Source organism: Silurus meridionalis, chromosome 16 (assembly GCF_014805685.1).
Source record: "Silurus meridionalis isolate SWU-2019-XX chromosome 16, ASM1480568v1, whole genome shotgun sequence".
Classification (NCBI taxonomy): Eukaryota; Metazoa; Chordata; class Actinopteri; order Siluriformes; family Siluridae; genus Silurus; species Silurus meridionalis.
Genome location: NC_060899.1, coordinates 7,335,549 through 7,470,445, shown reverse-complemented (window position 1 = coordinate 7,470,445; position 134,897 = coordinate 7,335,549). Strand labels below are relative to the sequence as shown.

Here is a 134,897-nt window from a genome sequence, read left to right as displayed (position 1 = left end):
CATATTTTAATGGATTTCAGTTTGTGCACAGGAACAGGTTTTGGGATTAGGCTCTTCCAGTGAAGCCGGATTGTAATGCTACTGAAACAAAAAGGTCCTGCGTTATTGTGTGCTTACACATTTGTGGGAAAAATTTAGGGAAAAACACAAATGGATGTGATGGCTAGATGTCTAACATACTTTTTGTCACATAGTGTATTTAATTCAATTTAATTCATTTTTATTTGTATAGCGCTTTTAACAATGAACATTGTTTCAAAGCAGCTTTACACAGATAATGTGGTGATTAAAAGTGAATATGTTCTTTATAAATAGCTGTATTAATATAAATATTTAATCAGCCTAACATAAGGAAGTAACTCAATGCATATCTTCTGTTGGGTTGAAATATCAAAATAGCAGAAAATCTTATTGACGCTGATCGTGGCATGATTGGTAATGCCACTGTGGAGATAGATATATATACACTATATTTGCAAAAGTTTGAGGACACCTGGTCATAAGTATGGTATGTGCTTTTTGAGCATCACATTCCACATTTAGTCCCAATTTGCTCTTATTTGATTTCTAATGTTCATTAAAATGCCTTCATCTTACCAGAGGAGTCCTTTGGAAATATGTTCCATTAGAATTTGGAGGGTACTTGTACACATTTGTTTTAATCAACCATAAGGGTGTTTGTAAAGTCAGGTACTGATTTGGGGTGAGGAGGCCTGGGATGCTGTCAGTGTTCCAATGCATCTCAAAAGTGCGACTCAAGATCTTCCTCTCCAAACCATGTAAACCATATCTTCATGAAGCTCGCTTTGTGCACAGGAGCATTGTCATGTTGGAACTGGCAGTGGTATATGAAGTAGACAAAGCATGTACTTGAGTAAAAATAGAGTAACTAAAATATTACTCCAGTAAAAGTAAAAGTGATTCCTTTAAACGTTCACTTAAGTAAAAGTACAAAAGTGTTTGCCTTCAAATATACTTAAGTATCCAAGTACTATGATTTATTATGGCTATAATGTTCTTATTATCATTTCACAAAACTCTTTGCTTAATCCCACTTAGCTGATACTCTAATGTTACTCTTTGTACGCCAATCTATTAACAATAATATATTAATGAGTCAAACACTGATTGATATCTAATGAATTATCATGAGAACAAAACCTTCTTTTCGATGACTTAAAAAGGTTTTGTGGCAAGTCAGGAGTTTCTTCCATCATTTTTTTCTCTCAGTGTTCTGCTTGATGTTGAACTGATGCTGAACTGTATGTTCGTGTTAAGTAGATACCACCAAGCGGCAATGGCGGTTCTCGCTTGAACGACGCTCTGGGTGAACCACACCATGCCCCAACATTGATTACTTTCAGCTTTGAAAAGCTTCTCTCTGCTTCAGCTACAGTCACTGGATGAGTTTAACATATTCTCAGAGCAGTCCACAAATTTGGATATATTTCTGAAAGCTCAATTTCATGTATAAATATCACCTTAAATGCATTAATTTGCACAATTAATTAAATGTCATTGTGCACAATTTATCAATCTCACAGAATCAATAACCCAACAACTCCTTGGCTAATCATAGACATAAAATACATACAGCATCTATTTCCTTATAATAGCCATCTTTTAAATCAGTTTTAAGCTGCACTGGAGATTCCCCTTACTGAACTCAGTTCAGGACCATTTCAGTACAATAACAGAAAACCTTCATAACATCACCTCGAATGAAGGTAACCAAGTCAATAAGTGCTAGTTTAACTACAATCCAACTAGACTAGTTGGGTTGTAATTGTTTTGTTGCTACACACATTATGATAAACTACATACAGTACTATAATCTATAATGTTATGTAAACTAAAATAATTATTGTTTGGGTGTCCAGAGCAGGTTCATTGACCGTGACGTGATATAATAATTGATGTGATGGTGCAAATGAGCAGTAAAAAAAAACAAAACTATAGATTCTTTTGTGTGGACGCCCCATGGCTGCCCATGTCGCCTAAATCCGCCACTGCCAAGTGATCATCAAAACAAGTTTAAAACAGAGCGTGTGCTCTACCCTGATGTAGTTGAGTAAAAAGTAAGATATTTGACTTTGAAATGTAGTAGTTAAGTTAGTTAAAGTAAAAGTCTCCCTAAACGGAAATACTTAAATAAAGTACAGATAGAAAAAACTACTTAAGTACAGTAACGTATTACATTTACTTAGTTACTGTCCACCACTGGGAACTGGTTTGGGTTTTCAAGCTCAAGTGAATGCAAAGTTTGGAAAAGAATCACATATGTTAAGAAAGGACAGGTGTCCCAATATTTTTGTTAAGACAGATGGATGGATGGATGGATGGATGGATGGATGGATGGATGGATGGATGGATGGATAGATAGATAGATAGATAGATAGATAGATAGATAGATAGATAGATAGATAGATAGATAGATAGATAGATAGAACCAGCCAGAGATCAAGAACGAGGTGCATTTTGCCATGCCATTCAAATATGTCAGCGGCAGTGAACATCCAAGGGAGGTCAGGAATATCGTGCAAGTGCATGGGTTCTCTGGGGTGATGAGGTTTCAGGGGGTTGCAAGGGGCACAACGAGAGAGTGCTCTCTCTATATCACCATACATCGTGGGCCAGTACATGATCTTCTTCGCCCTGCATTTTGTGGCTGCCAGGCCTGGATGGCCTTGATGTAGCTGAGTCACATAGTAACTCTGTAACCATGGTGGTATGAGGAGTCTCTGTCCTCGAAAGATCAGACTACTCTCGAAGACAAATTCCTCCCTCATTGCAAAAAATGGGCAAAGATCATGTGAAAGCTCTTTGAAAGAGCTTGACCAGCCATGCATTATCATGTCAACAAGTCTTTGGCACGCAGTATCAAATTTAACAACAGAGCGGAGTTCTTCTGTCCGTTGAGACGAGAGAACTTGAAGCGTCATTACCTCTAGCAGCTCGTCTGAAAGAGGAGGCTCAGTGGAAGAGAGATGAGCATGTGACAGAGCATCACCTATGAAAAGTTCCTTGCCTGGTTTGTAGATCACATTAAGACTGTACCGTTGGAGCTTAAGCATCATGCTTTGCAGACGTGACGAGGCAGTGTGCAATGGCTTTTTTATAATTGTAATGAGAGGCTGGTGATCTGTTTCCACGGGGACGGGTCGGGAAAAGATGAAGTCATGAAACGTCTGTGTCGCAAATACTAATGCTAGCATCTCTTTCTCAATTTGGACATAATGAAATTCAGTGGGTGTCAGTGCGCATGAGTCAAAAGCAACAGGGGCACCATGCTGAAGACATACAGCACCCAGTCCATGTTGGGATGCGTCAGCTGAAAGGACAACAGGTTTAGTAACATCAAAATAGTGCAGAACCGGGGGACTGGAGTTTCTGGAAGGCAAAGTCCTGCAACTCCTGCCATGACAATTCAATATTTTGCTTTAACAGTGCACATAAAACGCCTGTGACATCACTATAGTGTGGAATGAACTTTGATAAATAGATTGTCATGCCAAGAAACTGTTGCAAGGCCTGTTTGTCATCAGGTTTTGTCATTTGGTGGATGGCTATAGTCTTGTCAGGGTCAGGTTTGATGCCGTCAGCAGTAGGGGGGTGGCCAACATAGGAGACAGAGGTGACACTTTTAAATTTTTTCACTTGACAAGGTTTAGCTGCATGTTGCAGGCATGAATTTTGTGAAGTACGTGTTTCAGTCATTCATCGTGTTCCTGTAGTGTGCGCCCCCAGACAAGAATGTTATCTACCACAATTTGACATGGCTGTCCTTCAGATGTTCCATGGTGCGCTGGAATACTTCACTGCCAGTGGAAATCCCATAAGGCATACGTAAGAATCTGTACCTGCCTAAAGGCTTAATGAATGTGGTCAACTAAGATGATGCTTCATCTAAAGGGATTTGCCAAAACCCGCATTTTGCGTCAAGGATGCTGAAGTCCTTGGCCACCAGCATGCCAGCAATAACCTGGTCAATAGTTTTTAATGGATGGTGTGGTCTAAAGAGTGATTTGTTAAGGTACACTGGATCTATACATATCCTAACAAAACCATCTTTCTTTTTAGCAGCAACCATGGCGGTCTCAGGGGTGAATAAGCCCAATTGAGTCATTATCTTGAGTTCTGCCATGACTTTCTCCTTCATTGCAATGGGCATTTCTTGGGCGCACATACAGTGGGCGCTACTGACTCATCTAATCGCATGTGATAAACAACAGGCAGTGCTATGGTGTCAAACAAGTCACTAAATTCCTGTGCCTATGGTTCTTGGCTTTGCATGGCATAAACATGTGGTCCTAACTGTTCCAGGCCCATTGCCAAGCAGTCCTGCAATCCAATCCAGTGGGCTCACATTGAGATCTACAAAATGGAATTTGAGTCGGCCTTGTTCACAGTGTAATGTTGTGGTACCCAGAGTGTTGATCGTTTGTCCACCGTATGCTATGAGATTCACTTTTTCATTAGTGTTTATGTGAGCTGAGGGTACAATGAGGTGTAGATGTTGGGTGGATATAACATTGCATTTGTCACCTGTGTCCACTTTCAGTTTTAATTAACCCGATCCATGCTTTAGATGTAATGTTGTGAATATTTCACCTTTTTGAGAAACATCATCCACTGTCTCACAATAGAAAGTGTCCTCAGGGTTTGAATTATGGATTCTGAATTGTGCTGCAGTTCGTTTCACGGCTTTGGGAGCGAGGTGCTGTTTTAATGATGGAACTGTTCTACAGCACTTTGCAAAAAGGTTCCATTTACCACAATTGTTGCACTGTTTCTCGAAAGCAGAGTACTTAAGTTTGTCAGGGGAATGGTATCTGTTACAGTTTATTCAGCGATCTTGCACAACACATATGTCAGCCTTGTGTTTAAGTTCTTTCGTGCTCTTCTTGGACTGTTCATGTAATAAACATATATTGACTGCAGAGTCCAGTGTGAGCTTTTTTTCACGGAGCAGCTGTTTGCGCAGGCTCTCACTTTCCGGCCGCTTATTAGCTCATTGTTTAAAGTTCCAAAGTCGCATTTCTTTGCCAGTCCTTTGAACATATGACTGAATAGACATACCAGGCTTTTGATTGGTGGTGTTGCAGACATGTCTGTCCATTATTATATCCTTTGTGGGCAAACCGAGTTAAGCAAAATTTTGCAGTAGTACATCGGGATCTTCTCTGTGTTCTTACTCAGAGAATGTGAAAGCGTATAGAATTTGCTCCAGCTGTGAGCTTCATGCTCGTCGAAAATTTGTGGATCTTGGAGACATTGATCCACGGAGACCTTGAGCCATGTTGTAACACTTCTGACACAATGTAGATTGTGTCAAGGACAGACACAAGACCAAAACAGTTTGTTTAACAGAACACACTTTATTTCCTTCTTTTTGTTTCTCACTTAACCGCTGAACCCTGTCTACTCCTTAAAGGGCTATGCCACACTTAACCACTCTACAGACCCTCTATCTCCTTTTGGATGAAAGAAGGTTGAATAGTTTGTGACTGGGAAATGAGGATTCCCTGAGCATGTTGCATGTTCTATGCAACATGCTCAGAATCTAATGAGGATTCCCTGAGCATGTTGCATGGTTTATGCAACATGCTCAGGGAATCCTCATTTCCCAGTCACAAACTATTCAACCTCCTTTCATCCAAAAGGAGATAGAGGTATATAATACGTTGAATGGCTGGTAGTTCACCAAAATGTGCTGGCCAGTTTTCAATATGTCTTTTTCATTATATGGACTATTTAAAGATCATATCGTATAAATTACTATTTTATTAATATACCATTATTATTAAAGCACAAAATCAAATGGTGACTAAAAGGGAGGATCAAGGTATGATATAGAATTTTTGCTTTGTAGTCTTTTTAGATAATAATATGCTCATGCTATTATAATTAAGGATTGATTTGGGGAATCTAAAAACATATTTATGGGAAATGAAAAGAAACAACATGAAAAGAAAAATAAAATCAAAGGGCTTTTAGATTTAGATGTTACTTCAAGTGATTAGTGATGATACGCTTCTAATTGTATTCTTAAATTTATTTTTATTTTTTTACATAAACGTTTAAATAACATAGATGCTATGTTCTCAATTTTTGTGAGAATTTTTAAACTAAGTTGGCCTAAGGTCTGGAAATGGCTGAGAAAAAACACTTGGTTTATTTTAATGTGAAGACAAAATGGATGTTGCCATGTACATGATGATTATGTTTGCAAAACACCAACAGAGGTCAGCATCCCACAATAAAACAATATCTTTGTTTTCCAAGACTTTATTGGTGGAGGGATATTCTGACACTGACTCTGACTCTGTCACTGAAATTTTGAAACATCTGACGCTGTGATTACTGAATTTGTAGTTAATTTGAACTAATATTAATTTAATTAATATTCAACCAAAACATTTACACAATGTAGGTAATAACAAAAAACGATCAACTCTTATTTATATAAATAATACTGGTTAACATTCAATTCAATTCAACTCAATTTTATTTGTATAGTGCATTTAACAATGAATATTGTCTCAAAGCAGCTTTACACAGATAATGTGGTGATTAAAAGTGAATATGTTCTTTATAAGTAAGTTTGTCCCTGATGAGCAAGCCGGTGGCGACTGTGGCAAGGAAAAACTCCCCGAGATGGCATAAGGAAGAAACCTTGAAAGGAACCAGACTCAAGAGGGAACCCATCCTCATCTGGGTTGCACCGAATGTCCATTAATAACAAATATAAGATGTTGCAGGGTAAAGTGATCTTCTTCTTCTTCTTCTTTCGGCTGCTCCCATTAGGGGTCGCCACAGCGGATCATCCGTCTCCATACCACCCTGTCCTCCACATCTGCCTCTTTCACACCAACTACCTGCATGTCTTTCCTCACCACATCCATGAACCTCCTCCTTGGCGTTCCTCTTTTCCTCCTACCTGGTGGCTCCATTTTCAGCATTCTTCTACCAATATAATTCATGTCCCTTCTCTGCACATGTCCAAACCATCTCAATCTCGCCTCCCTCACCTTGTCACCAAAACGTCCTACATGTGCTGTCCCTCTAATAAACTCATTTCTAATCTTGTCCATCCTCGTCACTCCCAACGAAAACCTTAACATCTTGCAGGGTAAAGTGATGATGATCAAAATTGAAAAGTAGTCCTGAGTCAATGTAGCAGACTGCTGACATTAACTACAGTCCAATCCATCCTCAAAGCGCCCGTTTTTACTCCGGAATTTCATGGAACCCCCAAGGCGTTGATGAGAAACCGTCCCAAGCTGCACAGAGTGGCCTCCAGTCGAAGAGAACACTATCCAGAGGCAGGCCTGGACGAAGTGGGAAGATCCACAGAGGGGAGAGGGGCAGGAACAGTGGTCACTGGAACCTCAGGAGCATGTTTAACTCGACCGAGAGAGAGAGAGAGAGAGAGAGAGAGAGAGAGAGAGAGAGAGAGAGAGAGAGAGAGAAAGAAGAAGAGGAAGAGAAGGATATGGATTATTATGTGTCTTTATTGTTGTATGAAAGTTAATATCACTGTGCAGTTTGGACTTCGGCAAGACTCGCTATAGCAGCATAGCTAAAAGGGAGAACCAGAAGGTAACACCAACATGAGGGATCTCTGGGATAAGAGACGACCCACCACACCACCGTCAACAAACCTGAGTGAATGTGTAAGAGTGAGGGCACTCACTCAGCATACAAATATCCCAGTTCACCAAACACTCTATATCCATGATCCTTCCAGATCTGCGCCTTTACCTAAGAAAAAATCTACTTCTAAAAGGCTTGACTAAATAGAGGAGGTTTTTAACCTCGACTTGAACACTCAGACTGTGTCTGAGTCCCGAACACTGATTGGAAGGTTGTTCCATAACTGTGGTGCTTTATAAGAGAAAGATCTGCCCCCTGCTGTAGTCTTCATTATTTGAGGAACCAACAGATAGCCTGCACCTTTTGATCTAAGTAGGCGTGGAGGATCATACTGGTACAGAAGTTCACTCAGATACTGCGGTGGGAGACCATTAAGTGCTTTATACGTCAGTAATAGTATTTTATAATCAATGCGAGATTTAATTGGTAGCCAGTGTAGACTGATTAAAACAGGGGTGATGTGCTCATATTTTCTAGATCTAGTGAGGACTCTTGCTGCTGCATTCTGAACTAACTGCAGCTTATTTATGCACTTACTCGCACACCCAGACAGTAAAGCGTTACAGTAGTCTAATCTAGATGTAACAAAAGCATGAACTAATATTTCTGCATCCTGTAACGACATCATATTTCAAATTTTAGCAATATTTCTAAGGTGAAAGAAGGCGATCCTGGTAATATTATTCACATTAACCTCAAAGGAAAGACTAGGGTCAATAATCACACTAAGATATTTGACTGCTGTACACGCTGAACCAGAAACACCATCCAGCGATGCTACGTAATCGGAAAGTTTGCTTCTAGCTGCATGTGGTCATAGTAAAAGTACTTCCGTCTTATGTGAGTTGAGCAGAAGAAAGTTATCAAGCATCCACTGTCTAATGTCCTTTAAAAACTCATCAACATTGTTAACCTGATCTCTCTCACCTGGCTTTGCTGAAATATACAACTGTGTATCCTCAACATTGTTAACCTGATCTCTCTCATCTGGCTTTGCTGAAATATACAACTGTGTATCATCAGCATAGCAATGGAAGCGAATACCATGTTAATGTATAATTTCACCCAAAGTCAGCATATATATAAAAAGCAGTGGGCCTAAGACAGATCTTTGAGGAACATCCAAACTTTACCTCAGAGAGTGTGGAGAACTCACCATTTACATCAACAAACTGATAGCGATCAGTCAAAGAAGACCTGAGCCAAGAGAGAGCTGTTCCCTTTATTCCAACAACGTTCTTAAGTCTAGCAAGCAGTATAGTGTGATCAATGGTGTTAAAAGCTGCACTAAGGTCAAGCAAAACAGGTAAAGAGACAAAACCCTGATCAGAGGCCAATAGCAGGTAATTTACCACCTTAACTAGCGCCGTCTCTGTGCTATGATGAGGCCTAAATCCTAACTGATACATTTTGAAAATGTTATTCATAAGTAGATGTGAGCATAACTGCTGTGCTACAACCTTTTCTAAAGAGGAGATTTGATATTGGCCTGTAGTTGGACAGCTGACATGGGTCAAGGTCAGGTTTCTTAATTAGGGGTTTGATAACTGCCCTTTTGAAGGATTTATGTACATAACCAGTGCTAATGGAAGAGTTTATTATTTTTAAAACAGGTTCAATAACCTCTGGAATTATATGTTTGAAGAAACTTGTAGGCAAGGGATCGAGAATGTAGGTTGATGATTTTGAAGAGGAAATTAATGAAATTAAGTCATTCTCATGAATAACCCAGCCAATAGGGAGGCACAAGCCAGTGCATTCTTAGTGCCGGTCCCAAGCCCGGGTAAATGGGGAGGGTTGCGTTAGGAAGGGCATCCAGCGTAAAACATGTGCCAAATCAAATATGCGGATCACAAATGAGAATTTCATACCGGATCGGTCGAGGCCCGGGTTAACAACGACCGCCACAGGTATCGTTAGCCGACAGGGTACCGGTGGAAATTGGGCTACTGTTGGCCGAAGGAGGAAAAGGAGAGGAGGAAGACGTCTACAGAGACGGCAGGGGAAGGAGCAGTGTAGGAGAGTGGAGGTTAGGGTTGGTACTTTAAATGTTGGTACTATGACGGGTAAAGGGAGAGAAGTAGCTGATATGATGGAGAGGAGAAAGGTAGATATGCTGTGTGTTCAGGAGACCAAGTGGAATGGGAGTAAGGCCAGGAACATTGGAGGTGGATTTAAACTGTTTTACCATGGTGTGGATGGAAAGAGAAATGGTGTAGGGGTGATTCTGAAGGAAGAGTACAGTAAGAGTGTAGTGGAGGTGAAGAGAGTTTCTGATAGGGTGATGATCGTGAAGGTGGAAGTTGAAGGGATGATGATAAATGTCATCAGTGCCTATGCTCCACAAGTTGGCTGTGAGATGGAGGAGAAAGAAAGATTCTGGAGTGAATTAGATGAAGTGGTAGATGGTGTACCTAGGAAAGAACGGTTGGTGATTGGGGCGGACTTTAATGGGCATGTAGGTGAAGGAACAGAGGTGACGAGGAGGTGATGGGTAGGTATGGTTTTAAAGAGAGGAATGTGGAAGGGCAGATGGTGGTAGATTTTGCTAAAAGGATGGAAATGGCAGTGGTGAACACTTATTTTAAGAAGAAGGAGGATCATAGGGTGACGATAAGAGTGGAGGAAGGTGCACACAGGTGGACTATGTGCTATGCAGGAGATGCAACCTGAAGGAGATTGGCGACTGTAAGGTGTTGGCAGGGGACAGTGTAGCTAGACAGCATAGGATGGTGGTCTGTAGGATGGTTTTGGAGGCGAAGAAGAAGAGGAGGAGAGTGAGGACTGAAAGAAGAATAAGATGGTGGAAACTGAAGGAGGAAGAGTGTAGTGTGAGGTTCAGGGAAGAGGTCAGAGAGGCTCAGTGGTGTTAAGGAGGTGTTGGATGATTGGGCAACTACTGCAGGAGTGATGAGGGAGGCAGCTAGAAAAGTACTTGGTGTGACATCTGGAAATAGAAAGGAAGACAAGGAGACGTGGTGGTGGAATGAGGAAGTGCAGGAGAGCATAAGGAGAAAGAGGTTGGCAAAACAGAAGTGGGATAGACAGAGTGATGAGAAAAGTAGGCAGGAGTACAAGGAGATGCGGCAGCAGGCTAAGAGGGATGTGGCGAAAGCCAAGGAAAAGGCATATGAGGAGCTGTATGAGAGGTTGGACACTAAGGAAGGAGAAAAGGATTTGTACCGATTGGCCAGGCAGAGGGACCGAGCTGGAAAGGATGCACTGCAAGTTAGAGCAGTAAAGGATGGAGAGGGAAAATGTGTTGACTAGTGAGGAGAGTGTGTTGAGAAGGTGGAGGGAGTATTTTGAGCAGCTGATGAATGAGGAAAATCAGAGAGAGAGAAGGTTGGATGATGTGGAGTTGGTGAAGCAGGATGTAGATAGGATTAGTAAGGAGGAAGTGAGAGCAGCGATTAAGAGGATGAAGAGTGGAAAGTCGGTTGGACCAGATGACATACCGGTAGAAGCGTGGAGATGTTTAGGAGAGATGGCAGTGGAGTTTTTGACCAGATTGTTTAACAGGATTTTGGAAGGTGAGAAGATGCCTGAGGAATGGAGAAGAAGTGTGCTGGTACCGATCTTTAAGCATAAAGGAGATGTGCAGACCTGCAGTAACTACAGGGGTATTAAGTTGATCAGTCACACCATGAAGTTATGGGAAAGAGTAGTGGAAGCCAGGCTGAGAGAAGAGGTGACCATCTGTGAGCAACAGTATGGTTTCATGCCGAGGAAGAGCACCACAGATGCCTTATTTGCTTTGAGAATGTTGATGGAGAAGTATAGGGAAGGACAGAAGGAATTGCATTGTGTATTTGTGGATTTAGAGAAGGCGTACGACAGGGTGCCAAGAGAGGAGTTGTGGTATTGTATGAGGAAGTCAGGTGTGTCAGAGCAGTATGTGAGGGTGGTGCAGGACATGTATGAGGACAGTGTGACGGCAGTGAAGTGTGCAGTAGGTATGACAGACTGGTTTAGGGTGAAGGTTGGACTGCATCAAGGATCAGCCCTGAGCCCTTTCCTGTTTGCAGTGGTGATGGACAGGTTGACGGACGAGGTCAGACAGGAGTCTCCCTGGACTATGATGTTTGCGGATGATATTGTGATTTGTTGTGAGAGTAGGGAGCAGGTTGAGAAGAGGTTGAGAAGAGCCTGGAGAGGTGGAGATATGCGCTGGAGAGAAGGGAATGAAACTCAGTAGGAGTAAGACAGAATACATGTGTGTGAATGAGAGGGAGGGCAGTGGAGTGGTGCGGTTGCAGGAGAAGAGCTTGGAAGGTGGAGGAATTCAGGTACCTGGGGTCAACAGTGCAAAGTAATGGAGAGTGTGTTAGAGAAGTAAAGAAAAGAGTGCAGGCAGGGTGGAGTGGGTGGAGAAGAGTGACAGGAGTGATTTGTGATAGTAGGGTATCTGCAAAATTGAAAGGGAAAGTTTATAGGACTGTGGTGAGACCTGCGATGTTGTATGGTTTAGAGACAGTGGCATTGAGTAAAAGGCAGGAGGTGGAGCTGGAGGTAGCAGAGCTGAAGATGTTGAGGTTTTCGTTGGGAGTGACGAGGATGGATAAGATTAGAAATGAGTTTATTAGAGGGACAGCGCATGTAGGATGTTTTGGTGACAAGGTGAGGGAGGCGAGATTGAGATGGTTTGGACATGTGCAGAGGAGGGACATGAATTATATTGGTAGGAGAATGCTGAGGATGGAGCCACCAGGTAGGAGGAAAAGAGGAAGGCCAAGAAGGAGGTTCATGGATGTGGTAAGGGAAGACATGCAGGTAGTTGGTGTAAAAGAGGCAGATGTAGAGGACAGGGTGGTATGGAGACGGATGATCCGCTGTGGCGACCCCTAATGGGAGCAGCCGAAAGAAGAAGAAGAAGAAGTCATTCTCATGAATAGGAGTGAAGCTTTGTAATTGATTGTCTGTTATAATTACACTGCTGTCTACAAGGTTACTTGTAAAATAATTTGGATTTATATTAACCGTCTGGATTTCTTGCCTAATGTTTTCAACTTTATTAATAAAAAAGTTCATGAAGTCATTACTACCTAATGATGGTGTGCATGTTAGTGCAGTGCTTTTATTTCCTGTTAATTTTGCTACCATGCTTAATAAAAATCTAGGATTACACTTGTTTTTTTCTATGAGGGTGAAGAAATATGCTGATCTAGCAGCACTAAGAGATTTATTATAATTTAGGAGGCTCTCCTTCCATGCTATTTAAAATACTGTTAATTTTGTTTGACGCCATTTACGTTCTAATTTCTGAGTGGTCTGTTTTAAGGTGCGCGTATGATCATTATACCACTGTGCTAATTTTTTCTCCCTGATCATTTTGATCTTAAGGGGGGGCTACATCATCTAGAGTATAATGTAACGTTGATACTAGGCATTCATTGGCCCAGTCAAGCACTGCGGGGTCAGACGGAGATTCATGTAATATCGTAATTTCTGGAAGATTATTGATAAACGCGCTGCTGTAACTGACGTGAAAGTACGCTTAACACAGTAACGTGGTATAGTAGTAATGCAACGACTGAGGCAGATTTTAAAAGAGATGAGATAATGGTCTTAAATAGCTTCAGACTGTGGAATTATGACTACGTTTTTTATTTTTAATCCAAATGTTAACAACAAATCAAGAGTTTGTCCATCACTATGAGTGGGTCCTATAACATTCTGATTAATTCTAACTGAATCTAGAATGGATACAACTGCTGCTCTTCAGGAGTCTTCCTGATTATCAAAATGAATATTAAAGTCACCAACAATTAATGCTTTGTCTAAAGAAGTCTAAAGAAGTCTAAAGAAGTTTGTGATGAAATCTGCAAATTCTGGGGGTCTATAAATAATAATTAGTGGAATTGACTGACTGGACCTGCTTTTGGGCACTGAATATTTTATGTTGGTGTAAAGAACTTCAAATGTTTTACATTTGTGTTTAGCTGCTTTTGTGTGACGCTTAGATTATTATTATAAATAGCTGCGACTCCGCCTTCTCTGCCATTTAGATGGGGTTGGTGTATGTAACTATACCCTGGAGGACTCGCTTCATTTAATGCTGCATATTCATTTGGTTCAATCCACGTATCTCTCAAACACATTATTTTAAATTCCTGGTCGGTAATAATTTATTTTATAGTAAGCGCTTTTGACACGAGAGATCTAATATTCAACAATCCTATCTTTAGATCAGAGGTGCTGGCTGTGCGTTCAGTCCTATTTAATTTAATGTTAATCAGGTTACTTAAACAGACTTTCTGAAAATACCTAAATTTTGCTTTCGCTCGGGGGACAGACACAGTCTCATTATGGTGGATCCTGAGTGACGCTAGCAAACGGTCGGTTTAGCCTGTCTGTCTGCTCCCTGGCCTTGGCTCTGGATAGTCACTTGTTAACCAGTGCTGTTCTGAGACTATGACCTATACTACAAGAAATGAGAGCAGCACCTTCCTCAGTGGGATGGATACCGTCCTGCCCTTACAGGCCAGCCTTGCCCTCAAAATTGCTCCAATTATTTATGAAGCCCACATTGTTTTTGGAGCACCACTCGGACATCCAACAGTTCAGCGACCATAACCTGTTGTAGGCTACATCGCCATGTCACATTGGGATGGGGCCAGAGCATGTTACTGCATCAGACATTGCTTCGCTAATTTACACACCTCTATAATATTACTCTTAGTAACCTCTGACTGTTGAAGGCGTAAATCATTAGCTCCTGTGTGAACTTAGAGAACCTATGCTTTCCTAAGAACCTAAGCTGACCTGCTATGTCCGGCGCCCTGGCTCCCGGTATACACATAACCTGTGCTGCTGGTGCCCCTAAAGGTCTAGCTAATTTCATGTGCCTCAGAATAGAGTCTCCTAAAAGCAGAGCTCTTTCAGGTTTCTCAGCGGGTGCTTCACTGAGGAGAGCAAACCTGTTGGACACGTGAAGCTGAGAGGAATGGTGCTCCCATGGGCGAGCCTTAGTGTTAGATTTGGTTTTGCAAGTATGCCACAGAGCCGTCACCCACTCGCCCCGCTGCGAGGGCTCTAATGCCGTAGTCGGGGGAATGCTAACTCCACCTAGGGCATCCAGACTTTCCCCTGTAGAACCTGGACTGCTCTCGCACTCACTACTTCTCTCTAGACTCTGGATGCGCTCCTCTAATGCTAAGATCTTCTCTGTCAAAGAGAATCGACCTTAATCCGTTCCTTAAAACCGAAATGCGAAAAGGTCGAAGAGTGAATGTACACGCAATATACAATATACACGCACTAAATTGTTATATTGACCGCTAAATAACACTTTATTGTTCACAAACCGAAGTTTAATTTACGATTGATGCTCTCTCCACAAAGGCTGAGGCGAGACTGGGAAGATCCTTTCCCTCGCTCCATGTGGGTTGGGGTAAAAAAAAGATAAGCTCGATAAGCGGGCATTTGGTCGTTCAGCGGGCGCAAATTTCGGTCGGAAAACTGTTCGCTAAGCGAAAAGGTGGATGTCCGAGCTGGTTGATAAGCGGGGGACCACTGTATACAAGAATTTTTAAGAGAATGCTGCTGAGTTTAGTAGAGCCAGAGAGACTCAATTCGTCTTTTTTCTTTATATTGCTTATTCTTGCAGGTGGTCAATATTTAGTCCATAGTGTTGGTTGTTCAACTTTATAGTAATAATTATTAATAATTTTATTGAATAGTGAATGAAACATAGCTTTTTGTTTTCCTTTGTTGAATCAGCTTTTAACTTCCTCTAAGGTAACATACACCACTTTTTTAGGATCACCTGTACACTTACACATTTAAGCAATTATTTAATCATCCAGTTGTGTGGCACTATGTCAATCATGCCAGCTTTGGGTAAGGCTGACATCAATCCAGTATGTGTGAAAAAAAATTATATTTTAACTATGGGATAAATGTTATTTCCATACAGGGCTGGTTTAAGTATTTTACAAGAGTTGATCTGGGATTTTCATTCACAGCATTTACTCATAGCGGTGCAATAAAGGATAGAATCTCCATTGTGTGGCAGTTTTGTGAATGGAAACCCCTTGTTGATTAGAGAGGTCAGCTGAGAACGGCAATCATTGCTTGAATGCCACAGTCTATTTGGGTATTTTTGCTGACCATGTGCATCTCATCATTGCACAATTTACCCATACACCATGATAAAAAAGCAAAAGGGGTGGTGCAGTCATGCCAACATGAAGTATCCACTCTTCATCATCTCCTCTAAGGAACATTTCCAAAATCCTGTGGAATCCATGTAATGAACAAATCAGTTTTGAGAGCAAAGGGAGGCAATATTCAGTATAAGTCAAGTGCTCCTAGTAAAGTACTAAGTTATGCAAGTACTAAGTTGCATAAGAAAGGGCATCCAGCATAAAATTTGCTAAATCAAATGTGCGGATCACGATTCAGAAATTCATACCAGATCGGCCAACGACCACCACAGGTATTGTTAGCCAACAGGGTACCAGTGCAAATTGGGCTACTGTTAGCTGAAGGAGAAGAGGAAGAGGAGGAAGACGTCTACAGAGCAGTGGCGGGCAGTCGGGACCACTGACCTACATTTACAACCTAAATTCTTATATTTGTTCCATGAAAATGTATTAATTTATTCCCAACAGTTTATTCTCTTCATTTCGTAGCGTTTCTCTTGGCTGCACTGCTTCCTGTACGTGTATGTGAACGTTAGGTTTTTTTATCCAATCAGATTTCAGCCTCTATTTGCTGCCATGTCTATCTAATCTGCCCAGGGATTGTAAAGTCTGTTCTGCTGGCTCTTTTTACCTTTGTCTCCTTAAGAAATAGCTCTGTTTCTTTAACCAATCAGATTTCATATTAGCTGGCCCAGAATAGCCTAAGCATTTTTCCATCCTCTGATTGGTTGGTTCGACTGGCAAAATGTGTGTAGCACGCTGCACACATTAATACATCTGAGTTAGATTTTTTTTATGCCTACGGAGAAAGAGAAATTGATTTGGTCTCGGACATACTTTAAAAATACATTTTCCAGAAAAGCTAGACAGCATGAGGAGAGGTCGGCCAACCCCAAAGCTAGCTAGCTTGTCTCAACCCGGGAAAGGGTTTGTTCCGAGCTGTACCTCTGGCTTACAGCCTTTGAGGAGCGTTGCAAATTATGAGTTATTAGACAAATATAGATTTGGAACTGCTCCAGGTGATGTAGGTGGCACAGTTGCGGTGGTAGTGTAGAGGTTTGGAGTTGTCTTAACTGGGCTTCTTGCTTTAGTAAAATGGTATTCACCTGACATATGTGAAATGCCTCTCTCTCTGTAATGCCACGCGTTGTTATATTGTGTTTTTCAGTGGGGACTTACGCTATTTAATCCACCTATCAATACTACCACTAGCACGTGGCCACTGTTATATAGACAAAAAGCCACTTTATGTAATTTTATCAATCCTTTTTTAACTTTTTGAACTGTTCACAGAAATCTCTGTCTGTGAGGGGCCATGAGAAATGCTACGCCTTATGGGTGTTAAAAAAACATTTGTAAACGCTATGAAATCACTTCAAATCATTGTTGAGAATCTGGGAAGTCAGCTACATTAAGTCTATAGCACCATTAATGCACCAACCTTATCCTTAAGAAGACCTTAATATGGCCATAAGACACCACTTAGGATAGAGCCAAACACACACACACACACACACACACACACACACACACACACACACACACACACACACATTTACACACACACACAATTACACTGAGAAAGGTTGCTGTTTTGTCCACTTTATTTCGAAGTTGTCCATAGATAACACTGAAATGAACAAATGAAAGATGTTTCCACAACAAAAAGACATTGCTGTTCCTGTAACACTAATATTGGGGGAGCACAGATACAACAGTACACAAACACGGTCACAATCCAAATCCAGCTACACACTTTCCAAATGAAGCTGTGAAAGTGCCACAGCCATAGCCTGTCCCACTCTACAAAACATGTTCACAAAGAAATCAGATGAAAATCTATACAATCTATATGTGAGGAAGTGCTTATTATTATTATTTTTTGGAAGTACCAACGTCTACAAAATCACCAGCAAAAATACTTTATCTCTGTAAAAAGGACTCAGCAGGACAAGCTTTGGCTGTAGATAATGTCACAAGCTATTACTTTTTTTTTTTTGGAGGGGGGGTTTGTTTCAGTAATACAACACTGTTCCTTTATTACAAATGTACAGACTTCTACTGCGATTAAAACAATGCCCTGTGCACAGTTGCCTTTTTTACCTTTTACAATTCCCTCAATACCCTAAATAACCAGCCGTGCAATTAACAGCAGGAATTTGTGTCACAGTTTCTGCAATGTTCTTGGGAAGATTTTCTTTCTTAGACATTGTTATTTTTTTCATGTAAAAACAAAAAACAAGATATAAATGGTAACAGTTTGAAGAAACATGCAGTACTAATGTCTCCAATCCCTCTCAGACCCTGAAAAAAAATGGCACCCTGAGTGTTAATTAAACGTATTATTCAAAATGTAAACACACCTTTTCCTGCAGCTAAGTGAAGTAAGAAAAGGCACAGACGAGAACACCACAGAGCTGTAGGATAAGATGGCGCCTACAAATCGAGGGCCATTTTGGTTACATCAGCTTAATCATTTTATCAAGCATGTCTTACTACTCAGTATGTGTTTAGAACCCAGGTGTTGTCTTTCAGGTCATGACCATGGACATCATGGCTATTTTATTTTACTCTAATCCATTTTTTTTTAAATCTTACATGAAGTGTTTAGTTTGAAATAGTTTCTGTTTCTCATGTACAAAACTCAATCTTTCTGTTATCCAGGTCATTCTGAGCTTTTAACAGGGAGATGCAATTATAGTGCTACACTTGGCTTAACAAGATGGCTTAATGTTTCAGAAAACAGGCTACATTATGAAACTCTATCAAATTCACCATTCATAAAGAATAAAACATGTAGAAAGCTGGTTACATTACTGTTTTTGTGAACGGTAAGAAAAGACTGACTTATTTCTAATAAAATATTATTTGTGAATTTGCAAATATGGAACCATGTTGAATTAAACAGCATGTCATGTATATTAAATCATACATGTTTATGGTATGTCTGTTGTAATCCTATTACATAACATTAAATTCTTAGGGCTAGATTTTCCTATCCTAATGCATGACAATCTTATATGCCAGTTCTTACGATTTTTTTTAATTTTTTTTATCACAAGTTAACATATTCAAATGAAAGTGGTTTATTATTGAAAAAGTGTATCAGGAATTCTAGCACTGGGATTATTAAGCTTCACTTCTGGCCCTTAAGGATGAGCTGGTACTACAGCAAAAAGGATTACAAGAGTACCTTAATTCCCCAAGTTCTCCTAATATTCTGGTAAAGCAAAACAGTAGTGAGCAGTTTCATATTTAAATGCAATGCCACACTGTTCCTAGGGAAAGGTTACAGAGAAGGAGAGAATAAGGCCAGGGACATTATACAGTATGGACATAAATTTATGCAACCGACATCTCTTCCATTTTCTCAGTGCAAGAGTGAGAGAAGTCGAGCAGCATATCAATGACAAATAAAAATGCTTAAGCTCGACCTTGTTTTTTTTTCTCTTTATATTCAGTTCTGATTCAGGGCTCGATCCAAACGGTTTATATTAGCTGCTCTGACTTGATGACCTCACCCTTCTAAATGCTCAAATTGAAGCCTGTTGAAACAGATCCTCAATAAATGAGTTTAAGTGAATCATACACATCATAGACAGAATTGCACTGGACATCAACAAAGATAAAAGACACAGACATTTTTCGTTTAGCCAATTCTTTTTGGCGTGATGGATAGATGTCCATTAGCTAAAATGAATCTTCCGTTTCCATTTCAAACGTTTTGGTTAAAAGGTTTTCAACTGGTAATACTGGTAACTATTTGAAAAGAACACACACCATCTTTGCGTAATGTCACCATTATAACACCTAATGAACAACATGCCTATGTCTACTGCATATAGGTGGAGACATAAAAATTCCGGTCATATAAGGAGGCACAATGTTCATTTCACAACTCGCTAACAACAATCACGCTGCTTTCTATTTTATTTTATTTTTTATCACATTTAGCATTGGAGATAAATAGCTAAACAAAGCTGCTCCCACCAGACCTGACACAACACCACACAATACTAAGAGAAGGACCACCACCTTTTTAGCACACTATGATGAGTCTTCACAGATACAGACCTAATGTAACGCCAAGATGGGTAAAGAATTGACTACCATTACACCACTGTCCCATGAGCATGACATACAAAGAGAAGCCCAACAACCATGGACCTAATACACCTCAAAAAATAGGAAATTTTACAAACAACCCCAACATTTTTAGATTTAAAAATTTACCTATGTAAATTATAAAACACATTGTATCTTGCCACCACAGTAAAATGGTTCATTAGCGTTTTTTTTTTTCGCCTATTGGTAGTAATAATCACAGTTTTTTTTTCAAAAGATATTTCTTTTATAAGCTACAATAAGAGTGTTAACAATTACACTGGAAAAATATATGTATGTTTTTTATATTCTCTATATAATTGTTTTGTCTTTTTTTTATACAGAATGTATATATAGTGTAATTATGGCCATAGTGGCAAGGAAATAAAGGCAACGGTAACAATTACCACACTTCTTACATCATGTGATTCAAGAATCGTGTGGTTTCCGAATGGGAGGAGTCAAGAAAAAAAACGTATTGGTTAGTGGCACTTTTTGCATTTTAGAAAATAAATAAATAAATAAAATCAAGAATAAGGCTACGTGGGTGTATGCTCATCTGATGCTAGCTGAGTGAAGACATTGTGGTTCAAAGATTTCTATTAATGTTTGACCAACTTTTACCAACACATACCACTCTTTCCATATTCTTTCAACATATATCTCATTGCCTAAACATACAGACGAACTGAGAGCAAAAACATTATCAGCTGTCATCATTTAAGAACCATCCTGGACAGACCATGCATCATAGGTAGAACCATGACCCTGAAGTGGTAAAACTCAGTAAAAGCGATTCCAGAAAATTGTATTTCCTTTTACAATACTTCCTTTTCATGTTTTAGGAAGCTCTGAGTTTTAAAGAATTGCTTTTTTGTCTTTACATTCCCATCGGAAGATTTGCTGGCATTTAAAGAACCTTTTTTGTCCAAGTGTGACTTCTGTCTTTATTTAAGTATGAGACTACTAAGACTCTCTTATAATGAACACACAGAAACATTACAAAATAAATATACAGTACAATCATATCACAGTTCATTAGTTCATAAATATAAAATAAATAATAAATACACATTATACTTCTCCATAAGGTTTTGGATCTCTCAGGTTTTGTGGAAAAAAAAAATATCTATAATGGAAAAAAAATGACAGCCTTATTTAATTATAAAAAACCTTGTCAGTTGAAAATATTTTCACTTAAAAAAAGTTTTAAAAATCTATTCTCAAAAGAAAATCAGATATAAAAAATGGAAAATAGTTTTCAAAGTTTTTCTTATTTTATATTTGCGTTCATTTCGAAATGGAACGGGGTAGGGTGCATTGTTTCATACTTGTTTTTTTTCAATGCAGGAGGTGAGTTCAAATAAATAAAAAATAAAGAAAAAAACAAAATAAAAAACAATAGAAAAACATATCAATACATAAATAAATGACTGTTACATATATTAAGAGAGGAATACATAACATAAATTACTGTCTGAATAATTTATAAAACATTGACAATGAACCCTAGAAACTGTTAAATGAATAGAAGTGCAATTCATTGTTAATAAATAGAACAGATATGAGTGGATTTAACTGAGTAGCAATACATTATATTACTCTAGCATAAATAATGCAAATGAATGAGAATGTACTAGTGCTCCGGCAATCTAAAACCTAAACATTTCTCTAGAACTAATAATAAAATATATATTTATAAATATAATGGCTGAAATTTGGAGGCATGTGGTTTGACGGTTACACTGTAGAGTTAACCAGATGGTGTCTGACATGAATATCACACAGCTTAAAGACCCACATTGTGTTCTTTCTATGACCAGAATGTGCACAGGAGCTTGTGGAGAAACAGGTACAATGGGCCTCAATGACCTGAAGCTGTGCTGATTCACTACAGGAAGTGCTGCATGTCCTGTGATAAAGGGCCAGTGGTCTCCCATACACAATACAAAGATAATTCCATCCAAATGATTTGGCTCTTGTGAACGCTGAAGTACACATTCTCTTCTTCATCCTCAGCTGCATTCTCAAAGACATGCAAAACACTCCTTTTATTGTGTGGTTAAAATAAACAAAAACAAGCTTCTCTTTTTTCCCCCTCTGGCCAAACAAGAGGATTTGGTTGTGATCTTCTCGTCCTCTGCTTTCAATCCAGCAGCGTTTGTGGAATTTGGAACTTATATACATATTTCTTTTTTTCTCTTGTCACAGAATGCTCCCTGGGATAAAGGCCATTGTTAATTAAAAACACCTGAATGCCCATTTTTGTGTGTACCAGTTGCACATACTTTCTTTGCTTCTACACACATCGTTCTTCTTCTATGCCTCTAGTGAGCGATGCCTCAGGGTCACACTTTAATGCCTTTCACTGCCTGGTTGATGGTCTCGAGCAGTGCCTTGTTCTCAGGGTTCTGGTAGCAGTCTTTATTGGTGTACATGTCAGTCAGCGTACTCACATAGTTTTCAAAATTCTGCTCTGTGATTGGTTCCTGCTGTAAGAAAGGAAATTGGAGCTCATGATGCAAAACAGTATGCGCTTGTGCGGAATCGTGTATGAACGTGCATACTTGCGTTTGCTTTATTATTCATTTGAGATGGGTGGGAAATTTGTGACAATGAGCCATATTTACTGGAAGTGCAGCATTACAGAATAAACAGCATAATCATTATGAGTTCATTAAACAACAAATGATAATCAAGTAAACATTATTACAGCCATTTGTGGTATACAGAGTAACACTGCTAAAAAAGAATTCATGCTGTGTGTGTGTATGTGTGCGTGTGCGTGCGCGTGCGTGTGTGTGTGTGTGTGTGTGTGCGTGTGTGTGTGTGTGTGAAAACTCACCATATGGGGCAGACGGATATTGGCCAAGCTGCGTATCAAAGCTTGACTGAGTCCTGACAGCTCCATAAACAGTGCTTCATTCTGCTCCTCAATGATCTTATTTTCCTGCTCAATGTTTTTTAGGTTCCTCTCCATGGATGTTATCTGAGAAAAACAAAACCAGGTAAAAGCGGTGTTACCACTAAACAGCACAAATATTTTCAGTTCAGTTTTGTTGAGACAAAAATCAAGCCACATTCTATTGGATATTTGTTGGACCAGCATCATTTTGCTCTTAAGTTATGGGCGTTAGTTAGGGGTGTTTAGTTTTATAAATATATTTACTGGTAATTAATGATTTTTGTATTTTTTTATTCATTGTTTTGATTGATTAAATGTTTTTTTTGTACGTTGGTAGATGAAAACATTTTTTCTCAAATCTACAGGATGTAAGAACATGGAACTTCACCCTCTCTGGTTGAATAATACTTTATTCAAAGAATGTTTGAGACTTGGGTTATGCTGCAGCTTAAGGCAGGTAGAGACAAGTACTACATAATAAACACTAAGTCCCAAACCACATTATGCCTGCAAAGATGCCTTAACGGTATTACACCATTGGGTAACTGACTCAGTGTGGTATTATTAAAGAGGCACGAGGTTTGGGACATTGGGTAATTATTTTTACATGGCATCACATGTGGTACAATTACAATTATATTTGCTGCTGTTATTGAAGCCTCTGGTGAAGAGTAAAAACTTGATTGTAAGCATTAATGTGAGTCATTTAAAAAGTACTAGATGAAACAAGAGCTATTCTTTTAGTTTCCATATTAAGGTAAGGGATTTTCTGCTTCATTGTGTGGTTAACTGCTGTGTTTTTTGTCCCAATTGCCCAGTTCAACTGTCAAACTTGGTTAAATTTTGGAGATAAGAACACAAAGCCAATAGTAGCAAGTTACCAATGTAAAATTAACACCCTAAAAGGTAAATTAACTCTGCAGGTATTGGTCAGAATGTTTATTATTGTGAGAAATCTAGCTCAAGATTATTAAAAGGAAAAGCATTTCTATTATGATGACTATGGCTGGTCTAAGTAATACCAGACATTTTTCAGCTTTACTTTCATTTGGTATTATGATATAGGGCATAGCTGCCTCTCATGTTAACCAAAAATATCCTGCATAGCTCATTTGGGTCTTTTTTCAGGCCATTAATGTGATTAATGGCTAACCTGTGTTTGAAGGTTGACCATATCAGCTTCCATTTCGTTGTTGGACTCACTGAGGTCACTGATTTCTTTGTTGAGTTGCTTAACGTCTTCATCATTATCTAGCACTAAAAACAGAATAAATAAATTAGAATATACGAAGAGTAATTGACCTGAAGAAGACAATGAATGAACATGCTGCACTTACCATCACTGGCCTTAAACTTGGTATTTATATATTCCTCCCCAGGAAACTTGGCTTTTTTCTTAGCCAGTGAGGAACGAGGACAGCCGGAGAGACTGGAAATCAAAGAGAAACAATTGATAAAAATTTAACTTGAAAGAATAAAAATCCTTCAGATCACAAGACCCCTGAGAACAGTTTGCATCTGCTCATTAATACTGTCTAAATATCTTAAATGAAAATATCTAAAAATAGTCTATGAAATAGGAGGCGCCACATGGTCGAATATCTGTGTAGGACTATACCTGCGATGAGTAAGGAAGCTGCCGTTGGCATGGCCAGATCCATCACAGCCTGGTGTGGGGCAGGTGGGCCCCTCCGTCTTGAAGGCCTTCCAGGAGAAAGGTGTGCCATTCAGCATGCCTTCTTTTTGGCGCCGTGCAGCCAGTGGGCACCCATATGCACTGCGGTGGGTGGCATACTTCCCACTGATATGACCCAGACTGTCACAGCCTGGTACTGGGCACCTGGAAAAGAGACAAATATTTAGAAAAACAGTAAGAATATGAATATCAAGGAAGGATGGAAACAACAGTGACAAAATAGAAGGGAGTGATTGATTAACAGCAATTTATTAATTAAATATATAAAAATATCTCTAATTATGAAGTAACTCTGAATCTTGCATTTTTAATTGTAATAATAAACTTTCAATTAACTGCATAGTCATGAACCACGATTACATTTTTATTTATTTATTTTATATTTGCATTCTTAACCACTAAACATCTTTATTTCTATTCAAGTGTTATAGAAGCAAAAAGTGTTGGTGTAAACCAAATGTATTCACTGTTATGATGCTGTTGTAAAAGCTTTCTGAACTACATCAAGCTGTAGTAGGCTACAGTGAAATGACTGTCCTTTAAAAATTCTGTGACCAGGAATCATTTGAACTTCGATGATATTTATTTCTCCCATGAAGCTATTAAAGGTCCAGCTACAATGTTGTTTCATAACTAAGACAATACAGTAGTATAGTATTGTAAAAATCTTTCTATTTGGTACGAACTTTAAGAGTTCAGAGTCTTCTTTGTCTTCCTTGGTAGGTGTTGTTTTGATTCCACCTTTCTTGGCACGAGGACACCCAGACAAACTGAAAACAGAAAGTGTGAAGCCCATTAAGAGAGGAGGCAGAAAGCAACACCAGCCAAATTCTGGCCATGACTTAAGATAAGACAGGCCAAATGAATTAACATTACAGGTAGCATAAGTAGATTAATTTTCATTATCCATTCAGAAGCAATAGGGAAAAATCTCATATCCATATAGTGGATGATTATTGTTCGTGTAGGAGTGTGTGAGTCCTATCTACAACTACACTACCTCACTCTGAGCTTCTCTGTCCTGCAATGTTCAAGTATATATGAGTGTAACAAATGTGTGTTTGTGTAGGAGGAGTTGCATTAGCCATACCTTCGATGTGAAGCGTAGTTACCAGTGATGTGGCCAGAACCATCACATCCTGGCGTTGGGCACCTGGGTAAACAATAAATATAATGGCACAAAAGAGCACTATGATTAGTCCTGGATAATAAGTACAGCAATTAGCACGGTTAGCAAAAACATTAATTTATATTGGAAAGACTGCTAAAATGACAATGCTCGTAATAAAACAAACATTTGCACACAAGCATGTAGTTGTGACCTTTTATAGGAGAAGCAGCACTAAGTGAGAAGTTAATATACGAGCAAATTGAAAAAGCCATAAAAATGTATCCAGTAGTGTAGCATGGGGAAATGAAAGAAACAGAGCTATAACACATACTTGAGTTCAGTTGCATGTGCTGCCATGAGGGAGCGAAGACTCTTATCAGCAAGAGGGCACCCAGACAGACTGAGCCACAGGAAGAGGGATGAAAAAAAAGGAGAGGGATGCAAGAAAGAGAAAAAACCCAGAAGATCCCACATCAGTACAAGAAACAGAAACCAAGCAGCAAAGAGGCAAGGAAAGGCTAGATCTGAATCTAAATACATTCCTTAAACTAAATAGCAATTGTTTTGCAGGTACATGTAAAAAAAATACTACTCATGCCAACACACAGTGCTTGAGCCAACAAACTCACTTGATTATAAAAGCATCAGAAATCACAGAAAGTTAGAACGGGGGACAGTGTTACAGTTTGCCGTATCAAATTACCAACTGCTTTAACTCATTACATTTCTTCTCAATGTTGCATGAGATCAGGAGGTTCTAAGCAACCTTGCTACACAGTAGAGGAGGCAGGAGACAGGATCATAAAAACAAGAGTTTCTGCCAGCATCGTACCTTCGATGTGATGCATAGTTTCCGGTTATGTGGCCACTGCCATCACAGCCAGGAGTGGGACACCTAAACAGGGTATAACAGAAACGGTAACACTAAGTTAAAAAAAAACCATTTGAAACAATTTACAAATGTGTACTTACCAGAATAAAAAAAAACATGCATTAAAAGGTTAACAATAAAAACAGGTGACCTTTCATCACCTTGCACTGATTATATGTAAAGGCATTATATAAACTGTTGATTTGAGGCTATGGCCACAGACACTCACATTAGGAGCTCTTTCTTGCACTCCCTGGGCTGGAACTTGACTTTGAAGCTGGGGGATGTGACCTCACCAGGATACTTCCTGTCCTCTAAGCACTCCTGAGCCATATCACAGTCCTCAGCATCAGAGGAGACAAAAGAGTGGGCTGTATGTTCCATCTTTAGACCCACACACACACACACACACACACACACACACACACACACACACACACACACACACACACACACACACATATTTAATTTACTTTAGTTTTTATACATTAATGAAATTCCTTTTAAATGTGTCAAGTTCTTCAAGTAAATCAAGTTCTTGGCATGCCAATAATTTGTTTATTAAAATCATAAATATTCTGTTTTAACAGTGTATTGCTGTGCTAAAATATTATGTATTTTTAGTATACAGGGTAAACAGTTAATAGTTTGTAAATAGTTCAGTTTTTTTCTAAGCATTTGAAATATTAAATTATACAGTCTAGTGACTAGAGAAAACCAGTCCGGTCCTATCTGATGTAACTTGATTGAGTCCAAAAGAGTGAAGTTTCACCTCCTCTAGCTCCTCCTCCCTTTGCCGATTTGGTTTGGTATAATCCAGAGGCCCCTCCCACTCCTCCTGCTTGTAGGCCTGTAAGTGGGGTGAGATGGCCGTGTTGCCATGGCGCCCGGATGATGAGGATGATGAAGAGAGGGCAGGGGAGCGCATGCCTGGGCTTGTGCTCAATGGGCCTCCCTCTTTGTTTATGGGCTTCTTCATACTTAAATCTAGAGTGCCATTTTCATCCACCTCAATCTCCAGGTTCTAAAAAAGGTTACACAAAGACCTTATGATTAAGTGACCTTTCATACAGCATAGTGTAGAGTTAAATAAAAAAATATATATAAATAATATTATACTGCACAAAGTACTATTCCAAATCTAAACACTGACCATTTTAAAGATTTCATTGATTGTCTGCATCAGAACACAGCATGTACAGCGGCATACTAGTGTGTTGTGAGCTAAATGTGTTTAAACAGTGCAGAGTGTTGGAGGTGACTCAGTGTTAAAGAGCAAGAAATGTAGCTGATCCCAGAACAGCACTGCTCTGATTAGAGGCAAGGCACTAGCCTTCCCAGTCCATTAATCTTCCCCTTTTATCCTCCTCCACTAAAAACCTGGCAGTAAATTGACAAAATGGTGAACTAGTCACTCTATTTAGGAGGCAGAAAGCTTCAAAAAAAGGATATATGCTCTACAGTATCACAGCCAGAACTATAGAGAATAAACTCCTTTTTGGAGAATGAAAAAAGAGAGAGAAAAAGAAGAACTGATAGGAGTGGATAAAGGAAAAATAATTTGGACAGTCATATTAGTCTTTCTGACTCCACAGAATCATTAAACTGCCTTCTTTCATTAGACGAGTGTGAATAATGAACAGAAGAGCTATGCACACCTGCTTCTGAGCTATCCATGGATAACTTCATGTAATAACCGCTAAGCATGGCAAAAAAAGAGGAATAAAGTGGGAGGGAATAAAAAAGGAGGAGAGGTGATGCAACTAAGCTTCAACAGCAGTTGATGCCTTGGGAAGCATATCACTCCAGCTCATGATATATTTATGAAACTGCCTTACACTTAAGAAACATTTCCCCACAGCCACACAATGTAACACAGACACACCCATTTGCCCCATAGATGGGAAAATGTAAAGACTTAAACATACATTTCATGGTCTGAATGTCATTGTAGTACAGAATCTTTTTTGCAGATTTACAGTATTGTCATTATTTTGCTGCAATTTGTTTCAAGTCAATATGTGTGACTTCTACCTTATCTTGGTGTTTGGTACTGAGGTTCTCAGGTTTTTCCCAGCACCTTGTAGACAGGTTTAAAATGGCTGTGGCGGCCATGTGTGCAGCCTCAGCATCATGGGAGTAATCATGGGCTCCACATGAACTCTTTCCATAGGTGCTTTGCATGCTGGGACTAGGGGGGGAAGTCCTGGGGAATGGAGGTTTGGCTGTGGATAAACAGTGGGAGACAAATTAGTGACATTTCTTATTAAAACTTTTATATTTTGCACATAATTGCTTTTACTTACTTTTGAAAGCTTTGGGTGAGTTTTCACTGGTGTGTATCTGTGGGGCAAGTACACGCTTGCCGAATACCTGCACATCAAAGCTTGCATAATCAAAGGAGACCTTAGAGTACTTCTCCAGCTCTTTTGCCAGGTTAGCACGGGGTGTGTTTGGAACCATGCTGGCTGCCCTATAGCTGCCACACTGTGGCATCTCAAGCTGCTTCACAAAGCACATGGGTCTAGAGAACGAGATAGTGAGAAAACTAAAAATGTAAGCATATATTATTATATATATTATTGCATATGTATATTATATGCAGGTAATAAATAATGGCATATAAGCTATAATTTCAAGATTTCTGTTTGTTTTTTTTAATAGCTTTTCTAACACTTTTGTTAGTTTGTGTTAATACATACTTCCATACAATTATGTCAAAAAATACACAATTCTGAAAGTCCTCCCCCCCAAAAAAAAAATCACACACACACACACACACACACACACACACACACACACACACACACACACACACACACACACACACGTTATAAAAAAAAAATTTCCAACTAAGGTACATATTTATGTATTTATTTATTTAAAATTTCTGAGGTTTTTTTTTAGTTCTAGCATGTTTAGGCTTTCTTATATACAGATAAAACATTTATAAAAACAGACAAAAGAGTAGGCTTTAACAATGTCTTATCACCTCTGGGCACATTTGCATTTTGTAGAGCATGGAATTCATTTGCTTTAAAACAGTCGTGCATGAATCCAGTGAGTGCTGGTCCTAAATAATCTTTTAAGAGCAACAAAATCCTCTAACATAATTTGTGTTTGTGTGTCTGTGTGTGTGTGACTTATAAAGCAAGAATTCTGTATTGCTATTGTACTTATATATATGTACACTTACAGCCTGTGTTTTCTTTCATTCTTCATACTTTATTCACTATTAATATCAGCAGCCAAACAAAACGTTTTATAATAGTAATTACCTTTGGAAAATATTCCCAAAATATTTGGTTAGAGACTCTTTTTATTGACAAACTAATAAGATAAGACATCTCTTATGGATGCTCAGAGCTCATAGAATTCTAAACTATGATAATATAGTGTGTTCAAAAAGTCCCTCTGCAGTGGTGGTGTAGAGCAGCTTTTCTGGAGACAAGAATACCACATCATGATACTGTGCGAGATTTAATAAATAAATACAAGTACGAATAATAATGAGTTTTATTAAACAAATATTTTCCCATAACCTACTCTGCGTGGCCATTAATGAGGGACTTTTTGAACGCTCTGTATATACAATGAAAAAAAAAAGGTGAGAAATATTTTTTTTAGGCTGTTATTGTATCTCCTTGTCTGTTTAATCAAGATGGCATGCAGAGGATGAGCATTGTCATTCAATATAGCCTTGAGTTTAAGCCAGTACATTCCCATTAGAACAAGGTGACATATGCACATCTCTTTTGTGACCCCTCTGTCTCCTCCTAATGGGCTCCAGCACCACACTAATGCTCATTCAAATTACAACTGTACCAATAAGAGAAGTCTCTGTCCATTGATACAGGAATCTGCATTGCTTTCCAACAACAGACATCCTTCCTGGAGGAAAGTAATTATTTTTCTCATACTCCATGCCCTGTAAGTCCATTAATTAGCTTATCTGCAGTATAATTAGTGCTATGGGGCTGCTTTGTGAACTTGGTATGATAGACTAGGCAGTTCTCTGTTAGAAGGGCAGAAAGGGGGGGTTAAGGTTGAACAAAGAATTCATCTACTAAAGGCAAAGTCCTCTGATTGACAGCTAATATCTTAACAAACTGTGGCAGGTGGTATTATTCATCATGTTGTTACATTGACTTAGGCCAGGTGTATTGATTCTATAGCAATATAACATTCTAAAATGTATTCTATACAATGAATATATACTATTTGCATCTTGCTTGTTGTGCATGTAATTCCTGTTCTTTTTTCTTATGATTGGAATGAACAGTGCCTTTGCTGGAATGAATCTGAAATCCTAACCTGTCTGGCTTTCACATGAGAAATACGAATGAATGAAAGTACAGCAATGTAGCTAAAGGTGTGGACTGACCTGAGCACTCTCTCTGTGTTCGGGCTGCTTTTGGGCTGTTCTGTCTGTGGCTGCAACAGCTGCTGCTTGTCGTGGCTCTTGGACAGCTTCTCAGCAGCAGCGATTGGACATCCAGATAAACTAAGAGCACATTAAGTGTCATTGAGAGCATTGGAAAGGTGTGTGAACATATGTGTGAGCATCTGCATGACTAATGGGAGATGCAGTGGCGTGACTAATGTGAGATGCTGTACCTGCGGTGTGTGTTGCGGTTACTGTTGACGTGGCCTTGTCCTGTGCAACCAGGCGTAGGGCACTTCAGAACATTCTCATGCATGGCTAAGACTGCACACACAAATAAAACAAACAGGGAACCAAATACAATTTAAACACACTGTTAAAAAAGCAGGGCATTTACAAAGAAAAAAAAACGTACATAGATTTTTATTGTAGAGTTTATCATTGTTAATTACAATTATCCTTCCATTCTAATTTGAATATATATTCAATGCTTGCAAATTATATATATATATATATATATATATATATATATATATATATATATATATATATATATATTTCATCGCAGTTGCATAGAAACAAGTGCAACATTAAGCAGCAAGAATGATACATGCACAAATCTGGGTGTTGTAACACTGAGCTAATAAAGGAAATCATTTAGCAAACTAGTTTTTAAAAAATACAAAAATGTTTTTAAAAAAGGAAACACTTTAATTTTATATTTAGAGGTGCAGGTGTCTTAGATTGTCACAAACAAATGAATGAAGCAATAAACCTTTTAATAGATCAACAGTGCAGGAAAGTATGGTCTTAGATTGTCACAAACAAATGAATGAAGCAATAAACCTTTTAATAGATCAACAGTGCAGGAAAGTATGGTACAATATTTTTTTGCTGCTTTACTTGGTGGAACCAGGTAGAATACTCAATGGTTTTAAATTTTAAAACCCATTAAATTCAATGGTTATATACATGTATAAAGGTTATAAAAGCCTGATTAAAACTTAAAAAAAAAAACTGAAATGTTATTTTATAAAAAATATGTAAATTCAGCCTAAATAAATCCAATAATGTATAAGCACTGACATGAATATGTGTAATAACTTATTGACCTAAAGGAATATGTGATGATATCCAAACATCTCTGCACATCATGATTGGAGATTTGTGGTGCCCCATAGATGCAAATTCACCTCAATTAAGTGACTAATGAGCTGATAAAGATCTACACCAATAATTTCTGATTCTCATTTACAAATTAGGCCTAGATGTTGATAGTAAACCCCATTACCCATGTTATAATTTTGTGATTTATTAACTTACTCTGCTATTCATATAATATATTTTACTACTCTACTTGGCTGCATTAATAATTAGAATAATAAATTGCCTCACAAGGAAAGTAAGTGTGTTTGTGTGTGTGTGTGTGTGTGTGTGTGTGTGTGTGTGTGTGTGTGTGTGTGTGTGTGTGTGTGTGTGTGTTTGTTTGTACACAAGTCTGACTTACTCTCTGGGGGGATCCTGTCTTTGTGAGGACAGCCAGACAAACTGCGGTGGTGAGGGTACAGTCCGGTTACGTGACCGGTGCCATCACAGCCTGGGGTGGGGCATTTGACCTCTCTTTTCTCTGACCTTGAACTTTCTGCAAAGGTAAGGTCAAACTACTTGTCAGTCAAACCAGCTGGTTTCCTACCAACTTTCACAATACTGTACAGAAATACAATAAAATAAAATATAAAATATAAAATAAAGTGTAATAAGAAAACCAGCAGAGCTTTATTACATACAAATAACTATATACATTTGTCTAATACTCACTCACACCCCTTAACAATATCTGAAGCCCTAAAGTCACTGGAGTGGATTTAGAGTGATAATGATGGCCATTAGATGCAGTTGATGAACATTTGTTTGCAGTGTGGTTGAAAAAAAAAGGGTGTCATTAAACTGGTACCACTGGAGAGGTTTGTCTTGGGGATGTATACGGTGTTCAAATGAAAGCACATAGACAATAAAGTCAAGGCTGAATAAATGAGAGTCAAAAGGGAGAAGAGAGAGGGAGACTTAGAGGATTTTACTCATGCCCCAGTGCTTCCTTAATTGAATGTTGAAATGCTAACAAGACATGCAACTTCTAATTAAAACCGGACCGGGTATAAGCAAGGCAGTTAAATGGGGATGTGCAGAACCTGACTGAGTGTGCTCAACGACTGGAGTGATGTGAGGACCAGGCAGAGCGCCAAGACACGACCACAAACAAACCAATAAAAGAACAAACAAATGCAAAACCAATCTAATTACAAGCACCCTCCCCCTCTCTTACTCTCTACTGCGTTAAGTGCTTTCTCCAGTAATCACATACTACAGCTTCAAAATATCTGGAAGCAAATTCATTTGACCTGTTTACACTTTATAGCGATTCCATTAAAAGTCTACGGGCTCTGGTGTCTTGTTAAAGCAAATGTATGTCTTTTCAGCTTATTTATCTAGGCTTAAGCTTGATATTTAGGTGCGTGTCTATGTCTGTTTAGTGCTCTAAGCCAAAAGTAGACCTTGAATTTTTTTGTTTGTTTAATGCAAACCCTACGACTATGCCTTCAGGAACGTTGAAAACACACAGGTAAAAAATGCCAGCACAGTCACCACAGGCCGTAAATTACGACTAAGTCTTTCAACTTCAGCTTAAGTTCATCACAGTTTTTTGTACCTGCTTTTTAAAAAACATTTTTTATAAATAACTTATTAACCTAATTAAACCCACTGTGCACAGACAGTTCATTCAGTGGTCGTTGCTTGCATATTTGCAAACCTCAGGCCACATAAAGTAAAAATCCTGATGCCAATGCACACTTCTGAACTCAACCAGATGTTCTGTAAACCTTTTTGGCAGCCACTTCCTTCTCCCTCAGCCCTTACCTTTGCAATAGTAACTCTTGCGCAGCAGCTCCATGTGTTTGGTGGGTCGATCATCTAGAGGGAAGTATCGATGATGCTCAGAGATGGCTGTGAACTCTCTGTTACCTTTGACCTGCTGGGCTTTGAGAGCGATAGCCTGCTCTAAAAGTCTCAGGTTTCCCCGCATCATGTCATACATTTCTGACTCTTCAGCCATCACTGACGGTTCCTCCTCTTCATCATCCCCGTTTTCTTCATCCTTCTCTGATTCCTCAGACCGCACTTCGATGATCATTGGAGCTGCTGGGACCTGGCTGGATATACAACTCTGTGGTGAGAGGGGTTTGTGGGTACTGTAGTCCTCCTTTTGGGAGCCCTGAGTTGCATGATTTACATAGGGGTCAGTGTGGCTGTACTTGTCCAACTTTTGATCTTTTACTTCTTTATCATTGTCATACTCTTCCTTCCAGATTTTCTCTCCCTGTGGCTTCTTGTCATTCTCTGAAAGCTGTTTACTGATTTCCTCTGTGAAATACTGGTGGTCTGACTCTTCCTTCCTTCCATTCACTTCCTCCTTCACCATTTCGTCCTTTAGTTTCTCATTCAGTCCATTCACAGTGGATGATATTTGGCATTCACATTTCTTCCCAGTGCTCTTTTCCTCTCTGTTTTCCTCCTCTTCTGGTATGGTTGATCTATCCATATTTTCCTCTATGGCCACAGAATGTTGTTGCTGTTTTTGTTCTTGTTTTTGAGGTGATGTGGTATGGTTATTGTGGCTGCTGAGGTGCAGTAGAGAGTTGGCTACTATATGCTCATAATTGGAAAGGTCATTTGTTTCAACAGATTTAGCCTTCTTTGTGCAAGATGCCTCAATGATCACACACTCCTCTGTGAGAGAAAAGGAGCGAATGAGAAAGACGTATTTGCTAATTAACAGTGTATTACTAATTGACTAACAAACATTTGTCATTTTTTTGTCAACATCAAAATCATGTGTAGTTTTGGGAATTATTTTTCTATATTTCATGGGTAATTAAAAAAAAAAAAAAACCTTCATTAGTTAAGTTCAAGTGTGAGTTGCTCTTCTGTATAACAAGCCTACAGATTTCAGTAGCCACAGGAACGTGGTACATGGCTGTTGCACTTTAAACACTCACCTTCATCACCTGCTTCTCCTATGTTGGGGCTTCTGTCTCTAGCTTCCTGCTCTTCTTCTCCTGCATGCTCTTGATTTCTATGCAGCTGAAGAGATTTGCTCTCTTCTTCCTCATCCTCTTCCTTTACCTCTATCTCCTCACTGCTCCCCTCACGCTCTTCATTAAAGCATCCATCCATTGCCAACTTCAATGGGTGGGACTTCCTCTTGGATGGTGAGTGATTCTGTTCTGACTCCTCCAGGAGCCTCCTTTTTCTGGCAATAGGGCAACTCATTGTACTATGGTAAAGAAAAAAGGGGAAAAAAAATATCAGATCAAATGTCATTTAAAAAGCTCTAAAAAAAATCCACTAAAAAAAGCCAGTTTACTCATATCATAGGACCAAAGGCAATGTTAAAGCAACAAACCATGCCATGCAGGAAGCACATACTAACTATTGAGAGCAAATGAAACGTAAGAACTACAGAATAACATCTTTGGAGGGTGCTGTGACAGCACACACCCATTATACATCAAAGTCAATTAAGTGAAAAGCTTAATTATGCCACATTTAAAGATAGGTACAGAGAATGAAAAAGAGTGATAAAATGAACACAACAGCAGACAGCACAATTCAATAAAACTCCCAGCTCCAAAGTGTAGCTACTGAAGCAAGACTCTGTGAGATCTATAAACATGGGGCTTCTAAAATAGTCTCCTTAATAGATACATGTGTAAATAAACAAAAAAGTAATATGTTCACAATAAGCTGGAGACGTGCCACAACGAACGGCCCAGAGAGGAAAAAAAGAGAGAGACATACGGAGAGAGAGAGAGAGGGAGAGAGAGAGAGAGAGAGAGAGAGAGAGAGAGAGAGAGAGAGAGAGAGAGCACTCAGACAACTAGAAAGGAACAAAAAGAAAAAGAAAAACAAAAGAGGCTCAACCAGAAAAATTCAGCAGAATTATAGGTATTCTGAGAAAACCTGACATGGGTGGCTATATCGAAGAAGGCTCATAAGGGGAAAAAAGCTGGAAAAAGATGGGATCTATAGAGGACTACAAAGGACCTATAGAGAATTATAGACAAAAGATTATATGGGTATTTCATCTGTCATACCTTCTGTGTCGTGCATATTTGCCACTGACATGACCACAACCATTGCATCCTGGAGTAGGGCAGCTATATGGAGTCAGAAGTAGTTCAATTTAGTTTAAGGCTTATAATAATAATAATAATAATAATAATAATAATAATAATATTATTATTATTATTATTATTATTATTATTATTATTATTATTATTGTAATTTTTTGTTTCACCTTTCATCTTATTTTTTTAGTCCAGGCCTTTTGGACAGATAATGAATATTTACCTCAGTTATACTACAATCTTCCACATTTTGTGCACCTACATCTTCCTAACACTGATCTGACAGAACACATGTCATGACCTTCACACAGGAGGACATGAGAAAGGGCCAGGACCTACAGCAGGGCCATTTTTTATGTCATGCAAAATGATAATCAGCATTTATATATATGCATTAAAAAGCAGGTTAATCTGAAGGGGGAAGCTGTGTTAATGCAAAATAATTTCAACATATATGTAAACGTGCATGCAAGGCATGCAACTCTCTCGAAAAAAAGGTTTTCAATCCCTTTTCAGATTCCTTTTCAAAAAAATGTGTTGTTTTGTGATGTATAACTTGAAACATGCAGCTGAAAATGATTGGCCACAATGATAGAATGTTGGCATATTTGTCTACACAGAGGAAATCTGTCTTACCTCAGCTCCTGGACTATAATCTCGGTGGGAGCTGCAGAAAAAAAAAAAGATTCAATATAGAGTGTCAAAAACTAGCAGAGGAAGCGTAAGTCCAAATAACTGCAGAAAAACGACAATCAATAAATCACAAACACAAAGAAATCCTTAGATGCTACATACAGCAGCATATATGATTGCATTATCAGGTAAACCAGACATGGCCACGTGAACACGCGCACACACACAAAACACTTATGCCATGAACAACTGATTCAGCCAAAAACACAGTGTTGATGAGGAATAAAAAGTGCAGCTATATGCAGCCTTCAGCACAAAAACAGTGATTAATTGCTTCTGTAAAATTAAAGACTAAAGCTAAATTGCAGAAAGCAATAAGCTTAGCATTTTAAATCAATACTTTTGAGTGCAGCACTTACGGTAAACAAATTGGGACAGACTAAAAGATTTAACTTAGTGTAGGGTTTTTGTTAAAAAAAAAAAAAAGAAACAAGAAAAAAAGCACTACTTAGAGCTTTTAAAAAATATTTAATATATCAAAGTTTTTCATTTTAACTAATGCGTCTGTTTGATTGTATCCTTTTGAGAAGGATTTTTATGAACCGCTGTTTTTGTATGTAACTATCCCCACAATGCACTCTAATCAAACTGTGCTTCTTGCCCAGCAAAGGAAAAATGGTCTAGAAGGTCAGCAAACACAAGCAAATCTGTCTGAATGGAAATGAAAACTGATGCTTTGCTGACCAACTAAAGTGGTGCTTTGCTGACCAGCACAAATGTTGACTCTACACAGATAGACTAAAGAGAGAGAGAGAGAGAGAGAGAGAGAGAGAGAGAGAGAGAGAGAGAGAGACTTACTTCGTCCTCCCTTGGACCGTGTGCATGCACGCTTGTCATCAATGTCCAAGCTCATCTGTGACAGAGGTAGAGGAGAGAGAGTTTAAATTGCATTCTTCAGGCAGAGCAGAAATACAGTTCAAATAAAGACATAAATATAAATGTACAGCCTCAATCTTATAGAATTGTACAACACACATTTTGAACATACAGTACATGTATTTTTCCTTTGGTAAACTTTTACTTGTTTACCTCAGTATGTTGCACCCCTCACCTTTTTACTGAGAGAGAAATGAAGAAAGAGAATGTGAAATTGCAGCAAATAAAAATGAAAGCAAAAATAAAAAATAAAACACACACACACACCCTGTGATCTCTCTTTCTTTTTCGCCATCATTTCATCACCCTATAATTTACTGCACCTGAACAATCTATATGATTGGATGGTGCGCTTGGGGGAGTACGCTGTATCTTTCGGAAAAGCCTATTTATGACTGAGGCCCCATGTGAGGCTTGAGTGGTTATTATAATAGCACGCATAAGCACAGGGCTAACAATAATAAAAACACAGTCACTCCAAATCACTGTAATTCTTTTCTCAGGGTCTACTCTCTCCCCATCACTACACTGTGCTTTCTGGCACAAAGGAGCAGGTGTCGAACCCTGTTTCACACTAAAACACACACATACCCACTAGAATGAGCTCACGCTAAAGCTATTGGGTGTTTTTTAAGGCACAATAGTGCCATTAGCCCTGATTACCCGGCTGTGCTCCAAATCAAATGGAATCCATGCAAATGCCCTACATCTCCCTCCCATTGACCCTCCCTGAACCCCACTCCCACTACACTTAGCCACTTTGTTGGAAGAGCCTCCAAACCTGGCAGAAGCACACTAGAGTTTAACACAAGAGTTTCTCTTTCACTTGGCCCCCTTTCTCTTTTGCTCTTTCTTTCCTCTTCACCCTCTCTTCCTGCTGATCGCTGACTTTTGAGAGTGTGGGATAATGAGGATGTTGTGTGTGATTTGGGTGTGGGGCAAGGATAAAAAAGTTGATTGTGTGTATGTGTGCACATGTGTGGAGTGTGGGTGTGGGTGTACTAGGGGGGTTGGGGGTTGTATCCGGGTGTACAGGTGCGGCGAATGCCTTCTCTTCCTCTCTCACACACTCTCAGCTCTCACCACACACTCACAACAAGCCTGCTTTGTGCTTTGCCGAGATTCACACACACTTAACTGGCCTGGGAGAAAAAGTTTGCTTAAGCATTTCAAAAAGCCCAGCTCAGATAAACCCTGGCATTGTGTCGAAGGTTGTGGGTGTGTGTTTATGCATGTGCCATTCAGCAGTGAGGTCTGTATACCCTCTCTGTGCTTCTGAAACTTCCTTCTGACCCCAAAACACAAAGGCCAGGGAGAGATGAGTTCACTCCATTCTCCTCTCTTTAATGATGATACTGTAGTGCACTCTCCTTTCTTTTTCTCTCCTTCTGTCTCTATTCGTTCATTCCTCCCTCCCTCTTGGACTGATAGTAAACAAATGAATCGTGTAGGCACTAATAGAGCCCGCATTGCTTTCATGTTTTGCGTAACCATAGTTACATGCACGTTCCTTTCAAATAGGTAAGTACATCAGAGTTCACATTCTTTTTTTTTTTTCTTTTTAAATTCCACCTCATTAAATTTGTATGTGTGAGACTGGTCCATTTCATCTGCATTTCCTAGATCTCTTTCAAAAGCCTTTTAATGCACGTTCAGATTATTCCGTTTGTCTCTTTTTGAATCACGGTCTTTGACTGCTAAAATGTATATTAACCAGAAAAGATGAAAAAGACAGAAGTGAGAAAGAAAGACACACCGCGAGATGTCTACAGAAAAGCCGTAGGTTTTCATTAGCTAGAATATAGGGAGGATCGTGCGTCCCTTGAGGCTGCATGCTGCATTATTAATTTTGTCCCTCTCAGCTTTGGGCCGGCTTTGCTTGTGCTCTCTAGGCTGACAGCTCTATGTAAATTGCTGGCTGGGGGCAATGACTCCACAGAGAAGGTCACCTCTCCTCCCCCGGTGTGAATAAATGAGCCTTTTATTCCCCTCCACATTTTTACAAGAAGAGCACAAAACCCACAGTGGCGGAGTGACAGGGCGACTGACGTTCCTGAAAATTACCTGCAGACAGAGGAACACAATTACGGGAGTCCAATGATGTCACCAAGGAGATCCATCATGCCTGTCCATCAAAGGAATAGGAGGAGTGGATTTAATGGGCACACTTGGGGCTTGACTGACAACTAGTGGGGGTTATGGATGTTCGTGTGCACTTTAGTGTGTAGTAGCTGTACATTTTATGACTGTATATGTATATAATTATAATACTACACTTTTCATTCCACAGTACTTACTGCATAAATCAGTAAATATTCTCAATATTCAAAAATCATATTTTGCCACTTGGTTTATAAAGTGTTTCCGATATGTGTGCTTGTGTGTATGTGTATTATTTGAATTTGTGTGTTTCTGTCCCTTGTGAGAGCCTTTAACACAGCTTGAGCGCCTGATGATATTGTTAATCACTCAGGCTATGTGGCATCAAATAATTGGATGGTTTCAAAAGGAATGCATGCAACAGCAAGTCTTTAAACATATCACATCTGATCAATAAATCAATGGTGTCAGATGAATGTTCACCATTACAAGCAAACAAAAACACATCCACTGGGCCACAGGGCATGAGTGCTTACACATAGACACTGTACACATACTCTCTTGCATTCTCTTTCTCTCTCATGCACCTTTCTCCCTTTTGACCCCTCCTCTTACTGAAACAAAAATAGATGGAAGACTGTGAAAAAACAGACTGCTCTAAAAAGCATCAAGAAAAAGAAGTGCTACTTAGAGGCCAAAACGCACATCTAAGCATAATTGATAGAGTAGGAAAGGAGAAAATAAAGGGAGCAAAGGATACAGAACAAGAGGTAGAGTCCAGAGTATTTGTAAACAAAGCAAACAAAAACTGCTCAAGGACAGACCCACTGTTAAATCTTTCCAGCCTTTTTCAATAATACAATGAGGCTTTTAAAATTACATTTGGGAGAGCACAGAGCAGGTGACATTTAGTCACTTTTGCTTGGTAATGACCTTCATCTGCTGTCACTCTTCCGTCAAAATAAAAATAAGTTATAAATGGGTGAAAGAGAAAAATGGCTCATCCATGTCAACCTTATTGGCAAACAGCACCAGTAGGTAAGACTCACTTTGATTGCACGATTCTGCGATCTGAGAGAGGGCTGGCAGCGGCTGATCTTGTCTCCTCTCGTCCAGCGCTGATTTACCAGCTTGCCCCGATACTCATTCTCTGATAAGGAAAGAATAAAATAAAATAAAAAAGATTGAGGGATCGAAATAGAGAGACAGGGGTAAATAACAGCATCAGCACTGGCAGAGAGAACAGTAAACTAAGCACAAGTACTATCAGTTATTCCATTCCACAAGGAATGATTCAGCAGCAAAAGGGCTACATCATCCCATCACCGCTCTGAAAACTCCAGAGTCAGTACAAGAAAAAGACAAACCTGACTCTTTCTCTCTCTCTCTCTCTCTCTCTCTCTCTCTCTTCGCTCTCTCTCTCTCTCGCTCTCTCTCTCTCTCTCTATCTATCTATCTATCTCACACACACACAGACACACAGACACACAGACACACACACACACACACACATACACATACACATACACACCCATCCACACACAGGAATGGCTCTCTAAAAATAATGGAAAAACAAAAATACTAAATGAATAGAAAGTCATTTAAAATCAATACTGTGTAAAACAAAGAAGGGCTGAAGAATATTTTAGAAAGCAGATGGTTCATAATGCCAGCTAGGGTGCCTATAAATACACTGCATATTGTTGATGCATAGTAAAACAGAATCATAAATCACAATTTGCAATGCCATGTGACTGAGTATATAAGCACATGCTAAAGTAGCTGGTAGACAGTTGGTGCTGAGAATCAATCAAATGTGTGTGTGTGTGTTTGTGTGTGTGTGTGTGCGCTTGCACATACATGCTTTTTTTTGGGGGGTGGGGGGGTGTAAGTAACTAAGTAACTAAAGTAAGTAATGAATCTCTCATAAATCTACGTGCTTTTCTTCCTTCATGTTTTTTCATTAGTGTAATAGCATTTGCCAAAGTGCTAGACTTGCAAGCTCAAGAAAGAAAAAAGCAATGAAAAAGAAAAAAAATTAAGGCCGTCACACTATATTTGTGTTAAAGTGATCATCCTATTCGTCACCATACACAGATTACAATGTATCTGTTGGATCTCTGTGCTCACAATGGGGCTCATATTGCTGTGCATTTAACACTGTCAACTAGAGATAAATCAGGCTGAACATGCTAGTTATATTATTCTCAAAGTTTTCGCTGATTGAGATAAATATAATAAGAATGGAATAAATACTAAGAAAAATAGGAATCTGTACGAAAAATAGATGCATAAAAAAATACAGGCTATTGATATGATCCTCCTGCTTTTATGACTTGGCCTTCATGTTTACACTCTGTACCTTTCCATGTACCAGGGCTGTTAACACTATATCCCTTCTCTGTTGTATCCTATCTTAACTTCCTCTCTCCTCCTTTCACTCAATCTGTTGCTTTTTCCTCACTGTGGTCTCCCATCTGTTTCAGTCTGGGCACTAAAACACACCTCTGACAGAGAGAGAGAGATAGAGTGATAGAGAGAGAGCGATAGCTTGTTTTCAGTAAATGAGTGGTTTGTTAAACAAGTCTGCCTGTTTCTCTTTCCTCAATCTCTCTCTGTCCATAACATCTGCCCTACTCCCTCAGCAAGCGCAGAGTAAACAAAGCAGGCAGATCTGATTTGGTGCTTAAAAAACTCTGCAGAACAGCAATAATGCAAAAGAGGACCAGCAGAATGTCAATGAGCAGAATCAGAGAGCTGTAGGTCACTGCCACTTAGAGCTTTTCTACAGAGACTCTCACACACACACACACACACACACACACACACACACACACACACAAACACACACATAATTTAAAATGGGCACGTGTACAGAAAAATTCAGTAGAGTAGCATGGTCACGTGTATGACACAAACAAAAACAACTTTCATTCATTCTGCTGCTTAACTCCCATCCAAAGTGTTCAAAGTATTTCAAAGAGCTTTCAAGAGTTCAGAGCAACCGGTTTAAATTTTTCAGGTTCTCGGGTAAAAATCTCATCTCTAAAGACCACCATTGCACCACCTTGTTGCAATACACAAAGATATCTTAAACAAGTAACAGCAATTACTGGCTGACTATGTAGAGATAATGAAATGTTCCTTTATAAAAAAACAATTATAATAAAACAGTACAACTAAAATGCATGTGTATGACAGAGCGAATGAACTGTGTAGTTACAGTGGGGTTAATGGCTTTTTCGTCAGCTCTTAGGCATAACAATGTAAGTTAACTTGTATATATAAGTTAATATTAATACGCTTTGTCTATCAGGTAACTGTGTCTGTAGTAACAAATGACATGAGACTGTGTATGGCAGACAAAAAGTTTAACATATACACTGACATGAAGAAGTTTTTTGTTAGTAGATGTTTGTTTAACATTTATAGAGGAGTTTTTATCGTGGTAGAACCAATCAGGGAAGTGTTTAAGACAGAATGGTGGCTTTTCAAAGTTACTGTAAATATAAATAATAACCAGACCTTTTACCTACCTTCCAAAACATATTAAATATAACTTTGCACTGAAAATAACGTTATTTAATAAATCGGTCTAAACGTGAATTAATTGCTATATGAAGGTATGAGTAACTCATTTTTTTTTAAACATATATCACCCTTTTGTAGATCATGTTTAATCTATTGCCCAATTGTTATAGTCTAATCGGTTTACAGATGGCTGTGAAAACATAAAGCACCAAATCAGAATTTGCAAACAGGATTACGAGCCACACAGACTACACCAGCAATCAAAAAAAGTACACGAAAATTACCCATTAAAAGCGTTTCAACTTTCTGATTGCTATTATAAATATAATATTGCTATTATAAATAGCAATCCTGCATATTTAAAATGAACCCGAAGTCTTGGTTGGTTATTAACAAACAAGAGCCGTGACTCGGTGCTGTGCACAGAATAAGAACGCCACACTTTGACCCAGCTGTTTCTACTGCGCATGCGCATCGGCTTCCCGCACTCAAGCACCTGCTACCTTCCTGACTTAATTCACTCCACCTTTTCCACTTTCTGAAGTCCATTGGATAAGCACAGGGTTTATAAGAGTTCCAAAGCATAAGCAAATGACAATGAATAGAGCTTTGAGTGTGAATGAAGAGACAATTTGGTTAGTAATAAAAAAAAAAGGCTGTCTTTACTTTCTTTTTAGAAGTTAAATGATGTGACCCTATCTACTTGATAGATAGATAGATAGATAGATAGATAGATAGATAGATAGATAGATAGATAGATAGATAGATAGATAATTGTTAAACAATTATATTTTTCCTTTAAAAGATTTTTCTGAATGAAAATTTGCATTGCAAAATAGCCATACACCATAAGTAGCATGTTAAATCGTTTAACAAACTTGTTTTTTTTTAAATTATATTATTGGCAGTACTACTGTTAGAGGAGTAAAAGCGTACAAACAGAGCAGCAGTAGAGTATCGGTTGGATTAACAGCAGTAATGAAAACAATATTTGCCGACAGCAAAACTAACACACATGGGTTATAACGCTAGAGACGAAGTAACAGTGACGAAGCAGCGAAATGGTGGTCGGATGCCATTTCTTGTGAACTGGAGAGACAGCATTAATCACTGGCTTGTATTCAGCTTGATTTTTGTAGCTGTTCATGACAACAACTATGAGATCAAACATCAGCGGACTTAACCCCCCCCCACACTCTAGGTTTCAGCGCATCCACCATCTTGGCTGCAGGTGTTTTGATCGGACACTTCATCTGATATACAACACTGGCGCAACGAATAAGAGAAAAGTGAGGCTTTAGGATTCATCCCAGAATCGCATTTTAGAGAACGAGAGAGAGAGGAGGAGAAAGTGTGTGTGTGTGTGTGTGTGTGTGTGTGAGAGAGAGAGAGAGAGAGAGAGAGAGAGAGAGAGAGAGAGAGAGAGAACAGTTCGTTTTTGAGGACTTTGGCGCATCTACCCGGGGCGTTTGACATTTACGGACAGCATCTCCACTCGGTTTCTACTGCTGCGGAAAATCAAATGGCTACCCACCCCCTCTCTCTTCTCTCCTCCACGCCATCCGTGCGCTCGGCCGGGAGTCCGGTGCTACGCCCCTTGTTACAACCTTTAATCACATATGGCCATATGGAACTAACTCTCAATTCTGGCGTTGCACTAAAAAACCCCTAGACAAGCAGCTTGATTACTTTGAACGCTATTAATTCATTGACTTATTGCTGAACGTAAGATTAAATGCCCAAAATATCATAGACAATTATATCCACTACACAGAATAAACGAGCAAATCCAAAGAACGTGACAATACAAATTCACAAAGAGAAGGCCTGGTTATAATAATATTTTAATCGAGAGAGGCGGTTTTATATTTTGTCGGAAAATTGGGATCAAATCAAAAGAGTGCTGCACAAACGCGCAGGGGCTTTTCTGCGCCAAAAGTGCGCAAGCACACCGCTCTCGCCTGGGATCGCCATAGTTCACCTTCATCACTTTTTCATGCAACTCTTCACGTCTGCCTTTATGGACCACACTATTCCGAGAAGTATGAAAGCACTTACAAGATCGCTTCAGGCTAATTGTTTCTTTAAAACGTTTGGATCTTGTTTAAATCTACACATATTTATCATGCAATCGGCAAGAGTTCTACAGTTACATCAAATCGATGTCCACGAAAGCATTCAGAGACGCCACGTTACCATGACCATGACCAGCACATTTGAGATTAGATCAAATCCGTAGCCTTGATGTCCATGGTAGGGCATCTTCTAATGGGATACTCCGATTAAGTTAACCTTTAAACTCCACTATATCTGATGAAATGGTTAAAAAACGATGTGCAAACTGTAACTCCAAACAAGCTAGTGCACTTTTCTAGTCGAGCCAAGAGTTAAAGAACATCCTAAACATTTGTGTTTTTTTACGAAAAAAAAAAAAGACCAACTGTATACTGAGTGTTTCAATTATATAAATACAAATACCTGAGTAATCAGATAATTCCGAAAAACGTTGTTCACCCGAGACGCGAGAAGGTCTTCGATGTTTTCGATTTTCTGTTGCAGTCAGTATCACACTATCAGATAGTTTGCCCTAAATGATGCCATTTACCGATAAAAAACAAAAAACAAAACATAACTGGCCCGGTAGTATCCAGATGGAATGACAGTGGGTAAATGGGTCTTTCCGGATGATGCTAGGGATGCGCAGGACTCCACATCAGGGCTCTCTAAAGGTTACTTGTTTGTAAGTAAAAAAAAAAAAAGGGGGAAAGTCTTCATTTGCCTTTGTCAGCGGGAAAACGTAATATTGACTTCCCTTTCCCTCATGAGCCATTGCACCCCCACCTCCTCCTTCCCGTTTGCCATGACATCACGAAAGCTGTAGTAAAACCTACAACATCAGATGGGCTGGGCTTCGCCCCCCCACACAGTCGTTCAATGGCCATGTGTACAGATATATATACACACACACACACACGCACACACTCGCTATCTCATGCACTCTCTCTCTAGATAGGCTATAAACCCTTACACGCTTATTCACTCGTAACTCTTACAGGGAGACATTCACTCCTGCGCATGCACGTAAATACTCCAGTCTTAAAGGCTAGCCATTATTTGTGTATCAGGGAAAAAAACGGTGAGTGGTTGGATGCAGATTATGCTGATCAGTTCTGTCATCTCATATTCATATCAGCGTGTTTCAAACAACATACACGCGCAGAACGTACTACTTTATTGTACTTTTGTACTTCATTGTGCTTTTCCATACTGTTGAAAAGAAGCAAGCAATAAGCCGCTTACCTCACATCCGGAGATTAATCTTTAATATTTCACAATGGGCAATGCATATGCCACTGTGTTTTCTGATCTTTCCCCCTTTGAGTTTTTCCAAGTGGTACTGTCCAGTTATTGTCTGAGGCAAAACACTAATATGCGTCCCAAGTTGCGCACAATATAATGGTATCTGTGGCTCAGGCTTTCGTTTTTGAAGACGTGATTGAGACACTTTCCAGTATAAAAAAGGGCTTATATGCTTATAAATGTCCAAATCCATGGAAAATAGTTACACCAAGCGGAATGAATCTGCCAAACATTTCTTATCATCCGAGTAACTTAAATCGCATTGTAAATAATATTTGACAGAGGAGGGCCGATAGACTTTAAAGCACTGTAAACCTTCTCCAGCTTTCATTACTAGGTGGGCAGACCAGTGTAGTTTGGAATGACTCCCAAATGTAGCTCACACCGTTGTTTTGCTTTGTTGTTTTGTAGCCATTAGTGAAAATGACAACCATTCATTACAAGTCATTTGAGAATATTCGCCACAAATGCCACTCTTTATCTGCTGTCTCCAAGCTGCGCGGGGGGATTTTCAAAAAGCCAACCTTCGCCTTTCAGAAATTGTATTAAATTCTTATCTCTTCGCGGCAGACCCTTTTTTTTGCTATCTCATTGTTATGCATTGGAGCTGAAATCAATCACGTTACGTCCGCGCCGCATCAATATGATTTGAGCAAATCTTCACAAAACTGAGACACAAGTCAACAAACAAAGAAGATAAATATAAATATATATACACACACAAAATAAATCCCACTGTCTGTCTCCTAGCACACGGCTGAGATTAGGAGTCACATATATGGGGCAAATGTACTTCCTGTGCTGAATGTTGTTCTAACTCGCTATAGATCAAGTACAAGCGAACTTTTATTAGTTGTTATATTCATTGTTCAGTCTCTACTGAAAGTAAAACTGATTGTGAATGACCAAATAATATAGCAATGATCTTGTGCTTGTTTGTGCAGATTTTCTGCAGTGTTTTATGTCTCTATAATGCATGTTATGCGCTTATATGGCTTGAGTCCGAAGATTTCGTGATCTTATTGCAATATATTAGAATTTCAAAATGTCAAGATGTAATAAAATGTGATAAAAAAAACAGGTTCGGTAGAGATAGTGGACTTTGGTCTTCAGGACTTCAGACAGCGCTTTAGTATCCGCTTTTTTCCAGGCACCTTGGACAGCGACACGGTGCCGAGGGTGGAGCATTTAAATTTACAGCATTTACCAGACTCCAATTCAAAAACAGCTTTAGGCAATGGAATGAAAAGGCAACTCATCAATAAAACAAAAACTTTAAATATTTTTGTAATGATTATCACTGTCGGGCTTTTTAAAGCTTCCACTAAAGTTTGCTCAAAATGTCCAGATGCCCAATAAATGCCAATATTATTATTTAATATAAAGATTATTTATAAGATATTATGAATAAAATATTAAATAAGGATTAAATGAAATAATGCAGGAGCATTTTTGACATTTCTGATGGCAAACCACTGCAATTAGAAAGCAGTATCTTGTGGAATAATACAACGAAAATTCCATCGCGTTGGATTAATCACCAATACACATTTCACTACTCCGATATCACCGTGTCTATAAGCGACTTCCGCTAAACTCTCCCGTTTTGCAATAAAAATTACAGTACACAATGAGAGAGAATAGACAGAATGTTTGTCAAAGTATGCATATTGCATAAGGCAGCAGCTGAGAAAAAGACTGAAACCCCCTCGAACTCTGGGAAGGCCCTCGGCAGATGGAACAAGCTGCTAGAGAACAACAGAAAAGTCTGAATGAATAGCTCCAGGCTGGTATTGTCCTCTGCTTGGTCATTATAGTGCTTGTGAAAAAAGGCAGCTTTTGTCTAGACATCCCTGAAGCACGTAACTTTACAAAAGGGTGCATCACGTAAGTTTTAAATGTTATGTTTTTTTCTTTTCTTTTCTTTTTTTTTTTTTTTTTAAATAAAATAAATAAATAAATAAACCAATCGAGACTATTACAAGTCTGTTTAAAATACATCGGTCGAAACATTTTAACTTAAGATAACTGGATTCAACAAGTGATAGTAAAATTATCTTTTCTGAAATACATTAGCTTATACCGAGAACATGGTGTAACAATCATTATTACAATGATACAATTTGATAATGTCAAAGTCAAGAATTTTTTTTTTTTTAAAGCATTCAATAGAATTTAAAGGAACTAAATAAATGTATGCAAAGTGATTATAAATAACTCGAATTCACGAAAGTAATACACGTGACTGACCTAAGAAAGTTCCACAAAGCTTCATTGTTGCGGTCCACTCTCCCCACGCGCGACCGGGCTCCGCGCCTAGAAACTAAACTTGTGAGAAAAAGTTGTGGCCAGCTGAGTATAACTTCTGTTTTGGAACTGGGGTGTGGGCGTCTGCTGCTAGGGGGATGACGCAGTTCCCATTGAGCATGGTGCCAAACTCCTATAGCCAATCGCAAGCGCTGCTGAACTCATTTCACACAAAGGTCTATACCGACTAATGGCAAACAAGGGGTTTCCTGACGGCTATCTTTATGTTCTTAAAACACAAGAGCTTTCATAGTAATGTATTTGGCTTCTTACCCATCCATTACTGACACCCATATGAAAAACACACACACACACACACACACACACACACACACAAACACAAACATACATATATACGATATATATATATATATATATATATATATATATATATATATATATATATATATATATATATATATATATATATATATATATATATATATATATATATATATATATATATATATATATATATATATATATATATATATATATATATATATATATATACACGTCATGACACTTATTGAAATAAGTTTTATTTCACTCATTGACTAAGTTATACAACAAAATAATACTTGTTCAACTCATAAGAATTTTACCTGTATAGATTTTGTTTACGACAAAAGCTATTTAGGCACTGAACAGCTGCTGTCTGTTTTATTTTTTTCAAGTAGACAAGTACACATTAATACATGTAAACAGTCCCAATCCAAACAGTCTGGCACATTCATCCATTCATTCATTTATTCCGAAGAAAAAAAACAACAACAAAAAACTAATGCTGACACAGGAAGAACATGCACAAAAAAACAAACTAAGAAAAATTTTCAAAAGAACAATACTGAACATTAGTAATGGGTTGCCAGTCATGCATAAAGTCCAAATAGTGGAGCTGATAGAGTTGCCTAATCAATGATTTCCTTAATCATACACTCAAATAAACAACTATGCCAAATGAATAAAATTGCTGTCAACAACAGGAAAGAGGAAAGGAGACGAGTGGGGTGGCAGGGCTATGTAACCCCAGGTTTTAGGCTTCCCCTGGGCAGATGGCTCTTTTGATAACTGTGTTCTCTCTAGGCCCCATCTTCATATCCTGGCACTGGGTTACCATGGCGAGTGGATATGTAATGGAGTTTTGCTGCTTATTAAATTTGCCATCTTACAAAAGAAATGCTCTCACCTCAAAATGATGAGCAAAACCAGAGCTAGCTTGAGTTTCATTATCACAGGTTGCTTGGCTGCATGTCTAACATTTTCTCCATGCACTGCACACTAATTAACCTATTAACTTTAGGTCTTTCCCATGTCTATTGCAATACTCTACCCTGTCCTTTCTTGATGTAGGGTTTTGGAACAAAATCGCCTTATGTTTTTGACCCACACCCCATTCCCAAAAGCCCCCTACTTCTTTGATCTTATGACAATATCGGCACACTACGGGTGGCTCAGCTCAATCCTGACATGCCTTCCAGCTGTCTACAGGGCACAGAACAAAGAGTTTGTACATATGCAGGCCAAAGTGGTGGAACGTACTGGAGGAGACACAGAGGAAAAGTAAAATACCAAATAACACAGATGCATTTTTTTCTTGAATAATTTGTCACATTGTTCCAAACTCATGTATTACTCATACAGGTATTATTTAATTAGTACATTTTAAAACATAATTTCCGTTCATAACACCAAACAGAATGTGGATATATTTTTGTTAGTTTAACACAAATTTAATTTGGCATTGAAACAATTTTTCCAAACACAACAAACAAAACTCTTATTTAAGAATTTCTCAGTTACACATAGTATTAGCTCGCATTTGATTTCTGTTGAGTTGGTAATGCACACAACACGAATGTGTATATATATATATATATATATATATATATATATATATATATATATATATATATATATATATATAAATATATACTATGTTAATCTATACATAATATACTATTATACTGTATATACATTTTTAAATACAATTTTTAAGTTAGAGTAAAAATAAAATACGATCATGTATTGTAAATGTGAATTTTCATTTTAATAAGAGTAAATGATGAAACAATAACTGCATTGCAGCTGTGACCTCACAGATGGGCCTGGAGCATGAAGACTGTCTGAATTTTTTATGGGCTTTAAACTTCATTTTTTTCCTTGTCTGTCACTTTTACTTATACAAACACAGACACTGATAGAGCCACATTAGTTCCCACAATCATTTTGTGTCATCTTGTTCGATGGACCCTGAATAAAAGAATCATATTTGAAAAGTGTCATAAAGAATACACACTCAATGTTTTGTGAAATATGTTGCTTTGTGACACTTTAAAAAAGTTTTAAACCTTTTTTATTTAGATAATTAAGTAATTATTTATCAACCTATTTATTAATAACAATATTAAAGTTATTGTGTTATTATTATTATTATTATTAATATTATTATTGTTAGTAGTAGTAGCAGAAGTAGTTTAATTTTACATAAGTTTAGCCTGAGTTTTAGTCCAATCATTATCTAAAGTTTGGTTTGATTCCTCCTGACGAGGGTATACACTGATGCCAAAGGGCATATATTGCCCTCTTGCCCCCTCCATTTCCTTGTCTGGACACTTTTGATTATACACCCCCTCTCCTCCTAAAGAACACATCCTCCCATCCCCCTCTACTCTATGTGTGTAGGGTGACAGGTTTTTATTTCCTAGCTGGGATAAAAAGTATTTGTCAAAATGTCCCACAAAGGCAGGGATGACTGACAGTTCTGCTATCGTGGCATAGTTTTCTTTATCTTTTCAGGCTAAGGTTAGGATTTGATTGTGTGTAGGCATAACATTATTTAGCTATATACACAATAATGTCAGTGTAAGTGGACTTATGTCCTCACAAAGATGATAAGTCAAATGTATGTTTGTGTGTATGTGTGTGCATGTGTGTAAGCAGATTGGGCAGACTGGGGCCTGGCTGGGCGCTGGGCAAACACACACAGAGCTGCACTCCAATCGCCACCTCATTACAATGACAAAGAGCTGCCACACTTTTGGGTGGAGCCTTGGGCCTCTTTGAGCAAATGTGATGTTTAATATGCTTTGTGGAGGAGAAGAAAAGAGGGAGAGGGCAGAGGAGAAAAAAGACAGAAAGGGGAGCAGGCCCAGCTGTCACTGTGCTAGATATCAGTCTGACACAGCACCACTTTTCCCCCCTCCCCCTTGTTTCCCTTTGCAGAATTTAGTTAGACATAGAAAAAAACAGAGTGTCTGGAGGGTGAGGTGGGGTCACCACACAAAAGAGCTGAGGCAGCAGTGCCTCTATCATAACCCAAAATACATTAAAAGTATAAATGATTGAAGAAGTCAAAAAATAAATTAAAATCAAAGTAAAGAGTAAATAACAAACATAATATCACTATCAAACTCTGACTCAAAATAAATATTAAAATAAGAATGCATAAGCAAATATTAAATTTCTAAATGTATTATGTAATATTATTGCAGCATTGCAGTATCGGAGAAATTTATTTTGCTGTATTACAGAGCAATTATTTGAAAATGCTAAAAATCTTATTTCTTATATAAACATGATTGCATTTTGCATACATTCTCAAAACTTTGTAGAAATGCTAATTATTTACTTTCCAAAAGCATACTAAATATAAAAAGTTACTGGCTGATTAACAGCAAAATATTAATGCTTCCTGTTGTGACTTTCAGCATACTGTCATTTTCAGCACTATGCACAATTCTTAAATTATCAGTACTTATTGTTAGGAATTTGTTAGTTGAATACAAAATAATATAAAAAGACAGCTTTTAATTATACAGTTGGCCTAAAAATCAACTATAATTTATTAATCATGTGAAGTAATAAGTGGTGTTTGTGAGAAACAGCATAATGTGCATTATTGTTTGTGCAATCTGTGTGATTGTTCTGGGATTCATCTAAAGCCTGTTAAATCAGCTTAGCACATGCATCGCAGTGAAGAAGGCTTGATTTAAAAGGACCTCAATGAACAGAGCACACTGAAGAAAGGCCTAGATCAAAAGATTATTCTTTTTAGATAACATCCCAGAGGACACACAAACAGAATGAAATCCCCTATCCAGCATGAATGAGGAACTCGCGCATCACCTAATGCCACTCTATTCTCTCTCACAGAACCTAATGAGAGGTGAAAAAGAACAAAAATGTGTGCAAGCAGTAGTGTGAATGAATGGGGGCACCTGGAGCAGGAGACACTGTAGTGCCTGAAATTACGAATATTGAACCCTAATAACAAACTAGTGGCTGCACGTGAGCATATGTTTGGTGTGTGTGAGGTTGTCATGGCAGCAGGCCTCAGCTGATTGCAGGGTTATGGGGGGCTGTTTCAAAGGCATCTGTATGCAAATGTCATTACGGTATAGAGATGTTTGGAAAGAGCCCATGGAAAGCAGTGTGTGTGTGTGTGTGTGTGTGTGTGTGTGTGTGTGTGTGTGTGTGTGTGTGAGCGTAAATTTTTTAAAAAATAAAAACAATTGCATAATCTTAAAAGCATTATACAAATATTGGCTTAATATAGAATGTCTACTCTTCACGTCAGGTTAAATACTTTTTATCTTTTGCGTATCTTTTACATATTTAACATATTTATATATAAACAGAATATAATGCAGTGCTAAATAACTATTTATACAGACAGTACTAGCATATTCTACATGAGAGAATAATAAAGTACACAGTGGCCTTTAGCATTTTTTCGAACTAGTATATAAATGACAACAGGCTAAAAGACTGTTTTTAGATTATAGACAGATACACTGAACAAGGCAAGGCATTAAATGACATTAGAGATACAAATGCAAACACACTAGATCAGAACACACACACACACACACACACACACACACACACACACACACACATATATGCAATCATGCAAAATGTGCCAATACCCCTTGCACTAAAGCAGGATGGGAAAATTGTTTTTCTTTTTCTTTTCCATCTTTTATTTCCTATTAAGTGCACATGTTGTGCTTGTTGACCCTAGACCTGTTTGCAGGATTGTTTTCTTTTCATCTCCCTCCCATTACTCGCTACTATTACTAGTATTTTCACCGTGTTTGCAATTTACTTTCATAATTTCACAAAAATATTAAATTATACCTTGACAGTCCAACCTACATAACCTCTAACTCTTTTACAATGCAAAAAAACTGACACTGAAATGGCACTAGTTTATGCATAGGAGGTTTGCACAAGAAAATGTTTTCACACTACACTTACAATGCAAGAACCTGTTGCCTTCCTTTCTAGTAAGCACAGACTACAGCAAAACCCCAAATAACATTATAGGTCAATGCAATTATTTTTTCTCCTCAAGCAATCGCATAACAAAGCATTGTTTTGAGATTTCTATTCTATAACATTTTTGTTGCTGTACCCAAAATAACTAATTTAACAGTAGTTGATTTGAAAATTCTGGACACAAGCCCCAAAACTGCAGTTTAATTTGATAATTTGATACTTTTAAAATGAATCTTAGACCTTTGCACAATTAATTTTTTTTATAAAAATAATTATGGAATTTAGATTTTTTTTTGTTTTTTAGGTTTTATTGGTTAATTGGATTATTTGATTAAGATCAGTGTAAAGTGCTGTTATTTATAATTACTAGAAAACTATGAATGTGTTGTAAGAATTTATTTATCTATGTATTCTAAGTTAAATGAGATCTCAAGCATTGGAAGAATCTTGAGAAATTTTTGGAAAATGTAGGCAGCTCAAAACCTGGTCTAGTGCTAAATATGAGTATCAAATTAAATATCACATTTCTGTATTCTATTGCAATCCACATTCTACAGTTTAAGCAGTTGTTCCTGTTTCACAACGGTTCATAGCTTTTACAGAGAACACTGACTGCAAGTCTTGCACTTATTACGCTGTTATTCTTACAACTATTTTGTACTTATCTTTAATAAACTGATTAAAATGGAGATTGGTTCAATGTTTACATATTGCTTTCAGTGCCGTTAAAGCTTCATTAATGCATCCCATCCTACCTACCTGGCAAGTCACTTCTGAAATGTTCAGCAAGAAAACAAATGGATCTATTAGTCATTACTTGACTGCAGGTTTGTGAGTGAATTTTAAGACATCAATATTACCTCTTGTGACAAATATAGAGAAAGACAAAAAGTGAGAGAAAGAAAAAGAAAGCATAAAAGACACTCAGAAGTGTAATAAAATTTTATGACTTGCTCATATTCTATGTTCCCGGTGGCCCAGCCTGATGGATAATTAGAAGACAACAACATTGATGAGGGCAGGTTTTCGGCATATGCATACAACCGCCCACACGCACAAATATTCATACACACAGGTGTATACACACAAACGCGCACACACAAACACGAGCACACACAAACACACGCACACACAAACACACGCACACACACACACACACACACAGTATATTTTCAAAGCTCTTGCCAGACATAGAGTTATCACAAGGACTATCTTATCTTCTTCCCTGCCTCTAGATCTCCAGGTTAAGAGGGGACCCACAAGAAACAGAAAGAGGGAAAGAGAAAAAGAGAGATAGAGAGAAAGAGAAATGAATAATTCATTGCACCCCATAATGAAGCATGGTACACTTTTTAAAGTATTTGGTATGTAATGGAGTTTCAGGCACAGAGCTATCATTTTCTCTAAATGGCACTTTCTGGACCACTTGGTGACCCCCTCCCCTTTCCAAACGCGCACACACACACACACACACACACACACACACACACACACACACACACACACACACACACCAGCAAGTGAAGGTGATTATCAGCAGCTGCCGGAGTTTCAACATGACCAAAGTGGCCAATTTTTTGATGTCATTTAACCAACAAACACAGCAGACTATTAAAAAGGAGAGTGAACATTTGAGAGAAAATGCCATATGGGTCAATCAGAGAATGTGTATAATTTGTAGAGTCTGTCTGTGCATATTTAATAAATGTAAATATGTATCCTGTGTACATGATTTATATTGACCAGTTTTAGCTTGTTTGGTGCGCATAAATCTATCTATCTATCTATCTATCTATCTATCTATCTATCTATCTATCTATCTATCTATCTATCTATCTATCTATCTATCTATCATACTTATTTACATATTGAGTGTTTTCTAATACTGTAATGAATAAATAAACATTATAAAGTAAAAATAAAAATCACTGTGCCCGCCAAATACTAATAATGCCTGGTGAAGACTGAGAGAAGATAATAAGAATATTGTCTCGTTTTTAGGAAAATCTCCCATTAACATATTAATGTTAGTTAGCTACACATTTAACACATTAAAGCTAATTATAGCTATACAAAATTCTTAATATGTCTACATATTTATGAATTTTTTGTCAAAAAAAGGGATCCAGCCAACTGTTTCCACAACTTCTCAACTATTACTCTCCTTGTGGGGTATTTGGTTCTCATCAAATCAATAAAACATGTTCTCTCCTACACATGTACACAATGCCACCATACACAAACACACAATGCCACAAAATCCAACAAAATTAAAAGAAATCCCCTTTTGAGTTTGTTAAGCCCTGTGCCATATTGAGGCAAATATAGTCCATATGAGGTGGAGGTGAACATGTTTGGTTAATGAGGAGCAGCAGACTGGCATCAGAGTCCCAAACCAAGCTAATCCCATACTAAAATACTGAACAGCTGTTGTGTTCAACCACACACACACACACACACACACACACACACACACACACACACACACACACACACACGCATGTGTACAAACATATTTATGTAATTTTTATCTCAGAGGATTGGGAACAAACAATCTAAATAGATTGTATTCAGTCAGCCAAATATATTACTGTCTCCAAAGATATAAAACACCCTATAGTCCTTCTTAACAAATAAATGAGCTAGCTGCTCTTTTTACCTCTGAATAAGCTGTTTATGTGCATGTATGTTCAAGCGCAGAACACCTGTCATTTGTTGACGTAGAACTTCCTGTTGTGTCCAGGAAAGTTCGCTTTGTAATGCTCTTTTGTTCTCTGAAAAGTAGTGTGCAAAAACAGTAGTATGTGTGGTACAGACAAAAGCAAAGAGCTGCACCTGCTTCCCTCAGCTTTATGTAGAGAAGACAACCATTTTAACTCCATTATTCCTTCCTCACCTCTTTAAACCTCACCATTCTCTCTCTCTCTCTCTCTCTCTCTCTCTCTCTCTCTCTCTCTCTCTCTCTCTCATTGTGTTTTTTATGTATTATGTGTTCAGTTTTAGGAAACAAGCTTTACCACAAAGATAGGCTGCTAATGTTGCTCTAATCTTATACAAAATATTTAAATAGAATTTCATATAAAACTATAAAACAAGCAACAGTTACTAAACCCACCCCTCACTATAAAATTATGCCAACTACGTTATATGATTTATTACTTCTTACATACTTACTTTTAGGATTATATTATCTAGGTAGAGAAAAGTTCTCAGTTCTCATTACCTCAAATAGTATGCTGTGATGACAAAGGAAGAGCATTTATGAAGACAGGAATTTTAAGTTGATCTTTTTCTGCAGCAACATAAATATATGTCTTATGTCCTATCCATTTAGCACTAAAAGTTACAAATATATTAGTGGAACGCACTTTATTTGCAGTGCTGAAATTTTATTCTTAGTTCTGGTTCAGTATATTTTCAATTATAATTTTTATTCTGGTGCTTAGCATACTTTCACCTTTGTTTTCTTTAGATTTTTGTTGTTCTGTGTACTTTCTTCCATACAGTATGTATATATCTATAAGTTCTTGTTAGTAAAGCACTTCATTGTGAATGAAAAGGTAAATAAAAAAGATTTCGATTGAAAACTTATATAAACAAACATTATCTATAGATTAGTTAGACTAACTGATTGTATGCAGTTTTTATTAATAGTCTTACCAGCTATTCACAGGTGTGCCATCCTGTTGCTGCCACTCCTACTCTTTTTTACTTTGGGTGTGTATTTTGTTGCTACTGATTTGCGGTGTACATTTCTGTATTGTGTTATTGTACAGAAACTGCTTTTGAACAATAAAAATAATATCTTATACTGTGCTTATTATCTACCACTGTGTCTCCTATGGTAATTTGTATGCATAAATGCACAATATATTAAAACCAATCGTGAATGTGTTGTCAAAAACTGGTGAAAGCATTCAAATCACTTTTTCTGGACTCTCAAATATCTTCCTTTCATTCACACACACACACACACACACACACACACACACACACACACACACACACACACACACACACACACATGCTACATCACACCTCTGCCCCTCATTGACTGTCATGGTGTTAGATTGGTGTCAATGGAGAGAAAGACCAAGTAAGAGAACGAAGGAGGTAGAGAAAGGGAAAGAGTAAGAGTATCTCCCCCAGAAGATGAGCCTTATAGTGCACAGCTCAGCTGGAGCCCAGAGAAGGTGAAAACAAATCTGAGCCTTTTGCTGTCACACAAACACAGAATGCACAAAAACACTTTGCACACATCAAATTAAAACCATAATTTGCCACCTTTTTCAGAATAATGCTACACAAACAAAAGATCATGCAGAACAATAAAAAGCCTATAATGCACCTCTAATGAATACCTAAAACAAAGGCAACGAGTGTGCATGTGTCACGACAATGATTTCCTCTCAGTTGCCTTTTTTAAGATCTTTTTAAAAGAAATATAGTTGAACAAAAGACAATAAAAACAATTAAAGAATTTTTTAAAGAAAGAAACAGATGTAAGAATGTTAAATGTATTCAGAGAAATTTCAAATTTTAATATTTAATAATATTATTATTATTATTTTTTATTAATAGTTCTCTTTTTTTAACTTAATTTATAATTAGACTTAATTTACACATCTACATTAATTTATCTATCTACAGTACAGACCAAAAGTTTGGACACACCTTCTCATTCGAAGAGTTTTCTTTATTTTCATGACTATAAAAATTGTAGATTCACACTGAAGGCATCAAAACTATGAATTTATACGTGGAATTATATACATAACAAAAAAGTGTGAAACAACTGAAAAATATCATATTCTAGGTTCTTCAAAGTAGCCACCTTTTGCTTTGATTACTGCTTTGCACACTCTTGGCATTCTCTTGATGAGCTTCAATAGGTAGTCACCTGAAATGGTCTTCCAACAGTCTTGAAGGAGTTCCCAGAGATGCTTGGCACTTGTTGGCCCTTTTGCCTTCACTCTGCGGTCCAGCTTACCCCTAAACCATCTCGATTGGGTTCAGGTCCGGTGACTGTGGAGGTCAGGTCATCTGGCGCAGCACCCCATCACTCTCCTTCTTGGTCAAATAGCCCTTGATGCCTTCAGTGTGACTCTACAATTTTCATAGTCATGAAAATAAAGAAAACTCTTTGAATGAGAAGGCGTGTCCAAACGTTTGGTCTGTACTGAATATATCCATGTATGTATATATGAATGCATTTATGTATGACATTCATATTTATTTTTTCGTCTCTTCATTAAAATAAAAACAGAAAATACAAGAAAGATTTACACAAAAACACACCCCACAATATTTGGGAAAAATGGCTTCTTCAGGCAAAAGTAGGTTTTTAATGTGACCTTTCTTTGCTATAAGCACATCTTGAACTCTTTTGGGGGAGACCAGTCCTAAAAAATTTTAAGTACTCATTTGGCACATTATTTTAGGCTTTTTTCTGCTCCTCCCAGAGTTCTTCTTGAAATATAGGTCGTCTCTTATATCTTTCTCTGCCCAGGTGATCCCTACTGCCTCTATAATATTCAGGTCTAGACTCTGACTCTGGACTGTGGGGGCCAATTCATTAGTGTCAGTGTTTTATCTTTTTTTCCCCCCTTCATATATGATTTCACTGAATTAGCAGTGTGCGTGCAATAGTTATCATGTTAAAAGATTAAACCATTTCCAATCAGGTGCTTTCCAGATAAAATGGTATGATTAATTAAAACCTGTCTTTTACTTGTCAGCATTTATGATCCCACCAGTGTCAGAAATGCAGACCCTCCATCATGTTTTCAACTCTTCTCATTTATTTTCAATGACTGGACCTAAAACATTCACACTTAAATTTGTCACTCTGTTATACTTTTTTCTAATGAGCTTAATGAGCTTAAGTTTTAGCATATATAAGCCTTTCACCTTGTTCCCCTTTTGATTTCTTGGCTTCTACCCTACCACAAATACCAATCCTGATCAAGCTTCTTCAGACGGTAAAAGTGTCAACCTGAAAGCTGCCAGATGCGGAGTTAGGCCCTTGCTGTAGTTCTTCAGGTCTATAAAAAAAAATTCTCATGAGATTAACTCAACCTTTCCTCTGTACAAGAAAACTGATTAAGAAAACAAGTAATGTCAGAAAATTAACACAACAAGGCACACCTGTCAAATGAAAAACATTTCAGTTGACTGCTTCATGAATCTGATGAGAGAATTCCAAACTGTCCTCATATTCTGGGTTGTTTTACACTTTTTTGTATACTAAATAATTCCATACTGTATGTGTTATTTAATAGTTTGGATACAGCCACAATTCTGAAAACAGTCCAAAAATGGTTGAAACACTGTGCAAACATATGCATACAGATTGCATAGATAATGCATCCACTTTATCTACATCTACATGACACGTCTCAGCTTGTCCTAGCAAGTGCAAACTTTGAGTGTTATCACATCCTTTTCCCAATTGGAAGCATTAAGAGAGGATAGCGTACGCTGTACTTTGTCACAAAGGAGACCACAAACACCCCGCAAAGAATATTCCTCACAGAATACAAACTGGCCAATTGCGCATGTTTGCTCCTCAACAAACCATCAGAGTAGAAGCATTTTCCTGTCAGGGGTATAAACTATTTTTATATTGAAGCTGTAAGAGGGCAAAGATGAAAAGTGAATACTAATGTTCTCCACTGACATGTCTTGTCTGGTCTAAGATATGAGATGAAAACACTGGAGTCAAAACACTCATAAAAAAGGCAGGAAAAATAGAAACAGATATAGAGCAAAAGAATGAGAAACCATGACATACTCACTGGTTGTCTCATAAACAGCGCAAAATGAAAAACATTTGCAGTAGTTCAGTTCAGTTTTTACTTTTTGTGGTCAATATCTTATTAAATAAAAATAATTACATTTGTTAAGTGATAAGATGAATAGGAAAAATATACTAATTATATTAAAACTATTTGGCCAACATTATGATGTCACATGACCATCACCTATATGTAGGGCTTCCTCAAACTGGGGAATTTTTTAAAACACATTTTTTAGAATATCTTAATATGATGTTCTATTATAATTTCACCTCATTGTAAGTATGGGGACTGTAACCTGTGACTGCACCTGTGAGAAAAGTGCGCTTGATAAATGGATTGCACACAGTTTGGCAAGCTTAGTATGGGCCAAGCCCTAATCTCGAACCCACTGATCACCTTTGAATGGAATGGAAGGGGCCAGGCCTACTTGCTAACATCAACCCCTAACCTCACTAATGCTCTTATGACTGAATGAGCATGAATTCCCACAACTTATAGCTCACCACTTAACTAATACTTACTTTGTAACAATAAGTCTTTTGGCTTAGATGTCTGCAACTTGAGCATATCTTATTTGGGAGTTTTTTACTTCAATATTTTTGGGTAAGATTTTAAGATTTTGAGTCAATGTCATACTGGAATGCGAAATAATTTCCTTTTTCAGGTGTCTAAAAAGGTCTTGCAGGTGGTAGCAAGATGTAGTAAGAAAGTGGCAGCTCAGTGGTTAAGGCTCTTGGTTTCTGATTGGATGGTTGAGGATCAATCCCCTGTATTGCCAAGCTGCCTATTGTGGCACCTTTCTTTTGTTTTGAACTACATTGGTATTTAGATCTATGCATGATTTCCCTAATTTGGAGTAGTCCCAACAAAAGAAAAATAGCCACATAGCAAGATACTGCTATCTCCATGCTTCACCATGGGTATGGTGTTTTTTGGGTGATAAGCTGTGTTGTTTTTTTCAGCAAAGTGCATCCGGAAAGTATTCTGAGCGCTTCACTTTTTCCACATTTTATGTTATAGCCTTATTCCAAAATAGATTAAATTCATTATTTTCCTTAAAACACTATGAACAATTAGTATTTTACAAACAATGCTACAAACAATTATACATTAGTATTTCTAATTCTACAAACAATATCCCATAATGACAACATAAAGCACAAATCAAGCCATGAAGTCCAAGAAATTGTCTGTACACCTCTGAGACAGGATTGTATCGAGACACAGATCTGGGGAAGGGTACACACAAATTTCTGCAGCATTAAAGGTCCCAATAAGCATAGTGGCCTTCATCATACTTAAATGGAAAAAGTTTGGAAATATCAGGACTCTTCCTAGAGTGGGCCGACCAGCCAAACTAAACGATGAATCTGATAGTCACTCTGAAAAGCGAAAGCGTTTCTCTGTGAATAGAAGAGAACCTTCCAGAAAAACAACCATCTCTGCAGCATTCCACTAATCAGGCCTGTATGGTAGAATGGCCAGACGGAAGCCACTCCTTTATAAAAGACACATGACAGCCCACCTAGTGTTTGCAAATTGAAGGACTTTCAGACCAATGAGAAACAAAGATTAAACTCTTTGGCCTGAATTACAAGCTTTATGTATGTAGGAAACTAGGCCTTGCTTATCATCTGGCCAATACCATCCCTATAGTGAAGCATGTTGATGGTAGCATCGTGCTGAGTGGATGTTTTTGAGCGACAGGAACTGGTAGGCTAGTCAGGACCGAGGAAAAGATGAATGCACCAATGTACAAAAACATCCTTAATGAAAACCTGCTCCAGAGCTCTCTGGACCTCAGACCAGGGTAACGTTTTGTCTTCCAACAGGACAATGACCGTAAGCACACAGCCAAGATAACAAAGGAGTGACTACGGGATGACTTTGTTTGTCTTTAAGTGTCTCAGCCAGAGCCCGGAGCCCAAACCAGATTGAACATCTCTGCAGAAATCTGAAAATAACTGTGCACTGAAGCTCCCCTTCCATCCTGATGGAGCTTAAGAGGTTATGCAAAGGAGAATGGGAAAACTGCCCAAAGAATACGTGTGCCAAGCTTGTAGCATCATGATCAAAAAGAGTTGAGGCTGTAATTGGTGTTGAAAAAAAAGGTGTTTCAATAAAGTGTTGAGCAAAGACTGTTAATACTTATGTGCATGTGATTTTTATTATTATTATTATTATTATTATTTATGTTTTATTTTTTATACATTTGCAAACATTTCTTTCACATGTCATTATTGGGTATTGTTTGTAGAACTTTGAGGAAAATAATGAATTTAATCCATTTTGGAATAAGGCTGTAACATAAGATGTGAAAGAAGTAAAGCGTTGTGAATACGCTGTGAATGCACTGTATATCGCTAATAAACCCAAACCCAAAACCTTAGTCTCAACAGCTTGCAACATATTCTGCACATTGGGTGATTTAAGTTGGCATTGGTAGTTTTTTTTTTTTTTTTTTTTTTGTGAGAAAAGTTTTTAGCTTCTCTAATGTTTCTGTAGTCTTGTCCTTAGTAATGTCACTTCTGTGCTATTTTCTCCACTCACTTTTTTCATGGTACACGTTTTTGTTCCTTTCTCATGATTCAAATCTCTTAACATGAGATACTCAGAATACTTTTCTTGATCAAGTACAGTTGTCAAGTAAAACCTATAGCAATTAAATTTAAATGTAAAATTTAATGAAAGTGTTTTCTTTTTCTCTAAACAACTGTTTGTTTGTTTTTTCATTTAGTTTTTATATAAAGATTTATAAAAAGATGTTTTATTTATCTTGCTTTATATATATATATATATATATACACACACATATATATATATATATATATATATATATATATATATATATATATATATATATATATATATACACCATGTGATCTACAGTTTTACGATCTGATCAATTAATTGTCTAGTTAAAAACATCATTATGTTTTAATGAATCAATAATTTAACTCTACTTGCTTTTCATAATTGCAGATACTAGAAAACCAAGAACAGAGAGCTATCAGCTAAAACCTGCAATCTCTGTCTTATTTATGAGAATTGCAGAAAATACACAAAGCAAAAAGCTATTAGCTGTCATCTTGTATTAGTGCCAAAGTGTTTAAGCCCTAACAACTCACCCCCTTTTCCTGTACTATTTCTGCCAGATTCTGATTATACATGCCATAAATTCCTTTTTATACTCACTTTTCCTTACCTATACTTACATTAATATTCCTTTATAAAAGAAAACTTTTTCTTATATAGTATATAACATATAAAAAAATTATATTAATCCAGGCATTGCATAAACAAATACAATATATTTTCCCAAAGTGACAGAGTATTTTACTTCAGCAGTGTAACTATTCTTTAACGGGTTTTGTAATAACATTCTGTTTTTATGTTTATGCAAATGCATTAGCTTGGATGATATCTGCAGTATGAGCGAGTAGGTTAGTGTGCATCGTATGCATGATCAGGATAGAATCAACCTTGCAAATGAATTTGGAGAGGCGTGATGAGCAGTGGGACCAGGCCAAGCACCAGATTTCACAGCATTATCATTATGTTAACACTGAGACAACGTTTCTTCCCCTGCAGCCCTAATGCAGAGGGAGACAGCCCAAGGTCACTCGCCACAGCATCTAATAGGACATGACAGGTGAAAAGAGATGCTGCACAACACCCTTATTCAACTTACATTTTTTGTGGGATTGGTAGAAGAAAAGAAGGGAAGCTGTGTACATGTATTTCTACACAGTTTTTCCTCAGTTTAATACACTATCAAGCCTGTTTAAAAGGTATTTACTGGAACAAAAATTATTGATTGTAATAGGAAAACAAATAAGAACTCATCAAGAACAAGTTAATTTAAAATGTACTTTAAAATGTATATTGTATTTAAATTATAATTGCAAAAAAATCACACATTGAATGGTCTTTTTTGTTTTTTTGCAAAAATTCTTTCTTGAATTTCACATTTATTTTGCATGGCGTACATGATATTCTCTAAGAAATTTTAAGGATAGCCAGAAAACTTTTAAACTTTATGAAAAATTCTGTATCTTTGACAGAGGCAGTTTACTCTAAGGGTTGTGCAGCACTGTATCTGCCTTGGTATATTACTGTAGCCTTGGAACTATAAAAGACAATATAGTAAATAACAGTAATCCTTTGCAGGTAAAAGATAGCATTGGCTTTGCCACATCTGGGGAAATACCCAGCACTCTTCATTTTGTCTGTGCTGTTGATGGCCAAAATATCTCTTATCCTCTTGTCACCCCAGTACATGGCATGCCTCATATCCAACAAAAGTCTTAGATATTGTAATGCTAGATTTCATTGTCAAGGTTGCTGATTAGGTTAAAATGTGACTTATAAGTCACATATTTAAATACAAACACTTCATATTTAAACGCTAGCATGTCAAGCACTTCTTATAAAATGTAGTGTGTTTGCGATCACTAATCCAAGCCATGTTCTCTTTGGCAGGTAGTGATGATTTAATTTTTTAATAATATGTAAGCAACTTGCATTTAACCATTATAAACCTATTTTAAATGTAAGCTGTATATATTTACCTGGTAAATAGACCAGGTTTGTGCACTGTCTTGTAAATGTTTTCAGCTATAGTTGAGAACATAAATCTGGTTGACATTAATCATCTTCCACTCCCCATTTCTTTTTTTTTTTGTAAAGTGACATTTTGTCACTAAGAGGAAGAGGCTCTGCTCAATAATGGCAGAACTGACCCCATTAAGATGTTTGGGCTGTTTCCTGTGACACATATCTGCAACTGAATGAGGGGGAGGAAGAAAGATGGATAGTTCACAATGGCATGGACTTTTTATTTTTTTTCAAAGCTAGTTAATTTAAACATAATTTATCATAGCATCTAATAATTGAGGTACATTATATCAGGATGTAATTGAAAACTAACTAACCCTAAAGTGAAATAATGCTTGGTCAAAGAAAACAGAATTTAATCTGTTCTTTATATATATATATATATATAACTTTAATAATCATTTATTTTTATAATCTAGAAACATATATAGTTTCTGACATGCTGTAAGATTACAGTACACAAAATATGAGTTTATTTTCTATTAAAATTACGAAATATCTTTTCTTAGATTTGGGTTACATTTGCTAACACAGCATCAAAACAATGCTTTTTTAATCTAAAGAACATTTTTAATAAATAGTAAATAGCAAGAGCTTATTTTTTTTTTATATCAGGAATCATGTATTTAGACTGAGATAAAAATATTATACCCAAAAAAACATTTGCCACTTAATCTGTGTTATGGTAACAGTTAACTAATTTGATAATCTGCTGCTAAATCAATCCCGGAAAATAGTAACAATGCACACCGATACTCACAGACTAACTCTGACTTGTTTTTAACAAGTGTCAAATGCACTTAACCAGCCAAATGTTACATTTAGCTAGCAGGCAAACTATGTGATAAGGCTTCCATTCCCATTATTTTGAGCAGTTTTCTAAGAAAGGCTTTTTTTTATGTTATCTTTGAGCTGTGGAATAGCAACTGTCTGCCTGATTTGCAACAGCATACTGCTGAATTTAAATTACTTGGACATTTAGAGACACAAAATAGGAAGTGAAGTTGAAATCAGATTTTGACTTGCATCAACCCTTTGCAAGTGTTGCAGCACACTTTCCCCATAGCAAATCGGCTCTTCTGTACATTAGCAAGATGCAAGAGCTATGGGATTTTAATTCCCACCACTAGGAATATAATAAGTTTAATGGCCTCTGCTTGTGATAATTCATCAATTAATCTAAATTAAGAAGGAGCTAATGTGGGGTTTGCTTGATGCTTGTTGGACAAGAATTGCAGGCAAGATTACTATGTGCTTAATGGAGGATCCCTCATCATGCACATAATCATCACCATGATCTCACTACAACAAATAACTTTTATCATTACTGCTGCATTTGTAGGTTAAATCATTATTCCCATTATAAGAATAATTATAACATTCTGTTAGGTCAGTCAGGGTATTCTTATGAATTATAGATGCCTACTTTCACAGAAATTACTGCTGGTCTTGTTTTGTTTCTTGTCTCTGCCATAATTTTTTTAGCGTTAATGTAACAACACAGTTTAGGATAAACAACATTCCATATAGAAACTGCAATTGATTTTTGTTACTTCTCTTTTTAAATGAACTCTTTACCTCTAGGTGCAACTGTGTGCTGCCTCAGATAGGCAGATTGGCTATGAAGTGAACGTAAGTGTGAATGATTGAGTGAAGGTGTGTGTTTGCATGGTGAGTGTGCACTAGTGAACTGTCCTGTCTTGCACTCAGGGTTCCCAAAATAAATGAAAGATCCAATACGCTGTGCCAGGATGAAGCAGTTGAGATGAATAAATGATGATTGCTTGGTTAGCTTATTCTTAAACAATGGTCAGAGTTTCTTTCTAAGCAAACACTTCAGAATTTACAACACTGGCTTATTTCGTTTATACCACCATTCAAAATAGGAAGTTAAAAGCATAGTGGAGATATCCTACATCATCTTTAAACATTACAACCTAATGAGGCATTTTAGTATTTTGTTGCCGAAAAAAAAATCAAAACTTTTGTGGCCTGATTCAACAAAAAAACAGAATTTTGACCCCTTTCTGAAAAGTTATGATTTCTGATGTTATACTGATGTTACTTTTATGATGTTATACAAAAAAAATATATATTTGCTGGATCATGTTTTATATCATAATCTACCCAAGAATGTAAGTGGAAGCTTTACTTGTAAATAAAGACTAATTTGCATAATTTGCATTTGCATGTGACATTACAACTAGTTCCAATCATACGGCAACACAGCTGGCAATACAATATGGTCTATTAGATGATTATTTGAATGTGTGCAATTCAAAACTTATATGTTGCTTTTCTTTCTGTGTATTTTTAAACCATGTCTTGCTTTTATGTTACATCATATTGCAAAAGGAAAGAATAATCATTTTACCTTTTCTATCAAACAGTTTTTAAATGCAAGTACTCACGGCAGCTTTAGAGGTGTGAGTTACATGTCTTTTGAATTTGAATAATGAGCAAACCAGAAAATCTTTTTAAGCACTAGTGTGTCAACCTTGGCATAACTTTTAATACAACCTTGTGTGTGTGTTTTATATAGTTCCAACAGACTTTTCTTAGTTAACACATTAGCTTATGTCTAATGACTAATACATTTTTCAGGGTTTATTTATAATGACACTCAAACTATACAAAATATGCTACTGTTGCCGTGGTGTCTATCAGACCTACATATCTACATATATAAATAGAGGGACTAAGGGGATAAGGAAAAAAAGGAAGGGATGCAGGCATTTCTGTATTCACATACACCCATCACTCTAATATTCTGCTTGACATTCAGGTAGCATAGCAACATGACAACATGCCCACCAATCTACAGGGCCTTTTGAAAAGGTTGACATGATAGAAGTGTGTGTGTGTGTGTGTGTGTGTGTGCACTAGTGAACTGTCCTGTCTTGCACTCAGGGTTCCCAAAATAAATGAAAGATCCAATACGCTGTGCCAGGATGAAGCAGTTGAGATGAATAAATGATGATTGCTTGGTTAGCTTATTCTTAAACAATGGTCAGAGTTTCTTTCTAAGCAAACACTTCAGAATTTACAACACTGGCTTATTTCGTTTATACCACCATTCAAAATAGGAAGTTAAAAGCATAGTGGAGATATCCTACATCATCTTTAAACATTACAACCTAATGAGGCATTTTAGTATTTTGTTGCCGAAAAAAAAATCAAAACTTTTGTGGCCTGATTCAACAAAAAAACAGAATTTTGACCCCTTTCTGAAAAGTTATGATTTCTGATGTTATACTGATGTTACTTTTATGATGTTATACAAAAAAAATATATATTTGCTGGATCATGTTTTATATCATAATCTACCCAAGAATGTAAGTGGAAGCTTTACTTGTAAATAAAGACTAATTTGCATAATTTGCATTTGCATGTGACATTACAACTAGTTCCAATCATACGGCAACACAGCTGGCAATACAATATGGTCTATTAGATGATTATTTGAATGTGTGCAATTCAAAACTTATATGTTGCTTTTCTTTCTGTGTATTTTTAAACCATGTCTTGCTTTTATGTTACATCATATTGCAAAAGGAAAGAATAATCATTTTACCTTTTCTATCAAACAGTTTTTAAATGCAAGTACTCACGGCAGCTTTAGAGGTGTGAGTTACATGTCTTTTGAATTTGAATAATGAGCAAACCAGAAAATCTTTTTAAGCACTAGTGTGTCAACCTTGGCATAACTTTTAATACAACCTTGTGTGTGTGTTTTATATAGTTCCAACAGACTTTTCTTAGTTAACACATTAGCTTATGTCTAATGACTAATACATTTTTCAGGGTTTATTTATAATGACACTCAAACTATACAAAATATGCTACTGTTGCCGTGGTGTCTATCAGACCTACATATCTACATATATAAATAGAGGGACTAAGGGGATAAGGAAAAAAAGGAAGGGATGCAGGCATTTCTGTATTCACATACACCCATCACTCTAATATTCTGCTTGACATTCAGGTAGCATAGCAACATGACAACATGCCCACCAATCTACAGGGCCTTTTGAAAAGGTTGACATGATAGAAGTGTGTGTGTGTGTGTGTGTGTGTGTGTGTGTGTGTGTGTGTGTGTGTGTGTGTGTGTGTATGTGTGTGTGTGGTCTATGCATTGACGTTCTCTGACTAATATTAAAGGCTGTGTCTTGCTTAAAATTTAATAGCATCTTTGGGTACAGCTTAATGCACAAATCGTAGGTGTTACAGATGTATGTGTTTTCCAGTGATTTAATGAGGATAGAGTGACATCCACAGATCAATAAAGCACTATTATATTCAGCGCCTAGATGTAAATGACCTTGTTTAATATTACAACAGCAGTTTTGATTGTCTATGTTGAGGAAAATGAAAAAGATGAAATAGAAAGGTGGTTCTATTAAATTAACCATGAGGTGCTCAGATGGGTCATGTAAATATAACTTTTTAAAACTCTTTTTATTTAAATATATCTTTTTCAATGTTTATGCATCCTTTATAAGACAAAAAACATGAAAGCCTGTGTCAGAAAATGCTTTCCGTTGATTGTCAGTCGGCATGAGCTAAGTATGTTTGTCAAAGATTAGCGATGAGAGAGTTCTTTCTACAGTTAATTAATCACTGGGCAATAATGATATTCCAGTTAGTCTTGTGTGACAGTTTTGAAATAGTACTTCCTTAATGTCAAAATTAGGCCATAAACAAAATATTATTTCTTGTTTTTCAGGTTCTTTGAATCCTGCTAGATTCATAAATATTATTGCCTAAATCAAATGTACCAAGAAAAGGAAACGTGAAATTGTAGTTTTACATTATACTCAAAATAAGAATAATTTAATACTTGTATTCCAGCTGTATTATTATGTGCCATTGTATGCCATCCTTTTTGATGGATAAATGTAAGCGGATACTGTGATCTATGGTTTTATTATATCAAAAAACCTGAAGTACAACATGACCATATTGCTTACATATCCTATATGGGAAATGAAAGTGAAACATGACTGATCTATTATTGTCAGCTGAATAGTTTGGTCATTGTATCTGATGTCAATTGATCTTCTTTTTCTTCAAGTAGATGACATTTCAGTTTGCTGTTGATTCAGTTTACTGGATTTGTTGATCCTAAAAAATACTATGTGAATCTTGGAAGCGAGATGTGTCAGACCGGATTCCTATAAACTGAATCACCAGCAAAATTGAATTAGTCATCTACAAGAAAAAAATATATATTTAATCATTTAGTGTTATTTATTTACAAAACTAATAGAAAAAAATATTCAAATTAAAGTAATATTTTGTGTGACTACCGATTGGCTTTCAATTTTTACACTTGCAAAATCTCAGGCATTTTGTAGGTTTAGAGTCAAGTGTATGATTAACCAATTATACCAAGCAGATGCTAATGATCAGCAATTTCATATGAAACACAGTCATTAAGTGAAACAGAAACAGTTGTGTAGGAGACTGAAAACAGGGTGAGGAATAGACAGTTTTATGTCACAGGTCATACAGTATTTCATTGCGAGGCTGAGCACAGCAGCAAGACACAAGGTAGTTACACTGCATCAGCAATGTCTCACCCAGGCAAATATTTCAAAGCAGACTGGGGTTTTAAGATGTGCTGTTTAAAATATTTTGGATAAATACAAAGTGAAGCATGGTGGAGGTTTGGGGCTACATTTCTGCAAATTGATTTTTCGTCAGGATTAATGGTGTCCTCAATGCTGAGAAATACAGGTAACTGTCATGCAATACTATCAAGAAGGTGTCTAAATGACCACAAATGTATTCTGCATTAAGTCAATGACCCCAGATATACAGCCAATGTAATTCAGGACTGTGTTTAGTACAAGAAGTCCTGAGAGTAATAGTTTTGCCCCCCACTGAGCCCTGATCCCCACATCATCGAGTCTGCCTGGGATTACATGAAAAGACAGAAGGATTTGATGCAGTTTTGCAGGCAAATTGCGATCACACTAAATATATATATGTGTATATATATATACACAGTGGAACCCGGTTATGTCGTTGTCCTAGGGGGTCGCCAAAAAGCATCGAGGTAACCGATGATCAAGATAAACGAAAATCAAAATGGCGGCAATATATTTCTTTATGTACATGATGTGCGTTAATAAATGAGAATGTGCATGCACGTGTTTTTGAAGGTTTTTTTTTACACAACAGCGTTGCCGCGATTTGTTTGATGAAGGCATGCTATAAAAATACATACAGTACATGTTTATCTGTCAGGAATCCACCTGCCACGCCCCCTTCGGCCCCCTTCGGCGTGTCAGGTGCTTTCTCGGCCGCTTTCTCTGAAGCTTCCGGCTTCAATCGCGCACATATGGTGCTCGTAGCATCATCACCAGCTCCTATTTAAACTTCCACACTCTCACTGTCCGTTATTGTTGGTATATGTTGGTTCACGGCGGTCGTTGTTATCGCTCATGCGTTTCCTGGTACGTGCCTTCCAATCGGCACTCTCTCAACGGCTGCTCTTTTCTTCCCAAAGCCGCGCCGCGCCCCTACTAACACTACGAACACTAGCACTAACTAACAGCAGAGATTCACCAGTATACAATACAACACCTGTAGCAGCTGTAAGCCTTGATTTTTCCGCCACTTCCGCGAGTTCTTCTGCGGCTGCACCGAGATAACCGACGTTAAATGGCTAATTTTTCCCCCCTTGTGCTCGAGATATTAGGGTTCGGCGTAACCGATAAAAAATGCTTAGAAAAAGCGAGAATTTGGCGGTTCCACTTCAAAAACGTCGACTTAATAGGGTTGTCGAGTTTGTATGTTTTTTTTTTTTTTTTTTTCATTTACTTTCCATTTTCTTCATTGTTAAATATAAACTATTAACACATGATTTTAAAAGCATTTTTCCTTTACAGCATTTTTTCACGAATGCTTAAAACCTTTTGCACAGTCCTGTACAGAACTGGGGTGCAGAAAAATGGCAGCAGGTGCTCTGGACTGATGAGTTAAACATTTAAACATTTATCTGTAGCAGGAGGCAAGTTGTTTGCCAAAGACCTGAAACAGGAAAGAAGATGAAACCAGAAATCCTCATACCTTGAGTCAAACATAGAGGTCAAAGCCTAGTGGTTTAAGGCTCCTTTGGAGAAGGGAAGGCTGGAGATGTATTCCAGAAAGTAATACTGAACCAACATGGCAGACATTCCATACTTAAGTGTCATGCGGTTTTGCCTGGACTGGTCTTAATGTATTGGAAATAGACAAGAAGATGACCCAAAGCATACATCCAAGCTTTGTAAGCTTTATTTAGAGAGCAAATAGTCGACCAGAGTTATCTATCATGACCTAAATCCTACTGAACTGCTCTTGGATGATCTAAAGAAAAATAATAAACTAAATAAAAATACTTTTAGCAAGGCATGGCAAAGTATTTTGGCAGAATGAGAAACTTCTGTCTGGATGCCAGTACTGTGTAAAGCTTTTAATCATACTAAGCGATGAAAATCACTGAATTCACTAAAAACCAACCACTACCACATGGTCAAGTGTTAAATTGCATTTGCCGTATGGTAATTTGCGGTGTATTTGTTTGTTAAAATAGGCTACAAATACTTTTTAAGTGCAGAAATAAGCGATCGAATGAGGTTTCGGAACGGATTAAATCACTTTTACATTAATTCTTATGGGGAAAACTAGTTTGAACATACGAGCAAATGGACCCACGAGCAATATTCACGAAGGAATTATGCTCGTCCAGCGGGGTTTTACTGTACCCGGAATCCAGTTAAAGATACATTCTACTCTACAGGAATGGAACTCCCCACATCCACATCATTGTAACCTTTCTTAGACCTTTACCTTAGTCAACAAAGCACATCAACTCTGTTTGCTATAGAGACTCAGGAAGATCCATATTTTCCTAAGATCCATCTTTCCATAGATTCTGGAAAAGGTCCATTGCTGCACATCATCTGTATCCAATTTCCTGCCACTGAGCACCTGCAGAACAAATGAGCACTACAGGACTCTCTGTTTCATGTGTCTAACAGGTTTGCTCACCACAGTAGAGCACATGCACAAGACTTGAGAGAGCTCTGGTTATAAGCAGCGGATTTACTTTCAAAGGTGCTGATAGTCCTCAGCCACTGCCACATACATCAGGAGTCTTTCAGCTGAAAATGAGACTCCACATGTTCCCTCTAAATAAGTTTAGCAGCTCTGCATGTAAATGTAACACACTGGTTTGTACTCGCTCATGATCCCCAACATAAGCCCTGCATTGTACACATTCGTGCACACATTCACCTCAGATGGATGTTTTAATCCACAAATTTTTCTCAGTTTTCTGGTTTGAGAAAGTCCTTATAGTGACAGTTGTTTCCTCGATTAGCATGCCAACAGAAGTAACTGCTATGTCCACAAACTGAACATTTTTAGAATCTTTTAAAAGCAGCTTCCAATTGGGCAGGCCAATTGTGAATAGCAGTTGTTCATTCTAGATTCAGTAGGGATTCAGTAGGGGTTAATCAAAATGTAATAAAAACCTACCCATAATGGTGGCTTAATCTAATTCTAACATTAAGATTACATATAAAAAATATATATATAAATAATACCATTCCACAGTCTGCAGCTGTCTTAGATCATTATCTCATCTCAATTAAAATGTGTCTTACAGATAATATATGCATTTCCCATTCTACAGTCTCAAATGTATATTTACATCAGCTAGTACACATATCAGTCATCTCCCAGAATGACTGAATGACCATTTGACCCCACTAATCAACTGAATGCTTAAAGTCAATATTCTGCTATACTCTTAAATAATGTAGATCCACTTAAAGAAAAATAATTTAAAAGAAAAATACAGTAGCACACACAAACCATAAAACAGACCACCAAATGTGAATGTAGGTGGCATTTTAAAACAGGATGGATGGAAAGCCACTTAAGCTGGGGAATCTCTTAGTGTTGCTAGATCACTGTCATTTTTTTACCCTAATAGATTCTAATAATAAAATAATAATGCATTGTAAAATAATACTGCTGCATAAATAGCTACAAATAATACCACCGTAGAAACACACACACCATCAATATCAGTGGTGGACAGTAATTAATTAAACCTAATTTGTTACTGTACTTATGTAGCTTTATAACGTATCTGTTCTTTACTGAAGTATTTTCATTTGGTGAAATGTTTAACTCTACTAGATTTCACAGTCAAATACGTTACCTTTTACTTAACTACACTTCGCGAAATCAGTTGATCCTATTTGTTTATGAGTGGAAAAAAAATTAACTGGTCAGCGTATTTTGAGAGTAATAAATCATGCAAGAAACTCCTGAATGTAACTTGCCACAACCCCTGTTGCCTTAAATGCCTGATTATTTTCATGTTAAAAAGAAGGTTTTGGGCTCATGAAAATGTTAATAGATATCAATAAATGTGACTAATTAATATAATTTTGTTAATAGATTGGTGTGCTAACAGTAACTTTAGAGTCTTTTCACATAAAATTTTATGTGAAAAAGTTTATGTTGATTTAATCATGTGACAAAAATGATAATAGGACATTATAGCCATAATAAATAATACTACTTTGGATACTCAAGTACATTTGAAGGCAAATACTTTTGTACTCACACTCAAATGAAAGTTTAAAGGAAGCACTTTTACTGGAGTGATATTTTACTGAGTGTATCTCTACTTTTGCTCAAGTACTTGGTTTGTGTACTTCACCCACCGCTGATTTAAATGTAGAAACATTTACAATTGCAAAACTGAAAAAATCAAGACAAAAAATAGGATTATTACTTCAAGCCAGACAACATGATAACTAACCATGGAGATAACAAAATAATGATATCAAATCAGTCATGAAAATGTTTTACTCTCCCTTGAGAGAGGCCAAAATAATTTTACTAATTTTCTCATCAGAATTAGTTACTTGTGTACCTACATATTGTTAATTTCCTCTTGGAATCAATTAAGTGATCTATATGTTTCTTCAAACAGATACTACCAGAACAATCTTCTAAAATAATCAAGGAGCAGGTTGTCTTTTGCACTATGTGTTTACCTCCTTAAAAACAGCAATTATTAAACCTCTAGCTTCATGATTAAAAAAATCCTGACCTTGCCCCCTGTCTGTTGGCCAATATGAAACCTCCTTTTTATCTCTAAAATCTCTAAGGTTGTACCACAGCAATTATACTTACATAGCTATTGTACATAGGAATAAGATTCATGAAATCTATCAGTTATGATTTGAGCCTTATAGCACATGGGTTAAAGACTGCATTAGTTTAAGTAATAAATCAGTGCATATTTTGACACCAGTGCAAATATTTATGTTGTTTTTCTCTGTACAATTGAAAATATTGTTGCTTTTATGACAAGACTGGATCTACTACAAACAGTTTTGCATTCAACATAAACAAAATAGACTTAACAAAACTACAACAAATTAAAAAATAACTGGATGCTTATATTTATAAATTGATTAGACTATATGTTCATACATTCCTGGTTACACAACTGCACCTTTTATATTATTTACAAGTACAGAAAGGAAATAATTTACATCATTATTCACATCCATTGTCACCCAGATGTAGTGGGGTTATTTTGAGTAATCTCAAGGTTTCATTCTCATATCATCTCATGAGGATTTTTCATGCTGCCATTACCTCTGGCTCATTACATGATACAAAATGTATATCCAGAATTAAGACATATCTTTAAAGCTATGTAAAGCTGCTTTGTGACATTTCTTACTGTTAAAAATATCATATAAATACAACTGAAAACAAGTGAATTGAAGTGGTGTCCACAGAGTGTCAGGTATTACCCTGCTGAAATCTGACCAAAAAAAGGCTCAAAACACACAAATTAATACTTCATGCATGGAAAATGAGATTGCACTTTACTCATGTTACTCCATATCTCTTTGCACATTTGATTGCACTGTAAATATCAATTTGCTTTAATACTTATGTACTGTACATCACTGAATGTGTGCACATCTCTGTATACATACACAATTCATCTTGCCATTTTCTTTTTTCATACATACAGTATCACAGTATGTTTACAGAATTTTTAATTGTGGGATCTGTTTATACTATCAACCACAAACTGCATTTTAATACATAAAGGCATTTAAAAAAGAAAACATTATATTGCAGAAAACACACTGATCAAAATTAGAGAACAACAATGACTGTAGCATGGAAAAAGATTACAACAAAATTTTTTGAAGGTTACAACAGTCAGCAATTAGTAGGAAGTGTACAGGCCTCTGCTCTGAATGACTTCAGCACATCTGCGGCCACAGGACAGCAGACTAGCTCTCACACTGCTCTGGTGTGATTTTGGTCCACTCTTCTTTCAGTCTCCTCCACAGTTCGGTGACTGTAGTGGGTTTCTTGGCCATAACTTTGTCACCAAGGATTTTCCAGAGGTTCTCTATTGGGTTGAGATCAGGACTCTGGGCAGGCCATGTCATTTTTTCAATGTTTTCAGTTTCAAGGAACTGCTTTACCCGTTTTGCTGTGTGACATGGAGCATTGCCCTGCATGAACACTGCGGGCTGATTGGGTGATGAACGCAGGAAAGGAACCATATGTTGTTGAAGAAGGTTCTGATAAACATTTGCATTCACTCTGCCATGTAGCTGTATAAGAGGCCCAACTCCTGCTGCAGAAAACATGCCCCAAACCATGACACTTCCTCCTCCCCTTTTCACTGACTTCTTTACACACTTTGGGTTCAGTCTTGCTCCAGTTTGTCGCAGAACATAATGTTTCCCATGGGACCCAAATAAATTAAACTTGCTTTCATCACTGAAGTGAACTTTGGACCAGTTCTCCTCTGTCCACACAACATGCTTAGTCTATCCTTTTGATTCTTTCTGCTAATGAGAGGTTTGGTCATTGCAGAGTGGGCTTTCAGTTCAAATGCTCTTAAACGTCGAGACACTGTATGATGAGACAGATCTTTACCCTGTTCATCGCTGAACTAATGAGTAATTCCAGCTGCAGTGTCGAAACAATTGCCCATTGAGATCCTCCGCAGTATCCTGTCCTCTCTTGTATTTGTCTTCCGTGGACGACCAGCCTTCTTTTCAGACTTGAATGAGTTTGTGATGTTGTAAAGATTTAATATTCTTGAAATCACAGATTTGGAATGACCAACTTGTCTTGCTATGGCTGATAGGGTCATCCCTTTGGCCTTCATCTGGACAACCTGCTGCCGGAGGCTTTCAGTCACTTTAGAACGGCCCACCATCTTGCAGAGTCAGTGAAACTGGAAGTTAGGCTGCCAGTTAAATAGGGGTTGACAGATAATCAAGGAAATTAGCACCAGGTACCAGATTAACACCAATAACTGGGAGGTATCTGAAAGTGTTCTCTAAATTTGATCAGTGTGTTTTCTGCAAAATAAGTTTTTTTTTAAATGCCTTAGTTATTTTGTGGAAAAGGTGTTCTGGTAGCATGGTATAGACAGGACAAAAACTCCTTTAACTGTTGAACAGTGAAGATGACATTATTTCAGAATTGTTCAATTGTTTATAAATTGTGCTCTAATTTTGATCTCCAGTGTACAAGTAACTCTACACTGTACAATGACATAAAAAAAACCGTTGAATTATTAAATAAATAAATAAATGTTCATTAAATTATTTCAGTCTGTGTTCAAACGTAGGTCAGTGGAAGACATAGGTATGGTACAGTGAAATCCAAAGAAATTCATTCAAATCGTGGGCAGATGAATTCTTAGTCACTTTATCCATTATACCATGGCCACATTTTCTTTGCAGGAGGGCATAATTTTATGAATTACACAAATTAAAAGTGTGAGACACACAAACACACACATTACAATTTCCTGACTGCCATTTATAATCTTAGTAGCTATATAATGTGTAAAATTAGTTTGTGGAAAAATAACAATTAGGAATACTGGGTCTAGGACTAGCAGTTGGCGATACTGAAGTAAACCCCTATTAGGATTTTTTATGCTTGAGTTTTTGGGTTTAAAGGTAAGTGCTTGTAAACATGGTAGTCTACATGCTACTAAAAATACCCTTCCTATAGAAAAATCCAGCAGCACTGAATAGATTGAGCAGATTTTGCACAGCACATACAAATAAAATGCATAATCACAATCATCTCTGAATATGTTTAACTTTCTCAGCACATATACTTGAATAACATTTGTTTAGTTAAATCACAAAATCTGACACCTTTTTTCTCTTCTGTGAAAGCATTTAAAGTTAATGTTCAATTTGTTTCTAGTAAACATATATCAGACGATAGGACTGAAAATGCAACCAGACTGAAAGTCTCATTTCATTATTATGATAAGTGTAACAGTATATATGGTATATTCTAAATATGGTGCACTTAGGTTTCTTAGGATATTTTCAGAGGAAACATTGATGGCCTGGAGACACAAGTAACCAGGAAGACAACAGTATGAGAACATACAGTATATGTAAATCAATAAATATAAATATTAAAGCAAATGAGAGAATGTCTGTCATACATCCTGTTCTGATTATTTTGAGGTTAGGCTTATTGATGAAGCACAGCTGACAAGCATAATGAAGGAGATACATGCAGAATCCTATTAATCAATAAAAAGCACTTCAAATGGACCACATTAGTAATGCCTTATAAACCTAGATGGACTGGAGGAGGGGAAGGTTCGGCAAAAGACAACCGAAACAAACACAAATAAGATATTCAGAGAAGCACAGAAGTCTCACACAAGGAGACAGAAATATTTTGCTAGAGGCATGCTTTGTAACAGTAAGAAAGTAAAATGAAAAATGTTCTGTGACAGAAATGACACTTGCTGAATTTTGACTAAATATAGCAAAAGTAAAAAAAAATAAATGTTTGCAGCTTAATTTAAGAAGCATATACAGTGGAACCCGGTTATGTCGATGTCTTAGGGGTGTGCCAAAAAGCATCGAGGTAACCGATGATCGAGATAAACGAAAATCTAAATGGCGGCAATATATTAATGTGCTTTAAATTTCTTTATGTACATGATGTGCGTTAATAAATGAGAATGTGCATGCATGTGTTTTTGAAGGGTTTTTACACAACAGCGTTGCCGCGATTTGTTTGATGAAGGCATGCTATAAAAATACATACAGTACATGTTTATCTGTCAGGAATCCACCTGCCACGCCCCCTTCGGCCCCCTTCAGCGTGTCAGGTGCTTTCTCGGCCGCTTTCTCTGAAGCTCCCGCGGCTTCAATCGCGCACATATGGTGCTCGTTTAGCATCATCACCAGCTCCTATTTAAACTTACACACTCTCACTGTCCGTTATTGTTGGTATATGTTGGTTCACGGCGGTCGTTGTTATCGTGCATGCGTATCCCGGTACGTGCCTTCACACCGGCACTCTCTCAACGGCTGCGCTTTTCTTCCCAAAGCGCATCGCGGATGGCAAATTTTTCCCCCCTTGTGCTCGAGATATTAGGGTTTGGCGACATAACTGATAAAAAATGCTTAGAAAAACCGAGAATTTGGCGGTTCCACTTCAAAAACGTCAACTTAATAGGGTTGTCGAGATAACCGAGGGTGAGATAACCGGGTTCCACTGTACATTAAAAAAAGTGCACAAACAGCCTAAATAGTTGATTATGCTTTCGGCTTCTAATTTCTCACAAAATGACATCCCTAGTCCTGTGCCAATACTGTGCCCAATTCTACTGCAATGTTTTTAATTAATTTTCTCTCTTTAGTTAGGATTAAAATGTATTTTTCATTCCATTGTCAGCTCACTGATTCAAGTTTTTTTTAAACAACAAATTTATTCTAAGGTGGATTTCACACTGTTTTTTTTCCTTTGCTGCTATTTGAATTGGAGTAGATTTTCCCAACCTCTCTCTGACTCACATGACTGTATAAAACCATGGTGCATTTTGCTTTCACATTCACAGGAACAGTACAATTCCAGGGCAACCAGACCCAGGCCACCTCCTACAGGTTCTTTTAGGTTCTGCATGACAGCTTTTACATTAATCTAAGAATGCCTACATACAGTATGAGTGTGATGGCCATGTGTCAACAAGCCTCTATTGGCCATAAATCAATAGAAACCACTACTATAGAAGAGATTGATGAGGTGGAAAACTAGGCTAAAAAACCTTGAATATGTTGACATACAATGATTCATTGGTCCTGTGATTCAAAAGGTCCTGTAATTTCATTCAATTACAATTTGAATTTTGCTTTGATTTATTTAACTGTTCTGTTCATGTAGTATGGCTTTGTACTACTCTGCTCACAATTCAAGAGTGAATATGTTGCACACCATTGCCATTGTGTTTGGAGTGTCTGCAGTTGCTGGTTTTAGATGGGGTGCGATAATGTAAGCCAATTCCATTCTAGTTTCATTCTCCTTATTGTTCTGCTATCCTTGATGCCCTATCGTACAAGCAAAGTGCCTCCCGCTAATGCAAAGCTCTGTATTTAAATTACACTCACAGTTTAAGAGCACACTGGGGAAATCGACAAGAAGGAGAATGAGAGAGTGGAGATGTCAGCGATACATGTATTAAAAGAGAATAAAACAGGGAGAAGGAACGAGACAGAAAATTTATTTGCCTTCTGTTCATTCAGAGGCGGTGAGGTGGAACTGTAGGAGGAAGAAATTACATTTTACGAAAAAAATAAAACAATGTCACCATTCAGTGCTATTCTTAAATTCACAAAAAAAGACAACTTATGCACATCAAATAGCTATTTAATTAAAATATACATAAGTTCTTTGTTTGAAGTAGTATCAAGTACTTGTGTCTTCTTTCAGTAAAAAATTACTATTGGTCATCAACTATTTTAAAGAAAATGCTATTTTCCTGAGTATTTTATCGACCATATTCTGGAAGCTGCAGATCAAATATAGTCTTAATGAGGAAACAACTGGCTTATATTTGTCCTTCCCTTATGAAATATGATCACAGTTAAGTAGCCAAAATGAAGACTAAGGATAATACTATGGAAAGAATATGGTGTAAAATCTATGCAAGAGGTCTGGCATACATTACGCACTTTTGGATCAATAGTGAGAAAGTGAAAGCTGCTTTACACCAGACACTACCTACCATCCCCTCCAAACTATGAGCATAAACAAGACAAACAAGTGCAAGAAGCCAATGTGGGATTAGTGGTTACTATGATATGGTACTATGATGTAGAGTATGGTGGCTGAGAGCAAAGTGAAGGTTCAAGAAACAAGTGCTTGCTGCACAATTAAGGATTTTATGTAAAGCGGGGGCTAGAAAAAAACTGTTGCTCACAAATGCCATATAAATTTTTCCAAGCACTATGAGTGGTCGAAACATAATGCAGATCATAACTAAAGCAACCAACAAGCCCTTTTTTCAAATATAGCAGTTATAGCAACTTCTTTTAAGGGATGCGTTTCATATGGAGATCCAGCAGTTCTTGAATCGAGTGTCAAAAAGTGTCATCTGTAATCCAGATAAATCCAATGACATTTAAGGGGCTTGAATTTTTTTTGCAAGGCAATGCATATATTTAGAGCAGGTACACACAGTAAAAAGAACAGTATGGTAAATGTTTCACATTTTCTCCCACAGCATGGCCTTCCTGCAGGTCCTCTAGTTTTTCCAAAACATGCTAGTATTTATATTGGTGACTATAAATCACCTTTAGGTGTGAATGAGTATGTGAATGTATGTGCATGCTGCTGCCATGACCCTGACCAGGATACTGTAGTTACTGGAGATGAATGAAGAAAATAAAATCTCTTTTGAAATCATTTTTTGTGAACATATTGCAGAGCTCTGAGAAAGGTCAAACAGAGATGAATTTTAACACGCTTTAAATGACCACCAACATGTGATTGCTGTGGACTGTGTCCGTGACCAATAGCACACAAACTATTTATCAAGTGTAATAGCAAATAACTCACAAATTATAATTGAATAACCACACACACACACACACACACACACACACACACACACACACACACACACACTCTTTGAAACACAGTGTACCTGATCTGAGTGGGTTCTGTGCACCTGCTTTCAAGTGGGTTTTTAGTAAACAATAAGTTCATGCTATAAATATGCTATGCTAATGGACTGGCTGCAATGCACTGCTGTTAACAGAAACACTGGGAGGTAATGCTTGAACAATTTTTCCTTTCGTTTTAAAAAATATTATTTATTAACTTTTTAAATAAATATCAAATGTAGGAAAGTGACTGTGAGGTTAGGTGATCGTTCTGACATTTGAATTATAATTACAAGCAAAGTAACTGTATATTTCCACTCTTTAATTTTAGTGCATAATGTGATGTGAGAAAAACATCAGAAACAATTTGGTGTGATGACTATAGACTACTTACACAATACCAAGCGAGCTGTTGAAAAAAAAAACATCTGCTGCGTGTGGCATAGCAAGGTTTGCGTGGCTTCTATTATTTCTAAAAATACACCTGAACGAATAGGCATGTGTATGATGGTCTAGCAAACTATACACATGAATTACACACAAACAGACATAGAAACAGCAAGAAAAAAAATCACCACCACTAGACACACACACACAAACAAACACACACAGCAATATAAGATTTTTTTTTAAATTAGTGTACAAACATGAGCAGCATGCAGGTAACACAAAATGCCCAACAAAGCAAATTGAACAAATATATATATTTTTTGCTTAATCTAAAATGTTTTTACATTAGTTTTAGCTTTAGATGATTTTATTATAAATCAAAGAAGGATTTTGGAGATTTTGAAGGATTATTAATGAAATAGTCTTCAAAGACCAATTAGTAAAATAAAAATGTGGAGTGCATTATGATTTTTTTTTTTGTTTGATCCCTATCTTCAGCTCTGGAAGTAATTAGCATGCGGTTAAGCATAGTTAATGACTTTGTTTGCCTCTTTGTGTAAGCTGCTTGTATAAGACATAGACGTATACTGCAAAAGGTAGCTTACATGTGTGCATGAATTGTCCATGCAACTATAAATGCACAAAGCATATAATATGCATGCAAACAATATTGTCATCAAATTCCATCAATGTTTTCTTCTCATATCTACATCAATCATGAATTTAGTCTTAATGTTTACAACATTGTTTTAATGAGAATTTCTTAACTGTAAAAAAATCTGGTGTCACATCTGAAGGGAAAATTATATGGTTGAATGTATAACCATCACCTACATTTGTTTCACAAACTGTTGCACACAATTGTCTAGAATGTCTATGTACATTGTGGCATTATGATTAGTCTTTACTGGGACCAAGGAGTCCTGCCCAATCCTGTAGCAGCATGACAAAGACTTCGTGCAAGGCTGGTGATGAAGAAGTCGATTGGCTTGTACAAAGCTCTGGCTTAAGAGATAATGTTAAAATCTCATTACACTTATAAAACAATTAAACAGTCTACAATTTTTTGTGCAGGACACTCTGGACTACCATTTAATCTACAGTAAATTCGGTTATCAACAGTTGCTTGACTTAAGAGATATACAGATTATATTAATAATTATTAACGGTAAATAAAGGCCAATTTAGTTATCGTACTTTATGTGCTAATATAGCCAATATGTGTGTGTGTGTGTGTGTGTGTGTGTGTGTGTGTGTGTGTGTGTGTGTGTGTGTGTGTCTGTGTCTGTGAGTGTAGGGTAGGGTTATAGGGAGAACAGAGACCTGAAAATCATTATTTTATCATAATTTTATTGCAACAGAGAACTCATTCCTGACTTTGTATTTAAAGCATATTGCTGTGAAAGGAATAAAGCCCAAAATATAGAAAAAATAATATGTATAACATATACATGTTATACATATATAACATTTAAAACTGCACTTACAGACAAATATATATTTAAAGTTGAACAATATGTAAATGCACACGACACTGTTACAATTGTGTATCTATTAGCAGAACCTGACATATGGCACATACAATTTCCCTCTCAAATTCAGATCCGATGCCCACTTATTTTATGTGCCAGATAGTCGACCTCCTTCCCTGTTTCCCCTCCCTCTTTTTCTTTTATCTCTTGCTCTTTCTGAAAGTCATCTGCTCTCTGAGCTGTAAGCACCAGTGTGGCCTATGAACCTAAATGAGAGCATACAAATGATTTGTGGCACTGACGCCTCTGTATGGATACAGGAAGAAAGGAGAAGGAGCAGGAGAGTGGATAATGTCACATTCACCTTGTATTCCTTTACCAACCCATAATAATCATTTTCTCCATTTTCACAGCGATTTCATTTTCCACCATGGCAATGGAGAGAATCAGGAAAAGTGATAAAGAGAGAAACATAGAGAGAGAGAGAGAGAGAGAGAGAGAGAGAGAGAGAGAGAAAGAGAGAGAGAGAGAGAGAGTGTGTGTGTGCAAGAGAGAAGGGAAAGGGGGGTGTTAAATTTGCACGCTGACCTTTTTCTGATCCAATCTCACTGATGAATCCTAATGAAGGCTTTAATAAAATCACAGTTTACAATCTGTCCCTGCATCAAAGCATGGAATCGTGTTCAATCAAGACAATATCTCTCTCCCTGTTATTGGACAAACCATCAATATTCCCCCAGAAACAGAGAACAAATGTGATGAATAAAGCATTGTACATATATACGTGTGTATGTGTGTGTGTGTGTGTGTGTGTGTGTGTGTGTGTGTGTGTGTGTGTGTGTGGGTGTGTGTGGGTGTGTGTGAGAGAGAGAGAGAAAGAGACAGAGAGAAATAAATGGGGGTGAGGGTAAATGCCTGGCCCATTTGTTCCAGATGCGGCCTAATATTGACAGTCGTCACATGCATTTAGATCTTAATGAAAGGCTGTCAAGACAAACATACACAGGCACAAGCAGCAGAGGTTACATTTTAAACCTGCTATAAGCATCAGCGTGAATGACCAAACGCATATACCAAATTCATACATAGAACAACTTCACACACAAACATACACACACACACACACACACACAAAGGTTAGATGTAAACTTAAAATTGAACTTAAATAAAGGTAAGCTATACATTATAAACAGAGTTGCAAAAGTACACACACCCTTCACACAAGGAGAAGTACTGATACTCGTTTTAAAAGACTCTGGTAAAAGTTGAAGTACTGACTACACTTTTTTTACTCATGTTACAGTAAAGATGTTTTTTTTACTTATGTAAAAAAGTAGCCATTACTACTACCTGTTTTAGTGTAATGCTGGTAACTGGATTCCACGTCATATTAATATTAGAGCTGTCAATCGTTTAATATGTTTAATCGCGATTCAACGCATTTTTTTTTTTTACTGTAATGAACACAGACGGACAAATATGGATGCTTTATGCAAATGTATGTTTATTATTGTTAAACCATACTAAACATACAGCATGAAGACAAAATATTTTTGTAAATGTTTTAAAGTAATTATGGTACTTTAAATTACCGTACCTAAATCATTAGGACACCAAACAAAACTTTTAGTATGTTTCCACATGGACGATTAATGAAGTGATACTGGAGAAACTGTACCTTTTATAACTATCAAACAGATTACATAATCATAGAATATTTGCATTAGATGCAAGTTGTTTTTTTTTAAAGAAGACATTTTGAGTATTCACTGAGATTCAGGTTGTTTTATTTATGTGTCTGTGAAGAGAGATGGCAGAGAACACATCCTGTTTCTTTCTTTCTTTTTTTGTTGAGTGTATACAATTAAAAGTAGACCCTTTACAAATTCAAATAATGTATTTGTTTTAGTTGTACAATACAAAAATACTGAGTAATTTAAGTTTGTTTTGGCTTATGAGAAAAAATGCCAAAAAACTGGCTGGTGCGTTTGTCGACCCCAGAGGGTTAATTGTGTGCATTATGGTGGACTTTGGTACGGATCTGCAACTTGGAACATCAGTAAAACAAATGTTTAGTGATTAATATTATTTTTTATTTTTTCAATTAAATCTGAGTAAAAGAAGGACGTCATGAATAAACGTATGTTGCAATAACGGTTTTAATTGAACTCTCTTATATGTATTTATTTATTTTATTTTTAATAAAAATGGTAGAACAGAAATGTGTGCTGCATTAATCGCACTGCATTAGTGTTTCTGTTCTTAGTCATGTTTACATTGCTGACTTCCTCTGTCTCATCCACATTAGCCCCATACATTGTTGCTTTCTTCCTTGTTCATTGTTTGCTTTGTAAACTAGCATATGTCTGTGGTGTGTGACAGCCAGAAAATGATACACCAGTGGTAGATTGAAAAAGCAATGACTGGAAATGTCACGACGGCGTATTGATGGGCTTAACCAAATAGAATAAAACAAAAGTAACTACCCTGTTTTGAAAAGTAAAAAGTCCAAATATTGTGTAAAGATGTAATTAGTGAAAGTAAAAAGTGAAGTAAAGCACTGATACCAGAAAAATGTACTTAAGTACAGAACATTTATATACTTCCCACCTGTGACTATAAATGAATACAGTATAAAAGTGTAGGGTTAACATCTCTGATACAATATTCTACAGTGCTGACATCTTGTGGGCAAAAAACATTACTGCATTGAAAAGACAGGAAAAAAACAGCATCCAACATCCTTTTTCTTTTTAAAACTATCCTTGTGTGACTCTTTCACTGACCTAAATATTTATTCAGATGATGATTGCTATAGCAACACCTGCATTGACCCATAAGATTGGTAACACAAAAGCACTTTCTTTGTGAGGAACAGCCAAAATCTCCACAACATGAAATTGTATGACCTTTTTGGTAAATTTTCACATTTTTGAACTCTCTCTCTCTCTCTCTCTCTCTCTCTCTCACACACACACACACACACACACACAGACACACACACACACACACACACACACACACACACACACACACACAGAATTGTTTTAGAAAAAAAGAGGTTCTCTTTGTAAAATAACAAACAAGAGTATGCAAATACATGTGCAATATATATCTGTAGAATATGGTAAATATAAAAATCTTTCTCTGTATGTTCATGCATGTAAGCAGCATTTGTGTTTCATGTGTTTAGGTGAAGGGAGGGTGTGTGGCAAGAAGGAGAATGAGTTTATCATGAAATGAAACGACAGCTGCACCACAAATCAAAGCCCATTTACTACTGACAGAGTTATTACTGCTTGTGCATCTCATAAAGCCAGAGACATCCCCCACCCCCACCTGAGCAGACATACACACAAAATCTGTCCATTGCTACACATAAATACATTTATAAACCTATGCTAAATGACTTTTGGAGTAATGTTAAAAAGCATTTGTTTGCCTAATAGTATGTGTATGCCGCAGGTCATCTCATGGAAATACTTTGTACAATTAGTGTCTACACTGATTTGGTGTGTATTTGTAAATAACAACAAATATTACTGCAGATTGATAAAGAGTGATAACATACATGTAACACATGGTACCACATTTCAGCAAAAATGCAGTGGAAATCTCCACAATGGAAATTTTTCTTAACAAACCAACTCGTCCCATTCAATCTCAAATACATATTTACACTTGGCTGGAAATGTTACCAAAAATGTATGCATTGGATAATAAATAATGTATCCTAATTTCTTAATAGGGCTTAGAGTCTAACCTTAACCCTAACCCTCACACTCACCCTAGTCTCGACAGAACAATAAAATCAACACTAAAACAGCTTAACATTTTTATGCAGTGATGAGAAATGCCTTAATAGTTCAAAACATGCTTCATGTGAGGGGCAGCTCTCAGTAATCACTTCATCTCAGATTGAGTAAAGTGATTGTAAGGTTGATGAACGAATAAATAATACCAGATTGCATTTGGATTTTAAGATTGTGGAAATCATTTTTCATGCCAGGTTTTAAATTGTCAGACCTTTGAGTGTCACAATAATTCATTTAAAAAATAAGCTTTCATTAAGGCACATTGTTTCATACAGAATGTTAATATTTGCTCAAGGTGTCATGTTGTTAATCGATTATTTATTATTTTTATTTACAAACATCTAAAGTTTCCAACATTGATGTAACTATAGATGTTACAATTAATTTGTAACTTCTTAGACATACAATACAGTGGCTTATGCTGTTACAGAGTAGCATGTTATGACCAGCATAAAATTGCACAGCATTCCAAACTGATTTTTCATAAATTAAGGAGCAAAAACTTACTTTGCGTGGTAACGTTTGGGAGTAGTTTTTAAAATGTGAACATCCAGCATCTAAGAACTGCAATATAAAATAGCACTGCTGTTGCATACAAAGCAAATAAAGATACACAGCTGATATGGTTTGGTTAATGCTGAACCTAGGTACAATGCTCTCTATTCATAAGACTAAAAGATGGGGGCTCAAAGACATGCTTCCTTCATAAATTTTTACCCTTCTAATGAAAAGTCATCTACACTTCATTTTCAGCATTCTAAGCTTATATACACTTATGCATACAATAGTTCATTATCATATTAATGTGAATGTGCCTCTCTTAGTCCAAGCTTATATTTTCTAAAGCTAGGAATTTGTGTAAAAGTTTCATTTGCACCAGCTACAATCATCAAAGTGAATGAGAGAAATGTTTTAGACCTATTAAACACACACATACACATAACATGACATCATCAGAACCTCGAAACTTTAGAAGCACATACAGCACGTTATCGTTTTGAACAAATAAAGGGTTACAGCAAGGAACACGGATATATAGATAAATACATATATACATATACACACAATAAAGAGTCTTACATACATCTATTATGTGTTATTTTCAATAGATAAATGTAAAAAACCACAGCACAAAGATCAAAAGTTTAAGCTTAAATAGTTCAGTGCCTGAAGCATAACTCACACATGCTCAGACACACAGACTTATTTCAGCATTGTGCGATGCATCTTGTGACTCTCTTTTAACAGATCATGTCCCTTCATCAAAAACTGCATGATAAAAAATACTCAAGTCGATAAAGGGCAATCACAAGACCTGAAGCAGGTTTGTAATATGCAGAAAAACTGTAAAATCCTCTCCCCAAAGAATTAACAGAATGTTTAGCTGCACCTATTTTTAATGCTCTTATAACAGAAATATCTTGATAAAAGCAAAGAGAACATATTCCTACCTTTACTTCAACATCTGCTTTCTTTTTGTTTAAAAAAACTTTGTGTGTAGCTCTGTGCTTAGATTGCAGTGATTTTCCTATGCAAACTTGGGTGGGCATGTACCTGAAATTCAAATAAGCACAATGCTGAGTTTATTTATATAATCTAAATCTCATTTGCCTCTATTTGAATATCATGTGTACGGTAAACCGTGGTTTGTGAGTAACTAACTACAAAGTGTGCCTACATCTCTAACCCCTGTCTCTAAAGCAAAATAACATTCAACTTCAGGCTTAATAACTTTTACACAGAGCTAATAAATGAATAAATATTTCACTGTTTCAGATGTAAAAGTACTCATATGATTTAGATAATTTGTTGTCAAAGTGTACAACTGTGTATGCTTCATAAGGAACACTTACTAACAACAACAACCACAACAATATTCCACATACTCTTTGTGTTGTTTGTACCACCTGGTGGATAACGGAAATAAAACAACTAAACTCAGTTTACTTTCTATAGGCCTATGTGCGTGTCCTGACATGTTTCACAACCTCAAAGCCTCCAAAACGCGGACTATTGTGAACATTTTATTTTATAACTATCAAATATCCTATTTAATTTCAGCCATTTTTTGCCATTTAGTGTTCTATGCACATCACTGTGGTGGCATACTCAGTAGTCTAAGTATTCAAATGACCTGACAATTCATAATAAAGAAAAGTGTAAGGTATTTGTGTTGCTTCTATTTTAATTTGTAATTGTTAAAATAACGCTTAGAAAATGAAGAAAATTAAAGCGAGAAAAGCGTTTTGGCGTTAATGTGGCAGTAGGTGGCGCTGTCTATCTATCCTCACACTAAAAAAATAACAATAACAATAATATTGTTATTGTTATTATTATAATAATAATGTTGTTAATAATAATAATAATAATAATAATAATAATAATAATAATAATAATAATATTTGTTGTAGTAGTAGTAATATAAATTAGTTGCACTATATACTTTAAGATTTTATATATATATATATATATATATATATATATATATATATATATATATATATATATATATATATATACACACACACATTTTTTTTCTCAGATAACAATATAAAAATTTGAAACGTATTGAAGATGTCACTCTGCTCCAATCAGAAATCAGAAACCATGGCAGTGCCAAAATAAGCTTCTTATGACCAATATACAGGGGACACCATCACAAAACTGCAATCACTATCAATTTTGATATGTCAGAGTGGGTGTTTGTTTAGAATAATTGCTGGACTATTTTAGGATTTGAATGAAAAAATGCAAATGTGGTGAGGCAAAAGTGAAAAACAATAGAGAATTTCCCTTTGATATTATAATAAATTACAAAAAGCTCATTGCACCTATAAAATGAGACTGTGCAAGTAAGGTTTTAGGGTAAAGCTTTAAAGCTGATGGATGTACGATTTGAAAAATGCTAGTTACTTGTGAAACATCTATCGTGTGGATTAATCACAAGACTGTGAGTCACAAATCAATATCCATTCAGAGACAAAGCTGTGTAAATGCACAATGCACACAAAGCAGTATGAAAACAGGCTTATTCACAGCATTTGTATATATTTTGGGACATTATTATTTACACTCTGATACAATAAGTACAGTATATTCTGCTATTAGTTTTGCTTTGTTTTAGTGATGTGTTAATGTTAGAGAAGTGCAGAACAGAGCACAGGCAGGGTAAAGTGGGTGGAGAAGAGTGTCAGGAGTAATTTGTGATAGAAGGGTATCTGCTAGAGTGAAAATAATTGTTTTTAGGACTGTGGTGAGACCTGCTACGTTATATGGTTTAGAGACAGTGGCGTTGACTAAAAGACAGAAGGCAGAGTTGAAGATGCTAAGATTTTCATTGTGAGTGATGAGGATGGACAGGATTAGAAACGTATATTGAAGTGTCCGCACATGTAGAATGTTTTGGAGACAAGGTGAGGGAGACTAGATCGAGATGGTTTGGACATGTGCAGAGAAGGGGCACAGGGTATTTCGGTAGAAGAATGCTGAGGATGGAGCCACCAGTAAGGAGGAGAAGTGGAAGGAGGAGGTTTATGGATGTGGTGAGGAAAGATATGTGGGTTTTCGGTTTGAAAGAGGCAGAAGTAAAAGACAGAGTAGCATGGAGATGGATGATCCACTGTGATGACCCCTAACTGGAGCAGCTTAAAGAAGAAGAATACGAAAATTAAAACCATGTGATCATCATTGTCATTATTATTAAGTGCCAGGAGAAGACCTTTTAGAACAGCTTGTCTTTTAGCTAGTGTTAACCAACTAGTCCACTGTCTGACTACTTGATTCATGGCTGACCTGGTTGCCAATGGATTTGTGTTACCTGTTCTGTGGAATAAAAAAAAAAATCACACGATACAAACTAATGGTCTAGTTTTACCTAAATACCTAAGATAAACCTTCTGGACTGAGGAGTCAATTTAGGTATTCCAACCGAATACACATGAATAATGTCTCTAGGTTACGTATGTAACCCTGGTTCGTTACCACATTCTGAAAAACGTGTAATCTGTCCAATGGAACCATGGGGTAATGTATCAACCAGGAAATTATAAAAAAATGTGCAGTGAAAACAGCGCTTGCTTCGGGAAAGTAAAGGAACCGCTTGCAGGGATGCAGGAAGTGTGGCCCCGAGATGCAGCGTCTCGTTTCCACAGGAAACCAGCGTTACATACGTAACCTAGAGATGTTCCCCTGTAGGAACTTGAGCTGCTTTAACAAAGCTCTTGGAATAAGAGTACAACACCGCTAGACTGACAAATCCCTGCCTAGTGTGGATGTGCACAGCTAGGTTGAAGGACTGAGGGGCCAGGAGTTGCACTAAAATCAAGGATGTAAGTCAAAGGTCAGAGGGGTGGACCAGCCCGCAGCGTTGCAGATGTCTTTGAGAGAAATCCCAGAAGAAAAGAAAATAGAAGCCTCTACACTCTTGGTTTAGGCGCCCTGGGATGTATACTGTCCTTAGTAAGAGCAGCTTCCCTAGGTCCACTGGTTGATGTAAGAGACCACGGATGTGTTGTCCGTATGGATCAGCAAATGATGGCCCCTCAGGTCCGAGAGGAAATGCTTTAACGGCAGAAACACGTCCAGCATCTCCAAGCAGTTTTTGTGCCTTGGGTGGAGCGGACATTCATATCCGCATATAATTTAGTATGAGGATGCCCTGTAGTCTCAGAGGAGACAGAGCAGCATCCACGCACTTTGTGAAAGCACAGGGTGAGAGTGCAAGGCCAAACAGAAGAACACAATATTGGTAAGCTTCGCCCCTAAAAGCAAACCTTAGGAACTTCCTGTGTAATGGAAGGATGGGTATATGGAATTACGCATGCCTCAGATCTATTGTAACGAACCAGTCCTTGAACCTTATTTGAGATATAACTTGTTTCAGCGTGAGCATCTTAAACCTGAACTTCATGAGCAAGAAGGATGGGGGAAGGAATCCTCCATCCTTCTTTAGAACTATAAAGTCCCGGCTGTAGAATTCTTTGTCAGGGGGAAGGACCACCTTGATGACCATCTTCCTTAAGAGCGTGTTTACTTCTTGTTCCATCACCAGAGCCTGCTCAGGGCCCACCAGAGTAGGAAACATCCTGTTGAACTGAGGTGGCAGAGATCCAAACTAAATCTTGTAGCCTCTTTAAAATTAGATCAATAATATCTGTCAGGAGTTTCCAGGCTGCCAGATAGTCTATTAAGGAAATCAGCAGGCCCACAAATCTACATTCCTGGACAGAAGCTTAGGGAGGCGCTCACTAGAGACTGCTGTGCCCTGAAAAACAGAGGATGGCAGGGATAACGAAACGATCTCCTGAGGGCACTGAGGAGAGGCGGGCACCATGTACACTGGCCTCCCCCAGTGAGACCCCTTAGAGGTCCTGAATGGTCAGGACTTTTTTTTCGAAGCCCTCCTATTAAAGATAATGGTCCTCAGATCCGTCACTTCCTTGGGCTTTGACTTTGATGATCTGCCTCTGGACCTCCCAATGTGTAACTTGTACCTAGCTGGGACTGCTATCAATCTATCACTGAGATCAGAGAGGGTCAGCCACAAGTGCCTCTCAAAGGCCAGGTCAGAGACAGGTCTGTGACACAGCACAGTTTAAGGATGTCTCCCTTGTACACTTTGCCCACAAAAGCCGAAGAGGTCCGAAGCGGCTTGATAGGCAACACTGGGGCATTGAGGGACGATGCAGCACCGGAAGAGAGATAGCTCACCAGCATCTTCTCAACCTGGGAATCCCCCCTTAACCACACTCCCTCAGTCCCACTACATTAGAGTAGAAAGTAATGTTGGGGCTGAAGATGCAAGCTGAATAAGAATTATTCCATGACCCTTGGTGTACAGCTCGAGAAAGAAAGGCAGGCCCTGAAACAGAGGCACTGACCTAGGTCACAGAAAATGCTCATCCTGCTTTTTAGCTGGCCAACAATGTTAGTAACTACCTCCAAATGTTCCTCAAACTGGACAGGCTGTGGAGGCAAGTCCACAGGGTTGTCCTGCATGGCGCCCCCATCATCCCACTCCTGTGTTTTTTTGTTATGTAGCTTTATGTTTAATGTAGCACCAGGGTTCTGGAGGAATGTTGTCTCATTTTGCTGTGTACTGCGCCAGCTATATATGGTTGAAATGACAACAAAAGCTTCTTGACTTGACGTGACTTAAAGCTGGGCAATACAAATTCCAAATGAAGGATAAAACAGCCAACTAATCTTTGTTAAGTTTGGAACTTGCCATCAATTCTTCTTCTTCTTTTGGCTTCTCCCATTAAGGGTCACCACTGCAGATCTTCTTCATACACCATGTCCTCCACATCTGCCTCTTTTAAACCAACTACCTGCATGTCTTCCCTTACCACATCCATAAACCTCCTCCTTGGTCTTCCTCTTTTTCTCCTTCCTTGTGACTTAATCCTCAGCATTCTCCTACTGATATACTCCATGTCCCTTCCCTGCACATGTCCAAACCATGTCAATTGCACTTCCCTCCCCTTGTCTCCAAAATGTCCTACATGTGTGGTCCCTCTTATAAACTCTTTTCTAAAGAAACTTGCCATTAATTATGAATCCTAATAAAATAATAATAATAATAATAATAATAATATTATTATTAATAATAATAATATTAATAATAATGATAAAATAATCTTAATCATAGTCTTGATATATATATGATATAATGCAATTAGACAAAATAGGATTCCTAAATGAAAAAAATGCCAGCAATTATGAAACCTATTTTTTTTTATTGCATTATATCATATATATCAAGACTATAATTAAGATTATTAAAGCATAAAAAAACACTGATACCAGTGAAACTGGAATAAATTTAAAAGGAAACAATAAAGAAAGCAATAAGATGTTAAATCTCAAAAGTCAGCCTCATAAATTTACTTAGGCATGCTACTTATTTCTAATATTATTTAACTTTGTAAAGTAATAATTCTAATGTTATGTGCACAATGTTGCAGTAATTCACTGTGAAAACCAGGTATAATATACTGTATATCTGTAGGTTTACTTTGCCTAGCGTAGATGAGAATGAATTGTCACCTTATTTGGAACTGAAAATTATTCACAAAACAAATACATAAATAAGTAAATAAAAATGCAATAAAGAATACATTGTAGTGTGTGGGGTTAGACATGATTAATACAATTAGGTGGCTCTCCACCTTATCTTTGATCTAATACAATACACGTGGGTGTGCATCTCTATTTCTCACACACAGGTCTGATTTAATGAATACCAACCACTTTATACAGGCCATATTCTTTTTCTAGGACATGGCAATGACTTTTTCAAATGCCATGTTCATTTGCCACACTTGGTTATATTCCTCAATAGACTGCAATTAGACTGATCCCACAGCTGAGGAAAATTAATTGTTCCCATGATCTAAATGCATGGGCCCATGCCAGGTTTAGAAGTGGTAACACATGGTATTGTTTGGTCAAAACCTAAAAATGGAAAATACATTAGAAATAATTTTTAAAGCCAGAAGAGGTAAACAAAGGGGAAACAAAAACTAAATATGTAGATTGCAAATGTTATGCCAGTAGTAAAAGTAACATTACAAGTTAATGTTTACAACAGCGAATCTAAATGCAGCTTAGGTTGTTAATGTACTGAACCTGTCTGGCTATTAAGAAAATATAAAATGTGTTACTTTAGATTGCCAATTAGAGATGAAATAAAATACACAGAATATGATGTACCCTTTAGATATGAAGTGAAAGCAGACAAACTTGAGCTGAATCTGAGCTAATTACTTACAGAATGTGTTTGTCAGTTGGATATGATTGTGACCTTTAGGGTTATTGATTTTTATTTCCTCTCGGCAACTTGAGAGTTATCTCTAGTGAGAGTTTGTTGTTACAAGAAGTATGCCCAACATTAAAAAAAAACTGCAAATATTTCTTATTTAGTTCTAACATGTACACTTTATACATGTGATGCTTTTGTTACAAATAGGTACTGCAAAGCCATATGAACATCATAGTAAGTGCATAAATAGCAGCAACAGGAGTCCTTACTGAACCAGAAAATGTGACAAAATATTAAATCAGAATAAAAAGTAACACATACTATTTTTTTACTGTAAATGATACGTTTAATTTGTAAACCCCAACAACTTTTTCTTACCTGTGTAAAATATTGTTTAGCTTTAAATTTAGAGGTAAAATACCAACATGTTTGATTTTATCTTTTATTTTCAATTGTACACACCAAAACTGTATACAGACTCTACTGGCACTTACAACATTCCTTTAGATGTGTTTAAAGCATTCGGTATCGTTTGAGTTAGGGTGGTAGGAAGTGGGGAAATGTAATCTTTAGAAGAACGAATGTAGCTAGGCAAGCGCCTACAAGCAGGGGTGTGGTTGACTAATTATTCCAAGACTTTTCAAGCAGGGGCAAGAGGCCTCGAAATGTGGGCCTTGTTTTAAAAGCACATGGGATATAGTGCTGCTTTGTTTGGTTGTGTTTGAATTTGCCCCAGGGGAGGTAGGCCAAGTTTGTTACTTTAGTTTGTTTAATTTGTTTATTTAGAGGGATTTATTTTGATTGTATGGGAAAATTGTTTTTGTTTATTTAGATGCAGATAAATTGAGCAATGCTGACTGTGTATGTTGACAGCTGCTGGTGTAGGTAAATATATGGGCTTTGTCTTTTTTTTTAATAAGATGGCATTAAAAGATTTTTTTTTATTTCTCTTTGGGAATGTGTTTTGATTCAGCTCTGGATAAATGCTTGAACATCAACTGATTGTTATATTTATCTGCCAATGAAGGTAAATTATTTAATATTTTAATTAAATAAAAGTGAGTGTGTAGTTGGTAACCATGGTTTTAAATGTTTAGTGTTTTTTTGGGTTTTAGATGTGGATGAAGGCTGAAATGCTGATTGATTGCCATTTTTGGTAGCAGATGAAGTTAGGTCAATTGCTGTTTCTCCCGTCTTATTTTTGTTTGGTCCCCTGGTTGGCCGGTCTCAGGATTGTGCTTCATGGTGGCAGCACATGTATCGTGTGAATTGTTTGTGTATGAGTCCGGTTGGCTGGGGCTTTGTTTTTTATTTTTTCTTCTTTTTATTTCTATTGATGACACCTTCCCAGCCTTATGTCGCCAGCTTAATTCATGGTGCTTGTTGTCTGTGTGTTGGTGTGCATCCCTCTGTGTATGGGATTTAAGTTTGCTGTGTTTTTTTTTGTTTTTTTTGTAGTTATGAGTGAAGGGTTATGTTTTGAGTTGTGTGTTTTTATTTGAATTGTTGTTATTTCTTTTCAGTGTTTAATGCAAGAGGGATGTCCTCCTCTGCTTTAAAGGTTTGCCACCCGCAAAAAAAATCAGCTATTATAGCGAGAGATTTGAGCTGGCTGTTAACCTCGTTGAGAGCTGGGACCAATTTTGGATGAGTTACTTGTATAAATTATTTTATGTTTTGTTTTGGATTGTTGTGTATATTATTTGCTGTCCTATTTTTGTACCTTGAGTGATATGAAGGGTTTCGTTTTTGGGCCTGTGCTCTAAACAAGTTTTTCTCTTTTAAATTAGTTTTGAAGGAGTGGCGTAGTGTTACACAGAGATCATGTTTTTATGATTTAAATATATGATAAGAGTGCTCACCCAATTAACACAGTTCACCATTTATCCAGAAATTCACAGCTAGAGGCTTTTGGTGGCCCACATTAGTTTAGTTACCTTAATGCAACTGCATAAAAACTAGATGCAGTTTTTTTTTTTTCCTCAGAACCAATGTGAACATTATGCCCCTACTTATGTCTCAGAAGCATCCACCTCAATGGCTAAGATGGGTCTAGTTGTTAAAATATCAGGGCTGTGGTTAACTGCGGTTTTCAACAGAGAGAAGGCCATTCAATCGCTGGACACCATAGAAGTGTGTTACGTTTACTTAAGTGCATTAATGTTAGGGGGTGTGCAGTGGAACTGAATTCCCTATAAAAAGTTGGCAAACCCTATGTAAGCTATGGTCACCTTATCCTGGTTAACAGTTCAATGTTGAAATTTGGGCTAATGGTTGTCAAGGCTTTTTTCAATGGACATTGAGACAAAAGACAATGATGTTGACAATACCATGACCAGTGGCTTAGTTGTCTCTTAGACCAAAAGCTGCTAGGGTTATGGAGCTTGAGCTAGTGCATGCTGAGATTGCAGTGCATTGGGCATTTGGCACTCTCATGCACTCTATGAAAGGGTTTTGACATAAGGTTCCTTGGTTTTCGATCAAATAGTCAATGAATATGTCTTATCCACTGGGCATATCAAGCTTTCTTGAGTTGAGGCAGATGCTGTAATGGACAAACCTGTGGAGGTGCCTGAACAGCCAGTCCACTTTGAGGAGCTCTTGGAGGTAGTAATTTGTGCTTTAGCCAAGTTCAATATTGCTTGGCCAGCAAAAAGTCAGGAACAGCGCCTTCTGAATAAATTTTACTAGTGTTTCCTGTGACCAAGATCACTGCCTCCGCACCAGGGCCTGCCATTTTTCCCCTCTATGTACAGTAAACTGTTCAGGTCTTGGGGCAGCACTTATTTGGCCGCCTCTTCAGCCCCACTTTTTTCTCTCTACTCTAATGTATTGGGGCTAAAAGAGTGCGGATATGAGATGATGCCCCGGGTATGAAGAGACCCTGGATGGCTATCTTCCCCTGGTGCTGCTTTGACCTGCAAAAGGACATAGATGAGGGAGAGCTGCATATTAGCTGCATCATGCTACAGATCTGGCTCTTAGGGCCAACAAAGAGACTGCTTGGGACATAAGCCAGTCTACTGACAGGGATAGAGCCATGCTCCTGGACACCCCAGTTGTGTCCACTGGCCTGTTCGTTGACAAGGAGGCAAAGAGACAGTTAGCAGTGTTGCCTCAGCACATGGCGCACACCACTTCTTAGTGCCCTCAGGGAATTGGCCTGTTAACCCTGCCACCTCTGGTGCTTCAGGGCACTGAAAGTGCCTCTCTTAGCTTCTGCCTGGAAATGTAGTGGATTTGGGGGGCCTGGAGGCACCATGGACAGCTTGAGTGTTGCTCAATCTGCTCCAGGCATACCAGAAGTGAGTCTTGAGATTCCCTTATGGATGCCTGGAAACACCTACTACATGTGTCTCCATGGGCCCTGCACACTGTAGAAAGAGGCTACATGATTTAGTTCGGGTCTCAACCACCATGACGCAACAGGGTAGACCCCCACTCTGGTGGGGCTCGAGCAGGCTCTGGTTATGGAACATGAAGTACAAACTCTAAAGAGGAAGCAGGCCATTGAGGTGGACCCTCCCCCAGACAGAGAATCCAGGTTCTACACCCGGGACTTCAATCATAATCTTACATTCCGTTTGGATGTTGGTTCTCACTTTCCAATGTTCTGTATTGTTTAAAGACTATAACACTGTTGATATCAACCAAATTTGGATGGGTTCCTCTCCTTTCCAGGTTTCTTCCTCATAACATCTGGGGGAGTTTTTCATTGCCACAGTCACCATAACTTGCTCATCAGGGATAAATACACATTTTTCACCTTAATTCTCAAATTCTGTAAAGCTTCTTTTAGACAATGTTCATTGTGAAAAGTGCTATAGAAATAAACTTGACTTGACTTCTTAGCTCCCAAGAAGGACAGGAAGCTGTGTCCCATTTTGGATCTGCATCAGCTGAAATGCTCACTAATAAGGCTCGATAGATCTGAATTACATGTACTTCCACATACCCATCCTTCCTTCTCACAGGAAGTTCCTGAGGTTTGGCATTGCACTCTCACTCCGCACCTTGACTAAGTGTGTAGATGCGACTCTGGCTACTCTGAGGCATCTGCATACTGAACTATATTAATGACAAGTTGATATTGGCTTATTTAGAGCACTTGGTGACCAGGCATCAAGATGTCGTTCTCACCCACATGAAGGAACTGGAGATACGTAAGACTAAACACCAAGAAAAGTGTACTTTCTCCAGTACAGAGGACCACCTATCTAGGCGTGGTGTGGGATTTGACCACTATGCCAGCACAGCTGTCTCCTGCTCGAATCGAGTCTATCCTCACAACAGTCAAGAGAGTGAGAGAAAGTCAGTCACTTACTGTAAAGCAGTTCCAAAGACTGCTGGGTCTGATGGCAGCTGCATCCAATGTGGTGCCACTTGGCCTCATATACATGCAACCCCTGCAGTGGTGGCTCAGGACCAAAGGGTTCTCCCAGGAAAGGTAACCCACTTCACACAATCACTTGTCGAGCCTTATGAGCCTCAGACATGTGGAGAGAACCCGGGTTCCTGTTACATGGCACTGTGTTGGGTTAACGTCAAACACCTCCCTCATGGGGGCACATCACTTGCCTCGGGATGCTGGCCGTGCTTCTAGCATCGAAGCAGTTCTTCTAAGATCTAAGGGGCCATCATGTGCTGATCTGTACAGACAACACATTGGTGTTCTCTTACATCAACCACCAGGGGCATCTGCAGTCTCACCTCCTTTACAAGCTGGCATAACAGATCATCCTGTGGGCCTAAGGAAAGCTGCTCTCACTGAGGGCAGTAAATCCCAGGGCAATTAAACCAGGGAGCAGACGCTTTTTTGAGGCATAGTCCAAGACCCTGGGAGTGGAGGCTCCAACCAATGTGGTGGAGCAGATATGGAAGACATTTTACAGAGCACAAGTAGACCTCTTTGCACTAGAGAGACCTTGCATTGTCCCCTCTGGTTTTCCTTCACTTACCCAGCCCCTCTCGGACTGGATGCTACGGTGCAGGTGTGGCCGAGGCTTTGCCCATACGCTTTTCCCCCTGTTGAGCTGCTTCTGGAAGTTCTTAAGAGAATTTCCTGGGATGGCGTCCATCTCCTCCTGGTAGCCCCGTGCTGGCCAGGTTGGCTATGGTTCACCGACCAGGTAAACTTTCTCCAACACCATCCCTGGGAGATTTTCCTTAGGTGGGATCCTCTGTCTCAGGCAGGGGGTGCTTTGCTTTGCCCCGAACTGTGGAGGCTGTGGCTGTGGCCCCTGTGGTCCTTGACATTTTTAACAGTCAAGACTGTTTATCTACTGGCTTGAAGTGTGGCCTCTAAGGCCTTTGTCAGGTCCTATAGCCTTAACATTAGTGCCCTTCGGCCAAGCTGTGTCTGCCCACACTAGGCAGGGATTGGTCAGTCTGGTGTTATTGTACACTCGTTTCTAAAGCTTTGTTGATGCAGCTCGAGTTCCCAAAGCGGAACGTCTCTAGATTACATATGTAACCCTAGGTCCCCAAGGGAACAAGATGCTGCGTCTCGGTGCCACACTTCCTGCATCCCTGTGAGCACTTTCTTCACTTTTGAAGCTAGCTCTGTCTCCATGGCATGTGCTTTTATAGCTTCCTGGTCATTGGAACAATTACACACATGGTTACAAGTGTGGCCATGCAGAGCCTTCCCGAAGCATTATTGATGCAGCCTCTTGTTCCCTTGGGGAACAAGGGTTACATACGTAACCTAGAATTGCTGACATGGTCCAGAATCCCAAGGCATACTTTAACTCACTGCAAGCACTTTGGGTGAGGGTTAAAAGGACTCTGGCCTCTGGTGCAATCTGATTGAACACTCCGCCCCAAAGTTCAGTGAATCAAGTGTATGTGGATAAGGGCTCTCTGCCTTGCCTGCATTCTGCAGCAGACTAGTTTAGCACCATGCCAGTGAGTAGGCCCATAAACTGAGTGATATTGCAAGCAATTGACATTTCTTCATAGCAAGCAAAGTACAATTAGCATTACGGCAAAAATCAGTTATAGTATAAGACATCAAAAAAGATGCAAGATCATGCAATCAGCAAACAAACTGGACTTGGCACAAACCAAACACAGATCAAAATTAGAAGACACAGATCAGGCATAACATTATGACCACTGAGAGGTCAATAACACTCATTATCTTTTCATAATGGCACTTGTTAGTGGTTGGGATATATTAGGCATCAACATTTAATCCTCAGAGTTATAGTGTTCAAAGCAGCAAAACAAAGGCCATATTTTTTTGGGCATGTGAGTATCAGAACTGGTTCAGGTATGGTTTGAGGAACACAACAACAAATTTGAGGTGTAGACTTCCAAATTCCCCAGATATAAATCCAATCAAGCATCTGTGGGATGTTCTGGACAAACAAGTCAGATCCATGGAGGCCCCACCTTGCAACTTACTGGATTCTAAGGAATCTTGGTGCCATATACCACAGCACACCTTCAGGGGTCTAGTGGAGTCCATGTTTAAAAGGGTCAGGGTTGTTTTTGCAGCAAAAGGGGGACCAACTCAATATTAGGCAGGTGGTCATAATGTTGCAAAGTTTGTGTGCCTGATCATTGTATCATACAGAGTATGATAGCTAGATGATCTTTCTATCTCAGTGTGTAAAGCAATGAAAGATCTTGATGTGATTATTAACCTTAGTCTGTTCTTTGAGGCTCATGCGAATAGCATTACCAGGATAGTCTTCTTTCACCTTAGAAATATTGCTAAAATAAGAAATATAATGTCAATACAGGATGCAGAAAAAATAGTTAATTATTTTGTTACATCAAGACTAGACTATTGTAACGCTTCATTTAGTCCAAAATGCAGCAACAAGTGTCCTTACCAGAACCAGAAAATATGACCACATCACCCCCGTTTTAATCAGTCTACAATGGCTCCCAATTAAATCTTGCATACATTACAAAATTCTACTACTGCATATAAAGCACTGAATGGTCTTACTTTTGCAGTACTTGAGTGAACCTTTGATTAATTATGGTCCACCATGCCTACTTAGATCAAAAGGTGCACAATATTTGTTGTTACCTAAAATAATGAAGACTGCAGCAGGGAGCAGAGTTTTCGCTTACAAAGCCCCACAGTTATGGAGCAGCCTTCTAATTAATGTTTAGGACTCAGACATGGGGTCAGTGTTCATGTCTAGACTAAAAACACATTGATTTAGTCTAGCTTTTGTCAGTAGGTCCTCCTTTAGGTCTTAGATCCATGATCACACTGTATAATGTCCTTAAACAGTTAACAATGAGAATTCTTAAATTCTTATTATGTTTGTAGCTTCTTTCAGACAATGCCCATTGTTAAAAGCACTAGAACTAGCACTAGAAATAATTTTTAATTTTTTTGTAAGTAAAAATCAATCTCTTGAGATGGACCTCTGGTGAGCCTAGAGCCAGAGATACACCCTGGTGCAGCTTTAGGGGGCTCCTCAGAGGCACTGAGCACTCCAGGTCCGCTATGGTACCAAGCGGACACAAAGGCGGGCACGCGATGGAGCTGAGGGCGCCAGGACGGGTGGTCACCGTATAACGACGTGCTCAATGCCAGTGGGCACCATAGAGGCATCCAGCAAAACGGTCCTGTTCCTTTCAGAAAGATCCGACAGAAAGATCCGACAAGGTGAGCCATAGGTCCCTTTCAGCAGACATTAAGGTGGCCATACACAAGTCATTGTGTGCAGGCACGCTGCGGCTTGACCTGCTGAGGCATAAGCTTTGCCCATTAATGCCAATGTATTCTGAAGGGGCTTGGTGGGCAGTGCCGGGGTTTATTTTTAGGGACGGTGAGACACCGGGGGAGAGATGGCTGGCCAGTGTCTCTTCAACCCGGGGCACTGACTCAAAACCACACTCTTTTGCATTCTAACAATATTGGAATATAGGGAAGAGAGGAAGAGGAAGAGAGGCAGAGCTGAATGCTTTCGCCGCAAGGAGAAGAAACTGCCGAAAGGCGTGCTTCCGAAGCTTGCGAGCAAGCACTGGACCTGGCAGGTGAGGAAGGAGAAAGGGACAAGCCATCTCCAGACCCTCTGCCAGATCCATCTGTGATCCATCTGAGATAAAGTGGTGTGCTAGTTCCCCCCCAGGAACTAGCACACCACTTCATCTCAGCAAGAGCAGGGCCCGAACCACAAGGAGTGGCCACACGCTCCTTAAAGAGTGCCCACTGGGAGCAGGGTGTTCACATAGACATCTCAGTGCAACCTGTGCAGTCGGCTCCCTCGAGAACCGACATAGCGTGCTCCGTTGCCAACCAAGCAACACACAGGAAAGAATGCTTCCTCTTACTGCTTGCTTTAATTTATTTATTTTTTCAGTCATTACCACTAACCAATGAAACAAACACATATAGAGTGATTCCTGAACAAACAGAAGCTAGTGCCAGCTTTAATAAAGCTTTAATAAATTCATTACTTAAAACCCAATGAGCATACTATCATGCAAGTGTTATTTACAGAGCTCATTTATACATTTTGCTAATCCAATAACTTATTATTGCAGAATTACTCATTAAAAGTATACATAAGGCTTTGGTTTAGTAAAAGATCACATTTTAAAAGTAGAGGAGAAATCTAGTTAACCTGATGGACAGAGGGATACAAGATAAGATTGTTATTGTTCCTATGTCTGTCAGCTTTGGCTTTTAGTGGTTTATCTTGTGACCATCTTGTCACAGTTGTCTTAAAAGTAAGGAAAAATAGCCTATCAAAAGCTGAAATGGCACCTAAAGAACCAGATTACTGTCAACCCACTCAAAACTAAATTGACAAAGAGAGCCAAAATGCAGTTATGATCCATCTTCTTGTATGAAAGGATCATGTTTTTTTCTGCAGTAGCTTATGCTTGTAAATGTGATTTGTGTGTGACTGTGGGTGGGTGGTTGCATGATTGAGTGAAAGAGAGAGGTGGTACTGATTGCTGGATCCATAATGTAGCAGAGCATTACTTCAAATATAGCAAATGATCCTGCTGTTCCACATAAGCTCAAATTTTTAACAATCTGGAGTTTGATATTAAACTAATGCTAATAAACTTGCTTTCTTAAATATTTACCTCCTTAACCTTTCCACATTTTGTATTGTGGGAAATGTACTTATTATTAAATTGTACTGAGTTAGGATTTTCATCATTTTATTAAACATGATGTGCAAATATTTGTAACATGGGTTAATTAAATAATAATAATAAAAAAAAATTACCTTTGTTGAGTTCAGTTTCTTTACCCCCAGTTTCCATACTTGATAAGATCACCTTTAAATGCAAGCTCTGGTATTGTCTTTTCAACAACTGCATCCACCCAGGCTTCTATTTCCAAGAACACACTGCAGCCTACAAACATGGCTGGCTCAGACTACACTACCCAACACACATGAATATTTTCACATTCACATGCCCTGGATTGTTAATCACACATCTGTTCTCAATTACACCTGCATTTATAGGCAGACCATAAACACCTCACGAGTTGTGAAGAAGTATTAAACAGTGGAAAGCCCCGAGGACCACACTCTTCTTTAAAATCCTCTTAAAGTCCAGGTGCAAATTGAAGCATTCTGTGAAACTAAAGTCAGTGGTTAGACATTACGCTGCCTGTATGACTGAACTTCTGCCAGGAACAGCCCCACCATGCAAGGAACAAGCCATTTAAGAATAGATTCAGAAGCGTTGCAACAGACGTACATTTGACTCGCAACAACTTCATCAGCTACAATTTTATCTTTTATCCTCACTTAATCTTGATTCTGAATTGATTTTAAACACTTTGTGGTGTCACTAAACAAAATTACATATATTATATCACTGTCCAAATACTTATAAATCCAACTGAATATAAATAATGACAACCGATTTAAACGACATTAGAGTTAACGGCAGAATATAATTTGCATAAACATACAGTCAAAAAAACATCTCAATATTCTAGCAAACATGGTTAAAACAAGTCTAAACTTCCATTACAAACTCTTTCTGAGGAGATAAAAGCATTGAAATGTCTATTAGAACACAAAGTGCAAGACCTGGAGAACAAAGGCAGGAAACAAAAAACTCATACATGAAACAAATGCTATAGATGTGAAACAATAATATAGATATAAATATAGGGTAATAAAGTAAAAATAATAATAGGGTAAAATATCTATATTCTTTTTCCATAATAAATCTGTGCGGGATCCCACACAGTGCCCTGGGTCAAAGCCCTGTGAGGTGACAGATCTGAGGACTGTCCTTTCCAGGAAGAGGGCTTTGGCCAAAAGGTCCTGACCCGACCTGTGGAGGGATGACCAGAGGACTTCTTTCGGTTCCCGTTTCCCTCCGGCCCCTTCAGGGACCTGGTTCGTTAACCCTCTCATGAAATGTGTTTTAGGGCACGGCCAGCTCCATCAAGCTCTCGTTGCAGACCAGGAGGTCTCCTCTCAAGAGCCGTGTCTGGGCACTGCCCTGGCTCTAGACACATCAGAGGTCAGTCTTGAGAGACTGGCAGCCTGGATGGCTTTGCCAGATGTGTCCCAGTGGGTCCTGCGCACTGTAGAGCAAGGCTAAGCAATTCAGTTCGGGTCTCGCCTGCCCCAGTTCAATAGGCTCTCTCTAACTCTGGTGAGAAGCAAACAGGCTCTGGTCCTGGAACGAGAAGTAGACACTCTCCTGATAAAGGAGGCCATCGAGGTGGTCCCTCCGTCAGACAGAGAGTCCAGGTTCTACAGCCGGTACTTCATAGTTTCCAAAAAGGAACGGTGGGTTGTGTCCTATCCTAGATGTACATTAGCTGAACCGCTCTTTGATAAGGCCCCTGGGTCAAGATGCAGACCCCTAAAGCAGATTGTGTCGCAGATCAGATCCGAGAACTGGTTTGTCACGGTAGATCTTAAGGATGCGTACTTTCACATACCCATCACATACGCCGATGTTGGAATTAGTCATTTAGCCTCTGTCTACAGTATGCAGGACCTATTGAGACAGATTTGGCAGAGCTTCCCAGGCTGCCAGGTAGTCTTTTAATGGTATCAGTCTCTATCCAATGAAAAGTGCAGCGTCACCGGCGGGGTGATGTCACAACCAGATGGATCTGGCGTGACCGCCTGTACAGGAGGCATGAGCGCAAACCAACTTGCAGGTTGATGTACGAGACCACCTATGTGTAGTCCGAGCAGATCAATAGGGTCCCAAAGGTCCGATAGAAAATGCTTCAATGCAAGAAGCACGGCCAGCATCTCTAGGCAATTGATATGCCACAGCAGATGGGGCCCCTCCTATAGACCTTGGGCAGAGCAGCCACTCATTACCGCTCCCCAACCCGTGAGGGACGCATCCGTTGTAAGCATTACACTACGACCAGGACCTCCCAACTACTGAAGGGGTCTCCATGTGCAGGAGGCCAAGTGGAACCACATTGGACACTGCTGCCATAAGCCCCAGCAGTCTCTGGAACTGCTACTCTGATCCTCCTGATGGGCGTAAGGATGGACGCAATGCAGGCATTAGATACCTGTGCACACAAGGGTCGAATCCCAAATGATCCTAAATAAGTGGTTCTCTGTAATGGAGAAAGCACACACTTTTTGGCATTGAGCTAAAACCCCAGTTCCTGCATGTGAGCGAGAACGACATCTTGATCCCGAAACACTAACTGCTCTGATTGAGCTAATATCAAACCAGTTGTCAATATAGTTTAACATGTAGGTGCCCTGAAGTCTCAGGGGAACCAGAGCTGCATCCACACACTTCATGAAGGTGCAAGGTTATAGGGCAAGACCAAAGGGAAGGACCCAATACTGGTACGCTTCGGCCCCGAAAGAGAGTCTCGGGAATTTAAACTCTTGTTCCATGACCAGAGCCTGCTCGGGTTCCACCAAGGTGGGACATACCCCGTCAAACTGAGGCGGGCGAAACCCGAACTGAATCAATTAGCCTCTGTCTACAGTTTGCAGGACCCATTGAGACAGATTTGGCAGAGCTTCCCAGACTGCCAGGTAGTCTTTTATTGATATCAGTCTCTCGAGACTGACCTCTGGTATGCCGAGAGCTGGTGCTATGCCCTGGTGCAGCACTAGGAGCCCCCACCGAGCAGCCCTATGGGAGCGACGTGGGAGGAACTGCTGAAATGTTGCCGACTGTTTCTTGGCCTCCTGAAATCGTTTCGCAGTACAGCTCTGTCCCTATCAGAAAGATCGGAAAGGGGGAGCCATAAATGAGCCATAAATAAGCCGTATTGCTGGACACCCCTCTAATGCCACCTGACCTGTTCGGCGACTCTGTTAAGATGGTTGTCAAACTGATTTCAGGACCCCAAGAAACAGTCTGCAGTGCCAACATATTATGCAGGGGCTTGGTGGGCAATGTCGGGGTCTTAAGGGACGATGCAACACTTGGGGAGAGATAGCTGGCCCGTTTTTTTCAGTCCCATTATGTATGGAGTACAACGCTGGACTAAATAGGCGGGCCGAATACGGCTTCACCCAGGACATAGACACCCTGACATGGAGGTTGTGATGTGGGTTGCAGGAAGTGTTTGTCACTCCATGCACTCCATCTCTAAAAAATTTTATACCACCTCGAATATAAACCTACTAGTAGTTACACATGGGGTACTACACATAATTCACAGCCTATTAAAAGAAGACATAAATAAGGTAAAACACAGGAACTTTTGCTCTGCTTCAATGAAACAAAGCTAGAGTGGTAAGTTCCAGGAAAAGATGACTGAAAATAACCAGAAACTTGACTGAAAATTATATATAATTTGGTTGGTAAACAGGGATAATATATAATATAGAATATGATAGTGAAGCAATATGGCACATAACAGCTGCAGGTCTTATATCAAAAGAAATAAAAAGGTACATGTTTAATTCAAATCAAAGTCATTCAGATCAAAGTAGGACTAATACTCATGAATTATGTACCCTTATTATAGTGCTTCAAAAATTGTTTTAAATAATACTCAGTTAAAGTTCACCCTAATTTTTACTGTAGTGCAAATGTGTTTTTTAAAAACTCAAAAAGACCTTCAGTCTTTTTTTCCCCTGTCATTATGTTAACACCACAACATTTTTTTTTTTTTTTGCCACAATGATGCTATAGACTTCTACTCTAAAATTACATTACAATACCATTTTCTTTGCTAGAACATTGAGATTTTCGTGTTAATCTTCTATATAGTCTGTCATAATAATAATAGAGCAGAGACCATCAAGCTCTTCAGACACAGAGATAGAGAGTGATAGGTCTACTAAGTAACATAAGCAGCTCAGCAGTGTAAAAAAAAAAAAAAAATCTAATTTTTAGGACACTTACATAATGTCATGCATAAATCATCTTTCCTTGGTTTATTCTACTAGGGGTCGCCACAGTGGATCATCTGTCTCCATACCCTCTGTCCTCTACATCTGCCTCTGCCTCTGCCTCTTTCAAACCATGTCCTCCCACACTACATCCATAAACCACCTCTTTGGCCTTCCTCTTTTCCTTCTTCCTGGTGGATCCATCCTCAGCATTCTTCTTCCGAAATACTCCATGTCCCCCCTCTGCACATGTCCAAACCATCTCAATCCGACCTCCCTCACCTTGTCTCCAAAACCATGCATAAATCTAAAACTTTAAAAGGCAAAGTGAAACATTTGTCAGTTCTGTCACAAAAGCATTGTATAATAATAAAAATTTACTTTATAATATTTGTAATTTTGGGGACCTTCACATTTACCTCACTGTATAAAGAAATGAGCAAAACATATATTTTTTTCTCCACTACATTTCGGAACTACATTCAGGTCCTTTCGACAGTAAAGTAAATGCATAAATTGCATTTAATTATATCCTGTCACAAGATTACAACTGTAACTCAGCAATTCTCATAATAGTTTATTTAGAGAAGGGGCAATTTTTACTGTGTGCATGTGTCTTGGATCGAAGATGCAAGATGGCACCACGGATGGCTGCCTTAGTTTTGAGCTTTAGAATTTGTTACTTTTGTTTGGTTTTTCATGTCTACAGTATGTAATTCTGAATGTAATTTGTGTATAAAACCTTCTTTCTTATATATTTTTTTAATTCAAATATTGTAACTTTCCTTGTGTGTGGCTACGGAGGTCTTAAGGGGCCATACATTATAATATTTTTTTTCTTGTTTTCTCATTAACATGACTTAATTTTCTCAATCTCTACATAACAAGCACTGTTTCTACGTGATCAGTACTTAATCAGTACTTTTCTGTGCATTTGGCATAAAAGAATGTTCTAGTGGCTGCATCGTTGATAATAACCATAATCATTTGTGTCAGCAGGTGTGTGGAGGACCCGGCAACGACGCACTCGAACGCACCTGCTGCCACAAATTGTTATGGTTGTAGGGTGCCCACCCAATGGCCCAATGACAGAATCCACTGGTGTGGGTGAAGGTATGCTGCGTGTTAGTCTTTCTCTAACTGCTGTAAAAAATTACTAGAATGGATTGCACTTTGTTACATGAATCCAAATTATTCACCTCCAAACTGACTCCAATTTATAATAAAGATTTAACTTGAATATATCTAATTCAAGCTGATCACCAACAACTCATTGTCAAGATCACGAGATTATATTATATAATATAATATGATCACAAGATCATATTATATTATATAATTGTGCAAAAGAATGGAACATTGCTTTGCATACATTTTTTTAAGTATACTGTAGTTCTTATAGATCAGTACAATTTTTGTTGATTAAGTCTTTTTCCAGGATTGGAGCTAGTCAAAGCATAAAATGTTTAGACAAAGAGAAAGACAGTGGAAGGCAATCTAGTTGAAAGGTAAACAGTTCAAAGAAATTGAGAGCTGAAAGCGGGATACATTTTATTTCAAAACACACCCACACATACATCCTACACATCTAAAGAAGATGCATTCAGGTGGCTGTTGATTGGTCTTGACAGGGCACGCTTCCACTTTGCCCGGAGAAAAGGTGAATAGGAAACGTAAAGATCACAGACTGCATGAGCGCTTGTTGCTCTCCCTTGTAAAAATGCCACTTCCCATTTCCATCATTGAAAGTGTGTGTGTGTGTGTGTGTGTGTGTGTGTGTGTGTGTGTGTGTGTGTGTGTGTGTGTATGGGTTTGCACAGCTGTTCCTGTTGCACTTCAAGCCCCTAATGCAGTCTGCTATTTGATAAAGAGGACCCAAAGTCAGCTAATGCATTAATGTTTCTCCCTGCCCGTTTGGATGGTCACAGAAAACACAACAGGTAAGAGGAATAAAAGAAAACAATCAATTTAATGTTGTGTTTTCAGACAATGTTTTTTTTTTTTTTTTAACAGGCCTCTTAAATAAATTGTTAGCAATAATTTTCATAATCAAAATAACAAAAAACAGTATGCAACTATTATCAAGGATGTGAATGTGAGATTGTATTGACAGGCAAGAAGTAGTTAAATTTAAAATCACAGTGCAGATGTCAGCTCTTGGTGGATTGGCTGCTCTGAGCACACTCTGATTCACAATATAGTGGGCCAAATTCTCTTTCCTCCTGTACACTCGATTCTGCTGCATACATTGTAGACCTCTCTATGTTGATAAACGTCTATTATGTGATGAATTCAATTACATTGTCTTGATAAAAATACTTTTAGTTAGGTGATGCTTACAGCATGTAGTATACTATCCTTTTGAAGCATGTCAGTTAGGAGCGTATATGGTATACGACCCTTTTTGAATTATGTAGGTTGTAGGCCTCTGTTGGCAAGAAATTCAGCAATTGACCTCCTGTTCAAAAACAAATCTTTGGTATTCTTGAGAATATGGATATTTAATCAATACTGAGTACAATTTCAGTTGGGTGTGATAAAGCTGTGAAAAATAGTGCAGTGATGTGGCCAGAATATGTAAGAATGCATGTACATTTTATATAATGGGATAAAATATTTGTGTACATTTCATTATATTGGATTTTCTACAGTTCTGGACATATATAAGGGTCTACCATTTCTTCTCTACCTAAAAAACAAAACAAAAAAACAAGGTGGTGATTTTTAAGTATTTCAGTCTAATTGTATTTAAGTCTGGGTTTTGATGTAGCCTATTAGAAACACTGACCTGTTTTATAAATTAATTTTTTCTTAGATTTTTTGACACAACTTTTCTCTTTTTTTAATGGCCACTTTATAATAGAAATGATGATGTTGAAAAAGACAGAGATTCTCATATTTTAGCCAGTTCTAGCCAGGGGTTCTGTAACTCCTTTATTGTTGTAAATAATGTTTACCCCCTAGGTTTTTATAACAAGTTCAAGTTTATTTCTATAGCACTTTTCACTATTGACATTGTTTCAAAGCAGCTTGACAAAGTAAAAGTGAATTATCTGTGTTTATTTCTGATGAGCAAGCCTGGGGCGACTGTGGCAAGGAAAAGCTCCACAAATGAATAAGAAAGAAACCTTGAGTGGAACCAGACTGAAAAGGGGAACCCATCCTTATTTTATGATATTAAGGGTGTGACTATTTTGTAAATCTTAAAACAATACAAAACACTAGAGAGTAAGAACTACTATTATTACAGGAATGTGTGTGATTATGAGTAATGTCCTTTCTACAGTCTTATACAGTCAGTTGACTTTGTGGAACTCAGAGCTACTGAGCAACTCATAAAATAGCTCAACATTTAAGATCATCATAGATCCAACACCAACTCCTCCATGCCAGAGCTTTTAAACATTTGAAGAGGTCCAATGTCGAAAATCTACATGAAGTGGAATGCAATTGGCGCTGGTACGTCTCTAGATAGTTTGGGATGTTTGCGGGGTTGGCATCTACTTCTTTGAAGGTCCATAATCTTCATGAAGTGGGACACAACTGGAGCCTCGGCATGCTTTAGGATTGGTAAAAAGAAGAGCAGTGGAGAGGAATTAGCATAGCTGTTATTCATAATATTAACAAGCACAAGTTGATGATAAGCATTTAATCAGATGTACTGGAACACAAGGTGATGATATGTGATGTGTTATGTGTGCCTCCTTTTATGATGAAGGAGGCACACGAAGTCATTGTTGGGGAGGAAGTCCCCAACCTTAAACCTTTCCTTCAAGATTAAGGAAATCTCCCAGACCTACACTTCCTCCCCAACAATGACTTCACAACACAGCCAGCAATCCATTACTTCTCTGTCAAGCTTCTCAACCTTAACAGAAGATGAGTTACTGCAAGTCATCCAATCTTGCAAACCCACCACCTGTCCTCTGGATCCAATCCCTTCAACTATGCTTCAGACCATCACACAAGATCTCCTGCCCTCCATCTTCACAATCATCAATGGGTCATTAACATCTGTCTATGTGCCAACTACATTCAAGCAAGCAAGGGTCATTCCCATCTTAAAGAAACCTGCTCTGAACCCATCAGACATCAACAACTACAGACCGGTATCACTTCTCTCCTTTCTTTCTAAATCTCTGGAATGCACTGTTTTTAACCAACTGTCTGTCTATCTCTCACAGAACAACCTCCATGATTTGAACCAGTCTGGGTTGAAAGCGGCACATTCCACAGAGACGGCCCTTTTGGCTGTTTCTGAGAAACTGCATGCTGCTCAATCAGCCAAGCTGTCATCTGTACTTATCTTCCTTGACCTTTTAGCAGCTTTTGACACAGTCAACCACAAGACCCCAAGAGCCTCGGTATCCATGGAACAGCATGGGAATGGTTAGCTTACTACCTGAAAGGTCGCTCATACCAGGTAACATGGAGGGGATCCACATCTGCAGACTCAACACTAGTGTCCCACAAGGCTCGGTACTTGGTCCCCTTCTTTTCTCCCTCTAAACCCATTCCATTGGTAAAGTCATATCCTCAGATGGGTTTTCCTACCACTGCTATGCAGATGACACTCAACTAATCTTTTTTTTCCCTCCATCAGATACCATAGCTTCTGCTCAGATCTCAGCATACTTGACAGACATATCTTCATGGATGGGTGCTCATCAACTAAAACTCAACCCTAGCAAAAGAGAACTGATGGTCATCCCAGGTGATTCATCTCCAGGTCAAGATCTCCAAATAACTCTTAAAGACTCTCTGCTCTCCCCTTCAGCCACTGCTCGTAACCTTGGGGTAACTATGGACAATGAACTGTCCTTCCCACATGTTGCTAATTTGGCTCGTTCCTGTCGATTTCTTCTCTACAACATCCAAAAGATTAGACCATTTCTGTCCACACAGGCTGCTCAGGTGCTTGTTCAGTCTCTTGTTATTTCAAGACTCGACTACTGCAAATCTCTGCTGGCAGGTCTTCCCCTGAACGCTATTTGTCCACTGCAAATGATCCAAATCGTAGCTGCACGACTTGTGTTCAATCTGCCCAAGTTGTCCCACACCACCCCACTGCTGCGCTCCCTTCACTGGCTTCCAGTAGCTGCACGTATCAGATTCAAAACACTGATGGCTGCCTACAAGGCCAAAAACGGACCAGCTCCATCTTACCTCAGAGACCTCATCACATCTCGCACTGCACCACGCTGTCTGAGATCCTCCAGCACTGCTCGATTGGTACCACCTTCTCTTAGAATGAGAGGTAAGTATATTTCAAGGCTCTTCTCTGTTCTGACACCCAGGTGGTGGAATGAACTTCCCCTAGATGTCCATACATCGGAGTCCCTGACTATCTTCAAGCAATGATTGAAGACCTACCACTTCCTGAAACACTTAAATTAGCACTTTCCAAGTTTGCTTGGTAGAGGTCAAGAGTTATATTCATATTACGTTTGTAATTTTGCGCACCACTGTAGATTTATTTATTGCTAGAGACTCAAAGCACTTTTGTACGTCGCTCTGGATAAGGGCATCTGCTAAATACCACAAATGTAAATGTAAATGTAGGCCTACATTTACATTTACATGTCCAACTCTTGAACTCTACCAAGCAAACTTGGAAAGTGCTAATTTAAGTGTTTCTTTAATCTGCGCTTAAACTGGGAGCATGTGTCTGAGCCCCGAACACTGTCAGGAAGGCTATTCCAAAGTTTAGGAGCTAAATGTAACAATGCTCTACCGCCTTTAGTGGACTTGGCTATTTTAGTAACTACTAGAAGTCCAAAATTTTTAGATCTCAAATAGCGTTACGGATTGTAGTGTGTTAGAAGACTGGATAGATACATGGGAGCCAAATAATTTAGAGCTTTATAAGTAAATAACAATAGTTTGTAGTCGATTCTAAACTAAACAGGTAGCCAGTGTAGGGATAATAAGATTGGGGTTATATGGTCTCGACCTTGTGAGAACTCTGGCTGCTGCATTCTGGACTAACTATAGATTGTTTATCAATGATGCAGGACATTCACCTAGTAATGCATTAGAATCGTCAAGTCTGAAGGTCATGAATGCATGGACAAGCTTCTCTGCATCAGATATAGACAACATGTTTCTTAGATTAGCAATATTTTTAAGGTGTTTTTGTAATGAAGGTGATATTATTTTCAAAAGACAAGTTGCTGTATAAAATAACTGCCAGATCTTTTACTGTTTAACTAGTAGTTACAGTAGATCCTTCTAAATGCAAGTTGAATTGCTGGAGCATCTGTGTACTAGTTTTTGGGCCAATGAGAAATATCACTGTCTTATCAGAGTTTAACAATAGAAGGTTTTGAGTCATAACAGCATTAAAGAACTGACCTGCCATTTTAGCTCTGAGCCAACATGCCAGTGGATATAGATAATTTAAAATGAACTCGGGTGTACTATTTCTTAACAAGTGAATCAGTGAAAATCAAGACTTCTAAAAGGGAGGTTTTAAGAGCAACTGTCACAAAGCAAACCATGAAGACCCTTCATCATGTAGGATGTAACTTATTGATGCCACCAAGTTATGCACTGTCTATTTGTTTGTCTGTCTAATACAGGGGTGGCCAACCCGCGGCTCGCGAGCCGCATGCGGCTCTTTGGCTGGTTTCATGCGGCTCTTCATATCTTCATATCGAATTTGTGTGTTTGATTTTTAATGTGCGTGTTCGCTTCGCTTGAGTTCAATACGGTATTTTTAAGACTTATATCGCTTAAAAATGGTTCAAAACGGTTGCCCCTACTGGGAAACTTTGCGGTATATCAGACCTGGGCAAACTACGGCCCGCGGGCCACATCCCGCCAATCATTAATTACAAGGATGCACCAAAAATTTTCGGCCGAAATACCTAAATCACAACATGTCTGCGGTGTGCGGATAGCGATTTGCAAAACATGCAATGCTGAAATTTTGAAAGGGGGTGTATCTGCAAAGAGTCTCTCTAAGTCGGGTAAAATCCAAACATCCCGATTGCCATTCTACATATGAGAAGAACGCGGCGCAGAAAAGTAAAGTCAATCCGAGCATGCGCACTCCGTCTGTAGAGGACGTTTTTGAAAAGGCAGGAAAGTTTTCCAGTGATGGTGCCAAGGCAAAAGGCATAAAACAAAAAAAATATGGATTTCATTGCCTATTGAATTGAATTTTAATTTCGGTGCATCCCTAAAATATTATCGTTGGTGTGGCCCTCTGACACAATTCAGGTTTCTCATGTGGCCCCTTGTAAAAATGTATTGCCCACCCCTGCGGTATATACATCTCACGCACATGCGCATTTGACAAAAATACCGTATTGAACACAAGCGAAGTGAACACGCACATCAAAAAAACAACACAAACAAAGTCTGTTTTCACGTGAAATCAAAGCATCGATCTGTTCTGACTGACACCCATGTGAAAGAATTGCTTTGAGTGGCAACAACGGAATACGAGGCAGATTTGAAGGGGATTGTTCAAGGCAAGGAATGCCAAAATTCCCACTAAGTAACATGCATAGTAAAAGAAAAACGCTATTGTAAATTATTATATTTTTGATTGTGGACTTGGTTAAACTATGAGTGTGTGTGTGAGACAGTGCACACAATGTTTATTGTTGATAATGACTCTCCTGTGGGCTTAAAACTGTAGGAGTCAATTTCTGTCATTATGTTGGTGTGTGACATTTACAATAAATCTGGCTGATCAGAGGTGTGTGTGTGTGTGTGTGTGTGTGTGTGTAAGAGAAAGGGATGGGTGATGTTCATGTGTGCCCATGTGTATGATCTGGCTCTTTGCGGGAACACAGTAAAAAATGTGGCTCTCGGTCTCTGACTGGTTGGCCACCCCTGGTCTAATAGAATGGAATATTTAATCGCGATTAAATGCATTATTTTTATTAATTAACTAATGATTAATTGCAACTTATTCACAAATTCTCATCTGTTTTAAATGTACTTCAACCTCTTCGGCTTCTGGGTCGCGTGAGTGCAACAAATCGCCAATTGTTATCAGGTGTTAATGTTTAGCAATAGATTAAATAAATAGGGAGAGGCGTAACCATGACTAACTATACATCATTCTAAAGCTCAAAGTCTCAAGCAGCGATTTTAGATCAATGTTTTTCAATGGAAAACGTATAACGAATGTATTTGCTGAATGTGTGTAAGCAGTACACAACAACAACATGCATAAAAAAACCGCACTCACAAACCCATCCACTGCTGCAAATCCCGGTTTATTAGGAAAGATAAGGGTCCAGTGAACAACATGCTGTAAAGCATTTCTGCTCCAAACAAACAATAGTGTTGTAATTTAGATGTTTATTCCTTTGTTTACGTCACAGAACTTCGGCTGGTGTTTGTGTTTCTATATTTACGAATAACTTTCACATAAAAAAACGACATCTTGCTGGTAAAAAAACAAATATGGCTGGTAGAATATAGTTTTACAAAACGGTTGAGACCACGAAAAAAAAAAAAAATTAATAAAAAAGTAAAAGAGTAGAAATCTTTGGTTGAGTCTCTACTCTCTCTGCAGGTGTCATGTTTTTTTATGCGCCGCCTCTCGTTTCAAAACTTTTCTTTCCAGCCAGTAGCATTATGGAAACAAAATGACTGATGGACAATGTGGCCAATAAATGCAGGATTTTAACGATATATGGGAGGATTTTATTCTCCTGTGTGAATCTTAGTTTTATTACTCTTTACAAACACGTGCGTAGTGAAGAACCAGGAAGTGGTGCAGCTCTCAGGTCAACACAAACAGCTGTTTATAGCTCGTGCTAACTGGACTTTGTTTACAATAAAAAGAAAACAATAAAAAAAGGACAATCAAATAAGTTGTTTTATCTGACATTTGCACAAAAAGCAGCGATGTGAAAAATATTTTTTGGGGCGGAGTAACAACAGAGACTTGGAGATCTACATCTGTAAGTTACAATAAATCTCCCTTTATAGCTTTATACGATTTTATTGGTTTTATTGCCTGTTTGTTTTTGTAGGAGAAATGCTTGAAAAGTATGTTTGTGTGTGTGTGTGTGTGTGTGTGTGTGTGTGTGTGTATTGTTGAGATTGGAATGGCCAGTCATCAATATGAATAGCCATGGCTGTAAAACAATAGCTTGTCTGGCTACCTGGCCATCAATATGAATGCCAAATCAACATCAATAACCCCAAACATGTAGAACAAAATCCCTAAATGGTCAGTCATTCATTAATATGCAGACTGTATGAATAGAGTATGAATGATCACCTGAGTTTAGCAGGTGTCTCTCAAACAGGGGGAGGGAGAAAAGGATCAGACATAGTCTCAGATAAATGTTTGTAGGAATCTAATTTTTTATGATATCCTCATTCAATTTAAAATATAAACTCATGAGACATGTGGCTTTTAACCCATTACTTTTCTGGATTGCTCCAGGATTGATTTCATGTATTTATATATGAAGGAAAAAAGATTTATTTAGGGATTTCTTTTCTCTACAGTACTTAATCATCTATAACTTAGTTTTTTTTTTTTTTTTAACAATATCAACAGTGAATAATGGACAGTAAAGTTTAAAGTGTCTTCTTTTTAGAGATATTTAAATTGTGTATGTAGCCCACTTTTATCAGGAACTGTTAACATTTAAAGATAGGTTGGGAATTTCAGCTGTGATTCCCAAAATCTGTGTCGAAGGCTGACAGGTTAAAGTAATACTTTTCCAAGTTTTAATACTTTAATAAACATGGACATGGACAAATATGGATGCTTTATACAAATGTTTATTATTAGTGAAATCATACTTAACATAAACATATTTTTGAAAATGTTTTTAAATGATTAGGGTGTTATAAGTTACGTAAATCATTAGGACACCAAACAGAACTTTTGCTATGTTTCCACATGGACAATTTTAATTAGCAGATGTGTGCATTTTGTTGCTTTTTGGTGCTTGATTTTGAGACTTGGGACTCGAGGCACATCAGTAAAAAAATGTTTAGTGATTAAAAAATATTTTTCGTTGGAGTTTATTATTTTCGTTTATATCTGAGTAAAGAAAGGACGTCATGACAAATGTGTGTTGCATTTAAGGTTTTGATTTTGCCACTTTTATATAAATGTATTCATATTTTTAATAAAAAATGGTCAAACAGAAATGCAGGCTTTATCAACCACATGTTGCCATGCGGTGCCATGTTGAACATCCAAACATTTAGAAGGTTAAATCCACTCTCCATGTCTTTACTAGAAATTCGAAATTGTATCCCTCAGTGTCCTCCCTTTGTTGGGAGACATTTATTCTCTGCAGTTTGGTCAGCACCCTCAGGTGGCTTGAAGCTTGAATTACCAGTGTGCCCATGCCAATGTCTGAAGAGCCCTCCACAATATTTCAGTATAATTTGAGATTACTAATACAGCTTTGCCATTGACAGTTCATGTACTGAGTTTCAACTGTCATTTGGAAGCCTACCAGTAGCGGGCCGTGCATTTGGTAGTTCAGAATCAATATTTGTCTAATAACATGACAAAAACATAAACATTTAAATAAATTACAGCTTACTCACCAGAGATGCATACGCATAATTTACACCGCTCCTCAGAGGCTGTAATCCAGTTGTACGGCTCGTATTCACTAGTCTGGAAGTGGTGAACAAACCCTCTCCCGGGGTGAGACAAGCTAGCTAGCTTAGGGGTTTGCCGACCTCTACTCACAGATGTCACGCTTTTCTTGAAAATGTATTTTTAAGTATGTCCGAAACCAAATTAATTTCTCTTCCACTGTAGGCACAAAAAAGGTCTAACTTAGATGTATTTGTGTACAGAGCGCTTCAGACATGTTTTGCTAGTCAAACTTGGCTGTAACAGTTTCCCTCTGATCAACCAAAAAAAGCCAGCAGTATTGACTTTGCAGGCCCTGGGCAGATTAGATTGACATGGCAGCACATAGGGGCTGAAATCTGATTGGACAAAAAATATAACATCCATCTACACGTACTGAAAGCAGTGCAGCCAAGAGAAACGCTAAAAATAAAGATAATAAACTGCTGGGAATAAATTAATAGAATTTCATGTAAAAAATATTAGAATTTAGGTTGTAAATGTAGGTCAGTGCTTCTGATAGTGTTTAAACCAGCTGAGAAGGCTTTGCTGGCCCTGACCACCCGCTACTGAAACCCACAAAGCAGCTGCTTCAGGATGAAAGCCAATCAAATCACCACCTCAATATTTCGACTGAAGAGCAGGCCTCACCCAACAACAGAATAGGGTCTCTCCTGCAGGAATTGTAGTTGCCTGGATTTGCTTTTTTGGTAGATCTCTGGCAGGATTTCTCAGAATCTTTCTTTAATAGCACCTCCTTCAAATCACAGTATACCCTTGCTGTCCCCTGATCCATAGCCAAGAAAGCTTACAAAGCCTAATTCATCAACAGTGAAACCTGAGGTTATCTCCACTCTTCAAGTCTTTGACAGGTGTTCTGAATTGTGACTTTTTGTCCTCCCCCTTTTTAAAGTCGGGTATCCTTGGTGTTTTGGGTAAGTTTCTCAGCTACATTAAAGCTCAAGTTACTGGTGTGCCCAATCCTCAGGCAGTCAATGTCAAAAGATCCATCCTTACCCTTTCAGTATCACTTATACTATACATAAATTTACATATATTGGTCCATTCACTTTTGCTAAAAACCAGACAAATAATTTTTGTTGGACTTTGGATGTTATATTTATATTTGGAAACTGCTTAATGAATCAGTGTTACTACAGCAAACTGAAAATATAACTATGCCATAACACACGTGACATGACAATCACTTCATAAAACAAAACATAACCAACATGAATCGAGTGCAGTGCATTATGTATGAATGGTATATTAACTGCAGGAAGGGAAATGTAATATGTGGAAATGTCCATGGGCTATCAGGCTGCAAGTGCACCTGCTCCACCAGCAGAGGAAAGAGAGATTAGTGTGGTAAGTATATATGTGTGTGTGTGTGTGTGTGTGTGTGTGTGTGTGTGTGTGTGTGTGTGTGTGTGTGTGTGTGTACTCAGCAGAGGTGTTATATTTTTTATGTAGAGAGACATTTAAACATGTTATTCTTGGCAGCATTTTGTAGCAACATTTGATTTTACAATATAGCAAGAATAAAAATAATACCTGTAGTCACTGTTGCCTCCACTGTAAAGATTAGCCAATTAACATAAAAAATAGTGTTTTTTGAAGGTTTGGTAGATGCATTAATTTGTATTTTTACATTGGCCAGTCATTAAGAAGATGCTGACCAGACTAGAGACTATGTACAGTTGGAACAATGTGTTGATTATAATATCAGCTACTGAAACCTTTCACTCGATTGAAAAACCACGGTATCATACAAATAAATAGTTTAAAAATCATGTATTGTGATTTCTGGATTTTTTTTTTTAGATTATGTCTCTTACAGTGGACATGCACCTACGATGACAATTTCAGACCCCTCCATGATTTCTAAGTGGGAGAACTTGCAAAATAGCAGGGTGTTCAAATACTTATTTTCCTCACTGTATGCCTGAATACTGTCACAGTGAAGTATTGATTCACTCGCACTAGTAACATGAGCACTGGAGGCATATAGTAGTATTATTTTCACTAAACCTGACCTACAGATCAGCCATAACATTAAAAGCACCTAACTAATAAGTCCCCTTTGGGCTAACAAAGCAGCTCTGGCCCTAGCTGTCCACCTGATGCAAAAGAATGATTCATCAGATCAGGCCACCTTCCTTCAAAGTATCTCTCCATTTGGTTTTACCTCTCACCCTGCACCTAGATGCAGTAGATGCGGCACTGGTCCTGCTGAGGCTTCAGGGTGTCTGCATTCCAAATTATATCAATGATTGGTTCTGGCAGTCCAGCATCAAGATGATGTTCTTGCCCACATGAAGGAACTGGGGTAAAGGCTGAACGAGGGGAAATCCACTCTGTACGATTAAGGTCACTTGGCAAGCCCCACTTGCCTTAGATGTGTGGAGAGATCCTGCGTTCCTGACTCAGGGCCCCTTGCTGGGAGTTCCTGGGTGTTGCAAAATGCTTACGACAGACGCGTCTCTCACGTGGTGGGGAGTGGACATGAGTTGCTGATTCGCTCAAGGTCTCTGGGGCAGGTCCCATCAAACAGAGCAAATAAACTGCCTCGAGATGCTGGCCATGCTTCAGCTCTTTTCTTTCAGACCTTAAAGGCCACCATGTGTTGGTCTATATGGACAACACTTCGTCTGTTTCCTATATCAACCACCAAGGGGGTCTGCGATCTTGCCTAGTGTAGAAGCATGGCAGATCCTGTGGACCCAAAGGGAATCTAATGGTGTATTTATGGTGTATAATGTAATGGTAATAACAATGATACTATTCAGTATTCTGCAACAAGCTACAGGCATAGGCTATAATGTATTTGTTTGTCACCCTGCTCTTTAGATAGAATGCCTCCCTAAACATGATTGCTGGCATCAGCTAGACTGTGAATGGAAAGGTGAAATCATCAAACCTTACCAAGTGGCAGAGAACAGCTTTTATTTTTTATTAGGTCAAAAGAGTCTTGGCACTTAGGGGTCTACACTGAATAAAAATGGAACAGTCCCAAACCCTAAGTCATTGTCTTTATAAGCAAAGCAAATAATACCTGAAAGTGGAACACAAGGCGGTAGTCCTCAGGTCTCCACAAATGCAAACTACAAATTAAATTTAAGTATGATATCTCTTATATCTTAAAAAAAAAAATCAGAGCAGATAGATGCTTACTTTTAACAAAGTGACACCCATACTTTCATAATTGGCAAATGATGTAAGTCAAAAATTTCACTACTATTTCACTTTTGCCTCGTATGGAGTGTGTGGATGTTAACACAATGAGCTGTGCCCTTTTACAAAGAAAATATGTATAATTTACAGATGACTGACATTTAAGTACATAAAGTACATACACAAGTACTAAGAAATTAAATATTCTTGAACCAGCTGAAAAATCAGCTTTTTTTTTTAGCTTGGCAGTTTCCAACATTTTTGAAAGTATGTTTTTTGATGTATGAAACCAAAAATGTAGTCGGCAAGTGACTTCCACATGGACATGAATGTTTAATTTTAGTGCTAGGAGAAACCTTTATTTTGGTTAAAAAAAATAGTCTTAGAGCTTTATCAGAGAAATTAGGTGACTACCTGTTTTGTGTGTAGCTCTGTGTTTTGTTATGTAGCTCTGTGTTCTGTATGTAGCTCTGTGTTCTGTTATGTAGCGCTGTGTTCTGTATGTAGCTCTGTGTTCTGTTATGTAGCGCTGTGTTCTGTATGTGGCTCTGTGTTCTGTTCTGTTCTGTTTCTGTTTCTGTTATGTTATGTTTCCACATAAACAGTTATTGAGGTGATACTGGAGAAACTGCACCTCTTTAAGTCAAGTCAAGAAGCTTTTATCATAATCATACCGATTTATGGTATAGTATGGTTTTATGGGATTTTTGGTATAAATAAATCATATAAATCATAATGCATACATAGCAGAGAGGTGCCCCCTGTCTGTTTACTTTATTTTACAAAAGCACAGCGTTTTGTTGTTATTATAAGTGTATACAAATAAAATTAGACATCTTACAGATTCGAATGATGTATTGTTCCTACTTGTACGATCAAAAAAGATTAGTAAGTTCGTTTCGCCATTATGAGGAAAAAAAAACACAAAACGCCACCCAGAGGGTTAATTGTGTGAATCATGGCAGAGTTGGCGTTTGATTTGAGACGTATAAATAAAACAAATGCTTACTGATTAAAAGTTTTTTTCGGTGGAGTTTATTTATTTGTTTTATATCTTTATTTGTTTTATCGCCTCTACCAACCACCATATATAAAAAAAAAAAAACTAATTAAAAATGTTGTTACTCATGAATGTGTACAGGCTGAACATCCACAAATAGAACACAAGCAGAGAAAAAATGATGATGATGATCAGGTGATCAGGAACGTCTCTGTTCTCTGTCAAGGAACTGAAAATTAATATGTTTTGAAAATGTAAGAAGTAGAAAGTACAGATATTTGTGTAAAAATGCAATGAGTAAAAGAAAAAAGTTGTCTGAAAAATGAATAGTGAAGTAAAGTACTGATGCCAAAAAAAATCTACTTAAGTACAGTATTTGTACTTTGTTACTTTCCACCGCTGCCAGAAAGCAGTGTGGCATGGAGACCCAGCGTCTTGTTTCCTCAGTGAACCATGGTTACATACATAACCTGAAGACGTTCCCCTTCAGGAACTTGAGCTGCATCAACAACACTTTGGGAACGCGTGTCCAAAAACGCCAGACTGACCAGTCTCTGCCTAGTGTGTAAGAGCACAGCTAAGTCAAAGGACAGAGGGGCCAGGATTGCCACTGAGGTCGAGGTTATAAAATCTGACTAAGGTCGGCAGGGGGGACCAGCCTGCAGATTTGCAAATGTCTTGGAAAGAAACTCCAGAGGACCAAGCCTTAGAGGCTGTCACACTCCAGGTCGAGTATGCTTCTGACACCGAAAAGAACAAGGTGACCAGGGAAAACATAGGAGAATGAAATAGCATCCACACTCCATCTGTTCATCTTCTGCTTGTTTGCAGGGAGACCTCTACTCAGAGGGCCATACAGCAGACTTTCTCCACAGACTCGTTCTTTGGATGTATATGTCCAGTGCTCTTACAGGACTAAGGTACGGTTAGGCTTTTCCTGCTCTGGGGCCTGGAGAGTAGTAGCATAACATGTTGTGGGACAACCAAGGGTACCTTGGGAACATACGCTGATCTAGGGTAAAGAAAGGCACTGGCCATGGCTGGAGTAAACTCCAAGAATGAGGGGTCCACAAAGAGGGCCTAAAGATCCCCCACTTTTTTGAGAGAGAAAATGGCCAGGAGGAACACAGTCTTAACTGTCAGAAACCTCTAAGGCATCTTGGCTAATTCCCACACAGGCCCTCAAGGAGAAAACATGTCAGCAATTGGTTTCTACCCAGCGACTGCACCACAAGGGGCATAATACCCCGCAATAGCAGACACGTACACTTTTAGGGTGGAAGGAGCCAACCTTTTGGCGAAAGGAATTCCAGCACTAAGCCAACCGTTCATTTAACTGGATCCAATTGGTGCAGATCACACCATGCCATAAACAGGCACCATCTCACGGTGTAAGACTCTGTAAGGAGCTCTGAATTGGAGAATGGTCTTTATTACCTCTGTGTAGAGACCGGAGGCTAGGGGGCACAGCTTACACAGCTTTGGGCGGGGGTAGACTATACCATCTCTTGACTCGTGAACAGGTCCACTTGATATTTTTAAAATTTCCCCCAGACCTGCTCTACCACTTGGGAGGTGGAGTCACCATTCCCCAGACCTCCGCTCTTGCTACGAGAGGGCGTCTGCTTCCTCATTTACATGGCCCATCAAGTAGAGCAGTTTCCCCTGGGCCCACAGGAGGATCTGACATGCCAGCTTGTACAGGAGGTGTGAGCACAGACCCCCCTGTAGGTTGATATAAGAGACCACAGAGGTTTTGTCTGAATGGACCTACACATGAGGGCCTATGAGGTCTGAGAGAAAGTGCTTTAGAGTCAGAAGCACAGCCAGAATCTTTAGGCAATTGATGTGCCACAGCAGATGAGGCCCTCCCCAAAGACCTTGGGCAGAGCAGCCACTCATGACCACTCCCCAGCCCGTAAGGGACGCATCCGTCGTTAGCATTTAGAAATTTCCCTACTGTGGACGAATAAAGGTTTATCTTATCTTATCATTACGTGACGAACTCCCAGCATGAACTGACGAGCGGGAACAATCAAGAACCGACTTAGCGTGCTCCGCTCCCAAATGTATTTATAATTTATATGTATATGTATTTGTAATTTATATATTAGTCATTGTTTTAACAAATGCAAATGTAGACTCCACAATTATGACACTCATTTATGAATATTTACATGTTAACATCTGCAATAATCAGGAACCGTGTTGTAAAAATCAGTGCCAGACTTTGTTTAATCTAAACTCCACTACTGTATTAATTTAAATTGTTTTTAAGTGTGGCACTTGTGAAAGCTTACTGTTTGACATTAGTATTGTTTTTCAAGTGAAAAAGCAGGGTCACCACCCTTCATGAGTCACACTCTGTTTTATGGATTCAGCTATGGCAACGATTTTAGAACAAGGACCTCTGGGTAACTGAAACCACTCAGGTTTCTACTTTAGTTATTCTCTCCTTGTCTCCTTGATTTTATAAAAGTATTAAAAGCATAAACACAAAGTATAGTAAAAACAAAAGTGTGGTATTTTACCACTCACCTTTCATATATATATTTCTCATCTATATGTATGTTTCTATGATTTTATATATATATATATATATATATATACACACACACACATATATATATATATATATATATATATATATATATATATATATATATATATATATATATCTATATCATATTCCTGCTTAAATTCTCCAAATATATATTATTTTTACCCTTCCACAATCTTTTTAAATAAACTGTAGTTAAAATTATTTTGAATAGTGGTGAGCATGAGAGCTCAAGTATTAAAAAAATACTTTTTTTGTAAATGATTTTCGTTCCTTTATCACATAGAATTAAAATGTTAGGAAAATAAAGCAGACATCTAAATATAAATTTATGGAATGTCTATATTTCCTATAACATTTATTTATTCCAGGCACTTGTTTGTACTGTGATTTAACCCTATAAGCCCACAGGGGTATGCACTGTGTCCGCTTGTCCTAATTATCTCATACTGTTTCCCTCTTTCTTTTCTTCATTTACACGCTTATTAAGTAAATTACATTCGCTAGATAAAGATAAAGATATTGCTGATGGGTTCCAATATAGTGTGATTAAATTGGATACCCTTTGATACCATTACTTTCAAATTAAATTTTGCCATTCACACTGGTTGTTGGCTTTCATATTATGTCAGTGCAAATATGGGACTACTGTGGGTGCCAAAATGACTCTGTTCTGATATATAGTTTAGAAATATAATCTAATTATATAAATATCTAAATGTAGAATCACAGTTCTTAGTGTCTTGAGTACAAGATATTGCTTTTATAAAGATCTGTTTAATATTTTAGTCAAAACAAAGTAATTTTTTATCAGTTTCAAACTGGGTAAATTGATTAACTCTTGGCTGCTGTGTTTACTGGAACCAAGAGCTGAACAGTCACAGCCATGTCTTAGTAATCAATCTAATAGTATCCTGCTGATTACTGACATTTTTTGGTGCTTGAGGGCTAAGGAGGGAGTGTGTGAAAATCCGAGCTATATCAGAGAAAACTGGGTGTGACATTTCACACTTAGCAAGAAGACCTTAGTTTTTTTAAGATTTTTTAAACATTTTTAGCTACAATAATAACACTGAGGGAAGCCAATTTGTCACGGAATCATAATAAGACTTTTGACATTACTAATTTACGAGTTCAAACTAATTCAAAGGGTTGGGCATACTCAGAAATCAGAAACAAAATGAAAAACTGAATACAGTACATGGTTGTAAACCATGGCTTAGTAACAGTGGGTAAGAACACCAAGCATATACAGTGTTGTGAGAGTCTTATATAGTGTATATATCGGAAATTATATTCAATATGGGTAATGAAAGTGACTGTGTATGAAATAGAGTCTGTGATGGTTAATTGTTGTAGCCTTTGGTGGCCATGACTGTGACACTAAAATAAATTATTGTTAAAGAATGTTTGAGTCAGGATTTGGGTTCTATTATTTATTAATTGAAGTATGTATAAAATGTGATTTCTTATACTGTAGTGATTTGACTTACTTTCTCCTGTAATGCTGCCCTTCAGTTTAAAAATATTAGTGTGTCACTGCCATTTCTACACGCTGTCTTTGCTGCATTATTAACTTGCCTATTCTCTGTCAGCCTTGGCTAATTGATTAGATAAAGCAGCATAAAGAATGCAAGAGGAACACAGTGACAGCTTCAGTGGCTGCAGTCTGTCCCTATTTTATTTACTAATGACTTAAGTATATGATTTCTAGGGATGTCAAACTCAATGATCTGCCCAGTTTTTTATTTTATTAACACAATAACTGGAGGTATTATAATACCATAAAACAGGCTTACAAAAACTATTCAGTTGTACGCCCCATTTTTAATATTCATTCAATTGATTAAAATTTAAAAAATTGTAAAACATTTTAGCGTTGCATTGACCTGTTCATTTGACTGCTATAGGATTTTATCTGGATGGGTTGCAGAAACAATTCCATGAAGGCAAACTATACAGAAATGCAAGCAGTTGGAAAAAAGCAATATAACCTTTGTATGGTGTTTGAATTGGTGAGACCCATATTCAGTGCTATAAACGAAAACACTACAATCCGTTACTATTTCAACCTCACACCCATTGCTTTTGGCTCATTTACTCTGAAGAATATGTTGGAAAGCTCATTGTTATTGAGTGCCCTCTATTATACCCCCACCCCATCCACATACATTTATATTACATATATTGTGCTTGGGCTTAACCATGAAGATAATTACAAAGAAAGAAATGTTGAGTCAAGACCTTCACTTTGTCTGTATGCTCCTTACATCTTCTTCCCTTTGTTTGTGTCTAACATTTATTTACATTTCATCCACAAAAAACTCTCTATTCATGCCCTGGAATTTGGGGGATAGCCATAAGACATCCCTCTACACATATATGGTATTTCCCCATTATGAGTTAACAGTTTTGTGATTTGAAATAATAATTTTAGAAGAATGTATAAGGATTTCCTCTACTGAAAGATAAGGAACACTGGAACATTAGAAGATTCTAAATCATGCTTATTGGCAAAATTGTACATATAAAAAATTAAATACAAGATAACAGCAATAGCCACAGTGCTTAGGGTAAAAAAAAAATACATGCAAAAACCTTGACATAATGTACATCTCCAAGTGTAATGAGTATAAAATTTTGGATCAACTAATTTAGAGCACTCAACTGCAAAAAATTTACTGTTTAACTGTGGGAACACATTTACCAAATGTAAGGTGTACATTTGTAACACACACATTGTACATCTGTCTTTGCAAATCAGTCATGTGGGTTGTAGTATGCATATATATTATTTAATTCACAGAAAATATACTGAATGTATTATGTGTTAATGTGTTATAGCTCTACCAGAAATATTAACACTATGAAACAAAAATATCGACACAACACAAAGGATAAATGTAATATATCAGACCAGAGGAAACCAAATGTAAATCCATTGGCACATTTGATACAAATAATCTAGTGAGGTTTTCTGCTTTCTCCCTCCACTTTTGTTTGGACCAACACAGCGTAAACACATTGTTAGAAGAAAGAAAGTCTGAAAAGGCATAATGGGAAAAGTTTATCCATCCATTTGTAAACCTAGATTGTAACCTAGATCTTCTTATTTGAACTGAAGTGGAATGACTCTATTCTTTAGAGCTAGTTTTTTTTCCAGTTAATTAATGTTACTGTGGTGATGAAAAATGTCTCTATTCAAACTTAGTCTAGCTGTACTGCCAGTTATAAAAAACATGTCAAATGGAATAAATAGAATTGACTACCAAACCATTTTCTCCCTGGTTGCAGACAGACAATGTTGATCACCATATCATCACAAACATTCACATAATAGCACCCCATAATAATAGCTGTTTTAAATAATACCATACAGTATCGCAAAAAAGTGAGGAAACCCCTCACATTTCAGCAACCATTTAAGTACATCTTCTCTATGGACATAATACAAAATACATCATGCAGATGCACTGGAACACATCATCGGTGATGTATCCTGGGGTCATTGGGTGTTTCGGGTCTTTCAACATCAGACACCCTCGTCCAGGCTACCCAGCCAGGGTTGATCAGACTCCAGCCTGTGTCCCAGTAGCAATTGCCCACGGTTCTGCCCTCTTAATCCAAATAAATCTAGTGGCTTTCAGTGAGCTCCAATAAAATCAATTGCTTGGTGTAATGGAAATAATCATCACGTCTGGACGAAGTTGTGTAGATGTTATTCTGGTAGGGATCTTCAGCCGTTTATCTAGATCCACCTGCAATTGCCAGTCTGTAGCAGAAGTAAGGAGACGAGACTTTACTCTAGATTGTGGTTAGGCCTTCTCTCCGGCTCTTACAAACTGGATGGTCTTTGGCTTCAAATAGCCTTTGTTGACATTAATGGCTATGGCTAAGCTCTCAGCAACTGCCTTAAGCACTTTGTCATGGCGCCAGCGATAGCGTCTATCTCCAAGGGCTTTTGAGCAGCTGCTGAGGATATGTTCTAGCGATCCCCTTCCCAAGCAAAGGGGACAGGAAGGTGTCTCGTTTTTTTCCCAGAGGTGGAGGTTTGCAGGACTTGATAAAACATCATAGACACTTTAGACTAAGAACCTGATACGATGGAAATCTACCTTCCAAATATCAGCCCATCTGATCTTAAGCTGCCGAACATTAACCCATCTAGGCCAAGCTTCTTGTTGTCCCAATCCCACTATCCGACTAGCTCTTTCTTTCTCCACACCTGTCCGCACTTCCTGCTGAACAAGATGTTGCTGTTCTTTACCTTGCGCATTGTCAATTCTCACAACCGGAAAATATTCAAAGCCTGCACGCCCTGTTGCTATTGGCCCCACCAGTGCCTTGTGTCTCAACCGTGACTCCTCCACTTCTAGGAATTTCTCTGTGCTCCATTTTCTGCCTGTGCGCACCTGTATGCCAGCTGCTGCCACCTTGGGATCCCTAGACTCTCTGTACTGCCATGTTTTCTGTGTTCTTTACACCATGAACTCTTCAGTAAGACTGCTCATCGGGAGATGCAGAATATTACTAGTGCCATATAAAGCAGTACTTCTCAGGTTTCATGGCAAACCAAGCCACCTTTGCAGGTACCTGCTTATCCTCCTTTCCAGGGCCTCAATCATTTTTATTGGCACTTCATACACTAGCAAAGGCCACAGGATCCGGAGCAGAATACTATGCTGATAAATCCAGGACTTAAACCCTCCTGGAAGACCTGATTTATCCACCTTACAGAGCCATAACTCGAGCTACTTGCTGGCTTTCTGGATCGAAGTAGAATCCATAAGTCTACCATCAAAAAGTTTACCAAGGCTCTTAACTGGCTGTTCAGTGATGGAAGGAATGGTGACTCCATTTAACAAGAAACGGAACTTGTCCACCACTTTTCCCCTCTTGAGCACTAATGACCTTGATTTCGCTGGCTTAAAACTCATCCTTGCCCAATTGATGAGTTTCTCTAACCCTTGGAGAATCCACCGACTACCCGGGACAGATGACGTAGTGACCGTCAGGTAATCCATAAAGGCTCTTATTGGGGGCTGTCGCACGCCAGTCTTCATCAGAGGGCTTCTACACTCTACCTCTGCTGACTTGACAATCATGTTCATGGCAAGGGCAAAAAGGATAACGGAGATGGTACAGCCAGTAATAATGCCTTTCTCAAGCCGATGCCAGTCTAATATACCTGACCCCAGGGTGACTCTTATCCTAAAGTTGCTGTAATAGTCCAGGATCAGGTCCACAATTTTACTGGGAACATGATGTTGCCAGAGAGCGAGCGCAATCAGATTGTGAGGTATAGATCCATATGCATTTGCAAGGACCAACCATAACACGGTAAGGTCTCCTCTTCCTTCCCGAGCCTCCATAATGAGTTGTGTAATCACTCCTGTGTGCTCCAAACAGCCAGGCAAGTTGTCTACAGCAATTTTTGCAGGCTTTCTTGTGAACCAGCTTCAGAAGAGGCTTCCTCCTGAAATGTATGTGCTATTTTGGATTTGGATTTTTAATGATGACCTAATTAATTAATCATATTTCAGCATTAATTTGTCATGGTTTAATATTAGTCTGTTAATATGAAAGTTGAATCCTAGTTTCAGAAAGGATCCTACTAATAGCTGAATCAGTATCAATCAAATAATTGGCAGATGCTATTTATAATCATTTGATGTAATTCAATCATCACTGAATTCATAAAAACCTGCCTATTTTCAATCAGTCAGCTTTGAGATATCATAACAAGACTTAGAAGTGTGTTGATGTACAGTCTTTTTGTGATTCAACTTCTTCACCATGCTGCCACTGTGACACAGCTTTTTTTCCAGGCTTTGACAATAGAATTTGAGCCAAGCAAATCCATGTGTTTGGTCATCTTCTGTTCTCCTCTATATATATATGCAAACTTTTATTCACTTATATCCTCACAATGGCTTTTATACTGCTATGGTGATGACACTCAACTTATCCATTCCTTACACAGCCTGAAAACAGATACAGCATCAGCATTATAATCTGCACATTACGTAAATAACTGAAGTGGAAGGATAAAATCATCATGGATAGAGTGTTTGAAACTGCTGAGACCTAAAAAGAGCCAGAGCTAAGGGTTCACTGGCCAGTCAGGTACACCATTAGGTTGATTGGGAAGGCGTAATGACAGATGACAGGTTATCTCCAGAAATCTGAGTATAGTAATTCTAAAGAAACTATACATTATTCACTAAGAAGGGCAAGCATAAAGATATAGGCACGTAATTATTAGACATACAGAAGTAATCTCATTAAATTGTGTGTTGTTTTAAACATATTGCTTGCTTTTACCAGAGTTAGAGTCAGATGCTTACCTAATGAATACCAAGTTTCCACAATAAACTCATCTCTCACCTGGCGAAAGTCTCCTTATCCCGAACTATGTAATATGAACCTACTATATAACAAGCTCAATTTATCAGGTATATTCAATTTTAAAGGCTTCAAAGAAAAAGCGTACAGAAATATAATATTTAGCAAATTATATTAGCCATATTAATATTTCAATATCATACGTGCGGAAACAGATAAACCATTATATTGATAAATGAGCTAGATTAGCTATGGCAGACCTTTTTTTTATCATTTATAAAATGAACTCTCTAAATTGAACCAGTAAAACAAACCAAATAACTAAAACCCCAATCGCCAACTAACTTCTTTTTAAATGGCTGATAATTATGTAAATACATGTAATTTAGCAAGCCAAGCAATGAACATCACAAAGTATGGTGAGGCAATACCTCACTCAAAACAGCTGCATATAGATACAGGCCAACTACATGTCTAGATGACAGGAGATTGGTAACATGATGGGATACTTGAAGGTGGTGATGCTGAAGGAGGAACTATACTAGTGTATAGAAATAATTGATGATTATAGACTACACAATGAAAGCTTACAGAAATAATAATATAAACAATACAGTAACACAAAGTTAACATATTTAAAGGAGCTTTATATTATTATATGAAGGAGGAGAAGGAGAGGAGGATGCAAACGTAGAGGACAGGGGGGTATGGAGACAGATGATCCACTGTGGTAACCCCTAATTGAAAAAGCTGAAAGAGGAAGAAGAAGATATTATTATATAATTAAGGATAAGTGGAGGCTATCCCCAGCTTTAAAGGATAGGTTACAGGTAGCTCCACACTGTGTACTCCAAATCTGTTATACCACCTATTATTCTCCTACAGTACAATCACATAAAAATTTACACAAAGTTAGACTGTGTCGGCAGACTTTCTTAAATAAATCAACAACATCTGTGCCTAAACCCAGCTGAGCCTCCCAAGTCCCCTGCCGAGCATTGAGAAAAACTGAGAGAGACAGGTCCGGCAAGTAGGGAGGATTAAATGTGACCTCTTGCTCTGTGATCTACTCTCACACTTAAATGTCATGCTCAAGGCCCACCTGTTGAGAAAAACATCTCATCTGTAATTACTGCTCATTTAATAACTTACTCATGACCTTCCATAATGATGAGTTCAGTGTGGTTAATCACATTGAGGCCATATCTGTCTCCTAAGTGTTCTTTTCTTGATTTTACATCCACATTGCTGTTAACAAAAACAGTTTAAAAAATAAATAGTAAAGAAATGTCACCAATATATACTGAAACACAAAAAACAAACAACTGTAATTCCATTTTCAGTTTTTCTTAGTTGCTTTGGAGCATTTTTTTTTTCGAATCATCCTTAATATAAACTGCATTTCACTGCTGTGTACCTGTACAATGCAATGAGAATAAAAATCTATCTATCTATCTATCTATCTATCTATCTATCTATCTATCTATCTATCTATCTATCTATCTATCTATCTATCTATCTATCTATCTATCTATCTATCTATCTATCTATCTATCTATCTATCTATCTATCTATCTATCTATCTATCTATCTGCTGTAGAACCCGGACTCTCTGTACCGTGCACTTTCCTGGCCAAGTCCCCATTCCATGACCAGAGCCTGCTCGGGTCCCACCAGAGTGGGACACACCCCGTCAACCTGAGGCGGACAAGAGCCGACCTGAATCGTGTAGCCTCTGTCTACAGTGCGCAGGACCCATTAAGACACGTCTGGCAGAGCTTTAAGGGTATCTGTCTCTCAAAACTGACCTCTGGTATACCCAGAACTGGGGCTATGACCTGGTGCACGGAACAGGTTCCTGGGGTTGCTGGGGCCAGGTGGGCA

At 38.0% G+C, this 134,897-nt stretch overlaps 1 protein-coding gene across 7 annotated transcripts; it reads right to left on the bottom strand.

Moving 5' to 3' along the window:
• Window positions 1-17,397: 17,397 nt before the first annotated feature.
• myt1b (myelin transcription factor 1b) lies at window positions 17,398-105,372 on the bottom strand. 7 transcript variants are annotated; one of them, XM_046870134.1, is made up of 23 exons: window positions 105,276-105,372; window positions 40,779-40,879; window positions 37,552-37,606; window positions 36,697-36,727; window positions 36,028-36,090; window positions 34,930-35,207; window positions 33,791-34,660; window positions 32,382-32,516; window positions 31,108-31,198; window positions 30,875-30,994; window positions 28,797-29,014; window positions 28,525-28,715; window positions 27,263-27,514; window positions 26,720-26,874; window positions 26,452-26,514; window positions 25,951-26,019; window positions 25,599-25,661; window positions 25,195-25,278; window positions 24,431-24,652; window positions 24,150-24,241; window positions 23,966-24,069; window positions 22,753-22,896; window positions 17,398-22,399 (listed from the first exon to the last, which is right to left on the bottom strand). In XM_046870134.1, the coding sequence occupies exons 1-23, from the start codon at window positions 105,367-105,369 to the stop codon at window positions 22,256-22,258; spliced, it is 3,639 nt and encodes a 1,212-aa protein (XP_046726090.1). In that variant the 5' UTR covers window positions 105,370-105,372; the 3' UTR covers window positions 17,398-22,255. The 7 variants fall into 7 exon arrangements, with proteins under 7 accessions (XP_046726090.1, XP_046726091.1, XP_046726093.1 ...); XM_046870135.1 differs by having other exon boundaries at window positions 17,398-22,396; XM_046870137.1 differs by lacking the exon at window positions 105,276-105,372 and adding an exon at window positions 48,871-48,977.
• Window positions 105,373-134,897: the final 29,525 nt, after the last annotated feature.

Coding starts and splice junctions, on each gene's coding strand:
- myt1b (XM_046870134.1), bottom strand. CDS start 105,369: ATGCAGTTGTTGAAAAGACAATACCAGAGCTTGCATTTAAAGGTGATC. Junction 28,716..28,796: donor CTCACCCAAAGCTTTCAAAA/GTAAGTAAAAGC, acceptor GTTTATCCACAG/CCAAACCTCCATTCCCCAGG. Junction 22,897..23,965: donor TGGTCAACCTTCAAACACAG/GTTAGCCATTAA, acceptor TGTTTTTCTCAG/ATAACATCCATGGAGAGGAA.